Source organism: Pelodiscus sinensis, chromosome 2, assembly GCF_052426305.1.
Source record: "Pelodiscus sinensis isolate ZL-2025 chromosome 2, ASM5242630v1, whole genome shotgun sequence".
NCBI classification, from domain to species: Eukaryota; Metazoa; Chordata; order Testudines; family Trionychidae; genus Pelodiscus; species Pelodiscus sinensis.
In genome coordinates, this window is record NC_143053.1 from 73,916,465 (window position 1) to 74,038,360 (window position 121,896).

General features: G+C 43.3%; 1 protein-coding gene across 2 annotated transcripts; it reads left to right on the forward strand.

The window, feature by feature from the left end:
• The first annotated feature begins 23,599 nt into the window (after nucleotides 1-23,599).
• KLHL14 (kelch like family member 14) lies at nucleotides 23,600-117,718 on the forward strand. Of its 2 annotated transcripts, none has more exons than XM_006113619.5 (9): nucleotides 23,600-24,098; nucleotides 25,491-26,462; nucleotides 43,377-43,498; nucleotides 86,000-86,089; nucleotides 91,949-92,027; nucleotides 102,539-102,729; nucleotides 102,840-102,998; nucleotides 112,912-113,069; nucleotides 115,139-117,718. In XM_006113619.5, exons 2-9 carry the CDS (start codon nucleotides 25,534-25,536, stop codon nucleotides 115,277-115,279), a joined length of 1,869 nt encoding a protein of 622 aa, XP_006113681.2. In that variant the 5' UTR covers nucleotides 23,600-24,098; nucleotides 25,491-25,533; the 3' UTR covers nucleotides 115,280-117,718. The 2 variants fall into 2 exon arrangements, with proteins under 2 accessions (XP_006113681.2, XP_075776874.1); XM_075920759.2 differs by lacking the exon at nucleotides 23,600-24,098 and adding an exon at nucleotides 24,354-24,632.
• The last annotated feature ends 4,178 nt before the right edge of the window (nucleotides 117,719-121,896 follow it).

Below are 121,896 nucleotides of genomic sequence, written 5' to 3' on the forward strand. Positions count from 1 at the left end.
ATACCTATGAGGTGGCATGCGACTTCATAGAGATCTCTGAATCTGGAGTCCCCTTGGTGTGGGAGAAGCCTCCAGTACCATCAAGAATGCCTCACTGCAGGGGAAAGCCTGCAGTGGTAGGTGCCCCTCATCACCAGACTGGCACCAAAATAGGTCACTCTCCTCTTCCCCGAGATGCTCATCCTCACTGGCACTGAGGGATCATAGGGTATGTCTACACTGCTACCCTAGTTTGAACTAAGGTGGCTAATGTAGGCATTTGAACTTGCTAATGAGGCCCGGGATTTGCATTTGCATGTTCCCGGGTGCCGCCATTTTTAAATGCTCCATAGTTCGAACTACCTGCCTGTGGCTACACGTGGCACAGACTAGGTAGTTCAACTTAAAGCTCCGAATTTGAACTACCGTTACGCCTCTTGCAAGGAGGTCTAATGGTAGTTCGAATTAGGAGCTTTCATTCGGACTACATAGTCCATGCCGCATGTAGAAGCGGGCAGATAGTTCGAACTACGGAGCATTTAAAAATGGCAGCGCCCAGGAACATGCAAATGAAGCCCGGGATATTTAAATTCTGGCCATTCTGGACACTGTGGGCCTACCACCAAGCCCAAGGAGCAGCCTAAGGATCTAGGTCAGTGGCCTTGACTGCCCGTTGTTCCAGATCACCAAGGTCCCAGAGCCCAAATAGGTATAGTCTCCAGACCTATATAGGAGGACATGTGCCTCCAGAGCCTGATCCCACACAGGCTCAAGATCCTCTTCTCGTTGTAGAAGTTAGCCAGACACAGGACCAGGAGCAGGGTCAGGCACAAATGGACCCCCACCATCACCAGCATTCTCATCTCCATTCCCAGATGAAGGGTGGCAAGCACCTCCTAAGTCAGGCCTCTTCCAATTGACCATAAAGCCTACCAAGAACTTCTCTGGCGAATGGCCCACAACATGTATTTGCAGGTGGAGGAGAGCCAAGAATCTGAGGACCTCATAGTGGACATCTTAGCACCAGAGGATCCTTCAAGGGCAGTCCTGCCTATTATAAAGACTATCCAGGTGAACAACAACACACTGTGGCAAACACTAGCTGTTCCTCTTACATCTCAGGGCGTGGAAATAAAATACTTTGTTCCCTCTGAGGGATACGAATGCCTTTTTTCCCACCCTCATCCTACTTCACTAGTAGTGTCTGTGATGAATAAGGAGAGGCAGGGCAAACAAGTGTCAGCATCAAAAGCCAAAGAGGCCAAAAGATTAGACCTCTTTGGTAGAAAAATATATGCAGCAGGTGGTCTTCAATTGAGGATAGCCAATCAACAGGCTATCCTCAGTAGAAATACATATAACTTTTGGGATGTTATGTCCAAGTTTAAGGAGTTCCTTCCTGCAGATTCCAGACAGGAATTTGTGGGTCCCATAGAAGGGGGTAAGACTGTAGCCAGAGCCTCACTACAAGCCTCTCTTGATTTGGCTGACTCAGCTGACTGTCTTCAGGGATAGTCATGCAGCACTCCTCATTGCTCCAGGCGCTCTAGACTACCACCAGAGGTCCAGCAAATGCTCCAGGACCATCCATTTGAAGGGAAAGGTCTATTTTCAGAGCAAACTGATTCTAACTGCATTCACTGAAGGACTCGAGAGCTACCATGAAATCTCTTTGTATTCATACTCCAGCCCCTCAAAGAAAACCATTCAGGCCTCTGCTATTACACCATACATACACATCAAGGTCCAAACATGAGCAGTTCCGGCATCAGAACAGGAGCAAAAGACACAGACCCTTTAATCAGCCGATGGGCCAGGGTAATAGCTCCTTCAAGTCTGCTCAGGCCCCAAATAGGGGTTTTGAAGGTGCATTCAAGGACAGCATATCAGATCTATCCCCAGATCCACACTCATGCTTTCTGAACCAACTCTCCCACTTCTACCATACGTGGTCCCATATCACATCAGACCTAAGGGTTTTGCACATGGTCAGGGTGGGATATTTGCTTCAGTACTCCTCTCCCCGCTCCCTCCCAAACCTCTTCCCCATCCATCTTCAGGGACCCCTCTTATGAGCAATTGCTTATTCAGGAGGTGCAGTTGCTCTTCATGCTAGGTGCAGTTCAAGAAGTCCCTCATGATGTAAGAGGTGTGGGGGGGGGGGGAGGGAGGGTTACTCCTGGCACTTCCTAATCCTCAAGGCTAAGGGAGGTCTGAGGCCCATACTGGATTTAAGAGGCGTCAATAAATACATAGGAGGCTAAAATTTTGCATGATATCCATAGCCACCATTAACTCCTTGTTGCATATGGGAGACTGGTATGCCACCCTCAACATGAAGATACTTTCATATCTCAATTCTACCAGTACACAGGCATTGTCTCAGGTTCATGATGAACCACAACCATTTTCAGTTTATAATTCGGCCTGTCCACCACCCTACATGTGTTCACCACATGCATGGTGGTTATGGCTAAGCCTTTCTGCACACGAGAGGAGTCCAGGTCTTCCCCTATTTAGACAATTGGATGCTGAAGGGTTGTTCCAAGGAGCAACTACAGGCACACAGTCACCTGTCTCTGGCAATGTTCTGGTTGCTAGACCTCCTCCTAAACAAGGAAAAATCCATAGTGACTTCTGTTCAAAAAATTGAATTCATGGCTCAACTCAAGTCAGGCGAGAGCCATTCTACCCAACTACAGGTTTCAAACCATGGCCAGCATTGTCCAATCACTCATACAGTACCCAGCTACAATGGCAAGAGCATGCCTATGCCTCCTGAGACACAGGGTATCTTGCTCAGACATGCAAAGCTATGCCTCAGGCCTCCCCAAACTTGGCTAGCCTCAATGTACTGTCCAATGTGAGATAACCTGGACATGGTACTGACAATTCCCCACAATGTGATTATCAACTGGTGGCTAGACCCTCACAACATCTGTACAGGAGTGCCATTCATTCCCTTATATCCTACATTGATAACAGATGCATCAAACACTGAATAGGGAGCCTATTTGGAGAACCTCAGGACACAGGGCATATGGGATCCAGCAGATTCCAAATTACACATCAATGTCAGTGAACTCAGGACAGTCAGGCTAGCTTGCTAGGTTTTCTGCCAGAAATGCAGACCCAGTGTATAGCAGTGTTAACAGACAACACCACTGCTATATTTTACACAAACAGACAAGGGGAAGTGAGGTGATTCTCTCTCTGTCAAGCAGCTCTGTGTCTTTGGCCCTTCTGCATAGAGCATTCCATTCACCTCGAGGCCCAATACTGCCAAGGCTTGCCGAACAGCCTAGTGAACACTCTTAGCAGAACGTTTCTTGCACACATGTGGTCCATCAGATGTTATCTGTTCAATTTTCTAGAGGTGAGGGTTTCAGTGTCAACAAGTGCAACAGGTTCTGTTCATTCCAGAACCATAGCTCAGGTTCTATCGCAGATGCATTCATGATTCATTGGGGGGAGGGCAGTCTATGTAAGTGTTTCTCCCAATACTGTTGATTCACAAGATCCTGCTGAAGGTCCACAGGGACGGAGCAGATTTAATACTTCTGGCTCCAGCATGGCCATGACAGCACTGGTTCACCACACTGCTAGAGTTGTCAGTGGAAGCTCCAATAGCTCTACCACTGTGCCTGAGCCTTGTTTTGCAGGACAAGGGTTGCCTCCAGCACCTGGACCTCCAGTTCCTCCATCCCATGGCATGGAGACTACATAGCTTAACACTTTAGAACTTCAGTGCTTGGCTCAGGGACAGGAGGTACTATTGGGTAACAGGAAGCCCTCAACAAGCGCTACTTACCTGGTGAAATGGAAGAGATTCTCATGTTGGTGCATTCATTGTAACATTTTCCCCCCGCGTGCACTCATTCCTTTTATTTTGGATTATCTCCTCTATTTACGAACACATGGCCTGGCACCCTCCTCGATTAAAGTCCATCTAGCGGCTAGCTCAGCCTTTCACTCTGCTCGTTTCCAACATTCCTTGTTTGTGGACATCATGGTAACTCATTTTCAAAAGGGCTTAGATAGACTCTTCCCCTAATCCCGTCCTCCTGCACCTACATGAAACCTTAATTTAGTTCTCAATAAGCTCATGGGCCCACCCTTTGAACCACAGACCTCATGTTCCATGCTACATTTTCCTTTAAGGTGGCTTTTCTAGTAGTGATTACATCTGCTAGAAGGGTATTTGACCTGAGAGCCCTTTCCTCAGAGCCCCCATAGATCATGAAGATAAGGTGCAGCATAGACCACACCCAGCCTTTCTGCCAAAGGTGGTCTCACAATTCCACCTCAGGCAAGACGTTGTACTTCCATTTTTTTTTACCCAAAACCACATATGAATGCCTAACAGGTGCTGCACACACTAGATGTGTGTAGAGCCCTTGTCTTCGAGAATGAGCAGACAAGGCTCTTTAAGAAGTCTACCCAGCTATTTATAGTGATAGCTGACTGTATGAAGGGTAACCCAGTCTCAGCTCAACGCAAATCCTCCTGGATATCTAACTGTATCCACATCAGTTATGATCTATCAGGAATTACACTGCCTTTAGTCACAGCCCACTCAAATAGAGCTCAGGCCACGTCCACTGCCTTTCAGGCCCGGATTCCTATTAAAGAAATCTATGGGGCAGCAACCTGGTCTTCGGTGCATACATCCACAGCTCATGACACTATCAACAAGCAATTAGGGCTGATGCAGCCATTTGTACAGCCATACACCAATCAGTGATTCCTAACTCCGACCCAACCTCCCATTGTAGTGGTTTGGGAGTCACCTGATTGGAATAGACGTGAAAAAGCACTAGAAGAAGAAAAGACTGTTACCTGCTTTCTCATAACTGATGTGCTCTGAGATGTGTTGTTCATGTCCATTCCAATGCCCACGCTCCTTCCTCTCTGTCATAGTAGCTGGCAAGAAGGAATCAAAGGGAGAGGTCAGGTCAGTAGTGGTATTTAAGGGCTGCTATAGTGGTTCCACTCCTGGGGGCTCCACAGCCCACCCAATGGGAGCTGCTAGAGGAAAAGTTTCCCATGTTCATGCATGCGATGCATTCCTGTTTGGAATGGACATCAACAAGACATCTCGAAGAACACTGGTTACAAGAAACAGGTAACTCTTTTTTTCACCTTCCTCTGCAGTGTGGGGCAAGGGTCACTTTCAGGTTTAAATCAGTGTAAAGGATGGATTCTCTGTAATTTCTTTTCAGTTTAAACCATGTTTTGAGGACTTCAGTAACTCAGCCAGAGGTTAGAGGCTTATTACAGGACTGTGTAGGCAAGGTTCTGTGGCTTGCAATGTGTTACACTAGATGACCATGCTGTTCCCTCTGGCCTTAAAATGCATGAGAGTATGAGCTTGTCTTCACTACATGGTGAATCAATGCTGCGGTGATCGATCCACTGACAGTCAACTTATCATGTCTGCTTAAACATGATAAATCAACTTCTGAGCACTGTCCCGTCAGCTTCAGTACTCCATCAGGATGAGATAGACTTTTCTTTCTGCAGACTGCGGCTCAGCAGAAAAAATTCTGGTGGAAGTATAGATGGGCTACCCTAGCTACAGGATTCCCAATGACTGCAGCAGCAGCTTGGCCCCATTTTTTCCCCTAATGGTCCTTGTGTGCTGCTGTAGGCTGAGAAGGGGACGTGTTGAGCGTACTATTAAGGTTCCAACATGCCCTTACTGCACTCACCTAAACAGCAACTCACTATCTGCAGTGGTGTGTGACTCCCACAGTAGAAGTGTGTGCACAGGGCTTCTGATAGGAGGAGCAAAGGGGCCCAGCAATGTAAAAGGACCCAGAGCTCCAGGCTGTTGATGCTGATACCCCAGTGACAGCACTGGCTGGAGCCTGGACTCTTTAAATCACCGCTGGAGCCCCACACAACATGATCCAGGCAACTCTGTATAAGTAGCATGCAGCAGCAGCATACTCCTTCCACTTTCTACAATCAGTTCGCATCTTAAAGGCTAACTTGGCAAAGGAAGGAGCTAAAGGCTTCCATCATTGTTAAAACTGAGACTATCCTTTACAGGACCCTACAGTTGGCTCTGTTAACAAGGGGCTTCAGTGAGCCCCCACAAGTCCCCTCAGTGAGGACAGTATATAGTTGAATTTGGGTCACAGCTGTGACAACATATATCTGTTTTGGTAAGCTTTCTTGATGACCTATTCAGCTATTTTAAACTAGGAAATAAAGGAGAAGCAATATTATAATAAACACAAGACAAATGAAATTGCTGCATAAAGGTAGCCTGGATATCCCTACCAGATATTCCATATACCTATTATCCTCTTAACTTTGTTTAAATTACTACATATAGTTCAATAAACCAAACAAATGCAAGATTTACAAGAAGATATTAGGAGAGAATGTCATGGCACAGTAAATCGTCAGCATGTTTTCTGGCATTGTGATTTTTGGTCTAAGATTAGGAATCTGTTGTAGGAATTGTTCCCAGATCATGTCTCACTGGCCTTCACTATCTCGATATTGGAAAAATGTCCTGGGGGGACTTACATTGACTAGAATTGTTGCAACAGCTGCCAATAAGAGCAGTTGTTTGCTCTTACAAACGTAATCTCCCTTCCCAGGAATATGATTTACAAAAGTGAAAGAACTGACAGAGAGATGAAGAATGACATTAAACTAAAGGTATGTCTTCACTACAGAGTTAAATTTACACTGCTGCAATCAATGTAACTGCATGGATTTAGCAGGTCTGGTGAAGATGTGCTAAATTGATGGCAGACTGCTCTCCAGTTGATTTCTGTACTTCACCTCCCAAGAAAAATAAGGTTAGTCACTAGGAGAGTGTCTCCTGTCAACACAGTGTGGTGTAGACACGGCAGCAAGTGAATTTATCTACATTGACTTCAGTTATGTTATTCATGTAACTAAAGTAGCATAATTTAGATCAGTTTGCCCACTAGAGTCAACAGATTGTTTTGGAGCAAGGAAAACTGAATTGTGCCCATTACCTATGTCATGGGTATCTACCAGTTTATGTATTCTACATTCCACTGAAATCTTCTCTTTCTTGTTTGTAAACATTGTATGTTATCAATTATAACTATTATGTTTAATAAAAAAAAGTGTAATTAAAAGTGGGGTCCTGAACTAGCAAAACTTATTTATAGGAATAATTGCTACTCACATAATTTGAATTGCATTATTTTAATGAGTAAGAATAATTTGTCTGAATGAAGGTTTGCAGAACCAGATCCTTTGTAGCTTAAACACATTCCCATTAACATCCATTTTTGACAATGATGTTGAGGAATAGACTTTGCTTTAAAGCGCTAATGTAATTAATGTTTTTGTAACAACTGATATAATTCTATAGTTTCGCTGATAGCTGGTTGTAGTTGCCTTCAAAAATCCTCTATGAGGCACAGTGAGAAAAGCTGAACTATAACTCATATAAAGCATCTTTCACTAATAGTGTGAAAATAGAACAAAAGACACATTAGTTGGGTCTAAACTTTATCACTCTCTAAAAGATTTAAAATACCTACCCAGTATTATGAAAGAAACAAACTGATTCATTTCAATGCTTTCACCTCAGAAAAAGAGTCAGATACAGTAGTCAATCTAATAAGTGATTAATAACTAAAGTGAGCTTCTGGCATTCCTATCTCCTGCTCTGCCTCCTCTTTAACACTCAGGTAACTGTCAAAAATGGACCTAACTATTATAGAAGACATGGAGTAAAAGCTTTCATGTTGTCCTCCAAAGGTTAAGGTTTACCAACCCCAGTTAGAAGCCACAATCTCCAATAACCATTAATCCACTAAACTCCAGTACAAGTGAACATATTTATGGCTGCAGTCACTAAAGGGTGAAATAAAGATTAGTTTTTAGTTAGGAACGCAAAGTGTTTTAGATCAATACAGACCCACTGCTGAAATCAATCTAAAGTTTGGAATTTTTAAGTAAAGATTTACTGGGCTTCCTAGCACGGTTAATTTTCCAAAGGGGGAATAGTCTCGGCAGTGCTACATAGTAATCAAATTGAGTAAACTATAGTCAGTTCATAAACTGACCTCAGTTATGCACATAGCAAATGGCTGTACAGCAATAGAAACACCCATACTGTGGATAGTAAATTTGCCAATAAACAGGTAAAGCCAAAGTGAACATATAGACTAACATGATAAAATATTGTTTGCTACATTTGCCTATTTAAAAACATAAATAATCAATAGACATTAATAATGAAGTTGTTCGTGCGTTTCTTTATTACTGTGCATATTAAGTGTATCAATTATTTCTACTTAGTTTAATAGATAAATGTATATGCACATTTTATGTACAGCTTTGAAAAGAATATGGGTTTGCTCTTCAAAACAAAAGCTACTGTTTAGATGAAAAAATAAGTGGACTGGAAATACACAGCTTGTTATACCCCTTTGCTGTTCATGTTTGATGCATGTATACAATTTATTATGTAATTTCTTGAGATTTGACAAAATAATTGTCTGGTAAACCATAGCTTTAATGATGTTTTATTTTTCTGTTTCATACCAAAGGTCTGAAGGTATTGTAGGAAAATGACTTAATTGATCAGTGTCTATAAATGCTGTTAATGCATATTACATATGGCTATGTTTACACAGCGGAGCTATTTCAGGATACCTCCAACATCCCGAAATAGCTATTCCCCATCTTAAAGGCAAGCCTGTTATATTGAAATATAATGGGCTCACTATTCTGACATCCCTGTAAACCTCATTGCGGAAGGGATAAGGGAAGTTTCAAAATAACTCCGTATTTTGAAACTAGCTAATTAGCCCATCATAAGATGGGATTTTCAGGTCTCTCCTCCACGTCGGTCTTCTCTCCTGAGCCTCTGGTCTCTCGCTCTGTCTCTCTCTCTCCTCCTCCTATTGCCTCCCCCACTCTCTCTCAGCTCTCCTCCGCCTTCTGCCTCTCTCTGTCTCTCTCTTTCTCTTCTCCCCCTTCTGCCTCTCACTCTCCCTCCGCTCTCCTCTGTCTCCGTCAGGGATGCACACTTGTCCAGGCCCCGCCCCCTGGTTGTGTATGTCACCGCCCCACCCCCCTTCGCCTCCCGCCGTGGTGCTCGGCTGACTTCTGCGCTGCTCAGCCGGGCCACCGCGTGGAAGCAAACAGCGCAAATGGCCTCTCTCTCTCTTCTCCTACTGCCTTGCCCTCTCTCTCAGCTCTCATCCACCTCCTGCCTCTCTCTCCTTCTCTCTTCCCCCTCCTGCCTCTCACTCTGTGTTTTTCTTCTCCTCCTGCTGCGTCTCTCTCACACTCTCTCTCGCTGTCTTCCGCCTCCTCTCCGCCTCCTCCGTTCTCCTCTGTCTCCTGTGTCTGCTCCGCTTTCCTCCTTTTGAATCTGGCGCCGTTTCCTGACGTTAGAGACACACACTCATCCAGGGTCCGCCCCCTGGCTGTTCCCTCTGGGCAGCGCTGTTGCCTCCCGCCATGGCGCTCGGCCAACTTTTGCGCCGCTCAGCTGGGCCACCACACAGGAGCCCGGCTGAGCAGCACAGAAGTCAGCTGAGTGCCATGGTGGGAGGCAACAGCGCCGCGTAGAGGGAACAGCCAGTGTTTCAGCGTTACAGAGTCACAGACATTGAGCTACTATATATATGATAATATCAAAATAAGCTATGCAATTTGAATAGCACAAATTGTACAGCTTATTTTGAGGTAAGGGTGCTGTGTAGATGCACCTCATATGTACAGTGGTGATCCAAGCTATTTTCTGAGTTATCGCACAATATGTTGTGAGTCCATGCAGTAAATTCATTTTAGTCTATAGAGCTACTCCATGAAATCTTATACAGCCGCTCCCCGAGTTACGACCACCTCCACTTACGATCATCCACACTTACGACCAAAGCGGTCGTAAATGCGGATCTGAGTTACGAACAGTGATCCGTGCTTACAAACAGCATAGTCGCCATGTAACTCTATGGGATCCGAGTTACGAACACTTCGAATTACCGACCAAGTGTTGGCCCATAACTTGTTCATAACTCGGGGAGCGGTTGTATGTTGAATATCTAACTTGGGTCACTGCTGTATCTTTAACCTAGGTAACTATCACTAGAGATCTGTGAATAGATCTATGACAATACAGGGCCCTAAGTGTTACAGCAGCACCACTTAAGTTAAAAAAAATACATGCCAGAATTTCCATTATTAATTTCATTTCAAGGGCTTGTTGCTCAGCAGTTAAAATCCAGTCAGGTCTGAAACCAAAGTCTGTAAATCCTTGTAGCTGTTCTTAAGATAAAGGAGTACAGAAATCCTTACATTTTATCATTTTAAACATTTTTACTGGATCCTATAACTAAAATATGTCTAATTTAGAAATTGTAATTCCCCAGCAAAGAGGTTCTTCATTCTTCTTATCTTTCCATTATATTGTCAGTAAAACATGATTGGCTAGATTCATAGCTGGTGGGAGTGGGCACAACTGCATGTACATCAATAAGTTTGTACACCAGTGAATTTAGCCATTTTCTCACAGTTAGCCTAATCTGGTGATGTTACAAGTCAATTAATTTTGTCCATTATGAGTTCTCAGCCTTAAGACATTTGAAAGTTTTAATTACTGTTATAAATAGAAATAAATACATGCCATTAGGGAAGGTCTTATGGATCAAGAGTATTGTCTCATAGGTTGAATGGGTCAGAAAACCTGCACCAAATGCTTCTGAGTGATTCTGGCAGCCAAATCAAAAATGAGATGACATTTTGGTGCTATTAACAAGAGTCCTGACATGATGTATCATTTTATTATACTTTACCTGTTTTGTAGAATTTACACTCTAAAATATTTACTTTTTTGTTTGCTATTGTTCTCATTATTAGCTGAATTCATTGCTTATGAATGATGCCAGATTCCTGGCAATGCTGAAGACTAAAGAGTACCCAGTGGTACAACACAAGCAAGGCTAGATAAAATACTCCGTACTCCCCACTGAATCCTGTGACGAACCATTGGAAAGATCTGGCAGGAAACCTTCTAAGAATAAGAGGATAGTAGAATCTTCATGCAAAATCAGATCTTGGGCTCTCTGTTTGTACTCTGGCAGAATGTCAATTAGTGCCAAATGTGATAGTGTTTTCTGTTACGTGAGCAAAAAAACTGGACTTAGACACCTAATTCATCTCACACAGGTCCCCATCAGCTACCAGATTGTAATTGCTTTTAGTCTCCACTGACATGGACCACATTTGAACCAGCCACCTAGCTTGAAGGACTCTGTATCCATCATCAATCATTTAAAACATCCAGTCCCCCCTGCAATTTTGTTTCTTTATCTAATTTTTTTAAGTCAGAACGTTCAACCTAAAGTGGAATGCAAGACAAAAAATTGAAAAAAGCTAACTGAACTGCCTTGTTAATCTCACACATTTCTGAGAGAGACACAAAAACCTTTAACAAACATGTGACTTATTTTCCTTCTCCTCGCACTCATGTTCTCATCTCATTCAGTGTGCCACTAAGACTGTCTTCACTGACAAAAAGGTTCATTTTTTGCCATGAAATAGCTAACTTGATTTACCAATTTCACTGTAAAATCCTAGTGTCTACAAGGCACAGGTAGTTTTTACCTCACTAGCTAGTCAAGGTGAACTCCAGGTGAGGTTATAGTGTTGACCGCCACAAACATTGGCAGTAAAAATATAGCCTAGCAGCTGCTTCAAGATTACTGGGAACGTAATAATAATCTCAGCTAACAGTACTCCTCCTTCTACTATTGGAATGAGATTGTACTATTTAAAAACAGCCCTGCAGAAAGATAGTCAGGTCAATATGCTGACCAATAAGTACATAGCAAATTACAGATAGGATTAGGGATAAGCCTCCACATGCATTTTTGTTGTTTTGTTTTTATACTTATGTTTAACTTATGCCCTTATCATTGTGTTAATGAATAAATAGATTAGTAAGAACATAAGAACGGCCATACTAGGTCAGACCAAAGGTCCCCCTAGCCCAGTATGCTGTCTTCCAGTAACCAATGCCCCAGAGAGAGTGAACAGAAACAGGTAATCAGCAAGTGATCCCTCTCCTGTCATCCATTTCCAGCCCATGGCAAATAGAGGCTAGGGGCACCATTCCTACCCATTTTGGCTAATAAGTATTGATGGACCTAACCTCCATGAATTTATCTAGTTCTTTCTTGAACCCTCTTAATGTCCTGGTCTTCACACCTTCCTCTGGCAAGGAGTTTTACAGGTTGACTCAGTACTGACTTTGTTTGTTTTAAACCTGCCACCTATTAATTTCATTTGATGACCCCTAGTTCTTATGTTATGGGAACAAGTAAATAACTTTTCCTTATTCACTTTCTCCATACCTGTTATGATTTTATAGACCCTTATCATCTCCCCACTTAGTCTTCTTTTTTCTAAGCTGAAAAGTCCCAGGTTTTTTTAATCTATCTTCACAAGACACTCACTCCAAACACCTAATCATTTTTGTTGCCCTTTTCTGAATCTTTTCCGATGCCAATATATGTTTTTTGAGATGAGGCGACCACATCTGTAAGCAGTATTCAAGATGTGGGTATACCATGGATTTATACAGAGGCAATAAGATATTCTCTGTCTTATTCTCTATCCCTTTTTAAATGATTCCTAACACTCTGTTTGATTTTTTGACTGCAGCTTCACATTGAGTGGATGTTTTCAGAGAACTATCCACAATGACTCCAAGATCTCTCTCTTGAGTGGTTATAGTTAAATTAGTCCCCATCATTTTGCACGTGTAGTTGGGATTATTTTTAGTGGTCAAAGTTAACTCTACATTTTATTTTAAATCATGATGTCCTCAAAAGTAGATCAGCAGCCAACCTATTTCTGTACTAGATCTCAGAGGAGGGGCCAGGCAATTCAAGTGAGAGATACTGTGGAAAGTGGTACAATTGTTTTTGTGGTGTGAATCCTGCCATCTGACTCTGAAGTAGAAATTGGGAGATAAGGAATGGAAGCAGGTTTCCAGTCCCCTCACAAGTAACTATTAGCATTCCCTTAGGGATCATGATCAATAGATTGAGAACCACTTTAAATCTTAGAATGAATACTATTTGAGTGGGAAGACTCACCCCAATGCCCACTACTGCAATCCAGTTCTTTCCACAACTTCTAGAACCTACCCTGGGGCAGCAAGCAACATCCTCTATTTTGCATGATAAGCACTGTCCTACCCTGAAGTTGCATCAGAAAATGAAGCAATTGGGAAAGAATATTGTAATATTCTGAGAATATGTCCTGGATTCCTGAGCAGGATTTTGGCACAACCAATTAAGAGTATGCCTACCACATACCACCAAGGAATCCCTTGCCCAGTTTTACAATGAACCTAGTGCAAGTTTTAACAAGTCCTGTATGAACTCATGTAGAAACTCCTGTTCAGGAAAGTAGCCTTATTCAGGAAAGCATTTAAGAATGTGCTTAAAGTTAGGCATATACTTAAATGTCTTCCAGAATAGAGACAGACTTAAGCACAGTTATGTTTCCCTGAATTGGATCATAGTGCAGACGCAATCACTAAAACTTATATTATGATGTACCTGAGCAGGGCCGGACCACAACATTTTGGCACCTGAGGCGGTAAGCTCAAATGACGCCCCCATGCCTGCTCACTGCACCAGCAGCAGACACAATTTTCTACACTCTGAGTCCTAGTGGCACCCTCCCCAGCCCCCCAGTCTGGCACTTGAGGCGGCTGTCTCAGTTTGGCTCATGGTAAGGCCAGCCCGGTTCGTGAGTGTATGAGCTCCCAGTCATCTGGTACACAACATGCAAAGGAGCAATGGTTAGAGGATTTTAGTTACAGCATGGCCCTGTACAAAAGGATTTGCTTAATCTGCCTTACCTGTTGACTATAATTTATCCAAGCTTAGGTGCTTCCTTTTACAATTTTGAGTTCTTCCCCCAAAAGCTATTTGTAACAACTCGTTTAGATGCAATAAATCTGAATTATTTTTCAAAAGCTATTGTGTTTTGTAGAAGCGTTATTCAATTAAAACACTTTATTTGCCCCACCCTCATTGCACATCAGTGTAATCTCCAGAGTGACTAATTTTTGTCTGACTTGCTCTTAGCTGTTGTTGACTTTTGTGCAATTCATTGCTTTTAGGATCAGACCCAGTAGTGCACCCACAGCTCCTACAGACTTCAATTTGAGCTCTGATACAAAGACAGAATACTTGATGATATTGTTACTCTTTATAACTGTTGTTATCAATACATCTCTACTCCTTGTGTATTTAGTTACAGTTGCTATATCAATATGTATTTATAATGTTCAGTACCTTTTCTTGAAAGATCTCTAGGGCTATGTCTAGACTGCAAGCCTCTTTCGAAAGATACTTTCGAAGAGCCTCTTTCGAAAGAGAGCGTCTAGACTGCACGCGGAACTTTCAAAAGAGCAAGCTGCTTTTTCGAAAGAAAGCACCCAGTGAGTCTGGATGCTCTCTTTCGAAGAAGCCCTATTTACATTCAAGAACGCCTTCTTTCGAAAAAAGCACTTTCGAAAGAAGGCGTTCTTCCTCGTGAAATGAGGTTTACCGCCGTCGAAAGAAAAGCCGCGTTCTTTCGATTTAATTTCGAAAGAACGCGGCTGCAGTCTAGACGCAGGTGAAGTTTTTTCGGAAAAAGGCTACTTTTCCCGAAAAAACCCCTGAGTCTGGACACAGCCTAAGTATTTGACAAACATTAATTAACTAAGCCTATACTACCCTGTAAAATGCTGTAGAGTCTTATTATACCATTCTAAACATCTGTAAAATGAGCACAGAGCTACTATATGAATCAAAGAACAGAATCCAGATATCCTAACTTCCAGACCCCTGATTTAACCACTGAACAATGTTTTTTCCGTCCATACATTTTTAGAGTGCCATTACTTGAAAGCGAATTAATAAAGTTTGCCTGTGTATAGACATATAAAAATATGACTATACACATAGGCAAGTGAGGTGCGTCATACCAGATATATTTTCATAAATACAATTTACCTCTCCTGTAAAAAGTCAGAGTGGTATATTATATAAAGTTCTCCAGAATAAATGGTGATATTACCAAGAACACACCTTCCATGATGATGTGGCTCATTTATTTTATGTATTGATATTTTATATTATGGTAATACCCACAATGTGGTAGGTGCTGTCCAAACATATATGACACGAGCCCTGCCTTGAAGAATTGGTATATCTTATTTAAGATTGGAGGGGGTGAATTTTAGTTTACTATGATGAAAAATCACATCTACATGTGAGTAGGGGTGATACTTCCGAGCACTACCTGCTAGTCATGTCATGCCATTTTCAAAGCAATAGTGGCAGAGATTCAAGTTGTTTCAGATTATTGATTCCCACCTTTGTTCTTTACTAAGACCCTGTGCAAAGAGCACCTGCTGATTTCTGATCTGTATGATGGTGCCTATCGCAACATGAGAGTACTGCAATCACAAAATATGTAAAAATAAAAAGCACATAAATTGAATAAATACAGAACTATGTTTCAGTTTCTACGCATGCATGTTACAGAGAATTAAAAACCATAAACCTTTTCAAACAAATTTGTATTGAAAATATTTATCCTGCTTAGTTACTAAATGTATTAATAATTAGGAGTTTAAAGGCAGGGCCCATGTTAATGCTCAAGAAGAGCTCCTTCCCATGCTGTTAGTAGGAAGCAGTGGTGGTGGTGGTTGTAGAGTAGGGGAGGTTCAACTGCCTCTGCAGCATGATCTGCCCTTTCACAAGACCATCAGAGAACCCTCCAGGGGGTCAGGAACCCATGTGTGGGGAATGAGGTGAAATGGGGGAACAGAGGTTGGTGGACAACATGTATTAATTTCCCTCCAGCAGCCAGCAGCAAATCTGAAAAGTTCACAGTCTGAGGCAGAGTCCTCCACTCTATGGACCTCTTATGTGTAGGGTCAGGGTGCTCCCCAGATGTTGTCAAGTGGGCTCAGGACAAGTGAAAATATAGACGCTAAGGTTCTGTGCATAGATGAGCTTTACCTAGTAAATTCACTTATGTGTGTGATGTTCTCAGAAGAACTGTAAGTCCTGGGTGGCCACTCCCCTGCTAATGCCAGTGGGTAAAGAGACCACCCCCTCCTCCTTTTTTTTTTTTTAACAAGTCAGCAATTTGGCTTCTTCAAGGTGTAGGATAAATCCCACAAGAAAAAAAATCAGTTTCCTTCCTCGGCTGTCACGCCCGGCCTTAGGGCAAGGTGAGCAAGGTGGTTACCTTGGGCCCCATGCCTTCAGGGCCCTACTTTGCACTGAGCCCAAGTACAAGGGGCTGTGGCTGGAGCTGGAACTGGACAAGCTGGTCACCTGCGTCCCCATGGGGCTGCTGCTGCTGCTCGTCTCATTGGCCTTCATGCAGGTGATCTCCATAGGTACCCAGCCAGCCAGCCCAGCCACTGATCCCTCCATCTTGCCCTGTGGGCATCTGGGCTCCTGCCCAGCTGCATTGGTGAGACTGGGAGAGCTGGCTCAGCCCTCATGTGTGTTGACAGCTCTAGGCTGTGTTTGGTCCTAGTGAGCCAGGATGCGGCCCTGAGCCCTTGCCTTTCTCCCTGTCTGCCACAGATTGTGTTTTCACTGTACAGAGGGGAGAGTCACACAGGTCAGCAGAGAATCTGACCTGGCCTATGTGTTGTGGAATATATCCAGCAAGTGACTTGTACTGCCCAGGCTGGACTCTGTAACCCCTCAACTGGGATTGACTTAAACTAGAACATTCATTGGCCGGACACTGCTGTCAGTGTGCCACGATGGGCTCCGCAAACTCTTTGGCCAGGCCTGTCAGCTGCCTTCTACAGGATTTTCCACCGGAAAAAGCACTCTTGCCCAAAGAGACAAACAATAACTTTATATTTCATAGACATAAAGGATAAAACTTTCAAAAACACTTACACCATTTTGGAACCTAAATCCCCTGGACTTCTGAAAATGTTAACTGATTTGTTGTAACTCAGTTCTTTCTCTTGTAAAAACTTTGATTGCTGAAGGCGTGATGTTGGCATACCAGGTGCCAATTCATGCCAAGGCCCAAAACTTTACTGAATAATGACAAATGTATAGCTGGAAATCAGTCTGGCCTTTCTGTGGGCTAGTATAGTTAAAAATAGACATCAGCATTACAGGCAGTCCCCGGGTTATGTACAAGATAGGGACTGTAGGTTTGTTCTTAAGTTGAATCTGTATGTAAGTCGGAACTGGCGTCCAGATTCAGCCGCTGCTGAAACTGATCAGTTTCAACAGTGGCTGAATCTGGACGCCAGTTCTGACTTACATACAGATTCAACTTAAGAACCCCAGGCATCCCCAAGTCAGCTGCTGCTGAAACTGATCAGCGGCTGATTCCAGGGGGAATCTGCAGACCAGGGGGACGGGGAGCAAAGCAGAGCAAAGCCGCGGAGCACGCAGGCAGCTGACAGCCCAGACGCGTCTGGGCTGTCCGCTGCCCGCGTGTTCCGCCGCTTTGCTCCCCGTCCCCCTGGTCTGCAGACCAGGGGGATGGGAGCAAAGCAGAGCAAAGCCGCTGCCCGCGTGTTCCGCTGCTTTGCTCCCCGTCCCCTGGTCTGCTGGAGACCAGAGAGAGGGAAGGCCTCGTTCGTAACTGCGGATCCGACATAAGTCGGATTCGCGTAACTCGGGGACTGCCTGTATAAGAATATGTTCAGTGTTTAGATTTTATGGAATGCTTGTAGGGTGCTTCGTGTATTAATCCTACTTATAGTAGCTGCATTGCATGGTATAAAGTTATATTGAGTGTTTGCATTGTAAACCTATGTAATTGTGTAGCTCACCAAACAGGGGAAAAAAGCATTAATACACATTAAAGGAAAGTGCTTGTCCTGCAGACAAGATGGTCCACTGAAGGCAAATGAAGCATTGGGTACAACGAAAAGACAGACACCTTGTTGACTGCATTCCACACTGCCTCCGGGGAGGGCTAGCCTGTGCATTAACTCATCCCATGTTTGGATTCTGGGTTGAAGGGAATAAAAGTCCTTGACAGGGAGAAACTGCAGGGAGGTTTACCTGGGTGGTCGACAAATACTTTTGATGTCGACACCCGCGCGTCCAGACTATCGCGCTGAGCCGACAAACAGCTGATCAGCTGTTTGTCGGCTCAGCGCGGCAGCCATGTAAATTTAAATGAAGCGGCGATTATTTAAATCGCCGCTTCATTTTACTATGTCGGGTAGCCTAACCTACATGCCTCTGGCGACAGAGGCATGTAGTCTAGATGTACCCTTTGGTTTGAAATATGATGGCCTCAGATAAGTGACCATTCCTTTGTAATGGAAATAATGTGAATATTGTTGTGACTGTTGGTATAAAGTGACCATCTATCATATAGTCCAGGGGTCGGCAAGCTTTTTGAAGTGGCGTGCCAAGATTTAACCCTCCTGCCCTGGGCTGCGCTGCTCTCCTGGGGGCAGTGGGCTATGTCACTGTACGCCCTGCTTCGTCTCCTGCCCTGAGTTCCACTCCAGCTTTTCCTGTGGGGAGTTGAGGAGCTGTGCGCATGTGCTTCCCTGCACTTGGGTGCAGGGTCTGGGTGGGTGGTGGGGTGTAGCAGCAGGCTGAGATTAGGGTGTCTGGCCAGAGGGAGGGGCAGAAGTAAGGTGCGGGTGCAGGGTCTCAGCATGGAAGGGGGTGAGGGTGCAGGGTCTGGGTGGCACTTACTTTTTTTTTTCTAGTGTCTGTAACAGGGTTTATTCATTGTAATAGTCACTACCATGTGGCAGCCAGACACTGCTCAACACACGGAATATGTTAGCGGCCCTTGGGCCAAGTGTGGAATGTATGCCATGCCTTGCCAGGAGTGCAGGGAGGCCGGCCAGTGGATCCAGGCAAGCTGGCTAGGATCTAGCCTGCTGGCACCTGGATGATGGACTCCATTGACCCTATGGGGCTCTCTGGTGGGTGTGGGTGCATGGCATACATGGGAGGTGTGAGGTGGAGGCGGAGCAGTGTGCAGAGCAGTGGGGGGACAGCCATGGCAGCAGTGAGTCCTCCATGGGCAAGATGGTGGCCAGGTCTACCGTACTTTTGCCCCCTGCGCTGCTCTCAGGTTTTCTGTCCCAGGCATGGCTTCCCATTGCTTCATTGGCTGGATTCTGGCCAATGGAGCAGTGGGAAAAGCCTACAGTGCTGGTGCACTGCTTTTTTCCTCCAGCCGGGGGGAGGAGGCAGGGGGAATGCGCATGCATGCATGGAGCTGTATGTGGCTCCAGCTTTTTTCCGATCACACAGTGAGGCTCGGGGCTTTCTCCACTCCCCCACCCTTGCTGCCACTGAAAATCATCTTGTGTGCCACTTATGGCACATGTGCCAGATGCTGCCGACCCTGATATAGTCCATCTTGCCTGGGGAGCAATATAGACTGGAATGCCCCGGAGGACCATCTGTAACTTGATGCTCTTACAGTGGTTTAAGAGTTCACATTTGTTACGGGGTTGGTGAAACCTAGTAACAGAAGATCCAGTTTGTGAGCACTTCAAACAGCATGAGAGAAGGTTGCACATTTATAATGCATAATTGGCCAAAGCTCATTAATAGAAATAAGATCAAGCTTCATTTTGATACTGGTTTGGGTAGAAAAGTAAAAAGCAAAACAAAACAACAAACCATGGTATTTTCCACTAAGCAAAGCATGTCAATTTGTTAGTACTAGAAATCTGCAAAATATTGGCTGGGTCAGTCAATACTTTCCAAGCCATTTTTTTTTTTTTTTGCAACTTACAAGGTGTAACAGTATGTGTCACATCATTTAATGAAGAGCTATACAAAAACCTTCTGGGATTATTTATAGCTATTACAGCAGTAAGGGTATGTCTACACTACAGCACTAATCCGAACTAACTAAGCTAATTCAAATTAGCGCATCTAGACCTAAAAAATAGTTCGAATTAGTGTTTTGCTAATTCGAACTAGCATGTCCACACTTGAGTGGACCCTGAACCGAGGTTAAGGCTGGCGGGAAGCAGTGCCGGCAGGGCATCAGATTAGGACTTAGAGCCTAGAGCTGCTGTCTCAGGCTAGCCGAGGGCTGTGCTTAAAGGGACCCGACCCTCACCCCGGACAGACAGTTCTCAGGGTTCCCCGCTTGCTTGTCTACCTCGATGAGGGACAGCAAAGCAGTCCTGGCTTGGAGTGCCCTGAGTGCCCACACTCGGCACATCACAGCACTCAGCCACCAGCCCGGCTGCACTTGCTGCAGGCTGCCATCTGGGGGAGGGGTCAATCGGGGGGCTGCAGGAGAGCTTCCACCCCGAGGAGCCCGCAGAGCCACCCCAGTCCTCCCCATCAGGGGCTCATACTCCATTCCTCCCTCACCTCCTTCCACTTACCCCTCCCTAGCCCCCCTTCCTGATGTACAAAATAAAGGACACGTGTGTTCAAAAATAGAAACTCTCTTTATTGAACAGAACTCAGGGAGACTGGGAAAATGAGGTGGGAGAGGGGAAGAGAGAGGGTGGAAGAGGGGAGGGCAACTAAAATGATCAGGGGTTTGGAACAGGTCCCATACGAAGAGAGGCTAAAGAGACTGGGACTTTTCAGCTTAGAAAAGAGGAGACTGAGGGGGGATATGATAGAGGTCTATAAAAGCATGAGTGGTGTAGAGAGGGTGCATAAAGAAAAGTTCTTCATTAGTTCCCATAATATAAGGACTAAAGGATACCAAATGAAATGAATGGGTAGCAGGCTTCAAACTAATATGCGAAAGTTCTTCTTCACAAAGCAAGTAGTCAACCTGTGGAACTCCTTGCTGCAGGAGGCTGTGAAGGCTAGAACTAGAACAGAGTTTAAAGAGAAGTGAGATAAAGTCACGGAGGTTGGGTCCATGGAGTGCTATTAGCCAGGGGGTAGAAATGGTGTCCCTGGCCTCTGTTTTGGAAGGCTGGAGATGGATGGCACGAGACAAATGGCTTGGTCTTTGTCTTTGGTCCATCCCCTCCAGGGTCCCTAGTGTTGGCCGCTGTTGGCAGACAGGCTACTGGGCTAGATGGACCTTTGGTCTGACCCAGTACGGCCATTCTAAGCTCAGGGCTCAGGGTCGGGGGGGTCTCACTGGACCACCCTGATTTTCATGCACACCTGCTCCTGGGTGGCCAGGCTGGCAGCTATCCTGCCCTAGACGGCCACTTTCCTGTGCTTAGTGCGGAGGTCGTGGATGAGGTCCACTATGTCCGCACTAGACCAGGCGGGCGTCCGTCTCTTGCGGACCCGGGCAGGCTCCCAGGAGCCGCCAGCCTGGTCCTGGGAAGAGGCGGAGGGCTGGGTGGCAGCGGGTGGCTGGCTCGAACCGTGCCAGGTGCAGGGTCTGCTGGCTGGGTGCTGGCAGGCTTGCACCTGGCACGGGCACCGTAGCCAGCCCGTGCCCCTTTAAGGGCTCCGGAGCCAGGACGGGGGCAGAAGAGTTTCCCTGGTGGTGCCCAGAGTGGCCACCAGGGAAAGCTGGGAATGGCTAGCCTCCCACTAGTTCAAATTAAGTGGCTACATAGCCCTTAATTCGAACTAGTTAATTTGAACTAGGCGTTAGTCCTCGTGGAATGAGGTTTACCTAGTTCGACTTAAGCGTGCCGCTAGTTCAAATTAAGTTTGAACCAGCGGTTTGCATGTGTAGTGCCTATTAAAGTTAATTTGAAATAACGTCTGTTAGTTCGAATTAACTTTGTAGTGTAGACATACGCTAATATAGTAAAGTTCAACAGCACAAAGATGATGTAAAAATTGCTCTTCCCATCTACCATAGTTTAGTGACACTTCACATCCTTGATAACTGTAGCCCCTATTGAAGTGGAATCTTAAGATTCATACTTCTTTCAAGGATGCTAAGAACCCCAATCTGGAACACTATGAAAGACACAAAAGGAAGGACACAAAGAAAATGTTGTTAGAGGAAGCATAAAATAATGAGAATCCAAATACCATCTTCTATATTGTTAACTACATCATTATTTCTACTGTAAATCTCTTACATTGACTAGTGAATAAGGGAAGGCAACACTGTATGGAGGAGGAAGGTGATTCTCACTCTAAAAGGAGGGAGCTTTCTGATAAGATAAAGGCTGAAAAGATATGGCACAGTCCATTTTTCTTTTGGGACATCAATAAAGCAAGTTAGTGAGAACTGTCCTGGAAGTTACAGATTGGTTCCTTTCAATTCCTGGATTTGAAGATGAGACTTTCCAAATCCCAAGCTATCTGACTTCCAGCTTCCCAACAGTATATGCATTGGCATCTTTGTTTACAAGTTAAGGTAAAAGACAACAAGGACTGCCTTTCAAGGAAACACTCCTAGCATTTATTTTAATGACAAGAGTCCTGTTATTAGCTGGGAAGAGTGGTACTTATGGATTTCACACTAGCTAAAACTTTCCGTAAGTGCTCTTCAGTCTCCTTTCATGTGCATTTCATTCAAGGACATATCTTCCTGATTCTCTCCCTCTCCTTCCCCCTCCCCACGATTGGAGACTTGACAACAGGAGAACAGAGCTATAAATGTGAGGGTACAGTATATCATGAAAGAAAATGTGGAGAATATGTCCTCTACCAAAATACCCCTTGGTGTAAGAAAAAAAGACAAAATGCTTAAAAGAGAACTCCCTTGGATTAATTCCACAAAGGAGTCAAAAACAAAACAAAAATGAGCTGTACATGTTCCTAAGGCATCAGATCTGGCAGAAAGTTGAAAGGTTATGTTTGTGAAATAGCAGCTGCTTTCCTGCCATTTGATTCAGGTTTCTGCATTGCAAAGTCTCCAAACCGAAAGACAAATCTGACAATATGCTAATCTTCCAATAAAAAAATGTGACTTCTGAACCCTTATCTGTTGAAGAGCTGACAGTGAAGTTCAGAGACGGTTGTCTAACCAGACAAAACGATAGAGAAAATATGCCTTCAAACAAGATCATAAATCTTGAATAGTGCAGGGGAACAAATGTAAAGGGAACGATTTACCACTAATACCATTTACTAGCCTCACTTTCCTTGTCTCTCGTCTACCTCACCCCCAGCCCCATCACACATACAAGGACGGACGATGCACCCTGTCAAACCAATAACATAAAAGCAACGTTAGGGGAGAAAAAAGTGACAATATATCGTGTATTAAGATCAGATATTATTTCCTTCACATCCTGGGAGAAGGCAGAATACAAATATAGTGTAACTTGAATACAACCGTATACACACACACATACACACAAAAAGTTTGCATATTGCACAGGGCGCTTGAAGATCATAAATCTATGCATGAGAAAGATGTAGTGGAAATTTTGGGGGGGATTAGAGTTTATTTTTGTCATCTCTGTGAGACAGCTACTCATTCATCCAGATCACAGCTAAGAAAAAAGCTGGTCACAGAAATTAGCAGTTTCAGCTCAGCAGCAAAGTCGCCAGCCTGTGAAGGCAGAGAGAAATTGACTAATTAGCAATGCGCACTAAAACTTGACGGTTCTTTATAGAGAGAGAGGGAGAGAGGGAGGGAGGCAGAGGAGGGGGGGGCTAGCTTTTTCCCCTTCTTTCTTCCAAAGATGTTTGAAATCGCAGTCATTTACGCTCGACAATTTTTACAATAGCCTTGAGCCATAATTTTGCGAGTCTCTCCAGCATCCATCCCCCTGTATGGTCTCTCTCCACTGGCCATGCACGACCGTTTCTCTCCCCAACCGTGGATTTCCTATTACTCTCGTTACGACTCACTGAGCCCCAGGCCCAAGGATAATGATGTGTTGTTTCTTGGTAGCATAATTTGTCACACGTACATTTTTTCTTCTTCTTCTCTTGCAGAAAGCTCTGCGCGCTCTCTCTCTCTCTTTCTCTCTCCTTCTCCCTCTCCTACATTTTCTTGCTGTTGCTAATTCATGGTGATCAAATGATGTACGACAAAATAAATTGTAAAGAGTGACTGCTCCGAGTTGGGAAGCAGAAGGTTGTGGGTTTTTTGGTTTTTTTTTTTTTTTTTTTTTTTTTGAAGGAGCGATCAAACCTTTAAAAAGGAAGGACAATTGATTTTTGGGGGGGAGCTTAAGTGAACCTTTACTTTGGCCGCTGGTTGTGGAGCAGGTAAGTTTCTGGCCTTGTGTCTAGCCGTCTGTGTGTATTTTCTTGTGTCTTCTGGTTTGTTTGTTGTTGGGGAAGAGCGGGGTGTTTGTGTGTGTGCTGCCGGGGGGGAGTTGTGTAACAAACGCCTTTGGAGAATAAACTCCAATTGCAAGAAATGGGCAAAGGAGGAAGAAAGCAGGGGAGGGAGGGAGGAGGAGAGAGAGTGTGTGTGTGGTTGGGGGGCGGGAGGGACTGACCGGGTCCACTTAAAGGGAGAGGCTCGTGGAGATTTCTTAAGCCCGGGCTGGAGCTGCAAAGCGGGGGAGGCGGAGGTTGGGGGCAGCCGGCGCGGGGCAGGAGGGAAAGTGGCTCCCGCCCGGGAATCAGGACAATCGAAGGGAAGCAAGTGCTCGGGAGGAGTGAGCGGCCGCGCTGCAATGGAAGGAGCCGGGCCCTGGAGGGTCCCGCCGAGGAGGGGGAAGAGCAGTGGCGGGCTCCGTTCGCTCGGAGGCGGGATGTGGCCAGCCCGGGGCCCCTTCTCGCCAGCCCTGGAAGGTGCCGTGTGTCAGGGCTGTCTGCGGGGGGGGCGGCAGGGCAGAGGCCAGGGCGCCCCCCCCCCAACTTGAACTTCCCGCAGTTCGGGGAGTTAAAAGCGGCTCCCGCCCGGAGGCGAAGAGCAGGACAAGCCGCGGCTGCGCCCCCCCCCCCGCCCCCCAGCCTCCTGCACCAACCCAGCGCCGGGCTGCTGCCAACTCGGGCAAAGCCGCGCCAGGGGAGCGGTGGCGCGAGGCTGGGCCCCCACCCGGCCCCACACACAGGCGCGCGCGGGCTGCAGCGCTAAGCGGAGCCCGGCGCGGTAGAGCGGCGAGCAGCGGAGGGGAGGGCGAGCAACAGGCTGGGCGGGGAACCCGCCGACGCTGTGTCTGCCGCGCTAGAGGGGGGGAAGGCGGGTTTTTCCCCCTCCGCCTGCCCCTCGCTAGTTTCTCGGGGTACGGCAGAGTTTGCAGGTTTGCAAACAGCCCCCAACTCCTCCTCGCTCCTCCCCTGGAAACAAGCCCCATTTGCACACACACAAACCGGGAGGGAGGGGGAGCGGGAAGAGGGTTTCCAAGCCGCGCGCCGTCCCTGCCCCTCTTCTTCCTTCTGCTCCTCGTTACACACGCCCTGTGCATGGAGGACAAAGCCCCCGCGCCACGCACCGGCCCCAGGAGCTTGTGCCGCCTCGAGCCCCCAGGAGCACCCGGCGCCGGCTTGCTGCCGTGCATGGCTTTAGGGCCGTTGCTCTGGGGAGGGGGCGGCTGAGTGGAGAAGCTCTCGCGTGGCAAACATGAGTGCTCCAGGCCTGCTGTAAAGCTCTGTATTTGTTGTTGTCCCCTTCCCCCTACCCACCCCACCCCCGCCCCCTTTGCCCAGGTTGGAGGAGGGTTTAAAGGCAGGTGCGTTGAGGCCGCTCGCCATGTCCAGATCCGGGGACAGGACCTCCACCTTCGACCCCAGCCACAGCGACAACCTGCTGCATGGCCTCAACCTGCTGTGGAGGAAGCAGCTCTTCTGCGACGTGACCCTGACGGCCCAGGGCCAGCAGTTCCACTGCCACAAGGCCGTGCTGGCCTCCTGCTCCCAGTACTTCCGATCCCTCTTCTCCAGCACTGGCGGCGGCGGCCACCCCCAACCCCTGGCGCTGGGACCGAGCGCGCAGGACGGGCTGGGCCTGGGCGCACCCCCCAAGGAGCAGCAGCAGGAGGAGCCGGGCACCCCTTCTTCCTCCCCCGAGGACAAGCTCCTGGCCAGCCCCAGGGCCATCAACAACCTGGTGTTGCAAGGCTGCTCGTCCATCGGGCTGCGCCTGGTGCTGGAGTACCTGTACACGGCCAACGTGACCCTGTCCCTGGACACTGTGGAGGAGGTGCTGTCGGTCAGCAAGATCCTGCACATCCCGCAGGTCACCAAGCTGTGCGTGCAGTTCCTCAACGACCAGATCTCGGTGCAGAACTACAAGCAGGTGTGCAAGATCGCCGCCCTGCACGGCCTGGAGGAGACCAAGAAACTGGCCAACAAGTACCTGGTGGAGGACGTGCTGCTGCTCAACTTCGAGGAGATGCGCGCCCTGCTTGACTCGCTGCCTCCCCCAGTGGAGTCGGAGCTGGCGCTTTTCCAAATGTCCGTGCTCTGGCTGGAGCACGACCGGGAGACCCGCATGCAGTATGCCCCGGACCTCATGAAGCGCCTCCGCTTCGCCCTCATCCCGGCCCCGGAGCTGGTAGAGCGGGTCCAGTCGGTGGATTTCATGCGCACCGACCCCGTCTGCCAGAAGCTGCTGCTGGACGCCATGAACTACCACCTGATGCCCTTCAGGCAACACTGCAGGCAGAGCCTGGCCAGCAGGTAAGGGGGGAAGCTAGATGGAAGGCAGTGGCTGGCAGGTGGGAGGGGTAGGGGGGATTCAGCCACAAACTTAGTGATTTTCAGCAAATGCCTGGAGATATAAAAGTTGAGTTCAGCTTGACAAGATCCAACAAAGAAAGAGGTGGGATGAGGGGCATACAGAAGGGAGGGGGGGTCTCCCTCTCGCCCACCCACTCACACTACGGGGGGCACAAAACCACAACTATCGGCTATAAAACCCACAAATGGCATCAGAGAAATACCACGTGTATTGCACCAGAAAAGAGCATTGACCCATTAGTTATGGGGATCCGGACGGTCAGTGTGATATGGAATGATTGTGCTGGTTAACTAACATTTCTAGAAGGTTTTTGCTATAGCACTTTTTGTAACGTTTTAACCTACCTTCGTCTCCGGGAAAGGACTTTTGATAATTGTCACATCTCTTCAGTGTCATCTTGTTTAGTAGGAACTAGACAAGGATGGAAATGAGGGATTGCCGTACTACTTTCCTTCCCCAGCCCTGCCAAACAAACTTTGTGTGTTCCCTCCCCTTTTCTCAGTGATCGGAGAAGTGGCTGACGCAGATCTGTCTCATATGTGAGACTTTTTTTGTCTTTTAAAATCTCTCATTAGTTTATTAAGCTAGGACACTTTTGATGGAAAAGTGACTTGGGAGCAGTAATTTCCCACTACATGCCACTGTCAGTGGTGAGTGCTCGAAATACGGCAAAGTGGGAAAGACCCGCCTAGACTGTTCTCTAGACACTGTAACACCGTATAGTTTGGTAAATGCTTAGTTATCCATTTACACAACGTTTTAGAAGTGTGTATTGCAAACCAAATTACGATTTAGCTGCCTCTTAAAATATAATGTGAGAAGAAGATTGTATGGGCAAACAGGCATGGTTTACTAGCATCAGTTTTAAATCTCATTATGAGCTCCCTGGGCTGTTTGCTTAGGGAGATGGTATCTTGTCAGCTTCCCATCTTTCTATTGTGGTAATCAACACCACTCCATAAGATATCATGCCTAATCCATAACATTAAAATGTACATCTTAGATTTGACAGTGCATGTAAAGGCTCATGACTTGAGAACCTGTTGTAATTAATATAGGCCACCCCCCATTCTCTCACTTTAGAAAGGCAATGTATCTGTCACAATACTTTTAAAACTATAATACATATGTAAATCCCATTTATTGATTTTGTACAACTAATTGCATTCATAGGTGTTTTGATATTTTTGTGGTTCAGATACAATGTGAGGTTAGTGTCATGAGATGAAAGCACTGAATATAGTTTAATTGGTAGTTTGTAAATTCAAAGGCTAGTTGAAGGGTTTTAGTTTTCTGCCCTTACAATAGGGGTATACTTCATTTTGTTCAAAGAATGTAATAAAATAAAACAAATATGGTGACAGTATTATAAAAATCAAAGCATATTGAGAAGATTTTGGTCTGTACTTTAATTAATATCAAGTAGGCTATTAATAGGAAAGAGTGGTATAATGCTAAGATTTTAAACAATGTAAAATATTTTTTGAAAATCTAATTTTAATATGTACCCAGATGATTTAGCTGTAAAAACACTGTAAGTGCCTTCTTTTATTATATTTATTTGTCCATATAGGATTTTGTTTGCACCCATTACCAAAGTCTATAAATTATTTCCATTGCAAGATACTGTAATAAAAATGAATACAAACATTTGCAGCAAAAAAGTATTTCTGAGGCCTATTGTATCTGGTAAATATTCTTAGATTTCAACATTCAGAACAGTTGACTTTCAAAATGCAAAATCCCCTACCTGTTTTAGTCTAGATTCCGCACACCTCCTGGGGCATGCTGGGGCTCTTGTCCTGGTGGATTGCTGAGATACCAGGCTGTTTGGTTCAGTGAAGGTACCTTCCAGCTTCACTGGTCCATATCATTTGAAGGATATGTAGTGGTGTTCTGACCACTGAATGCTTACAAGTGTCATGGATGCTGTAAGAATCTGATACTCCTGCTGCTAGAAGCCGTCTTTAAGCAGGAAAGTACACAAAGTAACAGACTTAAATTGGCTCGTAAATGGCAGTTATTTAATTGGCTGAGGGAGACTATAAAATCATATTTTTTGTTTATAATAGGCCTGGATATTATGGATAATATTTCAGACATCTGTTTATAACTTTAAAAGGTGAATAATATGCTGTCACCTTCTCATCTTTAGCATACGTTTAGACACAGTGTTGTAACTAGCTTCAGTTTTGTTTTGAGCATCACAACCTTCCATAAAGTGTTAAAACATTAACAGTACCAAACAGACTAGGATACAGAATATATTTTGTGTATTTTCACATTTGGGATTGGATTGCTAATGCTCATTCAAGATCCATTGTTGTGTCTTGATGATCTTAAGGTCGCATCATTGTTCCATTAGATTGTACTAATCTGCACATGCTTTTAAAAATCCAGATCACTCTCTCCTAGCTATACTGGCTCTGAAGTTCTGATAAGAGTAAAAACTTATCTATTTCCTTTACTGACTAAAGTACACTCATAATGTATACAAAGCACTGGTGTATTGAGTAAGAAATACTGTTTTACATTTTGAAATGAAAGAAACAAACAATAATAAACATATACCTATCTGGACAAGCTTTTGCAGTATGATATATGTAGTTTTCCTAAAATTATGATCTCTGATTAAAATAACATTTTACTGAATGTTAAACCTAAGAGAAAAGATATTACAACATTTTCTGGAATTATAAATTTGAAAAATAATATCTAAAAAGTACTGAATAGTAAAATAAATGAATAAAAATGTGTAGGATTTTGAAAGATCACTATTGGTTTCCTGGGAGCAATATTAACCTTAATAGATTAGAACTTCAAAAAAAAATTGATGAAAGGTTATTCAGAAAGGATTCATGAGTCTTTTAGAAAGGTAAGTTACTCTCTGTTTACATTAAAGTTTTTAATCACTGAAAAGTAAATAGTATACTTCTGGTCTACACTAGGGGATAAATTCGAATTAAGATACGCAGCTTAACCTAACAATTAATGTAGCTAAAGTCAAAGTATCTTAACTCATATTTTGGTGCTGTGCACACTGCGAAGGGAGCGCACTCTCCCTTCGACTTCCCTTACTCCTCATAGAAGCAGGACTACCGGCATCAACAGGAATGCCCTCTCAGTTCAAATTGGCATGTCTTCACTAGGCCTAGTAATTTGAACCCTGGAAGAGCGACTGTGTGTGTGTGGTTCAGTCTTCTCTGTAGTGTAGACAGGGCTATAGTGACAGAAATATCTGCTTGGTAAGTGTAGAAGAAATTGGGAAGATCACACACACTAAAACTTCGCTTGATAACTTTCTTCCTTATTTAAAACACCTTTGTCTATATTGCACTATTTGAAAATTGTAGCATACAAGTACTTTGGGATTTCACCTAGTCACATTTCTTAAATTCTCACCAAATAGAGTAAATATCAGAAAGCATAACATATGGTTGTTCTACTCCAAAAAGTAACTATATAAAAACGGTATAATCTAATTGACCTGTGCCATGTATGTATTCTGAGTCATATCTATTTACTGCCTAAAATAAGTTTTCATTCTTGTCAGCCTTGTAGAGCCAATATAGCTATGGGAGAGGGAGCTGGATTTTATTCTTGCTCATGGAGAATGAACAGAATTATTTACTGAATTCCAAATGCAAAATCTCCGTGTTGCTAATGCATGAGCTAGAAAGAGTCTAGTTTGACTTCCATGTTGGATTTTCAGGAGTCTCGATAAAACAAAACAGATTTCCATGTGCCTATTTGTACTATCAATATATTTTTTAGTTAGTCTCACTGCACCATAGTTTGAAATAAGATACGTAATTTGAGCTATGCAAATTGCAGATCTTATTTTGATCTTATTTCAAAATAGCTTAAATTTCAAAATAACCCACCATTCTGAAATGCCCCTTACTCCTCATGGAACAAGGTTTACAGGGATGTCAGAATAGCAAGCTCAAAATAATGGGCTTAATGTTAAGATGGGGATAGCTATTTTGGGATACTCTGGTATCCTGAAATAGCATCGCAGTATAGACATAGCCAAAGAGCATGTCTACACTGGGGAGTTATTTCAAAATAACTCCCCTTATTTTGAAATAACAAGCAGAGTGTCCACACTACCAAGTATGTTATTTCAAAATAATGGGCTTGTTATTTCAAAATAACTCCTGCTTGTGAAGAAGCTTATTTTGAAATAGTCATTTCAGGAGTTATTATTTTGAAATAACTTATTTCAGAATAATCTGGTAGTGTACACATAACCAAAAGTGCTAAAGGACCATTGTTGTTTTTTAAAATTTCCACTTATATACCAAGTAGATTGTTTCTGGGAGCCACAGAGACAAACATGAAATCCCATAGGGGCTTTTTTGCACTTACCTTTTGGATGCAAATAAACTGTAATTTTAAAAGAAAGTTGAAGAGAAATATTCCCATTAAACTCTGGGGCTGTGTCTACATTGGCCCCTATACCGTAATAGGGATGCTAATATAGCACTTTGGAATAGGCAAATCCGCGGGGTATTTAAAAATCCCCTGCGGTATTTGCATTTTCATGGCTGCCGCTTTTTTCCGGCTTGTAGATAACCTGGAGAAATGCACCAGTCTGGACGCGATCCTCCGGAAAATAAGCTCTTTTCCAGAGGATCTCTTATTCCTACTTTCAATTTAAATCCCCCGCAGATTTGCCTATTCCAAAGTGCTACATTAGCATCCCTATTACGGAATAGGGGCCAATGTAGACGTAGCCTGGTAGAGGCTTGATCCTGGAAAGTGCTAAACAATCAGGCTCTGATTCAGCAGCGCATTTAAGCGCATGTTTCACTTTATTCTGATATCCCTTTTACTGATTTTGCATTAGGCACTTCTTTGGCTTCAGTGGACTTGCTCCTCTTACAGGCCCTGGTTCAGTAGGCCCCAGTAGGATTGCTCACATGCTTAAAGTTAGTTGCATAGGAGAATTTCTGTGTCTACTGAAGTCAATGGAAGTTTCACCATTGGTTTTTTTTTTTTGCTGAATTAGGGCCTCTGACATTAGTGAGAGCAGAATTGGGCAACTCCAGTGGGACTTTTACTTAAATAGTAGGTCTGAAAATTCTTCAGAGGGATCTTTGTGACACAGATAAGATTATGTACTTCACAAGTGATATCCAGTTTTGAGGCCCAACTATAGCGTGAGTAAGGAGAAGCATCTCATCTCCTATAGCATCCCACAGTTTGTTTTGAAAGTCTCCAGTGTGGGGAACATCAACGAAGAATAGGCAATTTCTTTTAAAAGAGCACTTTTGTGAATTTCTGCTCAAGAGAATTTTTAACCATATCAAGAGAATCTTCTGCTTGAGAGTTTTTCACCATGTCCTCTGACTCCATTTTTTAGCAGAAAAATAAAATCTCTCCCTGGGAGGGAGTTAATGGCGGGTGGACATTTCTTTGCAGGGATACTTCTCGGTCATTCAGTTTGGAACGGGCTGGATTTGCTCCTACCCTCTATCACAAAACCTGGTTTGGGGCCTGCTCACAAACTGAAATCTTCATGGAACAAGACGACACAGGCAGTATTATCTTTTACCTGTTAGTACTATGGAGTTGGAGATGTGCATATCCCTCAGCCATACTGATGTTCTTAGTGGGATGTCTCCCAATCCATTCTTCTGCTGCCCCTTTCCCCCGTAGACATCCCAATCCCATAGAGAGCATAGGTAAGATGATGGAAGGAGGATAGTCTCATGCAAGTGTGTCCATCTGCATCTGGATCTTGAAGGCAGCAAAGTTCCTCAATGCAGGAAGGAGAACTCTGAAATTCTGAATCTGTAATTACAGGCTATTGTAAATGAAAGCTTTGTCTCAGTAGAATCATTCAATTCCATATTCAAGAGAATGAAAGTCAACTTGGATATTACAAAAAGCCGAAGACAGAAAATAAAATGAACAGCTAATATTTTTTTCCCCAGGAAAAAAATCTAAGTTCTGTTAAATACACAATCCCTGTAAAAACAAGGTCACTATTTGATAGTTCAGGTAAGTATTAAAAATGCAGAGAAGTCCCTCTCTATTTCAAAAATTGAATGCAGCAGCACCCTTGGCAAAGGGCATGATTATTTTTGCACAGCAATCTGTCTTCCCAAAAGAAGAAACATATATGAAGTCAGTGGGAATCCTTAGGTGAAATTTTGGGCAGAATTCCTCTGTAAAGCTGGGTTGGGAATTTTTCAGCAAAATATTTTTTCCAATTACAAAATGCTAATTTGTTGAAAACAAATCTTCTTGCAGGAATGGGTTCATTTCAATTAATTTCTCCACTCAATAATCCACTTCATTTAAGTCCATTCCATTTAAAATCAAAATTTTCAATACAAAATGTTTTGATATTCTCAAAGATTTCAAAATGATCAATGTTTAAATTGACCTGAACCAATTTTTTATTATTATTTATGGTTCACTAACTTTTGAGTTTGACTTTTTGTCCCTATTCAGGGTGAGAAAAAATTTGAAATCTCTCTGGAAGCCCGTTTCACATCTAGCTCGACTCATCACGGGCTTTGGCCAACCAGCTCCTACTTAGTGTAACAACATAAAATATGCAAAAGTTTCAAAGGACAGGAAGTTAAAATCTATCTTCCAAAACACTTCTTGGCATCATTTTTCATACTTGAGATAATCACTGGCTCCCAGAAACTTCCCTTAGGACCATGGCACCCAGTACTGTTGCTAGCAGATATCTCCTGCTGTGTCCTTGGAAGGCAGGCAGCCAACTTTGAAGAAATATTATCACCTGCCAAGTTTGAAGGAAGCAGACTGTTCTGGGAGAAGTGGGGGAAAATAGAAACTGATGCAGCAGGCAAAAATATATAAATAAATAAAAATAATGCCTTTGTCTTCAGAAACCTGAGAGGAAAAGAAGATAACCAACCTTAACAAAGGATCAGACAGGCCTTTTAGAACTCCTGTGGGCCTCAGGGAGACATTTTAGAAAAATCTCAGGATACAACAGAAACAAATGTAGAAACAGAGGCAATGGAGGAGACAAATCAAGTCAAGATCACTTCTACTCAGATAACAGCAGCAATTCTCACTTCCTAAGCCCAGGGTCCTAATGAAAGGAACCACAGATAGCAAAAAAGAATAAATTAAGATAGAGTGCTCCATACAATCACATCGAATTACAAACCAGGCTGTAGGCAATCTTACCTAATGGTCAGGGAAGGAGTCTGGCCTGGTGGAACAGATCTAATGACCAGAGTTGAAATCAGGAGCTGATTTACTTAGTTAGGATTGGGGTTGCCAGGTGTCCGGAATTCAGTATTTGAGCTTTCTGTTTGGGAAACAAATTGAGAAAATATAAATAAATGTCCAGTATTTTCTAAATAAGATGTAATGTAGACTGTGATGTAATGTCAAGTGTGTCTGGTATTTTTGTTGAAACCATCTGGCAGTCCTAGTTTGGATGTGAACCATTGTCAAGAGCCAGTAATAAGTAGTCAAGCATCAGAGCCAGATTATTATTTGGAGTAGGGACAGGAGCAGAAATCTAAAAGTCTGAGCTGGGGGGAGAAAACCAGGGATGAATCTAGGAATACAGAACAAGAGGCAGGAACAATGAAAAAACTGAGAGCAATAAGCAGGTGCAGAAATTTAGCTGCAGGCATGGAGCACTATTAAGATGCCAGGGACCCACCCCTGCTTCAGGGTTTAAAGCATTAAACTGGGTCTAGATTCAGCTGTGGGGACCCTGACACATTGTAATCAAGCAAAGGCCCAAATCATCAGGAAACTTAATAACATTCATTGACCTTTCGAAGGTCTACATGCCAATTAGACTGGCACAGAAGTTTCTGTTATTCACTTTACAAAGCTAAACATTGTGGCTACGTCTAGACTGGCATGATTTTCCGCAAATGCTTTTAACGGAAAAGTTTTCCGTTAAAAGCATTTGCGGAAAAGAGCGTTTGGATTGGAATGGACGCTTTTCCGCAAAAGCACTTTTTGCGGAAAAGCGTCCGTGCCAATCTAGATGTGCTTTTGCGCAAAACAAATCTAAGCTGTCTACACTGGCCCTTTTGCGCAAAAGCTTTTGTGCAAAAGGACTTTTGTCCGAACGGGAGCAGCATAGTATTTCCGCAAGAAGCACTGATTTCTTACATGAGATCGTCAGTGTTCTTGTGGAAATTCAAGCGGCCAGTGTAGACAGCTGGCAAGTTTTTATACAAAAGCAGCTGCTTTTATGGAAAAACTTGCCAGTCTAGACGCAGCCTGTCAGTGTAAGTTCCTTCCATTGAGCTCACGAAAAGTGCCTCAAGGATTTATTGACTTGATAGTAGACATGTATGCAAAGTTCAAGTCTCAGGGTATGTCTACACTACAAAGTTAATTCGAACTAACAGATGTTAGTTCGAATTAACTTTGATAGGCGCTACACATGCGAACCGCTAGTTCGAACTTAATTCGAACTAGCGGAGCGCTTAATTCGAACTAGGTAAACCTCATTCCACAAGGACTAACGCCCAGTTTGAATTAACTAGTTCGAATTAAGGGCTGTGTAGCCACTTAATTCAAAGTAGTAGGAGGCTAACCCTCCCCAGCTTTCCCTGGTGGCCACTCTGGGCACCACCAGGGAAACTCTTCTGCCCCCCTCCCGGCACCGGAGCCCTTAAAGGGGCACGGGCTGGCTACGGTGCCCGTGCCAGGTGCAAACCTGCCAGCACCCAGCCAGCAGACTCTGCACCTGGCACGGCTCGAGCCAGCCACCCGCTGCCACCCAGCCCTCCGCCTCTTCTCGGGACCAGGCTGGTGGCTCCCGGGAGCCTGCCCAGGTCCGCAAGAGGCGGGCGCCCGCCTGGTCTAGTGCAGACATCGTGGACCTCATCCACGACCTCCGCACTAGGCACAGGAAAGTGGCCGTCTAGGGCAGGATAGCTGCCAGCCTGGCCACCCAGGAGCAGGTGTGCATGAAAATCAAGGTGGTCCACTGAGACCCCTGACCCTGAGCCGTGAGCTTAGAATGGCCGTACTGGGTCAGACCAAAGGTCCATCTAGCCCAGTAGCCTGTCTGTCAACAGCGGCCAACACTAGGTACCCTGGAGGGGATGGACTGAAGACAATGACCAAGCCATTTGTCTCGTGCCATCCATCTCCAGCCTTCCACCAACAGAGGCCAGGGACACCATTTCTACCCCCTGGCTAATACCACTCCATGGACCCAACCTCCATGACTTTATCTCACTTCTCTTTAAACTCTGTTCTAGTTCTAGCCTTCACAGCCTCCTGCAGCAAGGAGTTCCACAGTTTGACTACTTGCTTTGTGAAGAAGAACTTTCTGTTGTTAGTTTGAAGCCTGCTACCCATTCATTTCATTTGGTGTCCTTTAGTCCTTATATTATGGGAACTAATGAAGAACTTTTCTTTATGCACCCTCTCCACACCTCTCATGCTTTTATAGACCTCTATCATATCCCCCCTCAGTCTCCTCTTTTCTAAGCTGAAAAGTCCCAGTCTCTTTAGCCTCTCTTCATATGGGACCTGTTCCAAACCCCTGATCATTTTAGTTGCCCTCCCCTCTCCCACTCTCTGTCTTCCCCTCTCCCACCTCCTTTTCCCAGTCTCCCCGAGTTTTGTTCAATAAAGAGAGTTTCTATTTTTGAACACGTGTCCTTTATTTTGTACATCAGGAAGGGGGGTTAGGGAGGGGTAAGTGGAAGGAGGTGAGGGAGGAATGGGGTACGAGCCCCCGATGGAGAGGACTGGGCTGGCTCTGCGGGCTCCTCGGGGTGGGAGCTCTCCTGAAGCCTCTTGATTGACCCCCCCCCTCCGGATGGCAGCCTGCGGCAAGTGCAGCCGGGCTGATTGCCGAGTGCTGTGATGTGCTGAGTGTGGGCACTCAGGGCACTCCAAGCCAGGACTGCTTTGCAAGCGGGGAACCTCTGAGAACTGTCTGTCCGGGGTGGGGGTTGGGTCCCTTTAAGCACAGCCCTCGGCTAGCCTGAGACAGCAGCTCCACGCTCTAAGTCCTACTCTGATGCCCTGCCGGCACTGCTTCCAGCCATCCTTAACCCCAGTTCAGGGTCCACTCAGTGTGGACATGCTAGTTCGAATTAGCAAAATGCTAATTCGAACTAGTTTTTAAGTCTAGATGCGCTAATTCGAATTAGTTTAGTTCAAATTAACTAAGTTAGGTCGAATTAGTGCTGTAGTGTAGACATACCCTTAGTGCTACAGATAGTTGTGCTTTCTAGTGTGGATCTAATCATTACAGCCAGTACAGGAAGCAACTAACTCTGCAGCATCAGAAATGCAGAAACCTAGATTCATAATATATTTCAACAAAAGGAATCTAGTTTCAACATAGTCATCTACACAAGATGAGAGATGCCTTTGACAGAGGAAAGATTCTAGAAGATAAGTTTGGCTGGCAACCTTGGCAAAATTCCATATGCAATAACTACAGAGATTCTTTATAAAGAACTGGTACCAGTCTCTTAACAACATGAATAATAAGCTGGTAATGCAAGGAGAAAATAGTTAAAAGAACATTATTGGATATTCCTCTGAGAGAAACACTGAAAATGGAGGCCAACCTTCAAAGAGAGCAACCTGTACTTAGTCTATAACAACACAGTGAAGCTAATGCCCAAATCAGAAGATTCTGAATATCCTGGAACTAAGAACAGAGGAACGTGCTATCCTAACTTTTCTGAATCGACTCAGACACCATCATAGGTTAGTAACAACATGATCCCAAACAGCGATTGCATTAATGAAAAAGTCTGAAAGATACTCAAAGCTCTGGATCACATCAGGAATCATTAGTCTTAGCAGAGGGGGTGGAACTTCCCTTCAGAATCATATAGGAAATGCAAGTAGAGGAATTGACCGTAAAAAAGCACCCGGGTTAGCAAGCAACCTCATCAACTGTCACAGTAGTGATTTAATCATCAATCATATTTCTCATTGATACAGTCAACCTCAAGACTTGTTTCCAAGGTCAAGACAAAGATTAAAAAAAAGTTCTAGAAATTAGTATCGTACCTCTAATTTATATATGAAGTACCTATCCAGTGCTCTGTGTTATGGACAAAAAATTAAATATTTCAATAGATCAAGAGGACCACAAACAGACATCAGTCCTTACAGCAGGTCACTCCCTAAACTTGTTATTCTTATCTCCTGCCAACTTCTACTCAACTTCATACACCATTTTCTGTCCCAAATCCCAGCCCCTCAAATAGTCTGCAGGTCAGTCCCCAATCATCCCTTCCTCTCCCAAAGAAATGAATGAGGAGAAAAGATATGCCATGGAGGCCACCAAATGCAGGCTTAAACAAATGTTGTTATTAATTCTATTACAATATATTCATTGTCTCCGGCTACTCTGCTAAGCAGGCCTATACAGAGGATAAAGACAGAAGGAGTATCTATCATCTTCATGGCTGCAAACTGAATGAGAAGACCCTGTTTCAAAAACTTAGTGATGGTATCAGTGGGACCACCATTCAGATCCTCACTGCTGTCTCCTCCTAAGGAAAGAAATATGTTGGGGAAAAAATTGTCATACCAAATTATATCCAGGTTATTGTTGTGAAGGGAACTTATCGTATCTAGAGCATGCTCTAGGATTTGGCTACAGTTCATTTATTGGCATTGAGTCTTTTCCTGCTGATCAAGACTGTTCTTGCAGAAGGGAAAGGTTCCAGCAACAAGGAGGCAGTAGGACACTACACTTCTAAAAACAGCAGTGTAGATGGGGAGGTATACCTTAGTTGATCCACGCAAAATATGTATTCGTGCATACTAGGGATGTAAAGTTTTGTTTAAAAATGTAACTGTGTATTTTACTGCTAAAAATCATAGTGGTTACAGGGTTACACACGCTGCAGGCTCTGCAATATAAAGCTTAAATAAGCTTTATACTGTAGAGCCTGCAGTGAAGCCTCCCTGGTAGTGTTCCCTGTAAGCTGAGTGCTTAGGTAGCCACCTAGGAGAGATTCAAATGCCACCCAGTAAGCAGAGCAGCCACAGCTGCCCAGAGCCAGAAACATGTGTTTCTACTGGTGGTGCACATATGCACATGGCTTGGTGCATGTAACAAAATTTATTCTGCATCCGTATTAAAAACTGTAGAGAGGACAGTGCTCCCCAGGAGCGCCGCCATCAGGGGCTGCTGCCAGCTCTCCTCCCAGGGAGGAGGCTTTATTGTGGGCTCTGCAGCCAGCTCCTCGGGAGCGGAGCTGGAAGCCCCTGCTGGTTCTGCTCCCTGGGAACCAGTGTGTGACCTGTAGCAGGGTGGGGGGCGGAACGGGGACAGCTAGGCCCAGCATGGACAGTGGCTGTTCTGGGGGTCCCTGAGGAGTGGGGGAGCCAGCAGGGAGCTGCTTCAGTCGCTACTAGTTAACCTGAACCTGATGGGTGAGGCTTACTGGTTAACTGGTCAACTTTTTACATCCTTAATGCATAGCCCTGTCCATCAGGCATGCTCTCCAGAGCCATGTGTCACTAGCTCCACTGCTGTTATATCTGTGCTGGGGTGACTATGCTTGTGTTCTGATCTTAGACTTCTTAATAAGTGGTCAGAGATGCTGAGTACCTGCAGTTTCTTTTCTAGTCAGTAGGATTTGCGTGAATTCATCCTCTTTGAAAATCAGGGCGTGTGTGTGTGTGTGTGTGTATATATATATATATATATATATATATATATATATATATATATATATATATATATATATATAGGATTTTGTGCCTGGAGTGAGACATCTTAAATTTTAAAATTTTGGCCTTAAAATATCTGATCGAGTTTGCACACCCAGAAATAGATGACATAAATTTCACATAGCTCAGGGTTCTCTGAGGCTTAATTTTGTTTTATTAAGTGTTTTGTGATTTTTCATATGGAAGCAGCTATGTCCATGGAAAATAATAGTAATTAACAGGTGTATGTGTGTGAGACTAGACCTGTTGGAGTTTGGGTATCAAAAATCTTTTGTGGAGAAGTTACTGTGCTGTAACTTTCTTGCTTTGGGGTGTGAAAAAATACACCCCCGAGCACAGCAAGGGTGAATAGGTTCCCAGCACTGGGAGCCGCGCACCCAACTCTGTTAGCTACTCCCCTCATTGAGGTGATTTATCTAGGGTGCTGGGAGAGTTGTCACGCAGCACTCATACCATGACCACACTGCTGCGTTACAGTGCTGTTGCAGAAGTCTTTTAAACTTGAATGTGTAATCAAAGCCTTAGAGTACCCTATATCAGCTTTTAATGCTACACAAGTATGCCTGCAATCGACTGGTCAATATTTCAGCTAGGGATGTGAAAGTGTAACCATGTATACGGTTACATGCAGGCTCTCAGTTTGTGTGGGGAGCCGACATATAAACCAGCTTCTGGGGAACCTCTGCCCCCTCTCCCCAAATGTAACTATGTAATCACTGAAATCTTCTGCTTTTTCAGGTTTACTTGATTAAACACATTTTAACATCCCTAATTTCAACCTCCCCTTATTTGCAACCTACTAGTATTAACTGAGTACAGAGGATTATAAATAGTCATATTAATATGAATGTGAATCATGATCCTATTAGTATGTCATATGGCATACTGTAGTATGAAATATAGAATTTAAAAAGAAAATGTTTCAGTTATAGTGTGAAGTGTTTCAGATAATAATTGCACATTACCAAATTAAAAAATAGGTAGCAGTGTAATAGGGAAAATTTCTCTCTCAGGCTTCTGCTAGAAAATCACATGAGCTTTAGACTATGCTTTTCTCTTACTGTTTTTATTTAATTACATTAATGTTTGAAACTACATTATAGCTTATGAACAGTGAGATTTTTTCACACCATGTTTTATTGTATCAGTGTATGTTAACATTCTACTGCAGTAATATTATTGGATGTAATTTCAAACATGGATATAGTATGATTTAGTAAATAAAAATGCATATTTCAAAACCTACAATAGATGCATCTACTCAAAAGATAAAAAAGCATCTGAGGAGCTACCAAGCCAATAAAACATGCTTTACAAAGAAATATAGACACTTTTATGTACCAATTTTGACATCGGAATGTTTCTGAACATAAATCAGTTAAATAGTGCATATTTGACATAAAACATATAGTAACTATCTGAAAGACCCAGATGCTTTTCCTCAAAAAAAATCCTGGCTATATGACCCTTTTATAAAATGATTCTTATTTACCTCATTGACTAACACATTAAAAAACAGTTTTTTTTTCAGGTTGTCTCACTACCTCTTAAAGATATTCAAGATACTGTAAATATACAAATGGGGCTTTGTTTAGATAAAATTGAGGGTAGATTCCATGATGCCAATGTCTTGAAATTCAAAGTCACATCTGACATTTCATTCTATACCTTAGCCATTAAGTCTTATTGTTCATTGTTTTTTCATGACACTGTGAGGTGAAAGGAGAAGGGAGTTTATCAGAAGAAAGTTGACAACTGAAATATGCTCCTTTATCTACTAGACCTTACAAGACCGTTTACATTTTTATAAGACAAGTAGAATTGATTGTGATATAACTATAACATGTAACAGGGTTGGAATAACCAATTTATTCTCTATCATTAGGGATGACCATACATAACATGACTTATGGCTATACCACTAGTTATATATGTAGTCATCCCTAGCTCAGGTACTTTTATGTTGCATATTTTCTATTTACCATATTTTTATTTAAAATTTCTATGTGGAGGAACTGAACATGTCAGGGAATTGGTAACATATTTAAAAGCTTTGTCAGCTAGGTCATAGTTTGAATCCGGTCCATTCTAGCAATTTCACCCCCACTTACATATAGAGTCCGGTAGACTGGTAACAACCATCCTTTGACAATAAATAGAAATTATGGTGCATAGGCCAAAGACTGAATTATCAGGAAGACTGAATGATTTCCTCCAAATCAGGGTTCAAGCACGTTGTTAAGACAGTGTGGGCAAACCTTGCTCTGTCACTGCACATACAGTACAAAGTCTACATAAAATGGCATTTATATTTCCTGTGTTATCAATTTGGCAACTTACAAAAGCCTTAAATAGATTTCAAAATAAGTAAGGCTATCTGTTATAGTATCCACAGTCTGTCTTTCTCATGGATATTTTATTTCTCAAAATCTATAACTGTAGTTGTATTCTGTGTAGCAACATCTCACAATACCATTCCAAAGGTTTGATTCCTAAACGTAATGTGGAGGGAATCTCCTATTGTACATTCTCTCTCTGATTAAGATCCATTGGGATAGCACATATCTAAAGGCATCCAATATTGAAAGAAAATCAAAACGTGCTCAATTTTATTTTGCACAATTTTTAATGTGATGCAATATGAATATAAATGTATATTAGCCTGACTGACAGTCTTCGTAAATAATAATGTAAGCAGTATTTAAAAAAAAAGTTTATGGACATCAATGATAAGGCTCCCTCTACTGGGGTGTATTACTAATAAAGAAGTTTCTGTGCAGAAAACTCACCCTGTTGATGTATGTACACAATTTAATAATAATGGAGCTAGATTTTAATGCCGTTCTCTGGTTTTCTTTGCAAGGCACATTCATTAACAATATCTAAATTAGTGCCAATGACGTTACTCTGCTCCACAAAGCAGTGGCATATAGCAAAGGGGTATTACAGGAAACATTCTGTTCCTTATAACAATAAATAGTATGGATGTGTTTTTAAATGCTATCTCACCATCATATTTAGAATGAATTGTTTTACTGAGGTTCTTTGTGTAGATTTTCAGGTATAGACTGGCTGATAGAAGTTCAATTGTATGTCAAGTGACTATTAAACATCAGTGCTCATGGGGGGCTTATGACTTCCTTCCCCTCTTCACATACAATTGTGCTAAATCTGTTAATGTTGCAAAGAAAACTAAGTTCATCAGGTAAAGTGGTGAAGGCCCGAGTGAATATATGGCTTTTACTTCATATGAGACATTGCAGTCCTGTTCTTAAAAACTGCCAGGCAGATTGGGAATCACGGTCACGGTTAATAGCAGCGAATTGCCAGCTCTTGATGGGTGGGTAGTCACTCCTTTCAGTGGTTGCCCCCTGGGGGAGAAGGTAGAAAAACAGAGGGAGGGAATTAGAGTGACTTTGCACAGTCGAGCAAGTTCATGCCGCTGGATCAGTAGCAAGCATTGGCAGGGCTCCACTCTGGGGAGGCTCTCAACAACATCACAGTCTCATTTTTACCAATTGGTGTTGCTATAGCCAGTGGTGCACAGGGGGAGAGCAAAGAAAACGGGAGGGGGTTGTGGGGGAATGGGAAAGCAGGAGTCTGGACTAATTTGAACAAAACAAAAAAGTACTTTTAAGTTAGCGTTTAACCCATAACCATTCGCCTGGTACTTCTAATTGTACTAAACTATACTACTAGAAGTTCACTGTGTGATTAAAGAGTTGGCTCACAAACTCTCTGCATAACCTTAATTTTTTCAAGGTTCTTTGAGTGTAGAATGGCTTATAATAATGATTTTGACTAATACGATTTTTGACATGCAACTTTAATGTTTAACCTTAGTACAACTCCAGAGCATTTCATGTGTATTCAGCTGTAAAGAGTGATGATTTAAAGGGATAATATAAGAAAAAGGTCGTTCTAGAATGAACCTCTAACAAATTGCATAAAGGAAGCTTATTATTCCATGAGTAGAGGGATATGCAGCTTTTCTGATCATTTTTCTGCTTGGTTCAAAAATTGTTGAGACATGATTGGGGAAAGAAACACAAAAAATGAAAACTGCAAGCAGTGAACATTCTTTTGATGGTTATGATTTTGTTGCCACTAAAAATACTCTACAGTAATATAGTTATTCGTCTTTTTTCTTGTTTTGGGTGAAGAATTCGCTCCAATAAGAAAATGCTGTTATTGGTCGGTGGCTTGCCTCCTGGACCTGACCGGCTACCAAGCAATTTGGTTCAGTATTATGATGATGAAAAGAAGACATGGAAAATACTGACAAGTAAGTGGTTTATTTTTTGTAGAGTTGTCTTGATGAATCTAAAAACATGGTTAATTAAATTAGACATTTTATTGATTTGTTTCCCTTCAGAGATTTGTTTATGTATCACAAGAGGTTTCACAATGGAGCAATAAATTGAGATTGCAGAAGCTGGTAATTTTGTAATAGAAAAGGCCTAAATTAAGATTGGCTTAAAATCATTCCAGTATGTTTTTAAAATAAACTTGCAAAGTTTTCATATCACAATACATATCATCTGAATTGTTAAAAAATAATTTGATGTTGGAGGAATTCATATCTCTGGCTAACACTTTTAGAACACACTTCCTATTCTGTTTTTCACTTTGGTTTCCCTCTTCAGTCTTTATGTCTTTTGGTCATTGAAGGCAGTTTTCCCCATTCTCCTCTATATATATATCCGTTGCCCCCAGCGTGTTAGCATGTATCAGCTACAGTAAATAATGCTTAGAGGTTTTATGTACTGATTTTTTCAACACATTCCTGTCTTAAGGTGTGATTGTGTTTTACAGTGAATGTTTTGCCTTGAGCATTGAGATTTGGGACTTACTGTTATATTGGTTACAATTCCCAAACTAACTTGGTCATGGAATCTAATCAGTTTCTTGAATGCAGTAGGCTGTGTGTATTAGCCCCCTTGTGGTTAGACTGGCTTTAGGGATCAATACAACTAAATTTTAACCAAAGCTGCATAGATGAAATAATAAATGAACATTTTAAGCCATAAATGAAAACCATACTTCTTAAATTGGCCAGCTAGTAAACCTTGCATTTCCTAACAGATTTCCAGTTTTTCCTAGTGAAACATCTTTCACAAAATTAAATATTTTTATAAAAACCTTTTAATAGGATGAAGCCAAAATAGTATTTGGTTCATAAGACAAAGCAAAAGTAAAGATAGATGAGATGCAGTGCTTGAAATAATGCTTCTTCAAACTGGTTTACACAGTGAAACTAAACTGGCATCATCTACAAACTACAACAAGAAGACTCCCTAGATACCAATACTGTGAATTAATAGTAGATGGTGTTGTGTAAGAATAGCAATATTAAGGAGAAGATATGAACTATAGTCTAGAAAAGTCTACATTTATCACTTTGTTCTGGTAGACATGTCACTAACGACTTTTCAGACATCAAAACTATGATGATATTGCCTCTTATTGTGACAGATTACTTTTCAGAAAAATGTGTAGGATAATAAGTCAGTTCAAAAACAGTGTGTTTTGTAAGACATAAGTAATCTATTTTTCTGATGTTGTTTTGTGAAAGGCAGTACCTCATAGTGAGGCATAAGTGAACTAGAGCGCTATGTAGAGTAGGAGATTCCTGACTCAAGTTCTTGTCCTGCAGCTGAATAAAGGATATTATTTCATTGCATACTCACTGTCTAGAATAGCTGGTCAGTGTCCTGAATCTACTTATGCTTGCAAATATAATTTTGTAGGAATGAAATTTGACAGCTGATTATTTAAATGGATACTATCCATTAGTTTGGGGAAATACTGAACCATACTTAATGTTATATGTATGTTCTGATAAAGAACATTGTTCAGATTCTAAATCGGGGTGGGGAACCTCAGGCCCAGGGGCTGGCTGAGGCTCACAGCTTGCCTGGATCTGGCCCCCAGGCACCATTGGAGAGTCCGTGCTGACACTTCAGCACTCCAACCCCCCTGCTGCCCCACCACAGGGCTCGAATACATGAAAGCTACTAGGCTGGGCCCCAATGTCTTTCTCCTTCTCAGTCAGGGGCTACATCAGTGAGGTTTGGGGTTTTTTTGTTTTTGGCTGTTGTTGTTGCTTCTCACTTGTGTGTGGCCACTGACTGATTTTTCTGTGGACCAGTGGCCCCAAAAAGGGTTCCCCGACCCTGTTCTAAATTAATTGGCTCCAATCCATACATATTGTAATTTAAATGACTGAATTAGAATTATATCATGGATGAATGTGGACTAGTGTCTGTTTTTTTAAAAAGGTATCAGTCTGAACTTCAAGAAGTTTTTAAAGAGTATTTTTGTGCAGCTTACCAAAATAAAGCATATTCTTCCCATTGCCCTTTAGCAAGCAGTTATCTGAAGGCTTGTCTACACATAGCAGCAGTGTGAACTGGTGTGATGCACAATACATGGTCTATGTAGACCCTCGTTGTGTGAATTCAAAGTTTCCTAGTGCAGTGTTTCTCAACCCTTTTTTATAAAGTACCCCTTTTTCAGAAAAAAAAAGTACCCCCAGTACCTACAGTTTTCAGACACACAATTTTTTTTCTACCATTGCAACACATTTGTTTAAACGACTTAATCGGGCAAGCAATTAAATAAAAGTACAAAAATTAAAAAGTGCTATAAAACTTAAAACAAAAATTCAATTTTCTCCAAATTTCAGTTGTGTTGATGTATTCCCCAGACTTCTCTCGAGTACCCCTGAGGGTATTCATACCACTGGTTGAGAAACACTGCCCTTGTGCATACTACTATAGTACTTTCTGAAACCAAGTTTGAGTGACAGTGACCAGACTGTGAAACAAAACTGGAGTTACACAGAGAGATTTGATTAGCAGTACAGAGTGATCAGATTAGCAGAGTGATTGGATTAGTTACTAATGAGTTGTAAATCAGCTGTTGGATCCCCTCCTGAATTGATAGCTCGAGCATCAGCCCCACTCACCTCTAAGCAAGCAGTCTACCTTGAGCTTTAAAGCACTTCTTAAGTTGAGGCAGAGATTTGTGTGTGTGGATGGGTGTTAAGTTAGGGGTTACACTCAAGTTATAACTCAAGCTAGCCAATCTGTGAAGACACACCTTATGTAATAGTGGGAAACAGAAAAATGTCAATATTTGCATAATGGAAAAGGTCAAATGTGACAGGGACAGCTTAGAACATATTAGAGATAGCCTTTAAATAATTAAAGGCAACAATTTAAAACTTTTTTAAAAAGTTGATAGCTCTTAAGCTGTTTAAAGTTCAATAAACCGCCACCATTCCCTAATTTACCATGAAGCAATGCAGGAACCCAGAGAAATGTGAGTAGAATTTTCTTCCCAATTTCTCCTTAAAACATACATTAACACTAAAGAACAGTGGTATGTTACCTTGAAGAGCAGGCAAGGAATATCATAAGTGAAAGGATTTGGGGAGAACCAGCAAGGAATCACAGCACAACACCTTGATATTGCATTGTAGTCATGGTGCTTCATCAACATGTGTTGTGGTGTTTAGTTATCACAAGACAGTGTAAAAATGACTTATTTGTGTTGTAGCAATAACATGAAATAAATATTACAGTGCAAGTCCAGTACATTGTGCCATCTTTACTTTCTGATGCAATAACTCTTTTATTCTTACCCCCCACAATCTTGGTTCTTAGACATGAAATATTTATCTGGCTATCTCCCACCCAGTCCTAGTGCAGAGTGTCTGAAAAGAAGAATAGTTTTCTTATTTTTTATCCCAATTTCTGATGGTTAGGGAAGGAGGAAATCATCCTCCTCTGTTTCTGTGTTACCAGCAAGAGCAATTCAGACAATCTTGCCCATCCCAGAGGCACAATGCACCTCCAAGTCATCAATGGAGGTGAAAAATTGACTGCTCACTCTCCAGTGAACCAGTGGAGCTGGATTGTGCTTCACTTTATGGTTCACTGTAAATATTAAGAAATGCCACCAACTTCTATCAAGACACTTTGGATTTAGACTGGTATAAATGTGCACAGAATTTGGCACCTGGTTTGTCCATATTACTTATCCCCTTCTCTCCTTTGACTTCTACAAGTAGTGTGTCATAGGAGCATGGGGCAGATGAGGTGGGAAGAGAAGATTGAAAATGAAATCCTGGGTCTTTGAACTGGAAAACTGCATCAGATGACTCAGGAAGGAGACTCAGATATTCTTGGACTGGACATGTTAACCTGTTAGAGGGAGATGGTTACCCTCACATCTCAGGAGGCTGAGTGGCTTTTGCATCAGTCCATTTGCTCAGTGCTCCATGAGGCGCCTTATGTGAGATACCAACAGAGCAAGAATATAATGCATTGCAAACCACAGATTCCACAAAAGCCATGATACTCAGGGATATGAAAAGAGTTGCAGGTTGAGCACTACAGCTGTTGAATATAAGAGCTTTGCAAAATAAAAATTTTGCTTTGTTCACGCTAGATGACTAGATCTGTTGGCAAAGGATACTGCATTCTTCTCTCTTCTTGGCTTCGCAAAGCAACTAATGCATCAGGACTAATGGGAGTAATTCTGAAGGTATCAGGAAAATAACTCACCTTTGTCAGAAGACCAGAGGAGGAGGGGAAACATGCACCCATTTCCAATTTTAATGTCATCGTCTGTAAGCGAGAATGTTATGCCTCAAGGGCTCATTAGATTTTTTACAGTCCAGTATTACTGTGTATTTTCCCTGCTAGTGTTCCTCAAAGAGTGACTGTTTTGAGGCGGGGAACAAAGGACAGAGAAGTTAAGTGTGGTGTTTTAAAAGAATACATTGGCATCTAATTTTACCTTCAGTGGTCTCAATTCTAATTTGAGATACATGGATGCACATTGCTATATATCTTGAAATATCCGTTATTGCACATTCATGTCCAAGCAGAGTAGAAGATTTTACAAGCTACATGGTGATGTGTAGTGAACAGAATTCATACAGTAACCATTCTTGGCTGAGTCACCCAGATTCTCACATGCGCGTGCACACACACACACCTGCTTTAAAGTCATTGGTTGTAATCTGTGTCATATAGCAGAAATATGTTACTATTGCTATCAGTGGCACTAGTTAATCTTGAACTGACAGGTGTTTAGTGGCCCTAATTAGCAGCAGAAGCAGTGTCCTGTTGCTGGGTGTTGTGTCACTTAATACCCTCTCAGTTCTCCTTTAAACTGAGCAAACTACTTGGTGGACACTGATTCTTTCAATGCAACAGCACTGTGCCCCACAAGTCAAGATCAACTGCTGCTGCTTATATTTTAATTATCAATCACAATCCTACTAAGAGGCCTCTTGTTTAAGCCTAACACCTTACTTTTTCTTTGTAACTAACATTTAAGATGGATTGAATTTTAAAAGATACCCTTTGTTTCATTTGTTAAAATGAAACTATAATAATTGTAAGTTTCAAAAGCCAGAACCTATAAAGATTTTTTTGTGTTCAGACTTGCATAGCACTTCCAAAAAACCCTACTGCTAAGGCAATGATGTATTACTTTCACTTTCATTATATGTTTTTAATCAGAGCGTGACTTCACACTAGACAAAGCGATGCTTTATGCATGGTCTCACTTGTTTTTGCTAAAATCTTTTGACATGATTAATTTTACTTTAATGCTTTTGTCTTGTTGTAATGTTGAGGATGATGAGTGTAAACCAGGGCAAAATACATGTTTTTCTATCGTAATACCTCTTAGCATTTAAAAAATAACTTAGATGAAAGAAAAAAAAGATCACAAGAATATGGTCCAACTGAAATTGAATGTCCTGTGATGTGAACATAGACTAGAAGAAATAAAAAGGATGCAGTCATTGTTATTATGTTTACTTTTGCTGTTTTTTGAATGGAAATATATTCATCTGCATGATTAGAAGTGATGAGATTATATATTACAGACTTCTGGATTTCAGATTTCTCCATTTCAATGCTGGATTTTCTTCTTTAAACCATGAATGAATAAACTATTAGGAAAGACTTCTGAAAGCTTAAAGTGCATAGTCTATTTGGTATTAAACTGCAGCCTGCTTTTCTTTTACATCAGTACTTTCTTCAGTAACATGCTAACTGGAACTTTCATCGAGCTCTCAAAATAGGAATCCATCATATGGTTAAAAAATCATAGAGGATTTGATGAGCATTGAAAGTACAGGCAGTCCCCGGGTTACGTACAAGATAGGGACTGTAGGTTTGTTCTTAAGTTGAATTTGTATGTAAGTCGGAACTGGCTCCAGATTCAGCCACTGCTGAAATTGACCAGCGGCTGACTACAAGAAGCCCGAGGCAGAGTTGCTCTGCCCTGGGCTTCCTGGAATCAGCTGCTGATCAGTTTCAACAGTGGCTGAATTTGGACGCCTGGGACAGAGCAGCTGGGGCGCTGCCGGGTAGGTCCCTGCAGCGCTGCACCTCAGCGCTGAGGGGACCAACCCAGCATCACCCCAGCTGTTCTACCCCAGGTGTCCTCAAGTCAGCTGCTGCTGAAACTGATCAGCGGCTGATTCCAGGAAGCCCGGGGCAGAGCAACTCTGCCTCGGGCTTTCTGTAGTCAGCCGCTGGTCAGTTTCAGCAGCGGCTGACTTGGGGACGCCTGGGGCAGAGCAACTGGGGTGCTGCCGGGTTGGTCCAGTAGCGTCGAGGAGCGGCGCTGTGGGACCAACCTGGCAGCGCCCCACCTGCTGTACCCCAGACGTTCTTGGGGAGAAAAGCCTGGTCTGCTGGGGGGGGGGCGCACTAGCTGAGCCCCCCCCCAGCAGACCAGGGAGACGTGGGTGGCGGGACCGCCGAGACGCGCCGCGGTCCCGCCCGCATCCTCCGCAGCTTTGCTCCGCGTACAGATAGTTCGGAATGGAGATAGTACGCGTGGAACGAGGCGTACAGATAGTTCAGAATGGCTACGTAGTTTGAACTATCTAGCCCGTGCCGCGTGTAGCCGCGCGGCACGGGGTTCGCACTAGCCGGCTTTTAAAAATGGCGGCGCCGGCTTTATGCTAATGAAGCCCGGGAAATTCAAATCCCGGGCTTCATTAGCAAGTTCGGTATGCATACATTACCCCGCTAGTTCGAACTAGCGGGGTAGTGTAGACATACCCAGAGGCAGCAGCGCAGGGGTCGGGTCTGTGTGTAACTGTGAAGGTTAACCAATATGCCCTGGCTCATTGGCTAACCAGGTACTTGTACACTTTCATATCCCTAGTCCTCAGTGAGGTACTCCATGCTAAGGGTATGTCTACACTAGCTCTGTAGTTCGAGCTAGGTAGGCAAATGAGGGCAACCGGAGTTGCAAATGAAGCCCGGGATTTAAATATCCCGGGCTTCATTTACATCTTCCCGGGTGCTGCCATTTTTAAATCCCCCTTAGTCCAAACTCCGTGCCCGCAGCTACACACGGCACGGAGTAGTTAGTTCGAAGTAGGATCTCTATTTCGAACTACCGTTACTCCTCATGGAATGAGGTGTACCGGTAGTTCGAATTAGAGATCCTAATTCGAACTACCTACTCCGTGCCGCGTTTAGCTGTGGGCACGGAGTTCGGACTAAGGAGGATTTAAAAATGGCGGCACCCGGGAAGATGCAAATGAAGCCCGGGATATTTAAATCCCGGGCTTCCTTTGCAACTCCGGTTGCCCTCATTTGCCTACCTAGCTCGAACTACCGAGCTAGTGTAGACATACCCTAAGAAAAACATGTTATGTGTTTTTACCATATTTTGAGCTAGCAGGTTCTCCTTGACCATTTGCCTCTACAGTCCAGCCCCTTTATCCCTCTGCCACTCAGGCTCATTCAGATTATAATTTAAATGTCTCTCCTTTACTATAAATCTCTTAGGATCTTTAATAATAGTACTTTGCAATTATAGGGCAATTTTAGTCCATACCAGTAGTTCTAAAAGCTCTTTCCAACGCTGCGCAAGCATTATTATTTTTCCATTTTACAAAGAAGGAAGCCAAGGCAATGGGCAGTTCAATGACTCGCCCGAGTTCACAGTTAAAAAGTCAGCATTAGAGAACCTACATTTCCTCACTCCCCAACCTGTGCTATGCCCATTGGACCATGCTGCTTCTATTCTCAGCAGCATGGGATTTCACAGATACTAAGTTGCGCCAACTTTTCCCACTCGTGACAATATTTTTTCTTCTCAGACTCACTGAGCTCAATGTTCTCCAGCCTTCTATTCTTTTGGAATAGCTTGGAAATACTGGTTCCCATGGCAAGCCTTCTTCTGGGGGGATCACTAAAAAAGTTTCTTGGCCATGACATAGATTAAAACATTTGGCCACCTTTTCCTATCTATTCCTGAAAACTCCCAGCGTTGTTTTTCCTTTTCCATATTGATGACTCCTGTTAACATAGGTTGTGGCTTTTGTCTCTACATTTAAGATTCATGGGAGAGATTTTTTATTATGTCATGCCTTTAAAAACTTTTCCCCTTGTAAATGAATTCATCGGCTATAAAACTTTTGGTTTAAAAAAAAAAAGAGGTTAGAGCAGTTTTGAGAACTTCTTTCTGCCATGGTCCCTTCCTAGATTTATAATTGAAAATTAACAATGAAAAGGGGTGTTGAACAGGGGAGGAGAGAGAAAACTTGTGATATCCTCACATTTGTTTTTATCATTTACATGCATAAATCCTACACGTGTGTACACCAAAAATTTAACTTGCTGAGCAATTCTTGGGAGCCCTGATAAATTTCAGATACCTTATTCTGTTCATTCCATAGTCTCAAGCACCAGGGCTTCTGTTTCAGTGCTGTGTCAAGGCTGGTTTCACCACTGCATTGAAACGTTTAAGCAAGCATTGGCACATTACTAAGGCAGAAGCTTTGACACTCCCTGCTAGATGGATTTAATGAACGTTTTGGAGCTCTATAGAAGTAATGACCTTCCCCCCAAGCCCACACACTCTGTCTCTCCTCAATAATTACATGCAATTACCATGCAAGCTGTGATATCCAACATTTCAATATCCGGAAAACTCAGTTAACCAGCATCTGTCATAGGTGGCAATACAATTCCTTCTTCACTTAACCAGAAAAATTCTGATAGCCATCCAGCATAATTTTTCAACATTTTCTAGCACTTGCAGAAGTCAAGTTTGTAAACTTGTGGCAGTAAAGTTTATTTGTGTTGTGCTTCTGCATAAAATACCACTATCAGATATTATTGAACCCATCCTGCAACAATGGCTAGTGAATGGTGAAAAATTCATGAGCCATCAGTGTAAAGCTTGAGTAACCGGCACACTTGATTAACTGACAACCCCCATTCTGCATGAATGCTGGATAACAGAGCTTATACTGCATTATATTAAATGCAACTGCTTTAGTATATATTCCTTCTTTTTGTTCCATTCATATATTTAGCTCATTATTGAAGGTTCAAAACAGTTGAGCACAAACATGAAAGAAGACACACAAATACTTAGAAATTTCTAACTCATATGAGGGGAATAAATGTGCAATACTATGTCTAAACTTAGAGTCTTATTTGATGTGACCAATCAAATTTCCAGTAGGCCACAGGTTTATATCATATGGGTTGTGAGAAGCATGAGGTCAGTGAAGTGTAATTTTTGTGTGTGATAGTTAGCCACTCAGCTCTCATTCTGAGCATGATGCAACGCTCATTAATGACGTAAGCTGCATATCTAAGAGCAATATGAAGTTCTGAGAATGAGTGAAAATACAGCTAGTTGTTAAAATGCATGCTGTATTTGCCTATTAAATATTATTCTCTCCTGCAGTACCATTTGAAATAACTTCCAGGAAATGTCAGCACTCCTCCTGGAGTGTAGGTTTTTGTCGTTTTTGGTTATACAGGCAGTCCCCGGGTTACGTACAAGATAGGGACTGTAGGTTTGTTCTTAAGTTGAATCTGTATGTAAGTCGGAACTGGCGTCCAGATTCAGCCACTGCTGAAACTGACCGCCAGTTCTGACTTACATACAGAATCAACTTAAGAACCCCAAGCGTCCCCAAGTCAGCTGCTGCTGAAACTGATCCACAGCTGATTCCAGGAAGCCCGAGGCAGAGCAACTCTGCCTCGGGCTTCCTGTAGTCAGCGCTGGTCAGTTTCAGCAGCGGCAAAATCAGGACGCCTGGGGCAGAGCAGCTGGGGTGCTGCTGGGTTGCTCCAGTAGCGCCGCTCCTAGGCGCAACTGGACCAACCCAGCAGCACCCCATCTGCTCTGCCCCAGGCGTCCTGATTCAGCCACTGCTGAAACTGACCAGCAGCGGCTGAATCAGGACCAGAGCAGCTGGGGTGCTCCTGGGTTGGTCCAGTAGCGCCCAGAGCGGCGCTGCGGGACCAACCGGCAGCGCCCCAGCTGCTCTGCCACAGGTGTCCAGAGAAAAGCCTAGTCTGCTGGGGGGGGGGCGTACTAGCTGCGCCCCCCTCAACCGCAGCAGACCAGGAAGACGCGGGCGGCGGACCGAGACGCACCGCGGTCCCGCCGCCTGGGTCCTCCGCGGCTTTGCTCCCCGTCTCCCTGGTCTGCTGGAGACCAGCAGAACAGGGAGACGGGGAGCAAAGCTTCTGAGGACGCCGGCAGTGGGACAGCCGCGGGGCGTCTGGGCTGTCCCGCTGCCGGCTTTCCCCGCGGCTTTGCAAAGCCTCGGGGAAGCTGGCAGCGGAGCAGCCCAGGCACGCCTGGGCTGCCTCGCTGCCCGAGCCCCCCTGCAGCTTTGCAAAGCCTCGGGGAAGCCGGCAGCGATGCAGTCCAGGCGCGCCTGGGCTGCCTCGCTGCCCGAGCCCCCCCGAGGCTTTGCAAAGCCGCGGGGGGGCTCGGGCAGCGAGGCAGCCCAGGTGGGCCTGGGCTGCATCGCTGCCGGCTTCCCCGAGGCTTTGCAAAGCCGCGGGGGGGGGGGGGAGGAGGGCTCGGGCAGCGGCTTTGCTCCACGTCTTCCTGGTCTGCAGACCAGGGGGACGCGGAGTAGCTTTTCTCGCCTGGAGTACACGGGCAGCGGGACCGCGAGGTCCCGCAGTCCGTGTACTCCGGGGCAGCCCCGTTCGTAACTGCGGATCCGACATAAGTCGGATCCGCGTAAGTCGGGGACTGCCTGTACTATCCTTAGCTGCCACATTTATACTGATGTTCAACTGTTCTTATCTTTTGATAACTTTAATGACTCTGCCTAGTTTGACCAAGCAACCTTGTGACTTCAAAGACAAAAATGCTTCTCTTGGACAAGCAAAGCATCTTCTCTTTGACTCAGACCTTCTGTTTGCCTTCCCTATGCATAATTTTGGCACTGTTCTTGACCGTGGACTTTCCAAATCTTCCCATAATCCCTTTGTCATCATACCTTGCTGTCATCACCTCTGTGATATTGCCTATGGCATACCATTGCTGTGACTCCATCTCTATCCATGGCTTCATCTCTTGATTACTATATCCCCTTCTCTATGGCCTTCTGAATGCTTAGTCCTCCAAATTTCAGCATGTATGGAATGCTGTTGCTTTCCTTCACAGATGTACAAAGAAGCATGAACTATAGCCATATTCCAATCTGAAACAGAGCTCAGGACACAAGTTGCTTGCAACCTTTCCTTCACTGGTAGAGAGGAGAAACTCAGATGTCTGGCACAGCCTAGAAAGTGGACAGATCCAGTTGATAGGAGGATGGGTCAAAAGAAATCAGGAGATATGTTTATTTAGCATGTTTCCATGATAGGCTCTGCTGACAGACTCCTATGGGCCTTTGTTCAGAATTTAAAGTGGCCATCTCCTGGAGATAATGCTGCCTGCTTGGAAGTAAATCAAGATACTTGTCCTAAATCCTTCTTGGGATATTTCCATCCTCACAGATCTTATTTGCTTCCAACTCCGTTTACTCATCTCGTACTGGGTTCTCTTTAACATTGTCTGGGCACTGCCGGTGGGAGAATCTTCTCTGCTGTTCCAGCCATTTGGAACAGTCTTCTTACAAAATTGAGTTCCATTCAATGAATAGTATCCTCATTGCAAATGTGGTTTTCAGTTTCTTGCATGATTTCAGGTAAAATTAATGTGTTTATTCTCATCTAGTCACAGTGGGATTCATATAACATTAATAGGAGTAAGGCATCAAAATGGATTTGTGTGTTTCTGGTTGTTTGTGTCAAAAACTATTCCTTTTGTTTCTGTATCTGTTGTGAAATTTTTGTTTTTGTATAAATGGGTTACAGACAGGATGGTGGAGTCACATTTTTGCCAGGAGGTGTAACACTTTTTCAACGGTTTTTTTCATAGAACAACAGGCTGCTTTCTTTTCAAAGGAGGGAAACAGTAATTTTAATTCACAACATTTGCAGAGTGGTTTTTGATAACTTATCTTAGCTTTTTTTAGTTTCACAGATGGCATTAATGGTGAAAGGTGCAAATCTTAAATTGCTGGCAGTTGTTATCTTAATTGATTCATTTTCTTGTTTGACTCTGCTGGTTCATTATATATGGAATGTAGCTCTTCTTTTTCTTCTTGTTTTTAAGGTTCCTTTTTGTTAAGTTTCATATTTTTATTTTGTTGATTTTTACTTAGGTCAGGTGTGAAATGTTATCAAATATACAAGGCCCATTGCTTTTGGTTTTCATTTTGTTTTAAAATTTCCTGGAAACTCATCAGTATTTATTCAAAAACATTTTTAAAAATGGTAAAATCCATGCGAGAAATTAATTATACTGTTTTCTGGGTACATATCAGCACTAATATTGGGAGACCAGATGACAATGGCGGGGGGGGGGGAGGGGTGAAGGAGGAAGCACTGCATAGAAACAAGTAAAAGTGTTGAAAGTAAAACCAGTTTAATGCTGTGATTGTTTCATGAAATTGTACATTAACATTAACAGTATGTACACATATGCACATACTTTGATATGTGTGTGTGTGTATTCCACTACATTGTCTTACTTAGCCTCACATTTGCACTTAGAGTAATTTATCATTAACATAAATGCATCTTTCTGTTAATATATTGGATTTTCTTAACATATTCATGTTTTTTCATGTACTTAAGTGGTCCAAAATTCAGGTGAAAAGCAATAAAAAATGAATAATAGCTTTTTTAAAACCCCAAATTTAAAAAATAGTAAAAACTGAAAACAACGCCTTAAAAATACAGGCTTGAGGGTTTATTTCTATGAGAAGAATGGATTTACAAACATAATATGTTGTACCAAATGTATATCAATTATTACTTTCTTTCATCTGAACACCAAAGTAAATATCTGCATAAAAAAGGTAATGTGTTTTTCACTGGGCAGCTTTGTTTTGTGTACTCATCATTTTTTGACTCCATTCCCACTTAGCATTGTTCCCCTTTGGGGTGTGTAAGTAAGAGGAGTCCACGATCACTGAGAAAAAAGTGAACTTAATAATGATATATTAACCTTAAAAAGGTATTTTGCCCTAATTTGCATAGACTCCCTGCATAACTAGAGCATATAATTTTAAATGAACCAGGCACTAAGAATGCCGCATGGGTGTAATGTCGACAGGAGCTCATAATTCATGCATATGAATTACATCTGAATATCAGGAAAATCTCTCTGACACTGAGATCTATAAGACTGTGGAATAGTGTCCCTTGGGAAATAGTGGAAGTCCTATTATTTTAGTTGTTTAAAATGAGCCAGACCCCAAGACAAGGTTCAGCTCTTGGCTGACCACAATCTTTTTGAAAAATGAATTCATTGCTTTTGAAATGTGCCAACCTGACAGCCTATGAGATTGAAGTCCGCATGTCATTCACAGAACAGAAATATCAAAGGTGGTTGTAGTGCAAGCTTCCTACATTGTCCCTGTAATGTGACTCACCTTCTTTATGAATAGGACAAGGTCTACCACAGAAGTGTTTTGCTGGTATAGCTATATTGGTAAAACACTCCTATTGTGTATACAACTTGCGTGGGAAAAGCTGTGCTTTTGTCTGTACAGACAGTCCCCGGGTTACGTACAAGATAGGGACTGTAGGTTTGTTCTTAAGTTGAAGCTGTATGTAAGTCGGAACTGTCGTCCAGATTCAGCCGCTGCTGAAACTGACCAGTGGCTGACTACAGGAAGCCCGAGGCAGAGTTGCTCTGCCCCGGGCTTCCTGGAATCAGCCGCTGATCAGTTTCAACAGGCTGAATCTGGACGCCAGTTCCGACTTACATACAGATTCAACTTAAGAACCCCAGGTGTCCCCGAGTCAGCTGCTGCTGAAACTGATCAGAGGCTGATTCCAGGAAGCCCAGGGCAGAGCAACTCTGCCTTGGGCTTCCTGTAGTCAGCGCTGGTCAGTTTCAGCAGCGGCTGACTTGGGGACGCCTGGGGCAGAGCAGCTGGGGTGCTGCTGGGTTGCTCCAGTAGCGCCCAGAGCGGGGCTACTGGACCAACCCAGCAGCACCCCAGCTGCTCTGCCCCAGGCGTCCTGATTCAGCCGCTGCTGAAACTGACCAGCAGGGGCTGAATCAGGACGCCTGGGGCAGAGCAGCTGGGGTGCTGCCGGTTTGGTCCAGCAGCACCCAGAGCGGGGCTGCGGGACCAACCGGCAGCGCCCCAGCTGCTCTACCACAGGCGTCCGGAGAAAAGCCTGGTCTGCTGGCGGGAGGGGGGGGGGCACTAGTTGCGCCCCCACCCCCCAGCAGATCAGGGAGACGGGGAGCAAAGCCGCGGAGCACACGGGCAGCGGGACAGCCCAGACGCGCCTCGGCTGTCCCACTGCCGGTGTCCTCCGAGGCTTTGCTCCCCGTCTCCCTGGTCTGCTGGAGACAGCAGACCAGGAAGACGGGGAGCAAAGACAGCCGCGGCGCGTCTGGGCTGTCCCACTGCCCGCGTGCTCCGCGGCTTTGCTCCCGTCTCCCTGATCTGCTGGTCTCAGTCCGCCGCCCGTGTCTCCCTGGTCTGCTGGGGGGTGGGGGCGCAGCTAGTGCGCCCCCTCCCCGCGTCTTTGCTCCGCGTCTCCCTGGTCTGCTGGGGGGGGCTTCCCCCTCCAGCAGACCAGGGAGACGCGGAGCAGCTTTTCTCGCCCTGGAGGACGCGGGTGGCCGCTCCCGTCCTCCGGGGCGAGAAAAACCCATTCGTAACTGCAGATCCGACATAAGTCGGATCCGCATAACTCGAGGACTGCCTGTATAGTTTATTTCAGCTCCCCCCAAGACATACACTGACCAAAGTGTAGTTTTGCCAGTATTACTGAATTGCATCTACACTAGTGGCTTTTGCTACAGCTGTGTCAGTCAGAAATCACATCCTTCAGAGACATATCTATGCAAGCAAAAATTTGTAGAGCAGACTTATCCAACTCTAGGACTGTGTCTAGACTGGCAAGTTTTTCCGCAAAAGCAGCTGCTTTTGCGGAAAACTTGCCAGCTGTCCACACTGGCCACTTGAATTTCCATAAGAACACTGACTTCCTACTGTCTGAAATCAGTGCTTCTTGCGGAAATACTATGCTGCTCCCGTTCAGGCAAAAGTCCCTTTTGCGCAAAGCTTTTGCGCAAAAGGGCCAGTGTAGACAGCTCAGATTTGTTTTGCGCAAAAAAGCCCCGATCGCGAAAATAGTGATCGGGGCTTTTTTGCAGAAAAGCACGTCTAGATTGGCACGGACGCTTTTCCGCAAAAAGTGCTTTTGCGGAAAAGCGTCCGTGCCAATCTAGACGCTCTTTTCCGCAAATGCTTTTAATGGAAAACTTTTCCGTTAAAAGCATTTGCAGAAAATCATGCCAGGCTAGACGCAGTCTAGGAGTAAAAATATAGTTAAATCTCTGTGTTGAAGCAGAGCCTAATCCAAAGCCCACTGAAGTCAATTGGTATTCTTTTAATTGACTTCAGCAGCCTTTGGCTTAGAGAAGGGGTAGTGAGTAAGCAGACACCACATCAAATCTGGACTGCCAGATGCTTTTGAATGGCCCATGAAATCTTTTTACTTACTTGTTATTATCATTATTGTTACCTTGGTGTGAAAATTGTTTCTTTGGGGTCTGGACCTTGCTTGTACCTTGTCCAAGAAATGTGGACATTAACAAAAAATAATTGATTATCCCTAGGTCATTAGGCCATCAGTCCTTGGGGTTTGTTTGGGACTGTCAACAAAAACAATAGTTAAGGACAGCTTTGATATTTGGGAGGAAGGAGGGAAGGAAGGGAGAGGCTTATATGAATTCCTGACCATTATAAATTGGCCTGAGAATACCAACATGTTTCACTTAGACCACTAAACAGCTATAAACTACTAATGACTTTCTGTATGGCTTCAGTTTTCAGTAGCTATTTATCTGTGACAGTGGCATTCTGAAATTCCCCTTTTCATAACAAATAAAATATTTAATTCACATGGTTTGGAGATGGGCAAGAGTAAAGCATTATTAAATAAATAACGTTCATTGAGCTGTAGGGAAAAAAGTGACTATTTTAAGTGAAAAATATTGGGATGTCCACAGCTCCCAACAGCCTCTCACATACACCTAAGCTTTTTCTTTTGCATGCTCAAATTTTCTTCAAAAAAGTTTATTAGAAGAATTGCAAATTGGTTGATTTTGGTCAAGCAAGAAAGGAGGATATTGGAGTAGCACCATTTCTGAATCTGCAGATTCGGAGGATGATGTCCAGGAATATTTTGTTAATATATATTCAGAAGGTAATATTTAAAATTTGCTTTTCATTTCCTGTAGAAATAACATGAAAGACATTTTAAGTGACTTCAAACCTTTTCCAGATCAAAAAAGATTGTCTTTCTGGTTGAATAGTTAAGGACGATTGGGAAAAATATCCAAAGGCCATAGAACCATTTTCTGTCCTCCATCATACCTGTGCAACCTCCCTGAAGTCAATGGCATTTTGTGTATATAACAAATGGCAGAATGCAACTCATGAGATTGTCCAATGGTTTTAGATAAAATTGAAAGGAAGTCTGTATTACCAGAACATAAAACCATATATAACCAAAAGGTGTGATGATAGAAAAATGTTTGTACACTATGGCCCTAATTCAGCAATGTATATAAGCATGCATCTACAGTCATAGCTATTCAACAAAGCACTTAAGTTAAACATACGCTTTATATACCTCTATTTGCAAAGTACAAAATGTATGTATGCCATTGTGAATTTAGACAGGACAGAGTTTCTCTGCATTGCCCCCAGATAGGGTTGCCAGGTGGTTGAAACAAAAATACCGAACACCCTCCCCCCAAAAAAGGGAAACAATTCTGTTGAAGGAAAAAAGGGGGGGGGGGAGAGACCAAAGTTGCTGAGCAAAAAAAAAAAAAAGACTCCCAAGACTTAAGCAAAAAAAAATTTTTTTTTAAATAAAACAGCATGTCCCCTTTAAGAGTGAGTGCAGGGATAGGAACAGGTGAGTGGTTGAGCACTAAGACCCAGGTGCTTCCCCTAGGTCAGCAGCCATTTTGTGCCAGCAGCCTTGCGGAACCAGGTCAGCCGGGGAACTGGGGGTGTTGGGGGCCTCGGGGGAAGGGCCCTGAGTGTTTGTAGGGAGTTTGCAGGATTGCCAGGTGCCTGGCATTTTCACTTCCTGGCTGGGAAAAAAATCAGAAAATACCGGACATTTTAGGTGTCTGTTATTCTCTGAATTTTTTTACTGGACAGGAGGCGAAAATACCGGACTGTCCAGGTGAATACAGGACACGTGGCAACCCTACCCCCAGATGTTTATTAGAAAAACCCAACCAAACGTGGTCCCCAATCCTACAGCATTTACTAGTCTATGGCAACCCAAATCTCAGTTTTCAGATTGATAAACAAGCAGTCCTGCTCTTCCAGTTATATTACCACAATGTATGCAAAGGTTCATTTAAACTTCATTTTATTCAGTGGAATTATAATTACTGGAATGAATAGTCCTGTTACTGGCACCAATCAATTTCTGCTCAAGCAGAGACCTTCATGCCCACGCAAAAGGCCCATACAAGGCCCTGTGCTGCACTTAAGCTGTTAGCATTTTGTGACCTTTTGGGAGTGGGAGGGGAGGAATGAGGGGAGGAGTGAACCTGCAGAACAGTGGCTCTCAACCTTTCCAGACTACTGAGAGTCTGATTTGTCTTGCATACCTCCAGTTTTTATTTCACCTAAAACCTACTTGATTACAAAATCAAACATAAAAATACAAAAGTGTCACAGCAAGCTATTACTGAAAATTGCTTACTTTCTTATTTTCCCCATATAATTATAAACCAATCGGCATATAAATACTGTATGTAGATTTCACTGTATAGTATGTAGAGCAAGATAAACAAGCCATTGCATAAAATTTTAGTTTGTACCGACTTTTCTAGAACTTTTTATGTGGGCTTTGAAAAACAAGGCAGATATCTAGATGAGTTGATGTACCCCTTGGAAGACTGCTGCATATTGAAAACCATTGTGATAGAAGTAGCAGCAGACATTCTCTCCTGTGTTCACAGAATGTTTCTAGCTAAACAAAGCTCCCAAGAATGATCATTCAGATGTTCTGAAATTTTATTTTTCTTAACTCAAAGATTTATCATGGCAATAAAGCCCTTTGTCTGGGAGAATTGTTTGGCTTCATCCCAACTGCTTCATTTTCACAGCCAGGCTTTTGCTCACAAAGAAAGGCCCACGATGGTAAGGCTTTTCCTCTATAATAAATGCAACAGTTTGCTTGAAATGCTTGCAATTATTTAAGAGCTCTCACTTGAGATTTTTAATATGGGAAACACAGTGATCCCCTATAATATCTTATGGGAAAGTCCTGTTGAATTACATAGGCATGAAACCAATAATGTTCTGTAGAAATTAGAATAGCTCTTCAAAAAAAACCCACAGAATTGCGCAAGTAATGCTAATTTTTCCATAGATTTTTAAATTATCCTATATAATTTATTAGAGAACAATATTCTGCAGAAAAATCATCTTCTGGTGATTTCTGTGGACATTTCCCCGGGGGGAGGGGGGGAGGAGAGAGTGTCACTTAATTAGATAGCACTAAGGGCATTTACTTGTCTTTGTCAAGCAAAGTCATGAGTTACTTTTTGTCATATACTGAATAGGGAGGTTAAGTAGTGGTTAATTAGCTAATCGAGTAGTCGATGGAATTTCCATCGACTACTCAGTTAGTTGATAAGGGGGGATGCTTGCTACCCCCTCTGCAGCTCTGCAGTTTAAATGTAGTAGGAGCTGGGCATGCAGTGATCATGTTCATTTTAGCCATATTAAAGACTGGGTTGCATGGTTGGAGGGGATCACTGTTCCCCTGCCATTACATGGAAGCTATGAGGTGCAGTTCTGTCCACACAGAGACCTTATGCCATTGATGGCTCTGACTCCAGTCCCTGTGGAACTGAGGGTCGGGGGAACATGATCACTTCCACTATGGTTATATTACCTGTATTTTATAAAGCAAATCTATAACACAGTGGTGAGCGATCTGCAAGCTATGTGTGGCCCACAAGACATTTTATTTACAGTTACCCACATGCACTGCAGCAGGTTTCTGTCTACACGTGTTTTTTTCCTACTGGTATTACTAAACTGACATGCACGTAAAGCAATGGCACATGAAGCGAGGTGCGTGCTGATTGCATACAGTATTGATTGTGAGAGCCGTGTGCTCCCTCCACATATCATCAAAGTACTGCTGTGTTTAGTCAGCACACCTCGCAAATTCTAGGTGTGCAAGCGCAGTTAGCAAAACTACCCTATTCCACAAGACCCTCTTGGTTACAACAATCTTGCGGCCCACTGATTTAAAGGAAGGCCACTCATGCAGCTCATTCACTAGCCCAGGAGTCCCACTGCTGCTATAACACCACACCAACACAGTAAAGGTTCTAACTGTGGCTCAGACTTACACAGGGCTCTTTGGCCATGGCACATTTAACATAAGGATTCTGTTATAATAAACTCGTGACTGATTTCTGAATTTCTAAGTGAGATATGAAAAATTGAAAGACAAGAACGTTACCCTTTTGTTTGCAAGGCGACAACTAGAATTAATTCTGAGTAGGCAGGAAATGCTGATCCAAAATATGAGTGTCACGGTAGAAAATATTAGCTAACGAAATCTGCACTAGAGCAAGACTCTCAATTATTTCAGTGGGAGTGAAACAAAGCCCTTAGTAGGTAAGAGAGGGAAAGCATTTGGCTCCATGAAACTTAGCAATGATTTATGATGATTCATGGGAGTTGCACCAGGGATAAATAGCTGGAGGCCTGGAAGGAGCCACTTTGATTAACAGTTTTGGAGATTGTTTTGTAAAGCCTTCAGTGCTGAGGCTATCTCTTGTTATGTGTCTGGAAGTTGGTTTCTGATCCTGATCAGAGCTATTACAATAAAAGAGAGTCTCTCATCTAGAGTACATAGCTTAATTGAAGGCTGATGTGCTGAAAATAGGCCTACTGATAAGCAATGAGAGCATAGGTGGAAGGTATAATAGGCCAGGGAAAGCTAAGTCTTCCCTGATGCAGCCATCTCTGGCCCGCTGCCTGGTCTCCTGCTGTGCCTCTGCCTTTTAAATGTAGTAAGAGCCACCCGGCTGGGAGCTAATCCCACTACAACTCAGTAGTTTCTCCCCATATCAACTAATTTCCATTGACTACTCGATTAGCTGATTAAACGCAATTTAACATCCTTACTCTTGAAGTCTCAGGGCTTGTTTTTTGTAGTACAGATGAACCAATTTTTGTAACAAAGGAGTCTCTTCACTGTCTTCACAGCTCACTTAGGTTATTGGACTCCACTGTACCACGTACTCCTACCGAGTTAGTAATCAAAGATTGTAGAAACTAATTTGTTTCCATAAAATATTTCAGCCTCTCTGTAAATGTACCATTTCTCTGTTAAGAAGTGGCCACTAGCAATGAGAAGGAAATTCAGTTTGATAGGCTGAAGTGAGTGCATAGAAGTGAGCATGGTGTTGGTATATTAATATGTAGCTCTGCATTCACTCTCAAAAGTGCCATTCTAAATTACTTCCCCTTCATCTACATGGAAGCTCTCTGTTTTTTACTGTCTCTCAAGAGCTCTGGGTAAACTCAAAAGCTCATCTCTCTCACTAACATAAATTGATCCCCAAAAAGATATTACCTCACCTGCCTTGTTTCTTTTTCACTCACACGCACACAAGCCAGCACTGAAAGACTGGAGAGAGAAGCACTTTCTGTGCTAGCCGGCATAAAGAAAGAGATTCTTACTTAATTATCTCACTGCAAATGACAAAGGAAATGTCCAATATTAAAGAAATGCTTGTGCCTTTTTTGTTCTAACTTTCAACAGACTGCTTTGAAAGTCTCAGAGGGGCAGAATGCGTCTACACAGCAAGGCTAAAGTCAAATTAAGCTATGCAACTTCAGCTACGTCAATTGCATAGCTTAAGTCAAAATAACTTAACTTGGCTTTAGGTGCTATCTACATAGCAGAACACTCTTCCATCAACTTCCCTTACTCATGAAATGAGGGATACAGGAGTCAGATTAAGAAGTCCTCCAGCTCACCATTATTTCAAAATAAAGGCTTGTTGTATAGATGCGCTCTTTGGTATTTCGGAATAATGTGAGTTACTCTGAAATAACACTGCTATGTAGACGTACACTCATGGTACTTTTTTTTTAATCTCTAGGATAAGCTACAGGATCTTATTTTTTTTAACGTTTTTTCAGACTGGTTTGGTTTGGCTATTTCTGCCCTACGTTGTTTCTTTGTTATTTACAGTGAGACTTGACCTTAGCTCTGCCGGAGGGAAAACTCCCCTACTAGCTCCCTTTCTCTGGCTCCGGAAAGAGAATATGTTTATGCAAGTCAAAAAGGACACAGTACCAAATGGCACTCTCACTTCATTTTTACTTAGGCAGTAAGCATTTTGATACAGAGCCGTTCCTCCAAGCCCACAGGCTTTGCTCCTTATGGGTGCGTCTAGACAGTGGGGCTATTTCAGGATACCAGAGGATACCCCACGTCTTTTAAATGCCCTGTTAATTAAAAATATTTTTCAAAATAACAGGTGCTCTATTTCGACATCCCTGTAACCGTCATTCCACGATGGTTAAGGGATGCCTCAAAATAATATGTTATTTCGAAATCTGGCACTGTGTAGCTGGACCAAATTTTGAAATAATTATTTCTAAATACAATCAAAGTAAGACACAATTTGTGTAGCACAAATTGCGTATCTTATTTTGAGTTTAGGGTGCTGTGCAGACGTGCCCTATGGGGGCCTCTGGACTCTACTGCAATTGAACTTACTATACAAGTAACTCCCCATGGCATTAATGAGATTTACCCTTATCTTGTGGCAGAAAAGTAGTGTCCCAGTATTGTATGTGAGACTTAATTAGGGTAAGATTGTACCTCCCTTGCCCAGCATCACATGACACTGTTATGGGGAGAGCAGAGTCTTCAATGGGTAGTGGGCATGTCAGAGCAGATAACGGTCTCAATTCCACTCTTCCAACTTTCTGCCCATCACAGCAGAGCCAGTGGGGCAGAAGAAATAATCAGCTACTGTGGTAGAACAGCAGCAGATTGCTTTTCCTTTGGAGGAAAGGGGAAGCAGAGGAGGAAATTGTGTCTTTCTGAGTGATAGTTCTATCCCTAGTCTGCTTCAAGTCTTGGGGCAGTGTAGCTACAAGCTGCCCCTTTCCATTTGTCAGGAAGTTAACTCAGAGTTTAGCCCTCATTTGGATTGCTGTTGTGATTTTATCTCACCATTCACAGCATATGGTATTTTACCTAAAGCCTTGTGTACACAATCAAATTTTGTCGCCATAAACTGCCTTTTGGTGACAAAACAGTGAAGGAGAACATACCCCAATGCATCTTTTGTTGGGAAAAATGCCCAGTTTCAGCGACAAAAAACTTCTGCTCCATGAGAGACTTTTTTTCTTTTCTCCTCACCTTATTGTTGACAAAAAGCCAGTGTCGACACTGCTGTTTGTTTTGTCAACAGAACTGTCTTCCGCCAGTATCCTACAAGGCCTGCCCTGATTACTCTGCCTAGTGTTTTGATCTCTGCTGCCCTGCAGGCAAGCACCCCTTTGCTTTCAATGCTCCTGGAAGTATCTGACAGCTGAGTGTGCTGCTGCTCCCTTTGGGGAACGAAGACAGGAGCACCATTTATGGGGGGCAAAAAAGGCTGTATCTCCTCTCCCAAGTTTGAACCCTGGATTTCATATTTGAGGTCTGCTTAAAGCTACATGCCCTGACTTCAGAGGCAGTTCTTAAATGCAACAGAGTTTGAGCTGTTTGCAGTTTTGCCTTGGGGCAGTGAGTTTGTTATAAAAAGAGAGAGGCAGGAGATTAAGAATAACAAAAGGCTAGGCATTCAAGTAATTAAAGGATCATTAGATCATCATGAAAACATTGGTGGGTACTTCACTTAAAAGATAGGGGGGAAGAGTAGGAATAAGTGTTGTGCTACTGGGATTTGCATTTGGATCACTGCTGTTATACTTATAAATTTTATTGGAAAAGGGGTGAACTGGGACTAATCTAAAGTTGACTGCAAAGAGTTACAAAGGGATCTCACAAAACTGGGTGATTGGGCACCACAAAGGCAGATAGAATTCAGGGTTGATAAGTGCAGAGTAACAAACACAGAAAAATATAATCCCAATTATAGATACAAAACAGTTGTTACCATTCAAGAAAGAGACCTTGGAATCTTTGTGGATAGTTCCCTGACTGCATTTGTTCAATGTGCAGTGGCAGTCTAAAAACTAAAACAGCTTACAGAATATTGGGACTCATTAGGAAAGGAATAGATAATAAAACAAGATACCATATTGCCTCTACATAAAGTCTTTGTACGTTCACATCTTGAATACTGTATGCAGATCTGGTAACCCCATCTAAAAAAGATATATTGTATTTGGGAAAGGCACAGAAAGGGCAACAGAAATTGTTAGGGGTAAGGAACAGCTTCCATGTTAGCAGATATTAACAAGCCTGGGGCTACATCTAGACTACAGTGTTTTTCCGGTATCCCAAAAAAACTCTGCCACGTCCAGGGAACGAGGCATACAGCTAATGCGGATTAGAAGCCTAATCCGAACTAGCTACTCCGTGCCGCGTGTAGCCGCGCGGCACAGGGTTCGAACTAGCCGGCATTTAAAAATGGCGCCGGCCGGCTTCATGCAAATGAAGCCCGGGAAATTCAAATCCTGGGCTTCATTTGCAACTGCGGATGACTACATTACCCCCGCTAGTTCGAACTAGCGGGGTAGTGTAGACATACCCAATGTGTACCCTGGATTAGGTATCTCTATACCACATTTATTTTTTTAATGTTCAAGAGTAAATTCTTCAGGGAGGGGCAGTCTATATTTTGTATTTTGAATGGCACTGAGAAAATTGTGCTTTACACATAATACAGAAAATAATGTCTTCTGTGCCCCTTTTTTCACACTCTCTGTTTTTTTCTAGTCCATTTCTCACCTTTTTCACTAATTTTTTCTCTTTCCCTTTCTGCTTATTTTCCACTATTTTCTGACTAGAATTCAGATTTAGTAACAAGGAAGCTTAAGCTAAAATTTCAAATATGGGCTGTGTGGGAGTGTTTGTTATTAGGCAACCCTAATTTGTTCATCCCTAGATCAGACTACATTGTTATGGTTTTATCCTCCCTGGCAAAGCTGGTGACTCTGGTGTGGTATTCCACTGGAATGTATGACAGTGTTGCTGTAGCTGAGCTGAGCCTACAACACAGATTCTAGTGTGTGCATGTGTACATACAAAAGGTAGGGCTGTTTCTGACAGGCTACAGCACTATGGTGGCAGGAAACCATGTGCTGAGAGCAGCAGAGGATTGTGTGCATGCTTAGTCCACTCCTTACTCCTCCTTTGCACACCACATTAGGCATCAGCATAAGTCGAGCATCCATCTCTGTCTCATGGATATGGCTGCTGCTCAGGGAGGATAGGTGGAAACAAAGCCAGGAACTAGTGATGTAAAAGAGTAGTCGAGTCGACTACTCACATTCCTCCCCTCCCCCCTGCTGCTTCTATATCAGAGGCAGCAAATGGGGTGACACGCAGGAGTTGGTGCTAAGGGAGCCAACTTAAAAGCCATTCCTCCAAGCACCGTCTCCGTGGTGCCGCTCGCCCCCCCCCCCCCGGGGGAGGAGGCTGACTAGGTGGTTCAGTGGTTTTGTGGGGTCACCGATAGGCTGCCTTGCTCTGCTGCTTACACTATGAGTGTGAGTCTTTTATCCGCAGTTTCTCAGTCCATACCGCTTCATGCAGCTCCCATTGGCCATTCCCATTGGCCAGGAATGGCAATCTGCTGCCAATAGGAGCTGTGATCCCCCATACCTGTGGAGGCGCAAGTAAACAAAGCATTTCACAGCCAGCTAGTGGCTTGCCCTTACAAGCCGCAGCCCAGAATTTGAAGCTTCCTAGTCTAGTGGAAGACCTCTTGGTGGAGATAAAAGAGCCACACTCGTATTGTAGGCAGCAGAGGAAGACAATGCTTCATGCTGGATTATCAGAACTGATTATGCTGCAACTTTGTGCTGAAGGGCAAAATGGGGCACCAATTCTTTAAGCCACAGAGGTCCCCATTTTTCAGCAGCAGGGCAAGCATTGGCCACCTGAATGACAGGAGGAACATCCTGCTCCCCATGGTCTTGGCCTACACAGTGGCAAGTCTGGGCTAAGAACATCTCAGACCACACAGTTGAACACCCTGGTCAGCCCCGAGATTTGTTGGTGGGCATCAGACAGAGGGCTTCCAAGAACTCAGCCACACTGAAGGGTTTCTCTAGCCTATCCTGCCTTCACTGACTGTAGAGAGTTCATCCTACAGAACCCCACAGGCATCATTATTGGTTGAATCCAGGGAGAAGAGGCTGGCGTCGAAAGCCTTGGACCTTCCCAGCCATGAGAGGGGTGCTGTCCTCCACAAGGAGACAGGTAATATACTTTTTGGAACCCCTCTTTTTCTCCAGGTGTAGAAAAATCAGAAGCCATGATCCATCTTCCAAAGGAGCAGGATGTGGGATCGAATGAAGGTGCCTTGACCATTGAGCTTGATAGTAATAGAAAACCCAGAGCATAATCTGCTTCTCCTGACATTCTCTTCAGAGGGCAAGAGGCTAGGCACCTTTCTAGCTCCAGAAGGTCCCGCTCCAACTGGTCTGTTGTCACTCCCACCTCTGGCTGGGCCACTGGGCCCTATGAAGTGTTGGGTAAAGGTCTTAGAATGAAGTAAGCAGTAGTAAATTCCCTTCGGATTTCTGAAAGCCTGGGCTTGCTTCCAAGACTCCACGGCTTTAGCTATGATGGCTTTCTTCAGGGAAAGAGGAAGACGGCTATAATATGTCTGACCTTATTCCATCCAGCAGTTTCACTAGCATTGGGTAAAATACTGTATTTCGTTTGGAAAGAAGTGAATGTTTTAGAATGATTTTTTTATTCTGGCTGTCTCTGTTTTTGTACTATAGTTCCTTCCCAATCCATCCTGATTCCCATAATAAGGAGCAACTCCTTAACAAATGCAGGCACTTTGTTTTCTTCAGGTTCCTCAATGCTATTATAAGAGATAGCTTTTGCCATGTATTAGTAAGGAAGGGAGCTGTGCCTGACATTTCATTGGGACTGAAGTGTGGAGTAGAAAAGCAGATGTGTGTGGACTGCCAGAGGAATCACTGACTGATTCTTGTGCAGTTTGGGTTCGGGGAACTGAGACCAGATAAGACAAAGCAGGTACAACTGATATTGTGCCAAATCCTGAGCATTGCTGAGCACTTGCAGCTCCCATTGCAGTCAGTGGGCAGTTTCTCAAAGGAAATTATAGGAGCTTTGCATCAATCAGGATTTATGCCTAGTGGTTTTGTTTTTTGTGTACTACGTTTGATTTCTCTCCTTTCAAACTGAACATGAGGAACAAACAGAAATAAACTGTTTGGGAGGAAAACTGGCTATGTCTTTTCTGTGATGCATTTCGCTTTTTTATTTTTGGTTGGCTGCAAAACCCAAAGCTTACATGTAATTTAAATGATTTTCTGAGAGGGGGGGTGGGAGGGAGCTGAGAACAATGCACACCATCTAGTGGCTTAGTACAGAACTGCAATTTATGAAGACTGGTAAGAAAGGAAGGTGACAAGAGGCTAGTGAGTGTCTCAATTAACTGGACTGACTTTGCAGCTCCTTCCTACAGCATTTATATGAATGATCAAGAAACACCAAAACATGACCACAAACATAGATATGAAGATCATTAGCTATTTTTTAAAATTAAAGACACATGAAATTAATTCCATTATTAACAAAATTAATCTGTTGTGTTTAAATACACAATGATGATCGCTTATATTAAGGTTGTATATTCTCAACTCATACTTTTACACATTGAAATTTGGGGCTGTATAAATTTGTGCCCTTCTTTGTGAAAATTTCCATTTTTGTTTTCCTCATATTCATGACATTTCTCAAAAATGTTTATTGGCTTTGAAAACATGTCAGATCCTTTAATTATTGCATGTTGCTATAATGAAAACAGATTTGCTCAGAAATAGGTCTGTCTTGGTAACACCAGTTTGCTAAAATATGATTCCAGTTTGAACTTCAATTCACATTGAGTTGTGAAAGTGCTCATATTTTGCATATGTTGAATTTCTTTGAAAACACTTCACACAAGTATACTCGTAACTCTCCGAAAGCTGTTTTTCATTTTGTATTTGGACTAAATTTGTTGAGTAGTTTTTCAGTTACAGTAAACAACCATAAAATATAACTGCTTTAAATTTCATTAAGTCACTTTGATAACTTAGACTGATAATTATAAACTTCATATTTGGAATGACTCATTTTCAAGAAAGAAACGCAATAAGTCAATTTGGGGAGAAAACAGTTACATATCTTAAAATGCTAAAATTACCAGTTTGTGCATGAATATAGCAGAAATCTAAGTTACTGATTTTGAGGAAATACTATGCATGCTCAGTTGGGTGAACCACCATGGACATTGATTTCTATGAATTTAGCTCTTTATGCTGCTTGTGAATTGTCTATGAACAGACATTAATGTTTATGAATGTGTACATTAGTAGAATGGTTATATATGGACATGTCAGCCTGTGTATTGCTGAGAAACTGTCACCACCCTTTCTTCAAGTAATAACTATCTGTAGTTTGATACTTAGGTGTGTGATTACTCACTTAAGAAACACCGCGTGTTTATTTCCTGACCGGATGAGTCTAAACCCACTGAGTTTTCAAGATGGCTGTGAAAATTTTCTGGCATGAATGCTCGTGAATACATATTTGTTTGTGACACTTTCTCATACCATTATTCATAGAAAGCAGATAAAAGGAGATGCATATATTGTCAAAATGGATTTGTGTTTTTATTCAAACAAGTGTCCTCAAATTACCCAATGTGCAGATACACTCAGTGATGTGACTGTGTCTAGACTGGCCAGTTTTTCCGGAAAATCAGCTGCTTTTCCGGAAAAACTTGCCAGCTGTCTACACTGGCCGCTTGAATGTCCGCAAAAGCACTGACTTCCTACTGTAAGAAATCAGTGCTTCTTGCGGAAATACTATGCTGCTCCCATTCGGGCAAAAGTCCCTTTTGCGCAAAGCTTTTGCGCAAAGGGCCAGTGTAGACAGCTCAGATTTGTTTTCCGCAAAAAAGCCCCGATCGCGAAAATGGCGATCAGGCCTTTTTTGCAGAAAAGCACATCTAGATTGGCACGGACACTTTTCCGCAGGGCCTCCTGCAAGATTCTTCTTGGGTCTTCTAACCCAGCGTTTCCCAAACTATGGGCTGCGGCCCGATACCGGGTTACGGGAAAAAAATACCAGGCCTCAGCATGCCTGGTGGCTGCCGGCCCTTAGGCCAATTCAACCAATTCGGTCGAATCGGGCCCTGTGCCCCTGAACCCGTAAGCGCTGGCGAGTTACAGAGCCGGGGCCCTGCTCCACCAATATGTGGAGCTGGGTCTCTCCCCCGGCTCTGCCTGGAGTGGGCCCCGGACACCCCCGCCAGGTCCCCAGCGCATTCTCCCACCCCACCCCCAGAACGTCCCTCTGGGCCCCGGACCTTCTCTGCCGTGCACAGCTCCTCCTCGCTGCCTGCTGCTGCCCATGCACGGCGTTGCACGTGGGTGGGGAGGACGCCCGGGTGTGACGTGACGTAACGGCCCGGGAATTTAAAACTCTTTGGAGGCACGTTGTGGGGCCACACTGGCTCCGGTTTCGGCCTCCGGGGCCTCAGCGTGGCCTCCGGCCCCGCAACATGGAAGACAGAAGGTAGGGAACAGGCTTGTGCGGCGGTGGTGGTGGAGGGGAGGAGAGGCAGCGGCGGGGGGCTTGGGTTTGGGCTTGGGCTTGGGGGGAGGAGAGGAGGTGGTGGTGGGAGGGGCTTGGGCAGAGGTGGGGGGGAGGAGTTGAAGGAGAAGGGGCTTGGGCGGGAGGAGGGGAAGGCACCAAGGGACAGGGTGCAGGAGAGAGACAAATGGCAGGGGGCCAAGTGCAGACAATGGAAAGGGCAGGAGTGGGAGCCGAAACAAAAAAGTAGTCAGTGTAATGATCTTCTGTTGATATGTGTTTTAGTAGTTAAATTCTTGGACTGTCATTGCTCATGAAAAGTGCTGTCACATGGGGAGAAATCAGGTAAATATTGAATTTTATTAATATCAGCAGAACTGACTTAAATGGGGCCTGTGTGTTGTGTAGTCTTGCTTAATCTTTGTATTCATGCCTGTCGGTGTGAGAGAAGCTATTTGTATATATTTGCTTGCATATGCAACCACTCTTAAGTTGAGGCCCTCAGCATGTTCTGTAAATATCAGTGTGGCCCCTGGGGCTTCTACAGTTGAATTGCCCCAGCTCATCCCGGACAGGTGTCTGTCTAACCTGGTCTTAAATATCTCCAGTGATGGAGATTCTGCAATCTCACTAGGCCAGCATTTCCCAAACTGTGGGCTGCAGCCTGGCACCGGGCTGCAGGAAAAAACTACTGGGCCTCAGAGTGGCTGCCGGAGTGTTCTGCGCTACCGGAGTGCCCTTGTGGTGCTGGGTCCCCCAAGCCCTCTGCCGGCCTGGGCGGAGTCTGCAGCCGGATGTTCCAGCTCCTGGCAGAGTCCTAGCTAAGGGAGGTGGAAGGGGGGGGAGGAGGAGGGGAGAGCCGGCCACCAGAAGCAGTACTGGCCTGGGGAATCGGGGCGGGCTGGGGAGATTGGGGAGCCGGTGGAAGCAGGGCTGCCAGGGGGCGCGAGGTTGGGGGCAGGGAGCTGGCCGGGGAAGATGTGAGGCGGGAGGAGAAGCGGCTGCCAGAAGGAGGGCTGGACGCAGGCAGCGGGGCTGGCCAAGGGAGATTGGGAGGAGAAGCAGGGGAGAACTGGCTGCCTGGGAGGGGGTTGGGGGAAGTGGTGTTGGACAGAGGCTCAGCCATGGGGAGCAGGGGGGAGGAATGAATCGGCCTGCAGGGAGTGGGACTGACCCGGCCATATGTAGATCTCGGGGCACTGCCCCCCTTCCCCCCTCTCCCCCGCAAAGCAAGAGTTAGCCCGGCCCGGGGATTCTATTGTCCCCCCCACACACACACCCCTTGAGTAGTTGCGAACTGCCTGGCTGGTAGACACACTCATGCAGCCTGAGCACATTTACCAGCCAGGCAGTTTGAAACTACAAACTGATACATCTAGTAATAATACAACTTACCTAATGAGAAAATACCAGATATGTTACATGGCTGGTATTTTCTCAGTTTGTTTTTTATGTGTTTATATTTTGGGGCTGCAAAAAACAGTACTGAAAAAAACGGGTTCCAACTAAAGTAAAAAGTTTGGGAAACCCTGGTCTAACCAGCTTTCTGTCTGTCTTACAGTCCATTTATCCAATCCATATTCCCTTAACTTGCTGGCAAGAATATTGTGGGTGACCATATCAAAAGCTTTGCTAAAGCTGGCACTGGGGGTTTTGGGAGGACCAGAAACAACTTATTTGAATAGTCATCATTTGAGTAATGAATATGCAAATGAACGTTACCGGTCCTCTAAAAGTTTGTGAATGGATTTTCTGGTCCCTGTGTCAAAAAGTTTGGGAAACCCTGTTCTAACCAAACATCTTTTCACTGGGCTCTTGAAAGCACTTTTCCCCTCAGATTCCCACTAACGTCCCTCACAGGCAACTTTGGCAGCTTCTCTCAAGGAACTTCTACTCCTGGCCCCCTTCCTTACTGATAGCCTGGCTTTTTATCAGGAACATCTGTCCTCTCCTCAGATGTGCCAGACAAATGAATAGGTCTGTCTAGCCCCAGGCCTGAGGCCTTTAACTGGGCAGATCATCCAGTTACATACTGCCATGGTATCTATAGGAGCCCCACTTGTAAAGACTGCAGAAGGGACGTAGTAAATCAATTAATCATGTCAATGTCCCAGCACAGCACCTTCCCAGCCAGCAATACTCTTTTTGGGTGCTTTGTTGACTTCATGTGATCTGCCTGCAAGAAAAACTTGTGGCCATCTTGTGCAATTAAAATTTGTCTTGATAGAGTTTCCACTGTCAGGGACCCTCAGCAACTCAAACAGTACTTAGGCAATATAGGCACATGAATATAACTATGCCTGTAAACACACAAACATGGGCTCTCTTGGTGTTCTGGATCGCACTGGGAGGTTTGGACACAGCTTCCTTCTACGCAGGACCTTTTCTGTGGGAGGAAGTAAGTCATCACTGGGTTTCTTCCTCTTCCCTCTGCTGTGTTTCTGCTGCTGGTGGAGAAAAGCCTGGCTGGAAGATTCCCTTTTATAAAAAATACTACAGTATTCAGCAATAACAATCCAAAACTTCATAGCAACACAATTGCAAAAGTTGTATTTTGGAATGTAGCAGAAGAATGCTGTAATATATCTTTGTAAAGACCACTCTCAAGATATGCTTTCACTATGTAATAGGGTTCCGACACCTGCCATCCTTATGAAGATCCAATGGAGTGCTAAAGTCCCATTTTTGGCTTCTTCTAGAAATATTTCCATGCTGATAGAAGAAATAGCAGCACTGGGTTTTTCTGGAGAAAGTTTGTTATTAAGAGACAGGAGAAAATTGGAGACCGGGGATTGAAGCTACAGGATTGAGAATTAAGAAGATGAAAGGCCAATCCTTGTAGGAATTGGAGAATCAATGACAGAAGACTATTAGGTTAACCTTTGTATGGAATTTTAATGTAACTGTAGAACTGGGAAAAGATCTGATAAGGATCTGAGATTTCTGGGAAGCCACAACTTAGAGTTTGTGATTGGTTTGGGTCTGAAATGTGTAGTTCAGGGAACAGTATGGGGCCTTTGAAGTCAGTAAATCCTATTCTCAGGTAGGGAGGGAGCCAAGAAGAGACATTGAAACGAGATCTACTCAGAGATGCCCACTTGGGCATCAGCTGGCTGTCATGGGTGTGGGTAGGGTCTGCATTTTATTCAGTGCTACTAGAAGAGGGAAAGTTGTCCTCAAACAACTATCTTGAAGAATCTAGCAGCCTCTCATGGGACTGCACAGTATTTCTTTCTGGAGCTCTGGTGAGTTTGCTGTGGCTTCATCTGGTCAGAGACCATTCATCATTTCTTCCATGATTAGATTTTGTTGTGCAAAATGTCATGCAAGAGTGTTTCGTCATAAGACTATTAGTTGTGATGCGATGTCATCTCTAGTAATATATGTTGGATTCTAATTTAGAGGCAATAAATCCAGGCCTGAGTTTGTATACAGTATATGCTGTTGGGAACAAAATATCACTGATCTATTACTGCGTAATTCACAGTTGTGGCCAAAATGTTGCCTGATGAAGTGTCTACATTTAGATCAGTGGTCACCAACCAGTAGTTTTTGGAGCCTTATAGATTTTGGAGCCTGTGATAGGTGATCCTGATTAATTTGGCTTGGAGCTAGAGTACTTCAACTGCCCTTCTCCCCACTGCTGTGCTGCTACTGGCCTCTGCATTGGAGCTGCCCCTCTGGGGGCCATCTGTTTGCTGTTCAGGGTGGGGGAGGCAGAAGAGAGGGGCCACTGAAGCCAGGGTTTTCCCTTTTCCCCACCTCTGTACCCCCATCTCCACAGAATGAGCAAGGTGGTGTCTCAGAGAAGGGGTAGGGAAAGAGGTGGGACAAGGGTATTTGGATTTGAGGTAGCTCCTGGATTGACAGAAATTTGAAATGTGATCTTACGCTTAAAAAGTTTGGAGAGCACTGCTCTACACGATGTGGACTCAATGAAGAGTTTTTGACAGAAGGGTCAGCCTTCAGCAGAGATGTGTGTACATAGGGAAAAGCAACACAAAAGGAAATGTACGTGGGTCCCAAAAGAGTCACTATTAGCATCACCGTAATAATATACATTAAATCTCAGTACTGTACTTCATAACAATAAGATTGGTTCATTTCTGTATCATCACATCTCAGAAGATGCAGTGGCAGTTTGGCCGTACTGAACAGAGTCTTTTTAAGAAGTGAAAAGAGAAGTCTAGGGGTGATTTCTAAACAGTATGAGTATGTCTACACTACCACCCTAGTTTGAACTAGGGTGGTAATGTAGGCAACCGGAGTTGCAAGTGAAGCCCGGGATTTGAATTTCCCGGACTTCATTTTCATAAAGCCAGGCGCCGCCATTTTTAAATGTCTGCTAGTGCAAACTCCGTGCCGCGCGGCTACACGCGGCACGGACTAGGTAGTTCGGACTAGGCTTCCTAGTCCGAACTACCGTTACTCCTCGTTTCACGAGGAGAAGTCTAGGGGTTATTTCTAAACAGTATGGGTACCCTATATGACTACGATAATGCCAGCATGTAGATGCATAGAAGCCAGTGAGTACTAGAATGTAAGCTCAGTATACTTCTGCTGTATCTAGATACTGCAAATGTAAGTCCAAGTAAATAACTTTATTTTATTGTTAATGTACAGTCCTAAAGTATGATAGGACCTTTACAGATACATGGGTGAAACAGCCAGCACAAAGCTTATCACCTTTCCACTAATGCTTTCTGCACAGGGGTAAATTTCACCTGCAGAAGAAGACAGGTGTCTGCCCTGAAGTGCTGACATACAAATCATGTTAGAGTACTTGATTTCAATGGGAACTATAGGTGATTGATGCCTTTGAAAAGCAAATCACCTGTTTAGGTGCTTAAGTGTGGATTTAGGAGTTTATTTTAGGCATTCACTTTTGAAAAATTTAGTAGTGGAGATTTTTTTAAAACTGAGAACCAAGCTGGACAAAGCTTTGCTCAAAGAGAAACACAATAATTAACCATTAGTAACTTACTTTTAAATGCTGTCTCTTGTTAATATTTTAATATATACATGTTGAACCTCTATGGTCCAGCACCCTCGGGACCTGATCTTTTCCGAATCAAAGAATTTTCCAGACCCATATTGTCTAGCATTATTACCAACACTTCCACTTCTTACTGGGCTGTTAGAGGACATTTAGGGGTAAATTAAAGAGCCAGGACTGGTGGCTATAAACAAACTTTATGGGACCTCAGAAACTTGGCTGCACCCATGAAAAATGGATAGCCAGCTAACGAAAATCATTCCAGATGACAGATGTTTCTAGACCAGAAAGTTCTGTACAAGAAAGTTTCCACCTGTAATATTCTTTGGGTGACTCCTATCACTTCTATTTGCCCAAAATGCGACCTACTTGATGCTCAGTTTAGATTGAGTTGTGGCGATGTGTTGAGAGGTGAAGTTATGTTGATAACTTCCACAGTCTCCTTCATTGTTGAGTTTGCTGATACTTGACCTGTAGGCCTAAAGCAGCGTTTCCCAAACTATGGGCCTCAGCCCAGTACTGGGCCATGGGAAAAAAATACTGGGCCTCAGCGTCGCTGCCGGGAGGGGAGCAGAGCGGGGTGGGCCGGGAGGAGGTGTATGGGGGGAGAGAGGAACCATCCGCCGGGAAGCAGGGTTGGGGGTAGCAGGGCTGTCCCGCGGAGATGGGGGGGCGGGTGGCCGGCAGAAGCAGGTTTGGGGGCCGCGGGGCTGTCCCGTGAAGATTGGGGCTGGCAGGCAGGCGGCCAACGGAAGCAGGGTTAGGGGTAGTGGGGCTGTCCGGCGGAGATCCGGGCAGGCGGGTGGGCAAGTGACAGAAGCAGGGTTAGGGGTAGCGGGGCTGTCCGGTGGAGATTGGGGAGGGTGGGCGGCGGAACCAGGGCTGAACGGGAGGCAGGGGGGCTGGCCAGGGAAGATTGGGAGGAGAAGGACTGGAGAACCGCCCTCTGGAAGCAGGGCTGGATGGGGGCAGCAGGCTGGCCAGAGGATGGGGCGGGGGAGCTGGACGGGGGAGATCGGGAGGAGGAGTACAGGAGAACCAGCTGCCGGAAGCAAGGCTGAACAGAGTCAGCGGGGCTGGTGGGGGGGGTCGTTGGGGGAGCGGGGCTGACCAGGGGAGATCCGTGGGGGACGGGGAGGAACCGGCCACTGGAAGCAGGGCTGGACGGTTGCAGCAGGGCTGGACTGGGGAGATCGGGAGGAGAAGACGGGGGAAGCAGGACTGACCTGGGCACATGCAGACCCGGGCACACGAGTGAGTCTGGCCTTGGGGATTCCATTTTGCCCTCCCCCCCCCCATACCCTCGCTCGAGTAGTTGTGAACTGCCTATCTGGTGGACACACTCACGCAGCCTGAGTATATTTACCAGCCAGGCAGTTCATAGCTAAGGACTGATACACCTAATTATAATAAAACGTACCTAATTAGAAAATACCAGACATTTTATATGTCCGGTATTTTCTCAGTTTGTTTCCCAGACAGAAGCCTCAAATACCAGACTGTCTGGTACAAAACTGGACACCTGGCAACCCTACCTCTCCTTGCACCCTCCCTCCTAGCCAAATACCCTACCCCCAATCTGCTTCTGCTCCCGCCTCCTGGAGTGCCCATGCAGCGCCAGGTACCCCAAGCCCTGGCCCAGGCTGGGTGGATGATGCAGCCGGGTGAAACACTGAAAATTTATTCATTTTTAATTATTTTTTTATATACGTTTATATTTTTGGGCTGCAAAAAACAGTACAGAAAAAAATCGGGTTCCAACTAAAGTAAAAAGTTTGGGAAACCCTGGCCTAGCCAGCTTTCTATCCATCTTACAGTCCATTTATCCAATCCATATTCCCTTAACTTGCTGGCAAGAATATTGTGGGTGACTGTATCAAAAGCTTTGCTAACGCTGGCACTGGGGGCTTTGGGAGGACCAGAAACAACTTATTTGAATATTCATCATTTGCTTAATGAATATGCAAATATGCAAATGATTGTTACTGGTCCTCCAAAAGCTCGTGAATGGATTTACTGGTCCCCATGTCAAAAAGTTTGGGAACCCCTGGCCTAAAGGATCTACTTTGTTAGGGTATGTCTACACTACCCCGCTAGTTCGAACTAGCAGGGTAATGTAGGCATACCGCACTTGCAAATGAAGCCCGGGATTTGAATTTCCTGGGCTTCATTTGCATAAGCGGGGAGCCGCCATTTTTAAAACCCCGCTGGTTCGAACCCCGTGCAGTGCGGCTACACGGGGCTCGAACTAGGTAGTTCGGACTAGGTGGAACGAGGTGTACCAGTAGTTCGGACTAGGAAGCCTAGTCCGAACTACCTAGTTCGAGCCCCGTGTAGCCGCGCTGCACGGGGTTCGAACCAGCAGGGTTTTAAAAATGGCGGCTCCCCGCTTATGCAAATGAAGCCCGGGAAATTCAAATCCCGGGCTTCATTTGCAAGTGCGGTATGCCTATATTACCCTCCTAGTTCGAACTAGCGGGGTAGTGTAGACATACCCTTAGTCAGGTTGATGGAACTATCTAGATTCAGGTTACTTAGAAAATTAATATTATTCAGTCAAGAGACCACAATATTGCTATCCTAAAAAGGCATTATCCTTTCCTTTTGTCCTCTTATTGGCACAATGACCATTAAAACACTCTCTTGTTCTACTTCATCCTCACAGGTCATGGTGGTATCCCGATGTCCTACAACAGATGACAAGCATGAGTGGGGCATATAGAGTTTTGAAACGCTATTCTGTGGTTGTGCTATAGGAAGAGAAAAGTTTCTTTACTTCCCTCACAACACCTGCAAAGTTCCAATCCCCTGAATTGTTCTAGTCAGTAAAACATTTACTTGTCTAGTTTGTTTATATCAAAGCCTAGAGTCAGGTATAGTTTTTGAGAGGATTTTTTGCAGATAAAATTGCTCATATTCAGGCTGTGTTATCTTCTGAATATATGTGAGCTCTTCATAACCAAGGAGGGGTTAAAGCAGTGAGGGGCAACCTAGGGTAGTGAGTGGGCCATATGAGTGGCCCTCCTTCATCTCAGTGGGACCACAAGATTGTCATAAACAGAACAGTCTCTCGGGTTAGGGAAGGTTTTGCTAACTGTGCTTGTGTACCTAGTTTTTGCATGATATCCCAATTGAACCGCAGCAGTGTTTTGACTGGACACAGAGGGAGCTCATGGCTCTCACAATGTTGTGTACAATCAGCACACACCTCACTTCACATGCCCTTGCTTTAGGCACATGTATATAGGGGAAAAAGCTACGTGGATGTAAACCAGCAGAATCTGGCAATCTTGTGTGTGGGTAACGGTAAACAAAATGTCTTGTGGGCCACATGCAGTTCTCAGGCCACAGTGGGTTGTCCACCACTGGGTTAAAATAAGGGAAGCTTGCCCACATGTGTGTGTGTCTGCCACAATTCTCTTCCTTTGGGTGGAGCAGGGAGAAAGATCCCATTGTAGTCCCCCAAGACTTGGGACATTTCACTCCAGTTCTTTCAACCTGTCCAGTGCTTAGTGCTGAATGAGGAAAAAGCCCGGCTGGTTAATCTGGAATGGTAGGAGCAAGAGAAATTTGTGTATGGCTGGGGAGCTTCTGGGGTCTATCAGAGACTATAACTGGGATGAGTGAGAGCTGGTTTAGACTTAAGCTGCACAAAACTGAATTGGGGGAGCAGTGCAAAGCATGGCCAGATGTATACCAGGGCAGGTTCAAAGACTAGGTGTGCTGTTGGATCCCCACTGCTTCTGAATAGCCAGTTAGCAGTGGCCAAGAAGTGCTTTTTGCTATTAGTGCTTGTCTATAAGGCTGTGGCCTTTCTTTTTATAAGTAGGAGTAACTAGAGTTATCTATGCCTTTTGTCATCTCAAAATTGGACTATTCTACTGAGTTCTGCCTGGGACACATTACTATGTGTATAATATGTGTACATTACTGGAATATCTCCTACATGGGACTGTATCAGAAGAGCATTCAGGAGCATCAGCTCAAACAGAATGCAGCAGATCATTTGTTTAGTGGGGTGTTTCACAGACAGCTCATCCCACAATTATCTCCACTGACGTCCAGGTCATTTTCGGATATAGTTCAAGGTATTGGGTTTTGGTATTGGGTTTTAGAGGCAAAAACCTCTAAAAAGTTTGGTGCCTAGGTACCTGATAAATTTCCACTCACCCCTTAAGGCCAGCTGAGCCTCCTGTATTGTACATTTGGTCCTGTGGCTCCTCAGTTGATAGATATTAGGCTCCAAAAGCTTTGAAGAGATGGAGGATTAGAAAAGGTGATGTATGCTTATTCTGTCTAATTTGTATTTGTGTGTCTGTCTAGAGTATTTCTAAGGCACTTATCACCTTGGAATCTAAGCATATGCCTCTAATAACCAGAGCCCTTCCTCTTTTTTACTTAGTTATCCCCCCCCCCCCCTTTTCATTTAACTCTACTAGTTCATTTAATAAAGTTGAGAATTCTTGCACAGGGCTTTATAAACATGTGTTGTTAGATTTTAAATCTGTTTTGAAAGTGCCTCTATCCTACTCCTTCCTAGTAAAGTGACCTTTTTAAATGGAGGGAAGTGGGTTTAGATGACAGTCATGATAAATGCGGTCATGTTCACTCAATAAAATAAGGCCCAGTGCATTTGAGGATAAATCAGTGAAATGTACAGCCCCACCTGTCTGTCTCCATCATTCATTTCCACTGTCACTTTCACAGTGGCTGATGGATCACAGTTGCTGTAAAATTAGACAGCCTTTAATCTCATTTCATCCTGATTAGCTTCTCTTTACCCTTTCCCTCTAACTCACTGACTGACACGCTAAAAACTCGCACTGGGCTGTGTTTGAGCATGGCATACAAACTTCAAATACCTTTTTCGTGGGGCAAGCAGGTGTTCACCTGAGTTGAAATCTAAAAATGAGAGTCTGAGATTCATGTTATTAAAATAAATCAGGAGACAAAGGGATTAAATTAATGAGACCGTTGATCTGTACGGGCAAATGATGTTATGGGCCAAATTCTGTCCCCATTAGACCCTAGTAACACTTATGACATTAATAGATTCTACCATTGCTATTAGAGCCTGAATTTATCTTTTGGTTTGTCCCACCCATATATTTTGATTATAGGGTATGAAAAGTTAGACTATGTGCAAAACTAAGACACCAGGTTTTTTAAAGTTGCAGTTTAGAGCGAGAGGATTTTCTCTTTTAAAGGGCACTTTAAGAGCCACAAAATCTGTACATTCTCATAGTTTTCATTTACAGCTAATTCAGAATTCTTCTTCTCTACTCTGCGCTGATTAGGCCTCCACTGGAGTATTATGTCCAGTTCTGGTCACTACATTTCAGGAAAGATGTGGAGAAATTGGAGAACAACCAGAGAAGAGCAACAAAAATTATTAAAGATCTAAAAAGCATCTTTTGTGAAGGAAGACTGAAAGAATTCGGTTTATTTAGTTTGGGAAAGAGAAGACTGAGAGGGGACTTGATAACAGTTTTCAAGTACCTAAAAGGGTGTTATGTTACAAGGAGGAGGGAGAAAAATTATTCTCCTTAACCTCTGATGATAGGATGAGAAGCAGTGGTCTTAAATTACGGTAAGGGAGGTTTAGATTGGACATTAGGAAAAACTTTCTAACTGTCAGGGTGGTTAAGCACTGGAATAAATTGCCAAGGGAGGCTATGGAATCTCCATCATTGGAGATATTTGAGAGCAGGTTAGATAAATATCTATCAGGGATGATCTAGATGATGCTTGGTCTTGCCATAAGTGCAGGGGACTGGATTTGATGATCTCTCAAGGTCCCTTCCAGTTCTAGTATTCTAAGGACACTGAAAATGCTTACGTGTTAAGAATGTAGTTTTGAGGATATTGCATTTTCAGGGCAAGAAGTAACTCTCTGATACTAGCAGACACTTTGCCTTCCTGGAAGCTTGCAGGGGACAATATCACTACCGAGATTCATATAACACTGAGCGCAAAATTTGCCTATAATGTTACAGGAAACTAAGGACAAAGCTAAGATACTCATGTCATAGTCACCTCTTTCTTTAGGCCCAGTACTTCAGCTCTTAGATAAACTTCTGATTAACTTTGTTAGGAGTTGTACCTGAGCAACAACTAAAGATTTGGGTCATTAAGGTCCAATCCTGCACCAGTTAAGTCAGAATTTTGCCATTTAGTTCAGTGAGGGCAGGATTAAGCTTTTAGTTTTCATTAACATGGGGGTCTCGAATACATGATAATTTATAACAAAATACAGGACTATGTAGCACTTTAAAGACTAACAAGATGGTTTATTAGATGATGAGCTTTTGTGGGCCAGACCCACTTCCTCAGATCAAATAGTGGAAGAAAATAGTGACTATTTTCTTCCACTATTTGATCTGAGGTAGTGGGTCTGGCCCACGAAAGCTCATCATCTAATAAACCATCTTGTTAGTCTTTAAAGTGCTACATAGTCCTGTATTTTGTTTCAGCTACACCAGACTAACACGGCTACATTTCTATCACTATGATAATTTATGTTCATGACGGTGGCTGAAAAACTTAAAATATAATTTCGTCCTCTATTGACCCTCTGTTTGTACCAATTGGGGGGAGGGTAAACAAAGTAATGCAAACACAAAAGGTAACAAATATTTGTTTGTGATGTGCCCCGTGAATTTTGTTTTTTGGGAAATGCAAGATCTTTCAGAAATTGACTAAAGGAGAACAAGAGAGAGCTTGCTTATGTGTGCAAGACATTGGCTTTATCCTTAATTTACAAAACAACAGAGTAGCTGTGTGGGTAATAGTTGATGGCTCTGCATCCTGTCGCTGGAGAGTCCCTTATTGGCATGTGGGGGAAGAAACATTATTGTCCTGTGGATACACTCTAATCTTGCAATGCAAGCTACATTAAAATGGCTAAGGTCCAGTTTATAAGGTAAGTTTTATAAAATGGGGAAATGACTGAGATTTAAAGAATGAGGAAAATATAATTTGCAGTTGGGAAAAACACGGTGCATTTATTAATAAGATACCAAAGCCTCTGGAGTTTAAATTAATTCAGCATGCTAGCGACCTGTATATAGTAAAAAGCCTTATAGAGTGGCTAGTTCCAGTTACTTCATGGTTGTATAAATATTATCATTAACAAATAACCTTAATTAATGCATTTCCACTAATCCAGGCTGCCTAATTTAAGAATTGCTGCTTGTAAGACCACAGACTATGAAAATAATATTCGACCTTCACTAAAAACTAAAAATGCACCTTTGCTTATTTATCACTGCCTTGCAAAAACTTCAGTAAGGAGCTTAAATGAGCCCACTTGATCTTTAAGAAAATGTGTCCTAAATAACAAAGCTATGCATATTTCTTCTTATTATTATTTGCATATGCTATACTGCACAACTGCATTCTGAGAAAAATAAAAGATAATAAAACAAATGAAATGGGAGATATATCACCCAAAATAATCCAAGTGTGAGATAGGCTGCTCTTTTTTTTTGGCATTGGCAAAAGAGCACAAAGTAAGAGCTGGCCCTGAGTCATATTGATTTCCCACTGCACTGATTTCCTAAGTGCTCTGTTGATCCGTGTCAAGCAATAAGTTCCCTGCCTGTACATGCACATCACCTCCCCATTTGTCCTCACCTAGATTTAAGGTGCCCATATGATGAGCTGAACAAGGACATCATTTTTCCTACTGGTGTCAGTGGGCCAAAACTACTGCATGTGGTATGATAACTAATACCATGTAAGTTTACATTTACCATATGATATTATAATAGTGCTGCACAGCACAGATCCGTACACAGTATGGTACAGAAGCAGTCTGTTTTTTGTGCCTTAGCTCTTGCTGTGGTATATGTAAATACACAGAAAAATAGTCTTGATGGTTTTAGCCAGGTCTATAATAACAATCCTAAAATCACTTCCAAAAAAGGATATTGCAAACCTAATATCACAGTTTTGATCTTTGTTAATGAAGAGCTTCCTGATTAGATGAATAGAAAATGTGTGGTTGTGCTGCTAATGACATTGTACAGGAAATTAAGCGTATACATTTGGAGAAAGCATTAAATCAGCAGGACCTTAATTTAAAAACTTAAAACTGTATGGAAATGCAGCTTGTTCATTGCTGTGTAATAGAAAGCTACTGAACACACTGACTCTTGCTGTGGAAGCATTGCCAGCAGAACAAAACTAGGATGAGGATTTTTTTAATGTATCCTAGCATTTTTCTGTTTTATTTTCCAGAGAAATATCAGACATCTTGACCCATTTTTTGCATGTCTGTTCTTTTTCAATTACTCATAGATGTTAGTCAGATAGGTGTGGTCTTAGTAAGCATAATTCACGTAACATAGTTATTCTTCAATAATTTGTAAAATACTTTTATGTGAAATTATTGTTAAACAGTTGGATTTTGGCTGCTGCTAATTCACTAAACATATGCATATTTGTAGCAATGTATTACCTTCTTATCCATTTCCAGACTTTGTACAATCATGTTTTGTACCTTTGCTAAAGTAACTATTTTAAAATAATCAGCATGCTAAGATAGAGAATTATAAAGAATATTTTGTTTTATTTACAGTTATGCCATATAATAGTGCCCATCACTGTGTTGTGGAATTAGAAAATTTCTTGTTCGTTTTGGGAGGAGAAGACCAATGGAACCCAAATGGTATGTACACCACATTAAAACAGAACATGCACAGATTTTGAGTTATGATATCAAATGATGCAGTAGTTAGTGAATGGTCCTGATCTAGTTATTGACCTAGTCAAAATCACTTATGTTCCAGCAGTGCTGTAATAAATATCTGGAGCTTTAGATTCTCCATCACTCATCAAGTCCCATGTCCCTTGGGAAATGCCACAGGCATCTGAACAGACTTTTTCAAGTGAAGGCACCAGGCATCAGCTGTTAAGAATTTAGCCCTCATTTCCAGCCTCCTTCTAGTCACAATACAATAATGATACTGTAATAAAATTAATTCTCTCTTTCTGATGTCTAACCAGACTCTTGCAGCTAAAGTTGTTAAAGTCTCAAGACTCTAAAAGTGGTCCTTTTTCTAGTTTTGTACAAAAGCTTTCCATATAGATTATCAGCTGTTACCATCTTTTGTTTTGGTTACTTCATAAATTTACTGCAAAGAGAAATTAAACGATTTAACAGGTTTCTGAGCAAAACGAAAGGAGAAAACTGTGCCTTGCAAAATTCACAAAATTGTCAAGACATTGTTAGAAAGCTTGCACATGAAGAACGAGTTGTAGCTGTTGCAGTCTGTGTAACAGAGATAATTATGACTGAGAAACCATAAAACAGCTTGCAGGTACACATTTTTACTTTAAAACACCAGAAGAGCCAGCTGAAATTACATACACTGCATATATTTTATTGTGAATGCCCCATTTCAGCATCTGCACTTAACCAAATTATAGAAAATTGTTACATCTGTTCCCTTCCTAAAATCTGAGAGAAACAATCCAGTCCACTCTATAAGCATATTTCTGGTGCAGTTTAAAAATATCTCTAAATGTTTAGAAAGCAAAATCCTTCATCTATCTTGTTGAATCTCCTGTATTCTAAGCAGGAGTTGTACATGTTGCTACTCATGATCATTGTTGTTACTGCGGTAGCACCCCAGCTCCCCAGCTGTTGTTTGGTGTTCCATTGTGCAAGGCGCTGTACATACACATACTAAGAAACGGAATCTACACCAAAGTGATTACAATTGAGTAGTCGAGACAGACTAAAGGTTTGAGGAAGGAAATATAAGTATCCATACGAAGAGAAAATTGGGATTAAGTGAAGTCCTACAGCAGGGGTTGGGAACCTCTGGTACGTGGGCTGGATCTGGCCTGTGACTTGCTTTGACCCAGCTCACAAGGCTCGGGGCTCCTCCGCCCCTCTTCCCCCTGCAGGGGTGCAAGCCAGCACTGGCACTCCAGCCACCTGGAGGGTGCCATGGCTGGAGCACTAGTGCTGGCTCCCCGCTATGAGAGGGCAGGGCGGGAAAGCCCCGAGCCTCCCAGGCCCAATCCAAGCAAGTCAGATCCAGGCCACAGGCTCTGCCTGGCAGGGGAAAGTGGCTCTGCATGTTCACAGCAGTGCTTCTGAATCACGATCAATGGGAGCAGCAGGGAGTGGTGCCCTACAGCGCTCAGAGCCACACAAAGCTACCTGCTTTCTCCCACCCCCTCACGAGCTGCACCAGGTAGGTGCCCATGCCCCTCTCCCACTCCTCACTCCCCTTCTAGACCTCCCTACCTCTAGCATGCTCCCATACCCTCCCTCCCACCTATAGCTTCCACCCTGCTCCTGCATGCCCCCTTCCAAACTCCCCACCCCAGCGTGCTCTTCTACCTCTCTTCTAGACTCCAAACCCCTAGCCAGCACCCCCCTTCCAAACTCCTCTCCTGCACCCTGCCTCCCATCCAGGCCCTCCACCCCAGTCCACTCTTGCACCCTACCTCCTGCCAAACCTCACATCCCCAGCCCACTCCCTGGCAGCTTCCTTCTATACACTGAACCTCTCATTTTTGGGGGCCCACCCTATAGCCCTAAAAAATCTGCTATCCACAGTCCCTCTAGTCTCTGGGATGGAGCTCGAGGGTAGCGAGGTGAATGTCTTTTTTTTCTGCTTCTCAGTTGGGACCAAATCTGTGAGATTTTTGCACCCAACTGATTTTTTTGTGTGTCAGTGGCCCCAACCCAAAAAAGATTCCCCTGTCCTACAGGAATTGTGTGGTAGCAGCAGGGATTGCACCTAGCCCTTCTAATGAGTCGATCCACCAGTCGTCATTCTTCTTAATGTCTTAACTGCAAAAGCATCTAAATCAACTATTAGAGTCTGAAGATCATCCTGTGAGTTGGAGACACCCCCCTAGGAGTAAAAGAATTGCCATGCAGGAACTTGGCTCACAGATTAAGTTGTCCAAACCTTGTAAATACCAAGTAAATGAAATGTGTGGATAGAGTGGATCTGGGATAGGAATCCTACTGATACTGGTGATTACTGTATATCCATACTCCAGCAAAGATGGATCTGAGACATTACAAAGGTTGGATTTGAAGATCATCCACTCTACATTATGCACTTGTTCCTGGACTTCTTCTCTGAACTAATTTAAACTAAGTAGAGCATGTCATCATTACACACAGTAGTCCTGATATAATTTACATAAAGCCCTTTTATACCATGCTGGCAGCATAAAGGGGTGGCTAGGAGGGCTAAAATGGGCGTGAATGTCACTGATCTATCAGAGCTGTGTAAATGGGCTGTAGTATAAAATGAGAATCTGTTTGTTTATGTGATTCACTATTGTGCTTTCACGGCTACTTCTGTGTTTGTTGGATGGAGGTTCCCATTGGAATGGGAGAAAACTAGGGATAGGGGTCCAGGGGTATGAGCCACCACATTGGCAGTCACTTGAGGAGCTCTGCTCCGAACCCCATAGAACTTGGAACTTTCCAACCAGTTCTGAAGCAGCAGCCACTGTAGTGGTTACTGCTATAGCCAACTAACCATGCTCAACCAGCCAAATAGCCACATGTGGCTAGTGTGTTGGACACCATGGCTCTAGAGAAAGGACCTGCGCCCTCCATGACATATTTTGGACTCTTCCTTCACCCTGGCAGCCTGAGAGCCATTTTGTCATTTGCTACCTTTTCTCGTGGCTATGCAGTACTAGCCATGAACAGGACCCTGTGGGGGTGAATGCTTCCAAGAGCAGCACTGGCTATCTGGGATCTATGAAGCAGTACATTACAGAATTAGCTACTCCCTGGCAACACTCCTGGCACTGCCTAGCAGAGCCCTGACTTCGCAGAACTGAGGCAGAAAGTCTTCTTGTTGGATTTGGGGGAGGGGGAATAATCTCCAGCTCCCATTGACCTTTCACAGATTTGCCGAATCTGACTCCTCCTGTGCTCACTTGACTAGACAGGAACAGTAGCCCCTTTGTTTTCATCTGCAGTTCAGTTTTTACATAGTAAGGAGTGCTAACATGCACTTCCAGGCTGACATGCAAAGCAAACTGGTGCAAGCAATTTTCTTTCAAACTGAGTTCCACAAATAAATTGGAGGATCCACATTAAAATCTGTTATGCTGTGCAGTCTGGAAAATCCTGTGTTCGTACCAATGCACAGTGTGTTATGAAGCGTAGGACTACAAAATCAGAGTGGTTTAGGGTAACAATTAAAAAGCTGCTGTGCCTCCAAGGAGTTCTGAGGGTGTGATAAATTGTCAGATCTTTTGTTTATAATATCTATAGCAGCATTAAAACCATCCCAGAATTCAAGCTTGTGTTCAGCATTATAAACAATTCTGTGAGGGTGTCTACCCTAAACTCGAAATAAGATACGCAATTTTCACTACGCAAATTGTGTATCTTATTTTGATTCTATTTCAAACTAGCTTATTCCAAAATTTGGAGCATCTATACAGCTCCAAATTTCAAAATAACGCACTATTTTTGAGACATCCCTTAACCCTCGTGGAGCAAGGGTTACAGGGAAGCTGAAATAGCGCACCCGTAATTTCAAAAAATATTTCAAAATAATGGACGGTTCGTTAAGATGCGGGGTAGCTATTTTGGGATACCAAAGGTTGTAATCTCTTTGGGTATGTCTACACTACAACTGTTATTTCGAAATAACTTAGGGTATGTTTACACTACCCCGCTAGTTCGAACTAGCAAGGGTAATGTAGTCATCCGCACTTGCAAATGAAGCCCGGGATTTGAATTTCCCGGGCTTCATTTGCATGAAGCCGGCCGGCGCCATTTTTAAATGCCGGCTAGTTCAGACTCCGTGCCGCGCGGCTACACGTGGCACGGACTAGCTAATTCGGATTAGGCTTCTAATCCAAGCTAGCTGTACGCCTCATGGAACGAGGTGTACAGCTAGTTCGGATTAGGAAGCCTAATCCGAACTAGCTAGTCCGTGCCTCATGTAGCCGCGCGGCACGGAGTCCGAACTAGCCGGCATTTAAAAATGGCGCCGGCTGGCTTCATGCAAATGAAGCCCGGGAAATTCAAATCCTGGGCTTCATTTGCAAGTGCGGATGACTACATTACCCCTGCTAGTTTGAACTAGTGGGGTAGTGTAGACATACCCTTTGTTGTGTAGACATGCCCTTTGAGGCAGGAGGCATGGGTAAAATCCTGACCTCACTGTACTCAAATGTCAGAACTCCCATTGCCTTCAAGAAGGCAGAATCCGCCCTCTCCCCCTTCAGATATATTTGTGTAGCACCCAGCAAAATGGGGCCTCAATCCTGATTTAGGGACATGCCGGGTCTGGCAGAAAATATGACACTTTTCAGCAGTCACATTCTACATTTCATCCTGCAAGCAGCATGCTTGCACAGAGTGCAAAGGCTAAATTTACCTCCAGAAGTAGAAGACAACATGCACCTTTCTCTAAATCCTTGTACAATATGTTCCCAGTTTATTAGAGATAAAAACTGTGGCTGGATCATTGTTCTTATCTATGATTTTGATGTTTACAAATCCATCCTATTGTATGTGTACAAAACAAGTGGCAAGAGACACAATCCTATAAGTTGACAATGTAAAATGTTCTCCTTGCTGAATACTCTCTGATTCAATTATTTAACTGTGACGTATATGGATGGGTTATGCTGCTGTCTTTTGGAGCCTCTAATTCAATTTTTTAGTCACACGTACATAAACAAAGGTTTCTTTTTCAAAGACCCTCATGTGTTGAAGTCTCAGGTGTTACATAGAAATTGACGTTCACTCTTTTGCTTCAGTCTTCTTGCTTTGATGTCAATCTGTATGTAAACTAAGTTGCAATCTTAATATCATGAAGGCATGCATATGATTCTGGGGTTTGACAGTAGGAATAAGCTAGTTAACTGGTTTATGTTGCTCATGTTTCCTATTTCAGCTAGTACACTTGGAATAAGACCCTAGGAGTATATTTGCCCCTTGAGGCACACACATAACTCCTACTAACTTACACCAAAGGTGGATAGTAGAATAAAAATAAAATAGTGTGGTAGTGATAGCACAACATGTCTTAATGGTCTGTGCAGCTCCTAGTTATTTAAACAATCTTTTTCACCCTGCTCCAAATAGAAATGAAGTGGGGAGGAAGGAAAGTACACGTTATTCCCGTGATTTTTCAATGTGTCACAAAGTCCTCTTGCCATAAAAATGCCATGAAGAAGCCCCCTATTAAGCAATAATTTTGTGTTTGTCATGAGAATTTTATTTATGGTGGATTTGAAAACACTAGGACTTCTGTTAGGAAACGCAATTTTTCGAGTTCTTATTACAAAATGAAAAACTATTCTTCACGTCTTTATTTACACAATTGCTGTTTGCTAACTCTGTGGTAAGTACTGTAGTGCCCCATTTATTGAATAACATGTACTGAGTTCATATATTGTTATAAAAATGGGACCCTTCATAGAAGTTGCCAATATGTGAAATGTATGTAATATATTAAATGGTGATGTTAAGTACATGGAATAAACAGTTGAGTGTCAAAATAATCTGTCTTTACAGGAAAACATAGTACAAACTTTGTGAGCCGATATGATCCCAGGTTTAACAGCTGGATCCAACTTCCACCCATGCAAGAGAGGTAAAAACCTGCTACACATTTTTCACTATTTCTTTTGTTGTCCTAAGAAGAGCTGAAGATTGGCTTGGTTCTGGAAGGGAGGCAATGCTGTAGAAGTAGTAAAGATGTTGAAGATAAAATCTCAGTGTATCGTTGTTTCTCTTTATGCTCCTAATTTTATTGAAGTATTCCAAATTCAAATATCGAAGGGTCAAATCCTTCAGTGCTGACTCCTGTAAAATTACCGTAATCTTCATGGGGGAGAGCTTCCTAAGTAAGCACTGCAGGATTGTGTCCTTTCTAAAGCCTCCAAAATATCCTGCAGAGTTTGTCTTTTTTGTTTTCTTGATGTTTGTTTGGTCATCGCCTCTCAGGCATATTGCATGAGCCAAACATCACCGAGGGTATGTCTACACTACAGCGTTAATTTGAGTTAACTTAATTCGAAATAGTTAATTCGAATTAAGCTAATTCGAAATAACACATCTATACACAAAAACTATTTTGAAATAGTGTTTTGCTATTACACTGAGTGGACCCTGAACCGAAGTTAAGGATGGCCGGAACCAGTGCCAGCAGGGCATCAGGTTAGGACTTAGTGGGTGGGGCTGCTGCCTGAGGCTAACTGAGCTCCGTGCTTAAAGGGACCCTACCCCCACCCTGGACAGACAGTTCTCAGGGTTCCCCACTTGCTTTTCTACCTCAATGAGGGACAGCAAAACAATCCTGTCTTGGAGTGCCCTGAGTGCCTGCACTCAGGACACCACAGCACTCGGCCACATGGAGCCAGAGTCTTGTAGGGTCATTGCCATCAGCCTGGCTGCACTTGCTGCAGGCTGCCATCCGGTGGTGTCAATCGGGGGCTGTCAGGAGGCCCTGTGGGAGAGCATCCACCCCGACGAGCCCTCAGAACCACCTCACCCACCCACCGGGGGCTCGTACCTCACACACCGGGGGCTCGTACCCCATTCCTCCCTCACGTCCTTCCACTCAACCCCTCCCTAGCCCCCCTTTCTGATGTCAAAAGACACGTTTTTTCATAAACATGAGCTGTCTTTATTTAACAAAATTTGGGACGGGGAGTGAAAGTCTGGGGAGACTGGGAAAAGGAGGCGGGAGACGGGAGGTGAGAGGGTGGGAGAGGGGAGGGGGAAAACTGTGAGGAAGGATCTGGTAGAGGGAAGCAAGGGAAGGAAGTGGGAGGGGAAGCTCAGTGCTCAGGGGTGGGGGTCTCATCAGGCCACGTGTCTCCCAACACGGCAGGTGCAGGGGCCTCGGCGTCCCCGGGGGGATGGGGTGGAAGGTGTGGAGGTTGAGGTGGGGGTGTGGGGATTGAGGAGGAGGTTGAGGAAGGAGAGGTGGGGGGACAGGAGTGGGAAGAGGAACAGTAGCCTGGGTCAGGGCCCTCTGGTCCCGACTCACTGCCCCCCGGGGTGGCGCGGACCGTCCCGCCCCCCAGGATGCAGTCGATCGCAGGGAAGTAGGGGCAGGTGTCAGCCCCTGCTGTGGCGTCACCCCTGGTGGCCCTGGCGAACCCCTGCCGCAGCTCTTTAATTTTCAGGTGCACCTGCTCCTGGTGGCCTTTCTGGGCCATGGTGGCTGCTATGCAGCCACAGACGGCCGCATTCCTCCGCCTGGTGCAGAGATCATGGACATTGGGGGGCCTCCCCCCAAACCTCTATGAAGTCCATGATCTCCATACCAGTCCAGGAGGGCGCATGCCGTCTACAGCCCCTGGCTGGCCCCTGCATGCTGGGGGACTGGGCGGGGGAAGGCTCGCTGGCACTGGCTGCCTGGCTCATTATGGGGCCAGAGTCTACCCCTTTAAGGGCTCCGGGGCTGGGGGAGAGGAGAGGAGTTTTCCTGCTTTGGCCCAGAGTGGCCACCAGGGGAAACTGGGAAGGGCTGGAGGCCAGCTAATTCGAATTAAGTGTCTACACAGCACTTATTTCGAATTAGCTATTTCGAATTTGGTGTTACTCTTCATAGAATGAGGTTTACCAAATTCAAATTAAGCACTCCGCTGTTTCGAATTAAATTCGAAATAGCGGTTTGCATGTATAGATAACAGCTGTTATTTCGAATTAAATTTGCAGTGTAGACATATGAGTGTGCAGTAGACACAGGACAGTTACAATATAATGTCAGTTATAGACAACAGAAACCTGGAGATCCCAGCCCTCCTTTGCGAGGGTGTGTGTGTGTGTGTGTGTGTGTGTGTGTGTGTGTGTGTGTGTGTGTGTGTGTGTGTGTGTGTGTGTGTGTGTGTGTGTGTGTGTTACTCCAGCAATTCAAAGATAGCCTAAACTTGACTTAGCTATCCAGAGCAGCCCCGCTCCTCTCTGCTCTTGATCTGCTGGCAGGAGTTGCAAATTAGAGCAGCCTTTGTGCTACTCTGATGGGCTATGTCTACACTATCCCCTTCTTCGGAAAGGGCATGCTAATTTTGAACTTGGGAATAGGGAAATCCGCGGGGGATTTAAATATCCCCCGCGGGATTTAAATAAACATGGCCCCCGCTTTTTTTCCGGCTTGGGGAAAAAGCCGGAAAAAAGCGTCTAGACTGGCGCAACCCTCCGGAATAAAGCCCTTTTCCGGAGGATCTCTTATTCCTACTTTGAAGGAAGGAGGATCTCTTATTCCTCCTTCCTCAACCTCCTCCTCAATCCCCACACCACCACCTCAACCTCCACACCTTCCACCCCATCCCCCCGGGGACGCCGGTAACCCTCATTTCATGAGGAGTAAGGGAAGTCGAAGGAAGTGTTCTTCCTTCAACTTTCTGCTGTGTAGACAGCACCTAAAGCCAAGGTAAGCTATTTCAACATAAGCCAAGAAATTTCACCCAGCTCTAGTGGGTATCATACTTGCCATAGCCAAGTACATTGTAGTTTGTCGGGATGTAAGGGCAGAATTTGGACTGTTCTGGAGTACATTGGCACTGTATTTCCATATTTAGAAATACCTGGGATACTTTTTCCTGACTTTCAGATAATTAGGACAGCGGTGTTCTAATGAGGGCTATCAAGCTATTTTTACACAAACTGTGTTTACAACCTTAACTCAGTTTGAATAAAGATTTTGTTTCTGGGAGTTATATAAGATTTGATCCAGAAAACTAACAGTTTTGTGATGGGGTCTGATAGGCATCACTTTAGGGTTCCGCAAAGATAGGGGTTTTTCTGACAGAAACACCTCATACACTGTGGCAAACTCCATTATAATCATGTAAGAAGTGCCTGGATATATGCAGATCACCCAGTGAACTTTGACGTTGGCCTCTTTTCTTAGGGATTTTGAAGTCTGATCTAAATCCTCACTAGATCTTATGGGAGCAAAAGTCCTGCCTGTTGCCAACTCTTTACATTGCTGCCAGAGTGCTGCAAGCTCTAGGGAGTATTAAAGGCGGGGGGTAGTGCCAAGGGCCCACTGCCTTTAGCCCCACCCTTTGTGCCCTTGGCCCTGCCCTTTCCAGGCACCTTGCCCAGGGGCCCCATGGAGGCTGTCGGCTGTGGTGTTTCTCCTACATGTGTATCCAGACTTAAGGAATGGCAACAAGTGAGGCTTATTTGGATGAGAAAAGAGCCTTCTCATAGCTCAGAAAGGAGAAGGGTGGAATGGTGAAAGGAGGCAATAGTAGGACATCTGCGAGCCAGCTCAGTAGCACTAAAAACAGCGGAGAAAGTTTATATTTGTGTGTGCCTTAGTGTGACCTTAACTTTGTGTGTTGTATCGAGCAATATGCCAGATTTGCATGTGGTGCACTCACTGGTTTTGTGATATGAAAGAGAGCGAAATAAACTTCAGATGATCTGAGGAGGTGATGTTTGGATCTTGATTAGGAATGGGATTTAGATTTGAGGCAGAATCTGAGTTTAGTGATGAAATATTATGAGTTGTTCCTGTGGAAATTGGGCTAAAAAATGTTGGAAATCTTGTGGGGTTTTAACTACGTCTGAACCAAGAGGTCCTGACTGTTTTGAGTATGACCACAGGACCAAAGTCATAGAAATCTGAACTATCTGAGAACTTGAAGCTGTCCTTTGGCCCCGAGGTTGTAGATTTGACCCATCTCTTCAGCAAACCTGCATAGTAGTTTCTTTGCTAGTTGCCTTTAGTGGTAGAGTGACATATTCCATAGGCAGCGTCAAGATAATTATTAAAGTACTTAGAGGCTTTCAGGGCCTGATACAGCACCCATCAAAATCATTTGGAAGACTGCCATTTGCTTCAGTGGGCATTGGATCAAAGCTCCTAGTGAAAGTTAGTTTTAGTATGTGGTGAGTTTTTACCAAGAACTATAAATCCTCTGGAGCCTTCTGACTGCTCAGTGTTTCCCCATTACTATGGTGATAAATTAATTGTTCAAAACAGTTAGTAGCTTACAATATTACAAAAAAAATGTAAAATGTAATGCTCTAATCGTAATTGTTCCTTTTGCTGGGAGCTTTAGAGTGAGATAATTAACCATTACCTCTTCCACTCAGGATTCATAACTCAGCCAATGGTCAGTTATCTCTGGATAGAGCCTCCGAGGACAGAAAATGTAGTTAGGGATTTCTAAAAACATGTGTTGTTATGTGTTAGACTGTAATGACTTCCTCAGAGGTACTACAACCTTTTCCATCACGTTCTAACAAGACAGGCTTTAGGAGACAATTTGTCTGATTACAGAACTGCAAAGCAGTCCAACCTCCACTCCTTACTCTGGCAAAATGCTTGGTAAAGTCAATAGAGAAACAAGGTGGGTGAAGTAGTATCTGTTATTGGACCAACTGCTGCTGGTGAGAGAACTTTTGAGCTCTTCTTCAAAGTCAGTGAGCTTTTTTTCCCAAGTAAAGAGTGCAGGATTAAGCCCTATATCGTCTGTTTAATGGATTCTTATGACTCATTATGGTCCATCAAGTCAAGACTGATATAGGGATTTTAATCTGAGAATAATCAACCAGATAAACGATAATGTCTCCTTTTTTAAATGCCTGTCAGGTAAATGTGGGTCTTGTGCACATGCAGTAAATTCTTAAGTGGAAAATCTGTGTAAAATCTGTGATGGATGAACTTTTATCTCATATGCTGAAATCCATATTAAACTTATCTCATTTTTGAGTTATAAAAAATACTCAAACGTCTAATCCCCATTAGGGAATCAGTGTCACAGCAGCATGTTTTGCTTTTTTCTTGAAGCCAGTTATTTTGTGCTGTTTGCTTGAATTAATATTTAGTATTTACTGCATATAACATTTTATGTGACTATGAAATAACTTCTTAGAAAGGCAAAATAAAAATTGCTCAGTCCTGCCTTCTTACTCCATCCAGTAACAGTAAATGGACCAAGATTCTGATCAAAGCACAATGGGATACTTTTTAAATTGCAGTGCATTTAAACAAGTAAATCCAATACAAGGAAATACCATGATAGCAGTCATAATTGCCCAATCTATGGAATTCAAAGCTGCTAAATGTCAGACTCAAATGCTGTTGCTGCATCTGAAGAGTAACCATTAGGGTGACCAGATGTACAGTTTTTAACAGGAACCCCCAGTTGAAAAGGGACTCTGGTGCCTCCAGTCAGCACCACTGACTGGGCCATTTAAAAGTCTTGTCAGTGATGCTGGAGGGATAATGCAGGCTACTACCCACCTGTCCTGGCACCACAATGCACCCGGGAAGCAGCCAGCAGGTCCAGCTCCTCGTCAAGGGGGCCATGGAGTTCTGTGCGCTGCCCCACCCCAAGCACCAGCTCTGTACTTCCATTGGCCGGTTCCCAGCCAATAGCAGCTGTGAGGGCAATGCCTGTGGGCAAGAGAATTGCACAGCATCTCCTAATACCTCCCCCACCCCGCCTAGGTGCTGGACCTGCTGGAGCCAAGACAGAGCGGAGCCAGGACAGGCAAGGAGCCTGCCTTAGCCTCACTGTACCACTGACCAAGAGCACCTGAGGTAAGGCCATGCCCCGGTCTCCTAATCCCAACCCTGGCCTCCCCCAAATCCAGAGCCCCCTCATGCATCCCAATCCCCTCATCCCTGGCCCCACCTCAGAGCCCTTTCCCTCATCCCAGAGCCCTTGCTGCCCTGAACCTCAACCCCCTGCCTCAACCCACAGCACCTTCCTGCTTTCTGAATCCCTTGGTCCCAACCCCCAGCCTAGAGCCCCCTCCTTCACCCCAAACCTCTCATCCCCAGGCCCATCACAGATCCAGCACCCAGCCCAGAGCCCTCACCCTATCCCACATCGCAACCCTCTGCCTCAATCCGCAGTCCCCTCCCACATTTTGAATACTTCATCCTCACCCTTGCATCCCAGAGCCCTGTCCTGAACCCTTAATCCCTCATCTCAATTCCAGATCCCACACCCACAGCCAGAGACCTCACTCTCTCCCAACCCAGAGCTCCCTCCTGCACCCTGAACCTCTCATTTTTGGCCACACCCAACACTCTGCACCCCCAGTTAGAGTCCTCACCCCCTCTCGCATCACAGCCTGCTGACCCAGCCTAATGAAAGTGAGTGAGAGTAGGGGAGAGCAAGCCATCAAGGAAGGGGGAATGTAGTAGGTAGCGGGTAGGGCCTTAGGGAAGGGACGAGGCTAAGGTGTTCACCATTAGAAAGTTGGCAACCTTAACTAGTTTCAGCACAGAACTGCAGGTTACAACACCAAATATCATTCAAAACATTTCCATAATATTCCATTTTTCATTTAAAAGTTTTTATTTACAATTTCAGCTGTATTTTTAGAACCTAAAAAATACACCTTTGTATCAGTGCATGAGAAACAGAAAATGAAGCTGTTTAGAAGCTGCCAGTCTTGTTTCATTGTCCCAAGTCAAGTGAAATGAAAAAGTAAAGAAAACAATAAAATAACTTGATCTATGGATTCAGTAATAATGTAAGTAAAAATAATACTTGTCCTTAAAAAATAGACTAAACCTAATAGTATTCTTTCAAAAGATCCACACTTTATTATGACTTCTAGTAACATTAGTAGCTATTCAATCTAAAATTGGCATCAAATGTAGTATTTCTGGGCATAAATTTACTTCCCAGGTACACCATGTAAAATTTATTTAAGTTCATTATGAGGTCTTTTTCACTATCAAGTATTGGTTATTGAAGCATCAAGTATTGGTTACTGCTGGAGGCAGACTACAGGACTAGTAGTAGACAAGTATTCTCATCCACAGTAATAGTACACTATAATTTTTCTTGCTAGAGAGGAGACACTTTTCATATTATATAGTCTGGAGCACATTTTACAGCAATTAAAAGACTTAACTGTGCACTGCTTTTACACAGTGCTCTTATAAAGTATTTTATGGAGAAAAAAGATGAGGGTAACTTGAAATCCTTGCTGTTGGAGTTTCTGCATATATACACACATTTAATCAGAAGACTGAAGCATGCTATTTCTTTTTTGCTCCTAACAGTGACACTCTGTGGATGAAACCAGGAGTACACTTATAGGACAATATTAAGTTAGGTTTTTTTCTTAAAATCGTAAGATCTTCCAGTTATATACCTAGAGCTGTATATTGAGCTTAGACAAAAGTAAAAAGAGTCTGCCAGTTATGTAGATGTTTATTTTTTTAATGTCAGAGTGTAATGTATAAGCACCTTGTGTATTGCTGATACTCTGCAAATAACTAATTCACATACACAATTCTGCAAAAAGAAAGTTGTTAATTAAAATATACTTCATTTGATTGGACAATTGCATGCCTCCTACTTCTAGTAAAAGCTGTACAGGCCTCCAAAACTATCAAGCAGAAGGAGAATGTAATATATTTTGGCAACAAAACCACGTTATAATTTATAGGTTGCTACATACTAAAATGGCCATGGTTATTAATAATATATATGTCTGGAGCCATTCCTCAGCCATCTTCTGCTTTGTTTGCTTTTGGTAATAGGTATGAAGTAAGGATGTTAGGAGGCAGGTAATTGGGTAATCGTGTAGTCAATAAAAATTCTACAGCCTACACGATTAGTCGATGGAATTTAAATGTAGTAGCAGTCAGGCGCGCAGGCTGAGGCTCATGTACATTTCAAAACAGAAGCGTGGCATAGAGTCCTGGGCCAGTGGCAGACTCAGAATCCCCCACTGGTCCTAAGCTCCACGTGGCATTTCAATCTTTGCCCCTGCTAAGGCTCTTGTACATTTCAAAGGCGGAACACCACATGCCATTTCCACATTTGAAATGTAGCTACAGCCAGGTGGGCTTTTGCTACATGTCAAAGCGGAAGCGCCCTTTTTGACTAATCGAATAGTCGATGGATTAGTTGATTAGTTGGTTTGATTAGTTGGTTAATCTAATTTTAACATCCCTACTCCAAATCATTTCTGCCCCAGAGTAAGAATAAGTTGTAAGCAGCTAGATCACATCAGACTTGGTCATTCTACTTCCTTGACTGACTCTTCAAAGGGTGGCAATACACAGGATTTGAGATTTCAGTTTAATGTGGAGGATTACGCCTACTGTTTAGCCTCACTAACACCCACGTAGAGCCTCCACTCACCTTGTGCTCACTGCTTTGCTCCTTGCGAAGACTTGCAGGATAGAGGCCTAAGTAAAACTTGACAATCTCTGTGATGCCTTTATGATTCAAAGATTCTCCTTCTCAAATTTGGATGCTTAGATATCCATTTAGGTGCCTTATTTTAGCTACACAAGTTTGAAATACTTGCCCCGTTGCTTTCTTTAGAAGCTATAGTTACAATATATTAATTGTAATATATAATATGTCATTTACATGGCCTAATTGCAACTGTACCTAATAGTATCTAGGCTCTGACTCCCTTTGGTGGTGTTGCAAAAATAAGGCCTAGAGGAATGGGCTCTTCAAATGTTGTCAGTCTAAATTATGTATTAGTCCTAGGGTGTGTCTAGACTACAGAATTTTGTCGACAAAAGTGGACTTTTGTCGACAAAACTATACCTGCGTCTACACTTCCGCTGAGTTCTGTCGACATAACGTCGACAGAACTCAGCAGTTTTGTCGACGCTGGTAAACCTCATTTTACGAGGCATAACGCCTTTTGTCGACAGAGTTCTGTCGACAGAAGGTGTTATTGCATGTAGGGTTGTGTCTAGACTACAGGGTTTTGTCGACAAAGCAGCTTGCTTTGTCGACAAAACTGAATGTAGTCTAGACGCTCTTTGTCAACAGAAGTTTTGTCGACAGATACTGTCAACAAAACTTCTGTCAACAAAACCCTGTAGTCTAGACGTACCCCCAGGGTACGTCTAGACTACATGCCTCTGTCGCCAGAGGCATGTAGATTAGGCTACCAGACATAGTAAAATGAAGCGGCGATTTAAATAATTGCCGCTTCATTTCAATTTACATGGCTGCTGCGCTGAGCAAACAAACAGCTTATCCTGGGATGAGGTATACCTGGGTGGTCAACAAATACCTTTGATGTTGACACCCGCGTGTCCAGACTATCGCGCTGTGCCGACAAACAGCTGATCAGCTGTTTGTCGGCTCAGCGCGGCAGCCATGTAAATTTAAATGAAGCGGCGATTATTTAAATCGCTGCTTCATTTTACTATGTCTGGTAGCCTAATCTACATGCCTCTGGCGACAGAGGCATGTAGTCTAGACGTACCCCTAGTGTACAGCTGCTCGGCACTGTTTTCCTCCTCATATTGATGCTTGTTATAACTAAAGAGCCTGATTCTGCAATTCTTACTCTGGAAAATCTCCCATTAACATCAAAAGAGTAAGGATTGTCCCAAACTAGGAAAGTCTCAAAACACCCCCAATACTCTGTTTTTATTCCAATGGTAAACATTTAACATTAATTTTGAAGAATCCAGGAAAGCAAACTATAGAAGTTCTGTCAGCACACACTCCTAAGCAGGAACAATAATCAGTTTCCTGTGTACCTGTATTGCATGTGAAACCAGGCAGATGGCTAAAACTTTGTTCAGAGTTAGTTAGTTGGACCTTTGTGAGTTAAAGGGCAGAAATGTAATACTGTGCCTATCTTAAGGAAAGTTGTTCTATTTTCAGTACTATAGAAAGAAGAAAAAATGATAATTGAAGAAAAATTTTGATGATGTGGTTCTCTTAGTAAATTGGGAACAATGACCCTTGAAGGACCATAAAGAAAGTGAATGTCAAGATAATTTATTATTGTTACATTATCTACCTCATTTTTCACTTTGTCTTACTGAGTTGTTATATCCTTACAAAGTAACAAATGCCCTAAACATTAATAAGCACTTTTTTATCCTTCAGTGGTATTAAAGGCAACAAATGCTTTGGGGGGGAAAAGATATTCCTCTTACCAGATATATATGTGTTAATTGTTTTGATACTAAAAGCATAGTATTCATTTGATGCAGAACACATATTTGATTAGCTAACTAGATCCAATCTTTAAATGACCCTAAACATTTGAAACCCACAGACACCCTTTTTTTGAAGTAGAACTTCAAGTAGCATCTAATTTAGTTCACAGAGTGGAATGAAAGAATTGTCCTAGTAACTAATTGGATTATTATTTTTATTTATTTATTTTTTACTCTAGGAGAGCCAGTTTCTATGCATGTCGGCTTGATAAGAACTTATATGTGATTGGTGGAAGAAATGAAACTGGATACTTGTCCAGTGTGGAATGCTATAACTTAGAGACAAATGAATGGCGTTATGTATCTTCTTTACCACAACCTTTGGCAGCGCATGCAGGAGCAGTGCACAATGGCAAGATATATATTTCAGGCAAGTCTCTTTTCCAAATACTGCTACATACAAAACTTCACAGGCAAATTCCAGTTTCAAGGCAGCATCTTCATTTACGTTTAATTAATGAAAATATATTTTCTTTGTAGGGGGTGTTCATAATGGAGAATATGTCCCCTGGCTATACTGCTATGACCCTGTTATGGATGTCTGGGCCCGAAAACAGGACATGAACACAAAGCGAGCAATCCACGCTTTGGCTGTAATGAATGATCGACTGTATGCAATTGGAGGAAACCATTTGAAAGGTCGCCTTTTTATAGCAAAACAATATTTCAGTGTCCTGTCTCAGTACAGAGGATATTTCTGTTAGCAAGTAATTGTTAAATTAAGTTTAAAAACCTTGCAACACAATTTAACAGGATGCTCGAGCCAGCAGTTTTAAAACATCTTATGCAAATTATTTCAAAATTATAACAGTACATTAAATGTATGAGTAATGAATGCTTTGGATAATAAAAAAATAGGAGCTTCCATTACTCAGAAGCATGGACAATTTGTCATTACCATGAATTCAGTGAAACAAATAGATTATTCTTTGACCCAAAAGTAACAGCAATATTTTCCTCTGTAAAACATTTTCTGAGATGTGAAATAAGAGTTTTATTCAGAGCTGCACAGAGAAACAAACTCCTGATTTAATGAAAAAACATCCATTAAATGTTAGGACTAGAGACTTTTTAATATTAAATGTAGCCTGTGAATTTTAATTCTTTACTAATTCTGCTTAAAAGTTTCTTCTTTTCATCTTTTAAAAGCTTTTCTTTAATGACCTAGTGTTCTCTTTTCAATTTGTAAATGCCAATCCCTTCAATGTTAAAAGGATGCTGTCCAATCTAGTCAGTTTAAAAAATGAATTTAAAGAAATTTCACACACTTCTCCTGCCCCAGTGTCTCCCTGACAATGTCTGTTATTTTATAATCAAATTTGTTTATTTGTTTTGTGTCCACAAAGCCACACAGACAAAAGGGGAAACTAACTGGCAATGCTGGAGAAGCAGTGAAAATGACTATGGGTAAAATTTTCAAAAGTGCCTAAATGACTTAGGAGCCTAAGTCCCAATGAAATCTTAAGTCACTCTGGGTATGCCTTCATTACAAGTAATGGTATGATTGTAGAATGCATAGTTTTAATCAAGCTAATATGGGGAAAAATAGGACGGTGTCTACACTATAAGCAAAGGGTGTGATTCTCTTGCTTGGTTACACATACTCAAGCTACCTCTCATCAAGATACCACGATACCATTGTAAACCTCATTTTTTGAGGAATACAGGCTCTGTCAAAAACGGGTTTATTTTTCAACAGATCTCTGTCTAGACTGCTGGGGTTTTTTTTTGTTTGTTTTGGGGTTTTTGTTTCCCGAAAAAGCTCCATGTCGAAAAAAGTGGCGGCCATGTTTATGCTAATGAAGCACGGGATATTTAAATCCCTGCCTCATTAGCAATTTCGACGTGCCTAATCTACATCTCTCTGTCGACAAAGAGGTGTCGTCTAGATGTACCCATACAGACCAAGGGAATCTTAAAGTCCTCTCAGTAAACAGAAGTAAGTAAGCAGCAAGTCTCCTCAGTAAATGGCACTGTAGACATAATGGCTCTAAGCCAAGTGCAGAACTGGTTCCGCTAGATCTATGCAGCCTACAGAAGAGGCCGAAGGAAAGGAAAAGCAGCTTATGTGTATGCTGCACTCCAGAAAATCAGGTCAGTTTTAGGTGCCAAATTTGAAAATGTTGATCTCTGAGTACTTTGAAATGTTGGTCTTTGAAAATCCTCACTCCTGAGTGGCATAGTTAACCCAACCTAACCTCTGGTGAAAACAGCAATAGGTTGACAGAAGAAGTCTGAAGCCTTCCATCAACCTAGCTTCTACCTCTCAGAGAGACACATTAACTATAGAGATGGGAACCCATGCCATTGCTGTCAAGTCTATACAATCACTGAAACTGCATGGCTGTAGAGGGTTAAGTGTAGACATACATAGTCTTATTCCCATAGAGCGCCAACATTCTTTTTTCTGTTGGAATAACAAAATTCAGAGATATGTAAAAACTGTAAATGTTCCCCTCTTCATTTCTTCTTTTAGGCTTTGTTTTCTTCCCTGCAACAGAGGGAAATCAAAAAGTAAAGGGACTGAGTTGCAGCACTATATGCATTTAATGAAAGAGAGTACACTTACATATTTTTAGTATTCTCCCAGAGGAGTTTTTTCATTGGACTTTTAATGTTTTATAAATAGAGAATCAGATTGTCAACTGGTATTCATTATCATCATTCCAGTTTACTTCACAGGAATAGCACAACTATACACTAGCTGAAGATTCAGCCTTAAGATCTGACCCCTCTAGTCAATATGGGTGTTGCAAGCAAAGTTGACAAATGTTCCATAGAGTAACAAAATATTAAAGTGCATTTGAACATGTGTTGATTAAAATTAAAATGAACTGTTCTGCACACTTTAGTAAGGTCTCTTTACTCAGGAAGTTGTGACCACAGTTCATTTCTGCATCTCCCAGTTTCATTGGACAAATAAAATCACATTGATGTATGACTAAGACTATATTTTTATTGTAATGTACCAAAATTGTTTGGACTCTTCAGATTTAGGATATTTGATAAGAGGAAATGTTGTCTAATGGGTGCATGGATACCAGTTATCTATTTCTAACTGATCACACAATCTCTGTGTGAACTTGGGCAAATCATTTAACATCTGTGGTCCTCAATTTATCCATCTATAAAGCGGCAATAATACAATTTACCTCAGAGGGGCATTGTGAGAATTATAGCATCTTAGGAGACTTTGCAGTCTAAACTATAAGACAGTAAATTCGAAACTACTCTTTGACCCTTTCTAAAAAATTCACAGACTTGATCTGTGAGAGAAGTTACTGTTTCCAGTCTAACAAGCTGTTATAAAAAAAAGCCAAACAATGGGGTTTATACTTCTAAAAATTATTCTAACTTTTGTCCATTCATAATTCATAATGGCTTAACATAAAGATCTCAGAATTATGTGATGTATTGTTCCGCAATGTAATCTGGACCACAAATCTAGTTTTGCCTTTTTTGAGGACCTAATTCTTTTTATATATAAATTGTTTGTAGGTCTTGATTGTTCAGTTCTGCTTTTATCTTGTATAGCCATCTACATTTGTGCAATCACTTTACAGCCATTTTGCACAATTATAAATGATTCCACAAGGTACAAAGCAGTGGAGAATTAACTTCAGACAACCCAGGTGCCTCAGATCTCCTTGACAATCTGGATACAGACCTGCAAATGGCACAAATACAACAGTGGTGCTGGCATTACTAGGTGCTCCTTTCCTGAAGAGTGGTGTCATATGGCTTCTCTTATGTGACTTCTTCATTCTTTCCTTGCTGAGCATTCTCTGATGGTGATTTCTAGCAATTACTCGTCATCTCTAAGGCTCTGTTTACACTGGGAAATTATTTTGAAATAATTACTCCCAAAATAACTATTTCAAAATAGTGTGTCCATGCTACAAGGCACTATCTAAATAGCACAGAATTATATCAAAATAGCACATCCACACTGATTGGAGCCTGTATGAAATTTAGAGCCCTCCCTCCTCCCCCCGGAAGCATTCTGGGGAGGGCACCAGGAGAGCAGTCACTTTCTGTTGCTGCTTCCTGAGGCTAGCTGAAACTCGTGCTTAAAGTGGCTCCTCTCTATAGTGTTGTCTCACACACCACTTCTTCACTGCCTACCTTCTGGAGAAATACACAAACTCACACCATGTGCTCTGGTTCCCCTTGCGAAGGCCACAGCACTCGTCATGGTGCCAGAGCTTCTGCAAAGCAGTCACCAGCTCTTGGGCCTCCTGCTGTGCATCATGGTGCAGAACATGCAGACTGTCCACATGGTGCTGCAAGAACCAGCCTTGACTGGGGGACCTCTTCACCCAGGCCCTGGTGCTCCTCATGTACCACATTCCCTTCCGTCCTCCGCTGTGCACCATGCTGCACCGCTTCCGTCGATGGGAGACCAGTTCCAACTTGTGGGACCGCATCGTCACAGAGCGGTGGGACAACCAGCAGTGGCTCCAGAACTTCCATGTGCAGAAGGCCACCTTCCACGAGTTCTGCAAGTGGCTCACCCCTGCCCTCTGGTTATGGGACACTCGGATGCCACCCGCCATCCCGTTCCAGAAGTGAGTCACCATCACACTTGGGAAGTTTACCACTCTGGACAGCTGCTGCTTTGTCGAGAACCAGTTCAGCCTAGGGAGATTCACAGTCGGGGCTGTGCTCATGCAGATTTGATTCTTTTACTATTTTACCAGGAGCATGATGAAGCACTGGAATGGGTTCTCTAGGGAGGTGGTGGAATCTCCATCCCTAGAGGTTTTTCAGTCCCGGTTTGACCAAGCCCTGGCTGGGATGGTTTAGCTGGGATTGGTCCTGCTTTGGGCAGAGGGTTGGACTGAATGCCCTCCTGAGGGCTCTTGTAATCCTATGAGTCTATTTTTCTATGATTCTGTAGGTGGCCAAGGTCATCAATGCCATCCTGTTGCCGAGGATCATCACCCTGGGTCACACTGACCCCATCGTCACTGGCTTTGTTGCCATGGGATTCTCCATATGCGGGGGCGGAGTGGCATTGACGGCATCCACATCCCCATTCTGGCCCCTGACCAACATGCCTCCTTCATATATAAATAAGAAGGGGTATTTTTCCATCATGCTGCAGGCTCTTATGGACCACAGGGTCTGGTTCACAGACATTTATGTCAGGTGGTCGGGGAAGCTGTGCAATGCTCATGTCTTCCAGAACTCAAGCCTCTTCCACAGGATACACGCCAGCACTTTTTTCCCCTACTACACCATCGGGGTTGGGCAAGTGGACATGCGCATGTGCATCCTGGGCGACGAAGCCCTACACAGGAAGCATGGACCCCACCAAAGAGACCTTCAACACCAGGCTGAGCAGGTGCGCCACATGGTTGTGGAAGGTGCCTTCGGCCGCCTCAAGGGGAGATTGCAGAGTCTCCTCATCTGATAGGACCTTGATGATCAGAACATCCCCAAGGTGGTGGTGGCCTACAATATATGCATGAACAAGGGGGAGACTTTCCTGCCATGGTGGGTAACAGAGACTGAGGGGTTGTCCAGGACTGTTGAACAGCCGGGCACCACTGCCATTTGGCAGGCCCATCAAGGGGCTGTGCTCATTGGGGAGGCCTTGAGGGAGAGTTTCAGCCAAGGCCACTTGTGTGACTCTCCCCCAGACCTCTCCACAAGGGGCCTCTGCCTTGCCCCTGTGTGCGCTTCCTCCCCCACCACTCCCTTCCCCTGACCTCCCTTTTTACCTCCACCCCCACCCCCGGCTGACCAAATAATCAAGCCTTTTTTGTTTGGAAAAATAACCTGATATTTTTATTTGAGGAATATACAACAGGGAGTATTGAGGAAAGAACCTGGCTTGAGCGGGTAGAGGGGCTCAGGGATGGGGCTGGGACTGGCACCTGCCTCAGATATCTCGTGAGGCTTCAGCTGCCCAGAAGATCCCACTACTATGTGTTCATGGGCCCCAGAGGCTTCTGGGGGGTTAGGAGGAGAAGCCACGGGGCGGGTGCTAGGAGTCCGGAGTGCAGGTGCGGGGAATTGGGCAAGGAGTGGGGGGGAGGGAAGATTTGGGCGGGGAAGCTGGCTCCATAATTGCAACCATGCATTCCATGATTGATGTTAAGGAGGAGTACATGGCTTTGTGCTGGTGTGTCAGCTGCTCCCACATCGTCCTCCTCAGCTCCTGGTCAGCCTTGTGTTCCTGGCAGTCCACATCAAAGTTTCAGTTGAGGGAACGGAAGCAATTCAGGTGTTCTCACACCACGTCCTCACGGGGTTGCCTGCTCCTGCAGCTCTCATGGGGTCAGGAAGATGGCACGGGAAGTGGTGGCTAGCCACGCTTGCAGCTGGCCCAGCTGTGAAGAAAAGTTACAAAGGCACTCATCTCAGGAGATTGCGTACATGAAGCCTAGCCCTAATCTCCTAGCCAACACCAAGGGCCTCCGTTAAGATGATGGTGATATGCTTTGAACAAGGCCATCTGTTGCCTAGGCAGTGGGCACTTTCCAGCAGGGATACACATGTCCTAGGGAAGCCTCACTACCCTCATGTCCCGGGGACAAGCAGGCATGGGAAGCGGCCGGGCAGGCCAGGAACCTGTGGGTGGAAGTGGGGGGGGTGGAGCAGCTCGGCTTCCTACTGTGTCCTGCACACTTTGGGTCCAGCAATGGCAGTGTCACACAGAGCGAGAACATCTATCCCTGCCCACCGGAGGAGAGCAGTGGGCTGTTGGGGGGCTGTGTGTGAGCAGTAGAGGCTGGAGAGAGTGCTACTGGGGTCCCCTCCTCTGCATTGGTGCATTTGACCGGGAGCAGATGAGCATGTGGGCATGAGCCGGTGCCCTGTACGGCACTGCTGTGTGTTTCCATGACCCCATCCGCATTAGTGGTAGCTTGTTGTGGAAGGGTGTCCCACCACGGAGGCCGGATTAAGGCAGGCCTGTGCAAGAACCTTGTGAAAAGGACTGGGGAGTTCCTGTGTGAGAGCTTCATAGAACTGAGTGCTCTGGGCTGGTGCTCCATGTGCACCCACGTGCACAGGCTGTTGTGCAATCCCCAGGGCAAGAAGGTCAAGCGAGGAGCATGCAACTGCATGCTACCCACCACCTGCCCCCACGTGTTTATAGGGCAAGTGCTAGAGCTCACCTGAACTGCCTTCTCCGGGTGCATCAAAGCCCTGGGAGACATCCTGGGAGGGGGGTATTGGTTCCAGGAAGATGACGACTTCCTGGATGTTGAGCATGATGTCCAGACTGACACCTCCTTCTCTTCCTCATCCTCCTCCACGACCCCACCCTTATGGAGGCTGATGACAGGCGTATTCTGTTGACAATTAGGTGGGGAGATGACTGGCCTCCCTCAAAGGATGGCATCCAGCTGCTCATAGTAGCAGCAGGTGTGTAGAACGGGAACTTTGCATCCTGGCCTTCATGTAGGACAGCCATAGTCCTTTAATTTTCATCCACACCTGGTCCAGGGTGCAGCTGTGCCCCTTCTGGGCCAGGTTGGTGGCCATGCGGCCATACACATCGCAGGGCTCAACAAACCACTGAATCTACTCGCCCGTGGCAAATAGATTTCAGCCAGTCGCTCCGAGCGCCCCATTCACCAGCACTTCGCGCATGTCCAGTGCCAGTCTGACACATGCACAGTGCAGGGCTGGCGAGTGGCGCTCGCCAGGGTTTGTCAAGCCCTGCACATCGGCATTGCACCGTCTGGTGCGGAGATCCTGGAGCTTTGTCTCCTCGCCCCACACCTCGATGGGATCCAAGATCTCCACATCAGCCCAGGCCGATGCCCTCTTTCACCCCTGGCCAGGGGCTTCCGAGGTGGCTGCAGAAGTGCTGGCAGCCGTGGGGGGCTCAGAGGGAGCGCTGTGGTCTGACATGGCTCAAACACAGACTGCTGTGTGGCACGGGGCTAGCCAAGCTCGCATTATACCATTAGCCCTTTCCCTTCTGCCTGCAACTTTAAAGTCTACAGGAGAAGGGGAGCATTGGAGTTGTCAGGTGTGTGACCAGGGTGGCCACAAGTGCAGCTGTGAGAGGCCTCTGGAGGCCATTTATTTCAAAATAGCAGCTGTGCATCCACGCTAACGCTATTTTGAAATAACAGATTTGAAATAAGTGTTATTCCTCACGACAAGCAGGAGTTATTATTTTGAAATAACAAGCCCATTACTTCAAAATAATTTCAAAATAACAGGCTTGATATGTGGACGCTCGACTTGTTATTTTGAAATAATGGAGTTATTTCAAAATAACTCCACAGTGTACACACGTCCTAAGGGAGCTCATAAGTAGAGTTCCCCAGGACTCCATCTTGTCTCCTTTCCTGTTTTGATTCTTGTGTTCATGGAGCCAGTTGCAGAGTTAGTGGAGAGGGATGGGCAGCCATATATTCATTTGTTTGATGACACCCCAGCTCTTTGTTTCTATCTTGTCTGATCCAACCAGTGCTATTGAATGGTTTCCTCAGTTTCTGGGTGAGATTGAGGCATGGACGAAGTCTAGCAGGCTGCGATCAATGCAGACAAGACTGAGGGAATACTCATTTGGTTGCAGGAAGCAACCAAAGAGCCAGCGAGAGTTATGTCTACCTCTTGCTTGGAAGATTTGTTCCCACATTTTCACAGTCTGGGTACATCATTGCTTCCCACTGCTGTTGAATGATTATATAGTAGCAGAAACCAGGAACATTTTTCCATCTCAGTCAGGCGAGGGTGACCATTCTTTTTGTGGGTGTAAGCTATGTCACTATAATCCAAGGTATCTAAAAGGGTGTCATAAGGAGGAGGGAGAAAACTTGTTCATCTTGGCCTCTGAGGATAGAACGAGAAGCAACGGGCTTAAACTGCAGCAAGGGAGGTTTAGGTTGCACATTAGGAAAAAGTTCCTAACTGTCAGGGTAGTCAAACCCTGGAATAAATCTCTGGAATAAATTGCCCAGGGAGGTTGTGGAATCCCCATCTCTGGAGATATTCAAGAGTAGGTTAGATAAATGTCTATCAGGGATGGTCTAGACAGTATTTGGTCCTGCCATGAGGGCAGAGGACTGGACTCGATGACCTCTCGAGGTCCCTTCCAGTCCTAGTATTCTATGATTCTGTGTCTTTATCAATTCATGACTGCTGCAGTACACCTTAACACGGCTACCTTAAATCAGCTGAAAACAGAACCTTGTTCAAAAAATTGCAGCCTGCTTTTTAAACAGATTATTTTGCTGCAGCATAAGACACCAGTGCTCCATATCGGCACTGGCTATCTGTGGTTCCTGGATGAGGTTTAAGATGTTGCGTTTGAATGACAGAATCCTAACTGGCTTGGAACCTGTCTGCTTTAGGGACAGCTTCTTGCCATACACTGTAGTGGCAGAAGAAGTCAGCATTGGTGCTCAAGCTGGAATCCGATCTGCATAAAATAGTAGCTACTAGCAAGGTGTTCTACTTCAGGCAACCTAAACTTTGAAACGTACTCCCCATCCCTTTGCCCACAATCGCTTAGATCTGTTGATCCTCAGGGAACTCTGCCCACACTTTTGGGGTGCAATGGGTAGAATAAATGGTTGGCGAAGAAGAATATTGTTTGGAGTCTGCTTTTATCATTTCTTAGTAATTTTCTTATTTGGGGTGAAGAGAAGCCTCTGGTTAGGTTTGCTATGCCATTGTATTTTTGATTCATGACAGAGATCCTTGGGTCCGGTGAGTTATTATAAATTGAAATAGTTACAGAAATAAACATTAAAGGGGTTGGTTTACATATCTGTATGTTGGGTAAATTTTTTCATCCTTTTCTAAAATGACTTTTGAGAAAGTGAAAACTTACTAGTATCAGGAAGAAATAAGAAAATGTGTATTTTTATTTTTAGTAATAGAGAAATTCCAACATAAAAGGATTAATTACAAAAGTATTAAGTTTGGGTCTAACTGTTTATTAATTTAAAACAATATTGTTGTAATTAAAATATTTTTAAAAAGCAAAAGACCCAAACATTTGAAGTCAGGAAGTTCAAAGTTAAAGTTAGAAAACAAATCAAAATTAAAAAAATGTTGTTTTTTCAAAACCCTGAACACTGAAAAGTCTCAAAATACCCAGCAAATTTTCTATCACTAATCTTATCTTTCTGTCCCTTTACCCTCACTTCTCCTCCAGTTACAGGTGGAAGAACCTCACTACTGGCCATATAGAATAAAAGCCAGTTTTCCCTGAATATCTTAGATTGTTGCCTAATATCTATCCTGCTGGCTTACATCAAGTAAAGGGATATTTTAGGCCTGTATTTTGAGGGTAAGCTATTGGGAGTCTTTCATCATATGATCATAGTGGATTTAGAAAAAGCTGACTTCTAGTTTAGGGGGCGTGGGGCTTCTAAACGATATAAGTAAGTTTAACAGCATAAAATTGGGCTCCAGCTATAGTTATGATGTGTGACCCATTCTTAATACAATCCGATAATCAGGTACGTTTTAGAAGTGGCTGCAGTTGTTCTTCTGAACTAAATTTGGCTTTTTTTTAAAAGGATCTAGAAACTTAAAAATGGCTGCTAAGTTATTCTCTAAATATTTTATCCAGGTTTCTCCCATCTTGATGTTATGCTTGTGGAATGCTATGATCCAAAAGGTGACCAGTGGAATATTCTTCAGACTCCTATTTTGGAAGGTCGCAGTGGCCCTGGATGTGCAGTTCTTGATGACAGTATTTACCTTGTCGGAGGCTACAGCTGGAGTATGGTGTGTATCTGTTTTCTGAAAATGGCTCCTCATACAATTTTTAATTACTATCTGAAAAACGTTGTGCCTGTTCTTTTTTCTCCTCTAAGAAAAGCTGAAAATATAAATCAGGGGCTGTCAGAATCTTGGATGCGTTGAAAATGTTCTTGAGGGTGATTTACAGCTTGGTTTGTAAAGCTGGCATTACTTATTGATTCTCTGATGACAATAATCTTATTTTATTTCCAATTGTATTTTATTATGAAAATATAAACTAAGGGTTTAGGCCCAGATTTTTAAAGCTATATAGGCGTTGCTGCACTTTGCACTGCCTAACTGACTTAGGAGACTAAGGCTATGTCTACACTGCAGAGTTTCTGTTTTTCAAAAAAAACGTCACTCACATCCACACTGCAATCACGTTCTTTCGAAAAAAAATCTAAAGAACAGAGGGGTTTTTCCGACATTGGTAAACCTCTTTCTATGAGGAAGAAGCCTTTTTCAGAAAGAGCTCTTTTGGAAAAAGGCGTGTGTGGATGGGGAAGATGGAGTTCTTTCGAAAGAAGAGGAAAGAAGAAAAAGCAAGGTGCCCTGGTGGCCACTCTGTCCATAGTAATCACAGCTTAAATGTGAGATAGCATCCATTCAATGTGGACGCTATCTTTCGAAAAAGCAGATCGCTCTTTCGATGCACTTTGGCAGTGTGGACACACTTTTTCGGAAGAAGTTTTTTCGGAAGATATCTTCTGGAAAAGCTTCTTCCGAAAGAAGCCTGCAGCCTAGAAATAGCCCCAGTCTCATGTACATGAGACTTAAGCTTCTAAATTAGTTAGGCATTATAACACAGGCTATGTCTACACTAGCCCACAAAAGCTCATCACCTAATAAACCATCTTGTTAGTCTTTAAAGTGCTTCATAGTCCTGTCTTTTGTTTCATAACATTAAGTGTTAGTGATTGAATTTTCTGCGTAAAGTGCCTATTTGCAAGTGTACATCTACATGAACAATTGCCTTTTTGGCACCAATGTACCTTTTTATAGGTTAAAATACATTCAGTTGTTTTGAAAATGTAGCCCTATATGTACATTTTACGGTATTAAATAAGCATAATTCCAAAGTATGTTTGAGCGTGTAGTCAACCTGTGGAACTCCTTGCCAGAGAAGGCTGTGAAGGCTAGGACTATAACAGAGTTTAAAGAGAAGCTAGATAATTTCATGGGGGTTAGGTCCATAAAAGGCTATTAGCCAGGGGATAGAAGTGGTGTCCCTGGCCTCTGTTTGTCAGAGGCTGGAGAAGGATGGCAGGAGACAAATCGCTGATCATTGTCTTCGTTCCACCCTCTCTGGGGCACCTGGTGCTGGCCACTGTCGGCAGACAGGCTACTGGGCTAGATGGACCTTTGATCAGACCCAGTACGGCCGTTCTTATGAGATCTTGCCTCGCTTGCTTACATGAATAGTCCCATTGACTCGGACTGAAATATTTATATAAACTCATTGAGCCTGGTTCTCTTCAAACTTACAGTAGTGGTAGCTCTACTGATCTCTGATTTATATCTCTGTAAGAAGCTCTGATCCCCTATAGTTGGCTTTAGAATAAGTGAGGCAAAGTTTTTGTAATGTTATTTGCATGATATGCGTATGTATATGTACTAATGAAGTTGAGAAGAGAACATGGATAGATTTAAGACAGAGCATCAGGTGATGTTAAATCTGAGTATTAATCACTGGTAAGGAACTTTTAGCATTCTTTCATTATTGCAATTTCCTTTTAAAATAAAATTTTGTAGAATTCATTATTTTAACTCAGGCAAGGTTCAGTGATAGAATTAGGAGTGTCATTTGGTAAAAGTTGAATGGTGATTTTGGGTGCCTCAGTACTTATATTCCCCACTTAAGACACCTTTAAAGGAACTTGATTTTGAGGGGGTGAGTATTCAGCACTTAATGACAATTGAGACTCTTTAATGCGCCTCAAGTTGGGCATCCAAAATCAATCGTTGGGTCTGAAAAGCTTTTGTCTTTACATCAAATTTGCCATTTGAGTTTTTCTCTGACAGTGTTTCAGTAAGATTTTGTTCTATTCTAGGGAGCCTACAAATCTTCTACCATTTGCTACAGTCCTGAGAAAGGAACCTGGACAGAACTAGAAGGAGATGTAGCTGAGCCACTTGCAGGTCCTGCATGTTCAACTGTCATACTGCCAGCCTGTGTACCGTACAACAAATAATATTTAAGAAGCTCTGAAATGAACAATGTTACATTCTGGAAAGTAATGACGGGTGACGTAAATATTTTAATAGAACAGAATTCCTGGTAAAACAAAACTACTGTAATCAACCCCTTATTTCAGATTTATACATTAAAAGCAAAGTAGGAACAAAGAGTTTAATCTCAGATAGATGCCGGTGTCTCGTGAAGCAAGTAACTAGAACACACTGAACATTACATGCTGACAGACTGCCATTTCAGACTGATTTTAACTTTTTTCCCACTACAGAAATATTCCTCATGTGGATTTTAACTTTTTAAAATGAAGGCTAAATGTCCAAATACAACCTGAAAGGACGATCAGTTTTGTGCATTGTATTCTACCTGCATGTGATCTATGTGAAGTCATGAGGATGTTGTGTTCATGAATGCTTCAAAACTCAGATACTGCAAAGCTCACTCTGCATTGCAGAGCTGTCTCCTCCTACAGCTACTTCACATGCTCTGCGAGCAACACAGAATCAAAAGATCATAAGAGGTAAAGAAATGTCATTTCACTTTTACTCGTCTTAGCTTATCATACACTCTGCCTTCAAAGTCTCTATGTGTAAGTGTAGTGAAGAGCAGACTACAGTGAAAATGATGCTTTACAGAGCACTTCTTGCAATAGTGTTTTAAGAACTAGGAACAAATTCTGCTCTTCATTACACTGGTGTAAATCCAGAGACATTCCACTAAAATCATTGGAATGGATGTCTTTTTGGTTGGTGTGACTGAAATCTTGGCCTAAACCTCAAATACTGGGTTTACAAAGTAAGTTTTATCATAAGCAGTTAAAAGCTAACACGGTCCATTAATACGGTAAACATACAAGAATTCTTCTTCATTTTCACTCATATTAGAAGTGAATACACTTGTTATTTGCTTTCAAAGATAAGAGCACTGAACTGAAGCTTAATGGAACCTCTTAAATTAATATGCACAGAATTGAAGGTCAGCTAAATTCCATATCTCTGATTTACCTTCAGATGTTCATAATTTGCAGAGCTTTGTTGATCCAGAGAAATACAGGGCTGGAGTTTCCACTGCCTTGTGCCTTGTGCAGCTATTTATATTTGGTAAAGTGAGTGCAAAATGTTACCAGCTCAGAACCGTCACATGTTCCACCCACTTCACAAAGTTGTACTTGATTACGTAAGGTGCCAGGCAGTGGCAAATCAGGCCTTTTGTGTTTTTATGCTTATGTCTTCCTTTTGCAGCAGTAATTGACTTACAGACACGTACCTGATTCACCATTGCCTTTTGGCTTGAATAAGAATTTACACCTGTGCACCATGCATGTGAAATACTTTCACTCTGGATTATTGGAGTTTAACTTCCTCTTTGCATTCAGGCCAACTCCTCAGCCAGAGTACACTGACGTAGCTCCATGGAAACCATTAAAGGCATTCCAGTTTTCACCAGTTGGTGATCTGGCCTTCTGCTTACACTGGGTGAAAGGCAGTAGGGATCAGGCTGAGTATTTCCAAAGGCGTGCATATTTCTGTTGATATTAATTGACAATGATGATACATAAACAAGAAGCAAACAGTTACTGTATGTTAGCTTCTGCTGCATTAGGAATAGACAAAAGGGGGAAATCATTGTGTTTTTTATATATATAGAAATAGAAAAAGGACAAATTTGGTTAGAAATTAAACTACATTCAAGTTGCCAAGAGAGTGATATAAACAATGAGATTAAATATTGTTGCTCTGTGGCACCATTCCAGTTTTATGACAGTGTAACTCTCTTGCATCCAGCAGAATTACACTGAAGTAAAACTGGAGTAACTCAATAGACACAGAGGCTATGCAAATGCAATAAAGCAATTGGTGAGGCAGCTACCCATGCAGAAAAAGTTGTTTAAACAATTATTTTCAGAAGCCACAGATAGCATCAGTAAGGAATTCATAAAGGTTGAGTGTATATCCTGAAATCTCAATCCATTTCTACTGTATAGTGCAATTTTAGTTGGTTTTGTATTTATTTGTATTGTTCATATCCAAGGGATCCCTTGTAAAATATATTTGGTGCAATCATGACATTTTTTTCTTTTCTGTTTAAAATATATAAATATATATGAAAAGGAAACATGTTACAATATTAAATGAGGAAACCTAGAATGACATTTAAGATCAGGATAAGGTCTGCCATAAATCACTGACTGTTACATATCTCTACTAATATGTACCACTTTAAAAGGGTATTTGTTGTCCTTTTAAATGGCTCTTTTTTTACCAAGATAATTTAAAGATTTATGAGGCTTGTATGTAAATCTTTATCTTTCAGAAAGGCATGACCAAGGAAAGTGCTAACTGAATAAGTCACAAAGAATGTAAATTTTGTACAGTATTAGAAAGTGTAAATGAAGCTTGCTTGTAGGGCGAAAACTTTAAATAAAACTTTATGTACTAAATCAACTGTCTGCCATATTCCTACTTATAAAGTGTATGTATAAATAATATCTACATTAAATTCTTTGGAAGTTTTTTATCACGCAAATGCGTAAACATTTTTATTTTGCGGAGATGCATAACCGTGTCACTGTTCTCCAAGAGTGATCATATACTTACTCAATGCTGTAAATGTAATGAATCAAATTCTTCCCTTGAATGCACATGCTTAGCCTATGTTTAAATCAGTGAAAGCCCCTCATGCATGTCTAATGACAGAATTTGACCTCGGGAAAATACAAATTCTGTTGCGCATTTCTGAAATACACCTCTTCAAGTCCTTGAGTGTCACTCTACTCTGCCCATTGGGAAAGTAAAAATTAACTAGCTTCCATTTCATAATAAACTAAATCCAAACTCTCTTTTGTAAAGTATGCTGTACTCATGGGGATTTTTTGTCCCTCTTCAAAATTTCCCTAAAATTGTGATTAACAATTGTGTATTTTAAGTCATTATCCTGGAAGCACTAATACAGGTGACAGGTTAAGGAGGTGGGAGAGGTAGGGCCTCGGGCTGGTAGGAAGAGGAAAGGGATGGATCTTGACAGGTGTGGTGCTATTGAATCAGCAGCAGTTGTGTTGCTACAGGGCTGAGAGGAACACTTACGTTTTTAAAATTCCCTGTGCTAAGAGGCGATGGAAGCCTGTACAAATCTTCGGCACAGAAGGGAAGAGTGATGGCAGACAAGAAAATGGAATGAGAGCCACCTGGGGAGGATTTTTGTAAGTGTATAAGTTGGGCACAGAATATGACAGAAGAGAAGGGAAGAAAAAGGAGAGTGAAGAGAGGGTTTGGGGGGGTTTTTATGTGGGAGAAAAAGCAAAACAGAAGCTGGAAACAAAAAGGAGAGATAGGGCAGACACAGAAAAGAAGGAACAGGGGCTAGGAGGAGCACACAGGAATGAAAGGAAAAATGGAGCAAGACCTAAGAAAGGAGGAAGATAACAGAGGAAAAGTAAGAAGGGAAGTTTAGAAAGGAACAGGTCTCCTGGATCAGGGTTAGAGGAGAAACTGATGAGACTGGATGACAAAGGAAGCGGAGGGCGGGTCCAGGATACAAACTGGATGGGAGGAGGAATAAAGAGCAGAGTGGAGGAGACACAAAAGGAAATATCCAAAAAGGAGAGAAATGAAGTAATGTAAGCAGATTTGTGACAGCTGCTGTTCTGCTTCTAAAAGCCAATTCATGGAAGTGCTATAGCTCTGAGTCCCAAAAAGGTCAAAATCCTGTCAACTGGTGTCATAGCAGGGGAGAAGGGAAGATGAGAATTTTCCCCTCTGGGTGCAAGCAGAGTAGTATATTGCTCCACAGTGCTCAGGAAGCACAAGATGGGAGAGAGGCTTGCTAAGCAGTCAATCCCCACACATGTCCTAAGGGGGACATAATCTGTTGTTTAGGGAACATGTCTTCCACCAATTAATTGATATCCTGAAAGGTGCTAAGCACCCACAATTTCCACTGAAAGATGGAGCCCTGAAGTTTGAAATAGGAAAGGCTGTTACTAGAATTTATTTAATTTTGTATTTTCCTGATGTTAATAAAATGCAGGCCTGTATGGTCTCTCTACCTCCAAGGACCAACCTATGAGGAAAATTCATGCAATACCTCCCAAAGGATTGAATCTGATTGACTCACCAATGAAGTACAATAGTTCTCTTGGTTGAAAGAGTCAGCTCACTTTGCAGAGCTTTTCTTACAGAAGTTGCAAACAAATGGCAATAACTGATTTTAGTTATCAAAATATATTCTGCTGTACAATTAAAGACACAGATCTCATTTTCAAGCATGTATCAGAAATAGAAGAGATTTTTGCCCTCCCGTTTGTTTGGCCTTTAACATTCAGACCAAAAAGTTGCAGTGGTAATGCTGGAGGTCATAGTGATCAGTGGTAGGGGAAACTATACTAATGAATTCTAGAGGGCTCGTAATGCCATAAAAGATTTAGCTAATCTGCAGCATAGATGTTGATCAGTGGAACTGAACCTAACTCCCTGGACCTTGTCAGATGTATTCTGTGCATGTCAGTGTTCCACACCAATTACAGATTTTAGAAGATGCTCTCATGCAAAACGATGTGCCCTAATATATAAGCCAGCTCAGATGTAGCTAAAATTAAAATCTGACTGTGGCAAATCTCTGTGATCCTGATATATGAAAATCCAAATAAATGATTTGTTCACAGAAATGAAAAATAACTTCAGCAGGAAATTTCAAAATTACTTATGCAGGATTAATCCAGTTCAATGAATGCATCTTACAATGATTAATAAAGCATACATGAATTGCAAAATAAAACCAGAGGAGACTTCTGGGGCTGTTCTATTTGTATCCCTTACTGAAGCTTAGGACAAGAGTGTACATTCAGAAGCAACGTGGTCAACCAATGTATTATTTTAATTGTAAGGGACTGAATACAAATACTGCTTCTTAATTGTTGGTGTTTTCCCCTTCAACTGCTATCTGTTATTATATCACTTTACTGCTTCTATGAAGAACAAAGAAAGTCACCATCTTACCAGTCAATACGGTGACTAAGTATAGTGTTACTGGCCAGTTTCCCATAGTGACTCCATTCATCACCTGCAAGACATCACTGGAAATGAATGCAAGATCCTAACCATTAGCTAACCCAAATCTCTTTGTTGTTAGTACTTTTTGCTTCCCGGTGCTGGTACAAATTAGAATTCTTGTTCTAGCTGCACTTGTATTTAAATGGCCTTAGAAGTAAAACTAAATGTATGTGATCTGATATAGGGAAATTACTTAGGTGTTTTTTTAACAAACTTTACTTTCTCACAAATTATTGTTCCCCACCAACATCGAAAGAGCAATCAGTTGGATTTATGGAAAGTAGCATTTTCAGACTTGTGATTCTGTTCTTCAGTTCAGAAAACTGTAATTAAACATCACAATGGTACCAGAAGAAATGTTTATTAATGTCTGAGGTGAATTAGCTGCAAGTATCTTGCAAATGCCTCTAAAATTCCTTCAAATTTGATTTGCTTTCTTTTCTTTCCCATGATGGAATAAATGTGTTGAAATCCCACAAACCTAGTATGGGGCAATTCCAGAGTGCTTTTTGCCTCTTTGAAGAGCTCACATTTACTGTGGTTTGAAAAATGCAAGAATTCAAAGAGAAATACAGGTTGGCATTACTTAAGGCAATAACAGCAGCAGCAATTATCTGTACTTACCTGCCATAAGTAAAGCAAAAACTTCGAAAACCAGGAGCTGCTTCGTTCAAGTGATTGGTTACCTTTATTAAGCACTCTCAGGCTACGGCTACACTGTAGCCTTCTTCCGGAAAAGTTTATGCAAATGAAGCGTGGCATGGAATATCACTACACTTCATTTGCATAATTAATTAGCAGCCGCTTTTGCGCAAGAGGCTTTTGCACAAAAACAAGCAGTGTAGACATCTCCTTTTTGCGCTAACACGTCTTGTACAAAAATGGCTCCTAATTAATTATGTAAATGAAGCATGGTAATATTCCACGCCGCATTTAATTTGCATAAGCTTTTCCAGAGGAAGGCTACAGTATAGCCGTAGTCTCAGTGTGCTCAAGAGTCTGTAAATCTACAAGTAGTTTGACCCAGAAATGTCTTATGTAATCAATACGATCTTTACAATTTACATACGACCGTCTACAGCAGATTGGTAATGGAATATGGAGTCTTTTGCTTCTAGGATGCTTGTGCAAATTTCAGCCCAGCTGATGGTTATTATTGCAGAAGTGCTTTAGGTCCCCAAACATAGGTGCTGGAACTAGGGATGCCGTGGGGATGCAATTGCATCCCATGGCATGAAGTGGTTTCATTATATACAGGATAGTGATAGAAATGTAGCCGTGTTAGTCTGGTGTAGCTGAAACAAAATAAAAGACTATGTAGCACTTTAAAGACTAACAAGATGGTTTATTAGATGATGAGCTTTTGTGGGCCAGACCCACTTCCTCAGATCATTATATACAGGGTTTGCTGTTTTGTTCAGTGGCTTTCAGCATGCACACGCACACTATACAAATTGTCCAGTGTCATTAACCCCAAATAGATTGGCAATAACAACGTTCTTATCTAGTAGCAGTTTGGTGGCTAATGTACATTGAGTTTGGTGTTCTCCAGTTTCTAGGAAAGAGGTAG

Coding starts and splice junctions, on each gene's coding strand:
- KLHL14 (XM_006113619.5), top strand. CDS start 25,534: ATGTCCAGATCCGGGGACAGGACCTCCACCTTCGACCCCAGCCACAGC. Junction 102,730..102,839: donor TGGCAAGATATATATTTCAG/GCAAGTCTCTTT, acceptor TTTTCTTTGTAG/GGGGTGTTCATAATGGAGAA. Junction 113,070..115,138: donor GAGGCTACAGCTGGAGTATG/GTGTGTATCTGT, acceptor GTTCTATTCTAG/GGAGCCTACAAATCTTCTAC.